General features: G+C 42.5%; 13 protein-coding genes and 1 pseudogene across 19 annotated transcripts; 9 read left to right on the top strand and 5 right to left on the bottom strand.

The window, feature by feature from the left end:
- The first annotated feature begins 6,217 nt into the window (after window positions 1–6,217).
- LOC115663867 (protein DETOXIFICATION 24-like) lies at window positions 6,218–10,199 on the top strand. Its single transcript, XM_030585846.2, has 9 exons — window positions 6,218–6,532; window positions 7,154–7,406; window positions 7,773–8,314; window positions 8,700–8,786; window positions 8,877–8,933; window positions 9,021–9,259; window positions 9,348–9,466; window positions 9,630–9,716; window positions 9,881–10,199. Exons 2-9 carry the CDS (start codon window positions 7,158–7,160, stop codon window positions 9,971–9,973), a joined length of 1,473 nt encoding a protein of 490 aa, XP_030441706.2. The 5' UTR covers window positions 6,218–6,532; window positions 7,154–7,157; the 3' UTR covers window positions 9,974–10,199.
- Window positions 10,200–13,898: 3,699 nt separating this feature from the next.
- Window positions 13,899–16,802, top strand: LOC115667784 (protein DETOXIFICATION 20-like; annotated as a pseudogene).
- Window positions 16,803–30,474: 13,672 nt separating this feature from the next.
- Window positions 30,475–33,994, top strand: LOC115674797 (protein DETOXIFICATION 20-like). The gene is made up of 9 exons (XM_056321444.1): window positions 30,475–30,859; window positions 30,962–31,215; window positions 31,579–32,120; window positions 32,509–32,595; window positions 32,688–32,744; window positions 32,829–33,067; window positions 33,158–33,276; window positions 33,454–33,540; window positions 33,710–33,994. The coding sequence occupies exons 2-9, from the start codon at window positions 30,967–30,969 to the stop codon at window positions 33,800–33,802; spliced, it is 1,473 nt and encodes a 490-aa protein (XP_056177419.1). The 5' UTR covers window positions 30,475–30,859; window positions 30,962–30,966; the 3' UTR covers window positions 33,803–33,994.
- A 20,375-nt stretch (window positions 33,995–54,369) lies between these two features.
- Window positions 54,370–57,493, top strand: LOC115674856 (protein DETOXIFICATION 20-like). Its single transcript, XM_030597373.2, has 8 exons — window positions 54,370–54,700; window positions 55,093–55,634; window positions 55,986–56,072; window positions 56,165–56,221; window positions 56,307–56,545; window positions 56,636–56,754; window positions 56,931–57,017; window positions 57,186–57,493. The coding sequence occupies exons 1-8, from the start codon at window positions 54,467–54,469 to the stop codon at window positions 57,276–57,278; spliced, it is 1,458 nt and encodes a 485-aa protein (XP_030453233.2). The 5' UTR covers window positions 54,370–54,466; the 3' UTR covers window positions 57,279–57,493.
- Window positions 57,494–57,856: 363 nt separating this feature from the next.
- Window positions 57,857–62,910, bottom strand: LOC115674857 (uncharacterized). 2 transcript variants are annotated; one of them, XM_030597374.2, is made up of 10 exons: window positions 62,679–62,910; window positions 62,092–62,254; window positions 61,878–61,980; window positions 60,865–60,974; window positions 60,308–60,376; window positions 59,261–59,376; window positions 59,103–59,157; window positions 58,444–58,564; window positions 58,133–58,275; window positions 57,857–58,002 (listed from the first exon to the last, which is right to left on the bottom strand). In XM_030597374.2, exons 2-10 carry the CDS (start codon window positions 62,227–62,229, stop codon window positions 57,901–57,903), a joined length of 957 nt encoding a protein of 318 aa, XP_030453234.1. In that variant the 5' UTR covers window positions 62,230–62,254; window positions 62,679–62,910; the 3' UTR covers window positions 57,857–57,900. The 2 variants fall into 2 exon arrangements, with proteins under 2 accessions (XP_030453234.1, XP_056177420.1); XM_056321445.1 differs by having other exon boundaries at window positions 62,560–62,692.
- Window positions 62,911–64,684: 1,774 nt separating this feature from the next.
- On the bottom strand, window positions 64,685–75,566 carry LOC115674855 (uncharacterized). 3 transcript variants are annotated; one of them, XM_056321548.1, is made up of 9 exons: window positions 75,300–75,566; window positions 74,815–74,921; window positions 72,616–72,863; window positions 69,538–69,693; window positions 69,293–69,449; window positions 67,702–67,841; window positions 67,591–67,626; window positions 66,167–66,283; window positions 64,685–66,005 (listed from the first exon to the last, which is right to left on the bottom strand). In XM_056321548.1, the coding sequence occupies exons 2-9, from the start codon at window positions 74,891–74,893 to the stop codon at window positions 65,121–65,123; spliced, it is 1,818 nt and encodes a 605-aa protein (XP_056177523.1). In that variant the 5' UTR covers window positions 74,894–74,921; window positions 75,300–75,566; the 3' UTR covers window positions 64,685–65,120. The 3 variants fall into 3 exon arrangements, with proteins under 3 accessions (XP_056177523.1, XP_056177522.1, XP_030453232.1); XM_056321547.1 differs by having other exon boundaries at window positions 75,324–75,566; XM_030597372.2 differs by lacking the exon at window positions 66,167–66,283 and having other exon boundaries at window positions 75,324–75,565.
- An 892-nt stretch (window positions 75,567–76,458) lies between these two features.
- Window positions 76,459–80,084, top strand: LOC115674780 (uncharacterized). Its single transcript, XM_030597288.2, has 6 exons — window positions 76,459–76,793; window positions 76,884–77,054; window positions 77,594–77,821; window positions 78,233–78,319; window positions 78,832–78,951; window positions 79,853–80,084. Exons 1-6 carry the CDS (start codon window positions 76,605–76,607, stop codon window positions 79,895–79,897), a joined length of 840 nt encoding a protein of 279 aa, XP_030453148.2. The 5' UTR covers window positions 76,459–76,604; the 3' UTR covers window positions 79,898–80,084.
- Window positions 80,085–80,648: 564 nt separating this feature from the next.
- Window positions 80,649–88,070, bottom strand: LOC115674778 (uncharacterized). 2 transcript variants are annotated; one of them, XM_030597283.2, is made up of 3 exons: window positions 87,709–88,070; window positions 84,176–87,433; window positions 80,649–82,781 (listed from the first exon to the last, which is right to left on the bottom strand). In XM_030597283.2, the coding sequence occupies exons 2-3, from the start codon at window positions 87,359–87,361 to the stop codon at window positions 81,030–81,032; spliced, it is 4,938 nt and encodes a 1,645-aa protein (XP_030453143.2). In that variant the 5' UTR covers window positions 87,362–87,433; window positions 87,709–88,070; the 3' UTR covers window positions 80,649–81,029. The 2 variants fall into 2 exon arrangements, with proteins under 2 accessions (XP_030453143.2, XP_030453145.2); XM_030597285.2 differs by lacking the exon at window positions 87,709–88,070 and adding an exon at window positions 87,562–87,702.
- Window positions 88,071–88,499: 429 nt separating this feature from the next.
- Window positions 88,500–94,238, bottom strand: LOC115674781 (chaperone protein dnaJ 72). The gene is made up of 3 exons (XM_030597291.2): window positions 93,710–94,238; window positions 93,355–93,424; window positions 88,500–92,091 (listed from the first exon to the last, which is right to left on the bottom strand). Exons 1-3 carry the CDS (start codon window positions 94,138–94,140, stop codon window positions 92,029–92,031), a joined length of 564 nt encoding a protein of 187 aa, XP_030453151.1. The 5' UTR covers window positions 94,141–94,238; the 3' UTR covers window positions 88,500–92,028.
- A 3,707-nt stretch (window positions 94,239–97,945) lies between these two features.
- LOC115674885 (probable vacuolar amino acid transporter YPQ1) lies at window positions 97,946–122,146 on the top strand. Of its 3 annotated transcripts, XM_030597406.2 has the most exons (15): window positions 97,946–98,085; window positions 98,570–98,835; window positions 99,524–99,566; window positions 99,827–99,853; window positions 99,967–100,059; window positions 100,722–100,918; window positions 101,687–101,858; window positions 101,939–102,058; window positions 102,493–102,600; window positions 102,928–102,948; window positions 103,281–103,339; window positions 103,438–103,528; window positions 103,644–103,751; window positions 103,986–104,008; window positions 121,843–122,146. In XM_030597406.2, exons 2-13 carry the CDS (start codon window positions 98,600–98,602, stop codon window positions 103,728–103,730), a joined length of 1,254 nt encoding a protein of 417 aa, XP_030453266.2. In that variant the 5' UTR covers window positions 97,946–98,085; window positions 98,570–98,599; the 3' UTR covers window positions 103,731–103,751; window positions 103,986–104,008; window positions 121,843–122,146. The 3 variants fall into 3 exon arrangements, 2 of the variants coding, with proteins under 2 accessions (XP_030453266.2, XP_030453265.2); XM_030597405.2 differs by lacking the exon at window positions 121,843–122,146 and having other exon boundaries at window positions 103,986–104,257; XR_008818917.1 differs by lacking the exons at window positions 103,438–103,528; window positions 103,644–103,751; window positions 103,986–104,008; window positions 121,843–122,146 and having other exon boundaries at window positions 102,885–102,948; window positions 103,281–103,317.
- Window positions 110,610–121,925, top strand: LOC115674798 (probable vacuolar amino acid transporter YPQ1). Its single transcript, XM_056321450.1, has 14 exons — window positions 110,610–110,746; window positions 116,412–116,677; window positions 117,357–117,399; window positions 117,659–117,685; window positions 117,801–117,893; window positions 118,569–118,765; window positions 119,528–119,699; window positions 119,785–119,904; window positions 120,339–120,458; window positions 120,753–120,773; window positions 121,118–121,176; window positions 121,275–121,365; window positions 121,481–121,588; window positions 121,819–121,925. Exons 2-13 carry the CDS (start codon window positions 116,442–116,444, stop codon window positions 121,565–121,567), a joined length of 1,266 nt encoding a protein of 421 aa, XP_056177425.1. The 5' UTR covers window positions 110,610–110,746; window positions 116,412–116,441; the 3' UTR covers window positions 121,568–121,588; window positions 121,819–121,925.
- Window positions 122,147–122,308: 162 nt separating the features above from the next.
- LOC115674887 (uncharacterized) lies at window positions 122,309–124,215 on the bottom strand. Its single transcript, XM_030597407.2, has 3 exons — window positions 123,716–124,215; window positions 123,475–123,622; window positions 122,309–122,844 (listed from the first exon to the last, which is right to left on the bottom strand). The coding sequence occupies exons 1-3, from the start codon at window positions 124,142–124,144 to the stop codon at window positions 122,621–122,623; spliced, it is 801 nt and encodes a 266-aa protein (XP_030453267.2). The 5' UTR covers window positions 124,145–124,215; the 3' UTR covers window positions 122,309–122,620.
- A 2,679-nt stretch (window positions 124,216–126,894) lies between these two features.
- Window positions 126,895–129,556, top strand: LOC115674782 (protein PHYTOCHROME KINASE SUBSTRATE 4). Its single transcript, XM_030597293.2, has one exon. It carries the CDS (start codon window positions 127,483–127,485, stop codon window positions 129,214–129,216), a length of 1,734 nt encoding a protein of 577 aa, XP_030453153.2. The 5' UTR covers window positions 126,895–127,482; the 3' UTR covers window positions 129,217–129,556.
- Window positions 129,557–132,884: 3,328 nt separating this feature from the next.
- LOC115666383 (ABSCISIC ACID-INSENSITIVE 5-like protein 2) lies at window positions 132,885–136,388 on the top strand. The gene is made up of 4 exons (XM_030588119.2): window positions 132,885–133,134; window positions 133,437–134,299; window positions 134,394–134,465; window positions 135,554–136,388. The coding sequence occupies exons 2-4, from the start codon at window positions 133,505–133,507 to the stop codon at window positions 135,650–135,652; spliced, it is 966 nt and encodes a 321-aa protein (XP_030443979.1). The 5' UTR covers window positions 132,885–133,134; window positions 133,437–133,504; the 3' UTR covers window positions 135,653–136,388.
- The last annotated feature ends 2,937 nt before the right edge of the window (window positions 136,389–139,325 follow it).

Genomic DNA, 139,325 nt, shown 5'->3' with positions numbered 1-139,325 from the left:
GTACATATTGACTAGCAAATTGAGTAGATAGCATTCATTGTTTGACTTGATTGAGTAGCCACAAGTACAAAATTAATTAAAAGATAGGTTTGTCAGGAGATAATCCTTTTAGTTTGGTTATTGGTTTTCCATTTTTTTTAATCTTTTTTGCCTTATTTTGGAAGATTGAACATAGAATTAATCATAACAAACCCCAGCTTACGATGGTCCTAAAATCTCACACCTTTACAAATATGAGAAATCGGAAATCATACAAGACACAAATCAATTCTAATTGCATTCCACGTACTTTTACATTTCATTTCATATATGGTTAGATGATTAATTATACTGATTTTTTTTATAAGTGCACTAAAAGTCTTAAAACTTGTCACGAAAGTGCAATTAAATCATAAAATTTCAAAAAGTACAATTAAGTCTTAAAACTGATCAAATCGGTACAATCAAGTTCTTCCGTTAACTCCATCCAACTTGGCTAACGGATACGCTAACGTGGCTTTTTTTTTTAATTATTTTATCTCCTCTATGTGGAGCTGACGTGGCAGAAACTTGAAGGATAAAGCCAAAGCGACGTTATTTTTGTCCAAATTTGATCTTTTAATCTAAATATTAAGAAATTAGATTAAAAAATAAACAAAATAAAAAAAGAGAGGAAGGAGCGCAAAGCCAAGGCCCTTGTCGCTGCCGCCCCACCAACGCCGAAAAGGACTAGTGATGGTGCAGCAAGGGTTGGCTAGGGTTGACCAAGGTCGCTGAGCCCCAGCCAGTGGCCAAAGACCTTGGTCGACCGCCGGCGAGGGTTTGCCGGCCCTATCCTAGATCTGGTTGAGAGTCATCGCTAGTGGGGTCGTCGCCCCACCTGCCGCCAATGGTCGTCCTCGATCAGATCTCTAGGGCCAAGGTCTACCCTTGCGGCACCATCACTGACCCTTTCTAGAGGGGGTGGCGGCAGTGAGGGCCTTGCCCTCGCCCTCTTTTGCCTTCCTTTTTCTTAATTTGTTTATTTTTAATCCAATTTAAATATTAATTAGACTAAAAAATCAGATTTTGACCAAAAGAACATTATTTTGGCATTATCCTTCATGTTTTAGCCACATCAGCACCACATAGGAAATACAATATAAAAAAAGCCACGTCAGCGTTTTCTATTAGCCAAGTTGGACGGAATCGACGGAATCAACGGAAATACTTTATTGCACCAATTTGACAAGTTTTATGACTTGATTGCACTTTTTAAAAGTTTTAAAACTCAATTATACTTTCTTTTTTTTTTTGTTAAGAGTAGTCAAGTGTGGCGCATGTTGTATAATCACCTAATTATAGGAGAATGGGAGGAGTGATCGTCAAGATAGAGGGCTCAAACAACAAGTTGAAACTTTTAAAGAGGCTTTTTGGATGACGAAGGGACGCATCTATGAATTGAATAACAAACTAAGAAGCGCCTTGTTGCGGTACAACAATTGTCCACGTCAGTGTCGATCATCCTATGTGGCGCAACAATCATCCACGTCAGTGACGACTGTCCTATGTGGTAGTGCCATGTAGGACAAACGACATCCACATCAGCAATTTCCTGTCAAATTGAATTAGAAAATTGTCAAAAGTTTAGAACTAAATTGGTAAAATTGAAAAGTTTACTACTAAATTTGTCGTCATACAATAGGTTTAAAACTTTTTGGACAATTTTCCTTTGCAGGTAACCTCGCCTCAAAGCCTTCGCATGTACTTTGTAAGATTTGAAAATGAGACCTTCAACTCTCTTGTTAAAAATCTCCTAATGTCCGATCAATTGTCCAAATCTCGAAGTTGATATTTTATATTTCGACGATCGTTACGTGGTTGAATCAGCCAAACTGGATTATTGTATTGGAAGAGATCGCATCAGAGGCCAATAAACAATACTTAGTTTTTTTTTATCGAAAGAAAATTGTATTCGTTACTCAAAAGGATACATGAGAAGTATATTAACTTTCATGGAAAAATAAATCGAAGCAGAGGAAAACCCAGAATACTACAAAACAATGCCAAATCCAGAAAATGAGGATCAACAGAGTACCGGCAAGGTTAAGCACACACTCATTCCATAAGAATAGATTTGTCAAGCAAAATAATCGGCGTCCGATCACTGAATCTCGTATTGTCACGCCCCGGTCCTATCCACCAAGGCTCAGGCACATGACTTCCCTTCTTAGGTCATTTAATTACGATGTTCTAGGAAGCGTCTCCGACCCATCATATTATCTAACAAATAAGCACATGCGGAAGCGAAATCCAAATCACCCAACCAACAACAACAACAACAACAACAATAATAGGGATAGCAAGGGAAACACATTTACAAAGGCATGCTTCATATATATGCATTAACGATCCATATCGGAAGTAAGGATAAATACATGGCCACTACACGGGCCCTTTTTCCGATTACATCACAAAAAGGAGAGGGGGTTGGGGTCTACTTAATTCCTCTATCTACGAGGGCTACCTAAAAAAAAAGAACATGGCTTCCTCCATATTCGAGCATGCTATGGCTCGGGTTCGGGATCGTAGTCCGGATCCGACTCCGGATCACTGACGACATCATCGGGGACGCTTGACACCACAGGGTTTCACAAGATTGTGCCCGACACACCCGGGGGTCCATCAAAGCCCTAGAGAGGTCTCCAACGCTCTCCCTCGAACCAAACATACCATGCTTTAAAACGATGAGGAACCAAGTTGATAAGCCCCTCGTTGACCCAAACGGTCATCGTATACTTCTCGTAGGTCGTATCCGTCCCTGGTGCTACATACTCGACCACCCTACGTCTTGGTTTACCGAGACACCAAAACGTACAATTCGAGTGTCCATACTTGGGGCCTGAAAATGGTTAAGCAACAACACATGAGTAAAACTTAATAAGTAGAACCTCTAAACCTCGAGTAGGATGATACCTCGGCTTGGAAACACAAACAACAACCTCAACCTCTTGGCATGCCAAAACGCAATCAAATAATTGCACGTGAATACTTACCTCCCTTCGGCACATACGATTCACACAAATAATCACTCGAAGTCTCACTTCCAATTGCAATGCGACAATTGCACATAGTAATCAAGAACACTTCATATCACATAACCATGCATAATGCATCCACACGTGTTCCGATTATTACGACTGCTCAGAGCCACGACCAACACTCGCGTCGGTGGTCATCCGGCGTAATCGGGCATTGTCCTGCCCCATCGGGCATGGCAACGTCTCGACCTCACTCGAAGACGGTATTCAATTTAGAGCATCATTCCGAACTTTATCGCGAACGGCAACCGAAATCCATCGGGCATCGTCCCCCGCAATCATACGGGTACGGAATCATTTATGTGATCATACAAGCACATCAAGCACTCAAGCCAATTATTGTCTTTCACTTCGGCCAATGCAAGAGTGTTTCATGCTCACACGGTTAGAACATTTAAAATCCCGCACACATAAGATGCACGAAAATCAGAAGCATTTCATGAGCAAACCATACAAAATTAATACATGGGCTTCCTTTTCCTGGAACAAGCAAAACGAAGCAAGACAAGCATAGCATCACCCAACGATGATTCCAACTGACCTCCCATAACCACATAATCCATTCATAACCATTCCTAGCCAAGGATAGCCACACACATGATAGAACAAACTCAAATAAGACTAAACCTAAGTCCGACATGCGTAGAATAACGTCATATCCACGAATTAGAACAACTACTTACGAAATCGGTTGGACTATGGACGAAGACGGACGAATGGCGACAGCGAACAAATGGCGGCACGGCGTGAATGGCTCAGCACGGTGTGGACGGTGGCGACGGTGGTACGGCTGTGGCAAATGGCTCGGTGATCGATGGCTGCACGGCGTGAATGGCGCGGCGACGATGGCGAGCAGTGCGGCGGCACGGCAGCAAGCGGTGGCGACGAGCGGACAATGACACGGTGTGGCGAACGGCGGCGACGCGGTGGCAAGGACGGTAAGGCGCGGTTGTGAGCGGCGTGACAGCAAGCAGTGGCAGTGCGGTGGTGGACAACGGTGAGAAGGGCGTGAGAGAGAGAGAGGTTCGGTAATGGGGGGGTGACCGAAGGTGAGAGGGAGAGAAATGAAAGTGAGAAATGAGAGTGAATGAGAGAGAAATGCAAGAGTCTTTCCCCTTAAGTGTTCTTGCAAGGGAGAGAAAGAAGCTAATAATTCACTTTGCACTCAATGGCTCTAAGTTTAGGCTAACCTAGCATTTCTTTAAAAACCTCCTAATCAAGTGAATGAAAGGCCAAGAAGCCTTCTTGAAATATCTCCATTAAGTCTCATTAATGTAAGACAAAGACCACATGCTTCAAATGGGAGACCAACTAGTTTCTTGTCTCCTCCCCCTTAAAGTGGCGCATAACCCCCATTAGCAAGACCAACAATCTTGTCTCTTCTTAATCAAGGCTTCTAGAAGGTGTAATTAAGAGCATTAAATACTAAAGCATGGGTTACTATTCATAAGAACACTATTTAGCACATGGCACCTTAATGCAATCATCCAAAAATCAATCAAGGTCAAATGTGGTAAGATGGACTTTACCCTCTTGATTGGCGCCTAATCAAGGCTGAATAAGTCCAAAGATATTCAATTAATCGTCGTCGGATTGAGGATGTCACACGTATCATCGTCAGTAATAAGCACACGCCGAAAATTCCTTCTCTCATCATTACGACATTGCTAGTTGGCGGTGCGTGCGTAGGTTCAGGTTCCTCTTGTACACTATCACCGTATGTAGATATAAACACAAATTTAACTTTTAGAAGAACAAATTTTCGTAATTCAGCGAAACGCTAGAGCTACTGCAATCCCCACTGAGTTGGAAATAGATGACTTATCCACGGACAGGGCACGGGATAATCATATCTCCCGAAAACATTATTAAACTCATAGTCGGCATCATCATCGGTTCAGATGTACGTGGACGTAGCTACTTACCAAAACATGATGGTGTCTCTGACCAAAAAAAAAAGCATGATGGTGTCCAAATTAGTGGTCGTTGTTATGACAGAAGATGATCAGTATGAAGAGTAAATTTATTGAAGCAGCAGACTTTTCCCAACTAGGCGGCCCGTCGTGTTTGTCCTGATCTGGGGACAGCATCGGAAGTTCGGTTGGACCCGGAAGTTTTCGCCCTCTTTCCAACGTCCAACGGCCGGTCAACCGTCACCTTTGGGCTGATCCAACTAAAAGTCAAAGCCCCAAAAGCTGAAACGACATCTGTATTTGTTAAATGGGAGTACGGCATTGATTGCGCCCAGATCTCTGAACCTGCGGACAATGCACAATAGCCGACACATGACATTCAAGCACCGATGTCCTAAGCTTTCATTTCTTTGTAATCGGTACGCTTTGCCTGAAAAATCCGGTCAATTTTTCGTCGAACCATCGGCATGTGGATGACGTGACGATCATGCAGCGTCCTGAAAACCGGTCACATACCGGCCATGCCAGCAGTTCGTGGGCCGGCTACAAACCAAAACAATCTATAGTTATAGGCTCCGACTTACGGCAGGCTTTGCACATTATGTAAACTAATTTTAGGATTATGAGTAAAGTCTTAGAACACCAAAAATAAGACTATATGAGGTTGTGCGAGGCTCTAGGTGGGCCAAAAATCAGCCCTAGATCTCCCGACTAACTCCATAGGGAAAAATCTTATGTTGTGTCAACTTCCACCAACAACTACATATTTTGACTCATGCCATATGTTCATATGTAGTTGTACTTAAAAAAAACATAAGTATATGTTGATGAGGCCCATCGTACATGTTCGATTCTTCGAGGCAATGAACGCAAATTATCTCGTGTTTGAGCAACCTATCCTGATTTTCGATTGGCAAAGTAATTAACTGGTACACGACTTACTAGTCCAAGGTGGAGTTCCCTAATGGCATTCAATGTTTGTTGTACCAAATTTATTTGGTCGACCCGTTTTTTTTTTTTTTGTGTGTATTGTCGATTTTAAATAAATATACCCCGTTTGACAAATATTATTTGCCTCTTTATTATTTACAACAGAAAGTCTTCCTTTTGATTTTCCTTGCTTGTGTTTTCTTATATATGATGAATATTTTGTTCCACTTATCAGTCATCCCCATTCAACACCTAAGAGTCTTCTGGTTTGTCATTATTATAATTTCCCTTTCCTTTTGGTTTTGGTTTTGGTTTTAATTTCCATTTTCTCAGTTCATCACGCGACACGACTCTTTGTGTCACATTCTGTGTCCCCACCTCTAGGGGGAACTTCTGCGAGCTATGAAAGTGATGCCCATCATCAGTGACGTGCTCATCAACGGAAGCAAGAACCCAGAAAGACTGAGACGCATCTTAATATGAATCCCACAACACAGTGTCTCTGAGTGCAAGTGCCCTTTGCTTTGCCTCCCTTGTTGTCTAAAGCTGAGCTTCTTCGGAAAGAATACCAGTAGCGTCACTAGCTTGTGTTCCTACTCTGGTACTCACTGTCTGATATACAAGGGTAAGGTAAGCTCTCTGTCTCTCTCTATCTCTCTCTTTCTCTCGGTTGGTTTCATGTGGGAGAGAACTTTTCTCGCATTCCGAAACGTGCGCTCATTGGGTCTCAGATAGCTTTACGGCTTGATGATATCTATGTTCTGTTTTGAGCAGTTTATACATGTAAGCTGGCTTCATATCAAGCCACTTCCCACTGAGATTATGATTGGCAGTGATTCGCACTGATCGAATTCGTGTAAAACTACTTCTTAACCTTCCTGTTTTCGTGGTCTTGAATTGTGTTGTGAGTGTCACAAGCTTTACATGCATTCTTGCCATACTGATACACTGACTAAATTACAAATGACAGACACATAGCACATACTTATAATGCCTGTTAAAGAGAGTGATTTTGCATGCATGGGACACCAAATATATATGTGCTATATGACTTCATAAAGATATAATGGTATATTTTTTATGATTCTGTGCGATTCCAGTTTCTCGGACAGTCTCCAACAGTTGCAGTATGTTCGGATCGAACATAGACTACTAGGAGACCTTCGTTTTTGTCATATTCAGAATTGTGTCTCCATAGATCCGCAAAATGAACATTCCCGCCGAATTTCACGCTTTGCGTTTTTCTGGCAGGATTATGAGTGACGATAGGATGGAGGAAAGGCTTCTTGGTACAGAAGCAAAAGACACAAGTAGTCTGACAGGGAAGGTCTGGGTGGAATCAAGGAAAATATGGAGAGTTACCTTCCCTGCTATGTTGGCCAGAGTGACCTCTTTTGGAATCTTTGTAGTGACGCAAGCATTCATCGGGCACATTGGTGAGACAGAGCTTGCCGCTTATGCGCTCATTCAAATCATTGGCATACGATTTGCCAATGGAATAATAGTAAGCATTCGTCTCCTCTTTCTTCCATTAAAGTCTAAAGACATTATTTTGGGATCTATTGTTAAAGGACTCTACAAAATATTATGTTGGTACTTCCACACTGATAAGTTTCAGATGTGCTCTGGCAGCTTTTGTTAGAAATCGCCTGATGAATATGGACCGGTGTCAATCGCGTTTCCAAGAAACTATGCAAAATTTACAACTTTTTTCTGAACATTCTGCAAAATATGGAAAATGGGCGATTGAGAGAGGAGCTTGACTTGAATGTTGAATATTAGGTTGTAGCCATGTGAATCCACCAAATTTGAGAAGGCATCATCGGGAAAATTTGACTGAACTTTGTAAATGAACTTTTTGATCCTGCAGTTGGGCATGTCAAGCGCAACTGAAACATTATGTGGACAAGCATTTGGTGCAAAGCAATACCACATGTTAGGTATTTACTTGCAAAGATCTTGGATCATCAATCTGGTCACCGCGACCATCTTGGTACCGGTCTTTGTCTATGCCTCGTCCATTTTCAAGCTTCTCGGTGAAGAAGATGAAATAGCTGAAGACGCTGGGTACATTGCCCTGTGGTTCATCCCGATCATCTACTCCTTTGTGTTCAGCATGACCATCCAAAAGTTCTTGCAGTGCCAGCTCAAGAACACCATTGTAGGATGGCTCTCCGCCATCACATTTGCGATTCATGTCTTGTTGTCTTGGCTCTTTGTTTACGTACTTGATTGGGGAGTCCCTGGAGCAATGGGTGCGATGATAATATCGAATTGGTTAGTGGTGATTGGTGAGTTTGTGTATATGTTTGGAGGCTGGTGCGAAAGTACTTGGAAGGGGTTCACGTGGGCTGCATTCGCCGATTTATGGCCTGTCATAAAGCTTTCGGTATCCTCTGGCATTATGTTATGGTAAGACTTTCTTTTCATGCTCCTGAGGAATTCTGGGTGAATGAACACACACACACACACACACACACAACATATCACCAGTGAGAAATTATACAATTTAAATCCATCTCTGGGGAGTTGAATGATCAGATTGAAAAATAAAATTCCTCGTGATTTGTTGTCGTTAATGATGTGGTAAGGTTAGAACTGCCTTAATCACAATCCTAAGGTTTGTGTTCTGGTGAAAGTTCACACCAACAGAAACGCCATGACATAACTCTATTGTCTTTGCTGAAGCACATGCCAACAAGATTAGATACATTCAATGTTTATTCATGTCTTTTACGCGCTCTCCATTGGATTGATCCTAACTCTGATACCATTTTCTCTGTCCTTGATCAAAAAGCTTGGAGTTGTGGTACAATGCTGTCCTAGTCCTCTTGGCAGGATACATGGCAAATGCCGCTGTTGCAATATCTGCCTTCTCGATTTGGTATGATGGCATCGAATCAGGCATCTTTATCTTCTACTTTGATGTCAGTAGCCACAAAAGTGATGAACAGAATTGATTTTTCTTTTTCAGCCTCAACATCTCGGCTTGGGAGTTCATGATATGCCTCGGTTTCCTAACTGGAGCTAGGTATGGCTTATGATGAGCCTGTGCAAATTTTTGAGTTGCTCCATGCTTGCTTGACCCTATGTGACTCGATCCTTTCAATTCCTACAGCGTGAGGGTTTCCAATGAATTGGGGCGAGGAAATGCAAAAGCGGCGCTCTTCGCCATTAAAGTCATCTTGGGCACCTCAATTAGCATTGGAGTTGTCTTTTGGATCTTGTGCCTTGTTTTCGGTCGACAGATCGCCTACATATTCACAAGTGAGGAAGAAGTTGCGGAAGCTGTTTCAAGCCTCTCAGTTCTCCTTGCCTTCTCTATTTTACTCAACAGTGTTCAGCCAGTGCTCTCAGGTACGCAGTGGCTGTTCCGCTATCGTGACACGATGGTAAACTTATTTACAGATTCTTTCTTACTAACCCATCTGTTCATGCCTTGCAGGAGTGGCGGTAGGTTCCGGGAGACAAAGTATGGTTGCCTATGTTAACATAGGTTCCTATTACGTGATCGGAGTGCCTCTAGGAGTTGTGCTGGCGTATGTTGCCAAGTTGGAAGTACAGGTAAGAAGGCTTTTTTTCTTTAGAAACTTGATATTTAACCATCACTTTATATTGCATTTTAGGTTTGATGAGGCGACACTCCACTATCCGGAGAATAGTTGGCCAAGATAAGCTATTGCTTGGTTTCGGACACAGCTGAAACTCCTTTGTTTGATGCCCACAGGGTATATGGATAGGGATGATAATCGGAGTCGCAATTCAGACAGCGGTGCTCGGTTTTATTACTTATAGAACGAACTGGAACGAGCAGGTAAATGCAAATTTTGGACCATATCACTTACATGCCTTCACATTACATATGCTGCAGGAGTTATATTAGCTGGAAATAACAGCAAGATCTCAAGATTCTTTTTTTTTCTCCCTTCCGTAAAGATAGATTTTTGAAAGCCCATTACAAGTTGCTTTCATTTATAGGTGAACAAAGCGTCTGAACGGCTGAATAGGTGGTTCTTGAAAAGACCGGATGACAATGGCGAGAGCTCTACTACTGAACAGCTGAACGGATGAGGGAATACTGAAGAGCAAACGGTTTCACCCCGGTTTGGTTCTCAGATGCGAACAAGTTGTCTTGGTCATTTTTTCCCATTTTACCTCCTCTAATGACAGCCACAGATGCGTTGATCAAACCCCGCCCCAATTGACAAATCTTTCAAACCCCATTTGTCAGTGACTAGACAAAACATATTTGTTGAAGATGGAAAAACGTTCACAATTCAGCGACCTTCATCTGGTAGTTCTTGCTGTAACCATCTTTGCGCCAACTCAAAAGAAAGCACATATCGCGGGTCATAGTAATGATGTAAGAATGCTACAACTCATCCAACTGGCAAATGAATGTTTGCCAAATCCTAAAACACGGTTAACAGATTATAACGACCAAAGTAAACATCTCTCCAGCTTTGACAGAGGAGGTCGTCTAGAGGAGGTAGCAGCGGTGGCAGTCCAATATAAAACAATACGCCGGATCAATTGATTTGTTAGACAAAGGGAAGTTTCACATTTTCTCAAAATCGTACGGCAAGCACGGAAATTGTTTTGTGCGGAAGGCATTCTGGTACAGAGTAGGCGAAGAAGATACCGAACATTGCATGGGACAATTCAAAACTTTATACGTGATAGGCCGAAACCTCCAAGAACGGGGATGACACAGCCATCCTTCCATCTGAAAGACGCAACCTCAAACCACAACCAAAGAACAAACTCTAAAAAATCCTTTTCAATATCGCTCTTGTTTTATTGGCTACTAAGCAAGGAACCCGAAAAGATTGTCGATATCGCTCTCGCTTTATTGGCTGCTAACCAAGGAGCCCGAAAAGATTTGGGAAAGAGAGAGGTGAAAAACCATAGCCCAGTGAGTAGTACATGTCTCTTCCAAGTAGATCGAGCACCCACTTCACAAAACAATAACAAAACTCACTTATCTCAATTTCAGTATATAATACATATACAAAATAAGAACGAGTTATATATGCTTCAACATAACCATAGAAATATCATAAAACATTCGTTAAATCAATAATATTATGACAAACATCAATGGTTCAGTCCATTGATCAATCTTTACGACTCATATATTAATTGTCTATTTTATTTATTGGTCTCATCAAATAACACGCCATGGTCCATTTTATTAGCCAATCTCAAATCATATGTCAATGGACCATTCATTGACCAAACTTGCGCACAAATATCTAACCATGGTCATGACACAACGCCTTGTGACAAGGCGACCAGGATTCCTCCTTAACAAGGTCTCCACTAATTATAAGCCGGTGGCTCGGCCCACAAATGATATCCTAACTGGCCCACAAGTCCCTCAATGCGCTCACAACGATACTGAGCATCAATACCAAACCAACATCTTCCATAATACACGAAGCCAAATCTGGAAACCATTTCATAAATCACAATATGTTTCCCAAGGCATTTTAGAATCCATTTCACAAATCATAATATAACCTTTTGCAACACATTTCTTAAAAGGATTCTCAAACCATTCACAAATACCAAAACGTAGTAAATACCGATCTAAAATTTTATACAACAAATATGCTCTTTCATGACTCATAATATATCAAATTTTTATTGCTTTCAAGACATGACAAATTCATAGAAGAGATAATATCACTCACATAGGAATACCCAAAACCAACAACACGTAGCTAAATGAGCCAACCATCTCGTAATCCTTACAATGAAACGAAAATCAACGTCAAAATCGAATAAAACGCTACTCAGATACGAACGCTAAAACCATAACGAAACAACTCCTACGCGCTAACAAATCATACACTCAAAGTGACTATTAAAACCTAAACGCAACGCGAAATTCGCACGTGAAACTCTAAAATTTCACTCTAACTAAATGAATTTCATAAAACTTTCGATACGAGACTAACTTTGAAAACTACTCCGATTAGATGCACGAAGGGTGCGAGCACTTACCGGACGTTGCAATACGTAATTGAATCGGCTTGGCAAATAATCCGTGACAAGAACTCTCTTCTTTCTTCCTCCTTTTTTATTCTTCTTTCTTTCTTTCCTTTCTTTTCCCCTTTCCTCCTCTGTTTTCAGCCGTGCCTGCTCTCGCGTCCACTTTTCTCTGATATGCTGACTTTTCAACGCTTTTTCTTTTTATTTTTTCCTTAAAAATTCAAATATTACAATATATATCTCAGCTACAGATTACGACTTTAGCAGATTGTACGCAGGTAAGTCCCTGATGCTAGAAACATCCTCAGGAGAGAGCTCACGCTCCAGCCGCGCTCTTGTTAATTTGAAGACATCCTGACGAAAAAATATAGATGAAACTGAAGTGTTTGAAGATGTTTGAATTATACATAGAGGAAAGCTTCAACAGTATCTCATTATAGTTTATCTTGGGTAACCTATCTCATTAAATTCCATGTCGACGGATGCTTTGCTAGCCATTGGGCATCCATCATTTGAGAGGCTACGCAATAAAGATTACCGAAAGCCATTTCATCTTCTTTAAGCAGTTCTAAGAACCTGATGGCCAGCCGAAGAGGATGGCTTTCCCGATGGCTTTCCTGCAGGTGCAATGAAACTGTCAATCCTCTCTTTACAATAGCAAGAAATCAACAATCGTAATATATTAATGACATGATTCATCATATGAGAAAGTTAAATGCAACAAAAGTTCATGTGGTTAAACAACTCAAATTAGAGTTGGTAGGAAGTTTTAACTGAAGTATTTGTTTGCCTTAACTTAACAAGTTTTAGGACTCGATTGTCCTTTTTGTAAGTTTTAAGACTTAACGGTACTTTCGGGATAAATTTTAGTACTTTGGGTGCACATATCCCAATAACCATCCTTGCTCTTACCTTAGTTTAGGGTTTGACTTAGCGATGACCAAAGTGAGGCGGAAGTCAAGTGGATGAGACGTCGACTTACAAGGTGAATCACCGGCGAGGTGGCACAGCCAACGCGATTGAGGAGCAACGAGTAGGGAAAACCAGCACTAGCAAGGGACTTTTGGGCTTGCATGGACGCTCACAAGGACACCGGGAGACTCTGGAGCTTGTCGTGATGGTTAGGGAAACCGCAAGGGCTGCAGGGACAGCAGTGAAGGCTAAGAGGCTCGGCGAGGGGGCTCCAGGGCAGCGAGATCCATTGGTAGCTGATGGTGCTCCAGGAAACCTGCAAGGAAAGTATCGGGAAGGTTGGAAACTTGATTGAGATTCACAGCTGAGCGAGGGCAGAGATGCGGTGTCGGAGCTGGTCTGAAGCTCGCTTGCCGGGCTGAGATGGTAGCTGGCAAGAACTGCAGGGATGCGGCTAGGAGTTGACGGTGTAGTGGCGGTGCAGTAGCTCGCTGGGGCTGCTGTGGGCTAGCCAGGCTTAACTGTTTGGGTGTTGCCATAACTTGTCTCACTTAGCATCCGGTAACTTATTTTTCGACCACAATATTATAACTTCTAAAAAAAAAAATTAAATGTCATAACTGATGACTTAATTGTCATAACTTTTTAAGTATATGGTGACTTGATGGTTTGGACTAAATTGACATAACTTATATCACTCGAGTGCCATGACTTAGTTTTCAACTATTTGAATATCATAACTTTAAAAAAAAAAGGTTTACTTAAATTATCATAACTTTCAACTGATCACTTAAGTGTCGTGATTTTTTAATAGCGTTCACTCAAGTATCAAAAATCCGACGTGATATAGCACCTACAACGAATGTTTGCAAAAATTGTCGTGTCCTTTCCCTTGAAAAGATAGCGAAAAAACTACTTTATGATTTTGTGTGGATCTAGTTTCTCGGCCACTCTCCCACGGCTGCAGTGCGTTCAGACTATACAATGATTACTGGGCTGAGTATTAAGATCTTTCTTTTGTGTCATTCTATGAACTGTGTCTCTGTGTATCCGCAATATAAACATTCCCAGAGAATTTCACGCTTCGCGTTCTTCTGGCAGGATGGACGAAAGGCTTCTTGGTACGGAAGCAAAAGATAAAAGTAGTCTGACAGGGAAGGTGTGGGCGGAGTCATAGAAAATATGGAGAGTTACCTTCCCTGCTATGTTGGCCAGAGTGACTACTTTTGGAATCTTTGTAGTGACGCAAGCGTTCATCGGACACATTAGTGATACTGAGCTAGCTGCTTATGCGCTCATACAAATCATTGGCATGAGATTTGCCAACGGAATAATTGTAAGGATTAGTCTTCCCCCTTTTCAAGTTAATGTCTTACCAACATAATTTTTAGGACTGTTTTAGTTAACTGGCTCCACAATATATTGAGTTGCTAATTCCACACTGACCATTTCAGATGTGATCCGGCAGCTTCTGGTGGGAAATTCTGATAATGAGTGAATAGTCTGATCAATATGGATCTGTATCGATCATGTTTCCAAGAAACTATCAAATTTGCGCGTTATTTTTGCTGAACTTTCTGCAAATTATGGAATATGGGCAATCGAGAGAGGGGCTTGAATTGAATATTGAATATTAGGGTGTATAGGTTGTGTGAATCCACCAAATTTGACTAGGCATTATCGGGAAAATTTGACTGAACTTTGCAAATGAACGTTTTGATCCTGCAGTTGGGCATGTCAAGTGCAACCGAAACATTATGTGGGCAAGCGTTTGGTGCAAAGCAATACCACATGTTAGGCATTTACTTACAAAGATCTTGGATCATCAATCTGGTCACTGCGACCATCTTGGTCCCGGTCTTTGTCTATACCTCGTCCATTTTCAAGCTTCTCGGTGTAGAAGATGAAATAGCCGAAGCTGCTGGGTACATTGCCCTGTGGTTCATCCCGATCCTCTACTACTTTGTTTTCAACTTTACCATCCAAATGTTCTTGCAGAGCCAGCTTAAGAACAGCGTCATAGGATGGCTCTCCACCATCTCATTTGCAATTCATGTCTTCTTGTCTTGGCTCTTCGTGTACATACTTGATTGGGGAATCCTTGGAGCAATGAGTGCGATGATAATATCGAATTGGTTAGGGGTGATTGGTGAGTTTGTGTATGTGTTTGGAGGCTGGTGCGAAAGTACTTGGAAGGGGTTCACCTGGGCTGCATTCGCCGATTTATGGCCCGTCATGAAGCTTTCGGTATCCTCTGGCATTATGTTGTGGTAAGACTTTCTTTTCATTGAATTTCATTTATGCCCCTGAGAATTTCCTGGTGAATGAACTCGCATACGCAAAATATCACCAGCGAAAAATTACATAGTTTAAATCCGTTTCTCAGAGTTGAATGAGTGGATTGGGAAAAAAAATTTCTTCATGTCATTAATAATGCAGCAAGGCTAGAATTGCCTTAATCACGATCCTAAGGTTTGTGTTCTGGCGTCAGTTCACAACAACTGAAATACCACGGCACAACTCTATTGTCTTTGGTGAAGCACGATCCTTACTCTGACCATTTTGTTCATCCTTGATCGAAATAGCTTGGAGTTATGGTACAATAGTGTCCTAGTCCTCTTGGCAGGATACATGACAAATGCTGCTGTTGCAATATCTGCCATCAATTTGGTAAGTGGCCAAAAATGTGATGAACGGAATTGGTTTTCCTTTTTCAGCCTCAACATCTCGGCTTGGGAGCTCATGATGTGCCTCAGTTTCCTAACGGGAGCTAGGTATGGCCTATGATGAACCTGAGCAACTTTGAGTTGTTCTGTGCTTGCTTGACACTATGTGATTCGATCCTTTCAATTACTACAGTGTGAGGGTTTCCAATGAATTGGGGCGAGGAAATGCGAAAGCAGCAGTGTTCGCCATTAAAGTCATCTTGGGCACCTCAATTAGCATTGGAGTTGTCTTTTGGATCTTGTGCCTTGTTTTCGGCCGACAGATCGCCTACATATTCACAAGTGAGGAAGACATTGCGGAAGCTGTTTCAAGCCTCTCAGTTCTCCTTGCCTTCTCTATTTTACTCAACAGTGTTCAGCCAGTGCTCTCAGGTAAAGTAGTGGCTGTTCCACTACTCATGACGTGAATGGTAGAATTATTTACAGATTCGTCCTTGTTGACCCGTCCGTTCATCCCTTGCAGGTGTGGCAATAGGTTCCGGGACACAAAGTATGGTTGCCTATGTTAACATAGGTTCCTATTACGTGATCGGAGTGCCTCTAGGAGTTGTGCTTGCGTATGTCGCCAAGTTGGAAATTCAGGTAAGGAGGCCTGAATCTGCTCGTCTTTCGCTGGGAACTTGAGACTGGACTGTCATTTTGTGTTACTTTTTTGGTTTGATGGGGCAACACTTCACTATTCAGAGAATACTCAGCCAAGATAAGCCATTACTCGATTTCAGACTCTGCTGAAATTCTTTTGTGTGATGCCCACAGGGTATATGGATGGGGATGATAATCGGAGTCGCAACTCAGACAGCGGTGCTCGGTTTTATTACTTACAGAACGAACTGGGACAAGCAGGTAAATGCAACTTTTGAACCATATCAGTTACATGCCTTCACATGACATATGCTGCAAGAGTTGTATTAGCTGAAAATATCAGCAAGATCTCAAGATTCTTCTGTTTTAGTCTCACTTTCGTGATGAAAGAGTTTTAAAAGCCAATTACAAGATTGCTTTCATTTTATAGGTGAACAAAGCGTCGGAGCAGCTCCATAGGTGGTTCTTGAAAACATCCGAAGACAATGGTGAGAGCTCTACTACTGAACATCTGAACGGATAAGTGAAAACTGAAGGGCATACGGTTTCATCTCAGTTTAGGTTTGTGGATGAGGACAAGTTGCTCCGTTTTTCTCTCTTTTTTGGCCCGTATTATGACAGCCACAGATACGTTGATCCAACCCCTATCCGATTGATAAATCTTTCATGCTTCAGCGACCTTCTTCTAGTAGTTCTTGCTGTAACCATTTTTGCACCTACTCGAAAGAAAGCACATATTGCAGGTCAAAATTATGGTGTAAGAAAGCTTAACTCATCCAACGGCAATTGAAATACTGCTAAATGATATAAAAGATTTAACAAGCTATAAGGACCCAAAGGCAACATCGCTCTAGCTTTGACAGAGGAGGTAGCGGCGGTGGCAGTCCAATATGAAACGATACGCTGGATAACTTGATCTGATAGCAGGTCATTGCAATACGGGAATGCAATGAGTGGAAATTGGTGGAACCCGTGTTTATAAATCAATGTGCAACCTACTCGATGGCCAAAACAATCCGTCCACTCACTCGTCTCAAAAGTCAGCATATTGTTGCCCTCGTTGCCATATATTAAGGGCGTGAATGACGACCATTCTGTTTCAGAAATCAATTTTTTTTTTCTATTTCTGTTCCATCGATGAGTTTCTGAACAAAAATACGCATTTGATAATGACACAAAATTTCTATTCCCGAAATTAAAATTTGTTTGATAACGGCACAAAATTTCTCCCTCCCAGACGACCGGTGAGTGGGCGGCGAATGGCGGGTGGCATGGCTAGTGCGGAGGACGGCAGTAGGAGGCGAGCGATGGCCGACGGCAGGAGATGGGCGACGGCTGGCGGCAGGAGGCAGGCGGCAGGGGTAGGCAGGTGGCGGCAGCCCATGGCGGCGGACGGTAGGTGGGCGGCAATGGGTGGTAGGCGGTCAACCGGCTAGTAGTAAGAGCGAGCGATAAAAAGAATTTTTATTTCTCATTTTTGTTCCGGAAATAAAAAAGTATAAAATTTTTACTTTTCATTTTTGTTCCAAGCCTATTTTTTAAATCAAAATTTGTTTCAGATATAGAAGAATGAAATTGCGTTACAAAACGGATGTCTGTTCAAAAACTGTTCCCCAAAATAGAAAAATGAAAAAATAAAGAAATAGAATGGTTATCATTCGCAGCCTAAACAACGTAAGAAAACAGGAGAATGGGACAATCATAAATGCAAATAATCTGCTCAGATTTACCCGGAGTTTTAGCTTAAAACCTGTCGCGACCGAACTCCCGAGCCCTTTTTTTATCGAACATGCAAAAAAGGGGGGCTCGCCTGGTACGTGCTAAGTCTAGGTTTGGGACTTAACTCGGGCTCTCCCAAGCTCATACCATATCGCGACTTAGGGTTTAAGTTTCTTAACATGCAGGTGATTTATATCGAGGAGTCGCCACTAATCGATTTGGGGTGGGCCGATTAGAAACCCAAATAGGGTGATGGGAGAATCACCCTATTCCTGCGAACCAGAGATTAACTGAATTCGGGGACTTGGTTACACTAGTTGGATAACTAATGCCCTTTCGGTACCTTTTTACCCTGCTCATTTTTTGAAAACATTTGTCAGGCAATTTGGATTGATTTTAGGACCTTTCTCCTAACATGTGAGGTGATCAAGCGAGTGCATAATCAGAAACGATCAGCAGTCAAGAACACAACAATTCATGCAGCCTAAGGTTCTAACCTTAACTAAGTCAGATGACATTCAAAACACAACTCATGCGATTGTATTAAAAACATGCATAATAATACGGCGATAATAAAAATAACATGCAAAATATTAACGCGCAATCTCAGGCTTGTCTAATTTAAATAAGACAATAATATGCATAATAATACAGCAATAAATTAAAAACTTAGATATAACATAATTTAAAAAAAAATTTAATTTTTTTTTTCGAAAAGAAAAAAAACATAATAATACAGAAAAAAAAAATTTAAATTTTTTTAAATAAAATAAAATAATAATATAATATTAACCGGGTCGGGTCGGATCCGACCCGGGCGTTGACCCGGGTCGGATCTGCTGATCCGGGTCGGTCGGAATCGACCCGGCGTTGACCGGGTCGGATCACGATCCGGGTCGAATCCGACCCGACTCACTGCACCGCGGGGAGAGGGCGCCGGCTGGCTGAACTACCGACCACCGGATCGACCCAGGCAGCCGCCCCCTCAAATCGCCCGACTAGGATCGCCTTCGAGCCGTGCCACTCACTCCGAACCGCCGGGACCACCGTTCACGGCCGGCGATGGAACAAAACCAACCCGGTTGAGGCATTTCGTCGAACGCCCGGCGGGCGCGTGGAAAACGGGGATTCCGACCTCCTCCGGCGATCCGTCGACTCAGCCGGCTTGGGTTCGCTTCGAGACGGTGAGTGTGGGGCGGGACCGACGTCGGTATGGGCCGGGATTCGCGCAAACGGCCGGGCGCGAGTCCCGCCCAACCACGCCGAAAACAGGGGAAAACAGAGAGGCGGTTCTCGGCCGGGGGCTCACCGATTGGCGACGCTTCTGAGGGGCTTACGGCTGGTCTGGGGACGTCGACGACCACTGCTGGTTCTCTTTTGGCTCCGGCGTGACCTCTGTTTGCGCTCTCTCTCTCTCTCTCTCTTTTCTCTCTGTGTCTCTCCCTGCTCTGTTTTCTCTCAAAATGGCCGACCGGGGCTGCTTCCGGGGGTTGCCGGTCGGCTTGCTGGTGACGACGAGGCCGGCTGGGACCTGCAAGACCCTCCGAGGCTCCTCTCTCTTCTCGGTTTCTCTCTGATTCTCTCCGGCCTCTCTCGGACTCTCTCTCCGTTTCTCTCCAAATTGGCCGACCGTCTCTCTCTCTCTCTTTCTGTCTTTCATAGCCGCCGACGACGAGTCTGGGCCCGGCCGCATCGGCGTGACGATGGCCTGCACCAGCCTACGCCACCCCACGACTTTCGTGGCCATGGCAGGCCGGTGCAGAGCAGAGTAGAGCAGGGGGGTCCGATTCAGCGGGGCAGCAGAGGCGAACAGGGGGGGAGAGAGAGACTGGGAAAACAGGGAGGACAGGACTGGCAATTAATGCCAGTCCCGTCGGCGTGTTCTCTCGGCCTTCCTCTGGCCAGATAGCGACGGTGAGGAGCGGCGCCGCCGTGCGTCACGCTGCCGTCGGTGAGCAGAGGCGAACAGGGCAGCGAGAGCGACGGGGGAGAAGGAAGGAGAAGGGCTGGGCCGGGCCAGGCCCAGCTGCGGGGGGGAAAGAAGAAAAGAAAAGGAAAACGGGCCGGGCCCGGGGGAAAAGGGAAAAGAAAAGGGCCGGGTCGGGCCGGCCCCGACCCGGCCAGACTCGAATTTTTTTTTTTTTAAAACATTCTAATAGACCTTATTAATATAAAATGTGCCTAATTTCTATATGCAATGCATTTAAATAGAAATAATTTTTTGCTTAGGAATTAAGGACATTAATTCCTAAATTTTTGTGTAATTAATTTTGGGCAAATTAAAAATAGGTGTCAACAGCTGCCCCTCTTTGAAGGTGAGCTTGCAGAGGTTGCGCTCGTAGAAGTTACATTCAAAGATAAAATGACACCTAAATTTGGCCCATGCATGCTCAATGAATGCTATTTTTGGCGAGACTGGAGTCCCATTTTTATGATGCGATATAAGATGATGCATGCTAGAGCAAATGAAAACATACCTGGGGCTACTTACCTTGCCGAAGGGTAGAGTAATTCCAGATAGTTGATATTGTGTGTCGAGGACCCGAACCTGTCTTCGGTCGCCTTGACGAAAAAAATGGGTTGTCTAGGACCCGAACCTATCTTCGGTCGCCTTGACGGGGATTGCTTTTGTCTAGGACCCGAACCTTTCTTCGGTCGCCTTGACTGGGGGAAATCGCTTGCCTAGGACCCGAACCTTTCTTCTGTCCGCCTTGACTGGATTTCATTTGGTCTGCCTAGGACCCGAACCTTTCTTCTGGTCGCCTTGATCGATCGGATTTTGTTTGTCTAGGACCCGAACCTTTCTTCTGGTCAGCCTTGACTGGACTGGATTTTGTTTGTCAAAGTACCTGGGGGTCGTCGCCCGAGGGTTTGACGGTTTGCCTGGTGGATCCTAGCCAGCATGTCTTGAAAAGGCTCAAACGATGAGCACCTGGGGGTCCTCGCCCGAGGATTTGTTGGTTTGCCTGGTGGGTCTTCGCCAGCAGGTCTTGAAAAGGCTCAAACGATGAGCACCTGGGGGTCCTCGCCCGAGGATTTGATGGGAACATGGGGGTCAGTCACATGCTCAGGAGGGTGAACAACGGGGTCAATCCGATGTTCAGAGGGTGAACAACGGGGTCAATCCGATGTTCAGAGGGTGAACAACGGGGTCAATCCGATGTTCAGAGGGTGAACAAAGGGGTCAATCCGATGTTCAGAGGGTGAACAACGGGGTCAATCCGATGTTCAGAGGGGGGTACCATAACAATCATAGGTACCTGGATTTTTGGAACCGGCATGGGTAAAATGTACTTACCTGGGCACGTTCCTGCCTCTTAAGGGCGTGTCTCCTGTCAGACAAGTTTTTTTTGTGCAAAGACATACGTATTCATCGGAAAAATAGACAATTGAGGCTATTCTTGAATATCGTATGAAATATCTTGACCAGCTAGTCAAGATGCTTTTCTTTTTCAAAGAAACACCCCGTTTACCTTCTGGGTAGTTTGAAAAGAAATCTGATGAAATACCTGGGATTTCTTACCCGGAGGTTTGATGTATCATCTGCTGAATACCCGACCTTTTTCAGGGCATCTTTTTTGTGATGATAATGAGGGCTTCTCCAGTGCCCGAATTTTCATGTTCTATCACTGGGGATTAGAACTCTAAGCTGCAAAAGCATGCTGTGTCAATTCCACTTGGGGAGCGGAAGAAAATTTTTTGTGACATCTTTGGAGACGCTCCAAAGGTCATATGTTCTTTGAGTCTTTGAGGATATTTTACCTGTCAAAGAGGGTTAGCACAAACATGCATGCATTCATCAAGGATAGACAAGCTAGGCTATCCCAGAATGTGTATTTGAAAGTTCATGCATGATGATTTTGCCATATTTGCATCACCAAACATCCAGCGAGGGTCAATTAAGACAATTTTCACTTGGGAGGTGGACTTCTCGAGATGCTGAACGAGGGATCCTCAGTCAGAAAGGACTTTCCACTCGCTCTCATTGAAAAGGGCTATTTGTCCCGTCCATTAATGCGGGAACATCGAAAATACTCAATCTGACCGTTATCACATCTATAAGGGTCTGAGTTTTCTCGCAAACAGTACGACGCTGGCAATCTGAAAGGTCTTCTTCAGGGTCGTAATGTAGGCTTGGTCAATGGCTTAACGAAGGAGACTGTCCGAGTCAAGGCCATGAAAGAAAATATTCTACAATCATCTCCGGGTTTACAAGTCAAGAACCCTGCAAAACGAGATAGAAATAGTCTTGCTCGCACTTCCTCGAGCGCTGTTTATAAACATTTGAAATTCCACGTTAAATCAAGTGCCCTAATCAGAAGAGACTTCATAAGGGACGTAACGCGGGCTCAGTTCACAGGTTGAGAAACGAAAGGATCGTTAGGCTCAAAAATGTGTGTAAGGGTAAAAGTTAGTGATCATCTTGGCGTTGTCACCCATCTTTTTCTTCACTGTCAGGATCCTCTTGGACAATTTCCTAGAGTAATTTGGCACCTTGGCTTCTTGGACTTTTGTCCAATAGTTGCAAATTTGCTTGGGCATACAAATTCCTTTACAGTCGGAATTTACTTTTTGATTGCTTTTTGTTTGTGGGCATTGGCCTTGCTTTTACTAGGTACACTGCTTTTTCATACCCCTAGTTTTTAGCATTTTTTTTGCTGTTCTTTTGGTGTTGTCAGGACTAGCCTGACAAGCCTAAACAAGTTTGAGCAGAACAATGTTATTAGGCTCTTGGAGTCTTCATCTTGATTCGGTATTTTGGACCCTGATGCTCAAGCTGTGGTGACTTTTGCCTTGCCCCGGTGTAGGGGATGATCACCAACTGGGTTGGTACGAAATGAAATCGCCGGCTCAATTGGGCTAGCAAGGGATATAAGTGTATGGGATAGAAGAAGAACCGCTCTTCGTCATCCTAAGGCACTTAAATTATTGTGAGAGTTCATCTGCAATAAAAACACTCAAAGATTAATGCAAATGAGAGCAAGAAAATTTCTATTCATCTTTTCACCTTGTGCGAGCTGTTGCAGCTGATGATCATAGAAAATTTTAGATATTACAAACTCCTCATCCTTCTTGTCTTGCTCATCACTGTTATCAATAAGATGTTGGCATTTTGGACAAGCTTTAGTTTGCTGCTCTCTCTTGACAAAGCCCTCTTAGCCTCGACTGTCCGGCCGTTGATGGTGTGCTTGTCTTGGAAGACTCTGTCGAGGACCACCGGATCCGTGAAAACGACGAAGCCGAAGTCACAGGGGCGGTGATCGAAAGGGAGGGACGCTCTTCTTGCTCCCTCTGAATTTGAATTCTCCCTGTGATGCTGATTTACCTCAAGCTGCCCCGATGTGGGGTGGTTCTTGATAGGGGTGATTTAAAAAGAACCTCCAAGTGTATGGGCTCAAATGGTCAAGCAAAGGATTAATGGTAGTGCATGAGGCAGAGAAATGAACTGCCTCTCGTCATTTTGGCTACCGTACCTTATGCGAGAAATCTCTTTACCTTGTATAAGTGAAACCTTTTCGCTCATCTTGCAAGGGTTTGGTACTTGAGAATGTGTTTAGGCTAAGGATTGCCTCTCATCATCCTGAGACATCTCGTTCAATACATCGGAGCAGTTCGACACCATTCGTCGAATTGTCAAGATTTTCACAGGGAATTTGTGAATTAAACAAGTAAAATTACCATGCAAAATTCCTTTCCAAAAGATATGCGATGCACTTTGGGGAAGGTTAAGCATTTATTTACTTTAACATGTTTCATCTTTCTTTTGATTCTTTCAACTCTTAAAGTTTTAAGGGAAAGAAATACTTACCTATGCTGCAACAGTAGGGCAAACCTGCAAGGTAATAAGAAAGACCGTGTTAATGAACGGCTCTTTGAGGGACAGGAATTGGGAATGATACAACATTACCCTTCGTGATTCCCTTTATTTGAAATTAAATTGACAACTCCTTGAGTTTCCTCGGATGTCGATAATTCCCTCCTAACAAAAACAGGAGCTTATGTTAGAAATGAGAGGATTGAGGGTAAATTGAGAACGATACAAATTACCCTTCTTCAATTTTGCCTTCAAAGCTAGCAGAGTCTTTTCTCCTCTTTACTTTGTTCAGCCTTCTTTGTCTCAGTCTGCTCCTCCATATTCTAGGTCTCGAAGCTCGAATGAAATCCTCTATAATTAGGGGTGCTCCCGAATAGAGGGTTCTATTGTCAGCGCATGCTGTATCAATGCAGTTTCAGCATGTTGAGGAGTTTCTCGTGGATGCTCCGATTCCTGATTACACAGGCATGTGCAGTTGCTTGCATGGGAAACTTCGCAGCAAAGCTAATTTCTGCTTTAAAGGTCTTTGACGGATATGGGCGTGACTGCCATCGAAACTTCCGTGGTTGCCAGGATCGACCTGGACGCAAGTTTGTCATGTGCGAAACCCTTTCCGGTTAGACTTGCTACCATGAGTGTTGTTTACTCAATTTTGTCCTATGTAAAAGGAAAAGACATGTCATTTCCAAGCTAAAGTGGATGAACTTTAGGAACGAAATACACCTTTTTTGATGGACTGGGAGATTGCATGCCCCATAGTCTGCTCTCCCAATTAAGCGCTCCTTCGTCATGCTTCATTCGATGGGTCCCGACATTGGTGCTCTATCCGGCTCGCTAGCACGTCAGGGTCTAACATGTTCCCCAGTTCATTATCTGCAAAAGAAAAGGGATAGAATGTCATTTCCAAAATTTGTTTAGGAATAAGACATACCTTTTTCTTTCAAAAGAGGTAATCTTTTCTTGATCTGCCCCCGACTTTTGTACGAAATGATGTTTCGCTCATCATGGGGTCAAGGAATGGTCAGCATTCTCTTTGACTTTCTGGGGTTGATATCACCCACTGGTAGTAGTGAGATTTGCCCCATGTTTCATTTGAAGGTTGGATGATCTTTGCTCAGACTGCCCCAATCAGATGAGTTGGTCCGCTAGCATCATCAGGGTCTGGTGTGCTCTTCAGCTTGTGTCATTTTCAAATGTCCCCTTTGTAATAACAAATCAAAAAGGAGTACGCTCTGAGACACGAAGTGAGTGAGTTAGAAAAACAAACAGGGCTAAGAGCATGCACGCTTGTCCACCACCGTTCTTTTTTTGGCCCTTTTGAAAAATGATAAAACGTTTGTTCTATTTTCAAAAGCTTAGAAACGAGGAAGCATGAGGAAGCCCGGGCCTCAGAACACTTTCCTTTACATGGCTGGATATCATCAACGGACCGGTTTGGGATACTTCCTCAGGCCCTCAAAACATTATTTATTTACAATACACGGATTTACAACCTCAAAAGAGGGTGAATTCAAAAAGACATTTCTTCCGGCAAATGACTACAAAAAACAAAATGCAAGGATAGCCCCTTTTCCAGGGATTCATGCAAAAGGATGAGAGGAGTTCTACTCAGCGGGCTTGCGCCCATTCCCTTCACTCGGTCTCGAATGAGAAAGTCTTGGTATCCAAAGAGGTTTTGAATTCGGTGCTTAAGAGTATAGCACCCATCGCTTGAATGTCCCACCTCGCCCATGTGATAATCACATTTTTAGACGGGTTGTAGTTTGAAAAGCTCTCGGGATTAGGTCGCTTTGGTTCGGTGGAGAGCAGCCCTTTCTTCCGAGTATTGCCGGCATCTAAGACGGAGGTCCTGGGAGGGGAGTGAACTGTCTCCGGTTGTTTCGCTTTTGTGATGAAGGGATACTGGGTTTGTATTGTTCATGTTGCATGAACTTTGGGCATAGAGTGCTCAATTCCTTAGGATCAGGGGACTCGTGGACATTGTCAGCTATGACGTCTTTACCCTTTTGGTTGAGACCGGAGGGCTCCATTTGAATCATCACCCCTGGTCTTGGATGGCGAAGTGGAGTCATGGTGAGTTGATCTAAGCGGACTGACAGATGTTCCACTTGTTTTGAGAGTTGCTGAAGAAAGGCGAAGACTTGCTTCATTTCGGTCTCCATGTCCGCCACACGAGTTGTCATATCTTTTTCAGCCATTTTTACTTGGCAGGTTGGTATAATTCGTAATTACCTGTTAGAAAAATGGCAACGAATGAATATAAAATCGCATAAATGATCAGTCCATGACTGAGTCTAGTATTGCATCTGTCTATCACGCATTTTTTATTTATAAAAAATATCAGAAGCAAAAAAGTTTTTATTTATATATTCATTACAAACGGCGTCCCCGGGGTTCGAACCCCGGTCGCCTCGGACCACTTTCACTACCGGGTACCACCAGGTCAAAGCACTGGTAGTGTTACCGGGGTGCGTTTTTTTATTTATACACAAATTTTTCCTTTTTTGAAAACGACAAGAAATCGTATGGGAAAACAATGATTTGTAATGTGTTTATAAAAATAAAGGTACAAATTGGAAGTAAGTACTCTGAAAAAATTTTAGTAACTATTTCTTCCAAAACGATTACGGTATTAAATCCACAACTAACCTCGACTAATCATGGACCGACCGGAATATACAAAAATAAATAAATTGCAAAGTGCATGAATAGAAAACTTACTTTACCAGGAACCATGGCAATCACAGAGACATGCGCATGAGGAGTGAGGTTCGATTTCTATTTAGACTGGTTCAGCAAAATGAAATTAAAAGGGTGCCTGACCGTCGCAGCCTCGCGTTGGTGTCAAGTCCTTTTAACCTCGGCCAAATCGAAAGGAATATCTTATAGTCACGCGAATAGCGGCTAAAGATATTTCTTTACGATTTTTTTAGAAATAAATTTCGGAGAAAAGAAAGGCAACCTCTACATCGCGGGCTCGCGTTCGAGGTCGTATCTTTCTTAACACCATCCTAAAATGCCCTATCGCGGCCCAGGTCCGGCAGCGTGGTAGTGTGTGTAACGGTGTAGTGCTAAATCATTAAAGCATGCACAACAAATTATAAACAATCAATTCGAACCTGCAAGCACAAAAAACACCTTAAAGTTAGTATCGTACCTAGAGTCCTTGCTGCCAAAAAAAAATTATTTTGAATAGGATAAAAATTTTTTGGCCTAAGTCCACTTTAAAAAATGCATTTCCCCAGCGGAGTCGCCAGTCTGTCGCGACCGAACTCCCGAGCCCTTTTTTTATCGAACATGCAAAAAAGGGGGGCTCGCCTGGTACGTGCTAAGTCTAGGTTTGGGACTTAACTCGGGCTCTCCCAAGCCCATACCATATCGCGACTTAGGGTTTAAGTTTCTTAACATGCAGGTGATTTATATCGAGGAGTCGCCACTAATCGATTTGGGGTGGGCCGATTAGAAACCCAAATAGGGTGATGGGAGAATCACCCTATTCCTGCGAACCAGAGATTAACTGAATTCGGGGACTTGGTTACACTAGTTGGATAACTAATGCCCTTTCGGTACCTTTTTACCCTGTTCATTTTTTGAAAATATTTGTCAGGCAATTTGGATTGATTTTAGGACCTTTCTCCTAACATGTGAGGTGATCAAGCGAGTGCATAATCAGAAACGATCAGCAGTCAAGAACACAACAATTCATGCAGCCTAAGGTTCTAACCTTAACTAAGTCAGATGACATTCAAAACACAACTCATGCGATTGTATTAAAAACATGCATAATAATACGGCGATAATAAAAATAACATGCAAAATATTAACGCGCAATCTCAGGCTTGTCTAATTTAAATAAGACAATAATATGCATAATAATACAGCAATAAATTAAAAACTTAGATATAACATAATTTAAAAAAAATTAATTTTTTTTTGAAAAGAAAAAAAGCATAATAATACAGAAAAAAAAAATTTAAAATTTTTTTAAATAAAATAAAATAATAATATAATATTAACCGGGTCGGGTCGGATCTGACCCGGGTCAACGGATCCGACCCGGGCGTTGACCCAGGTCGAATCTGCTGATTCGGGTCGGTCGGAACCGACCCAAGTCAATGGATCCGACCCAGGCGTTGACCCGGGTCGGATCTACCGATTCGGGTCGAATCCGACCCGACTCACGTGACCACGGGGGAGAGGGCGCGGCGAAGCTGGGAATTAGCCGACCGCCGGCCGACCCCAAGCGCCGCCCCCAAATCGCCCGACTAGGACTGCCTCTGGGCCGTGCCACTCACCTGAACCACCGTCGGACCACCGTTCGCCGGCCGGCGATGGAACAAAAACCAACCTGGTTGAGGCATTTCGTCGAACGCCTGGCGGGCGCGTGGAAAACGGGGATTTCGACCTCCTCCGGCGATCCGGCCGACTCCGGCCGGCTTGGGTTCGCCTGCGACGGTGAGTAGGGACCGGGACCGACGTCGGTATGGGCCGGGATTCGCACGAAACGGCTGGCGCGAGTCCCAGCCCAACCACGCCGGAAAACAGGGGAAAACAGAGGCGGTTCTCGGCCGGGGGCTCACCGGTTGGCGACGCTTCTGAGGGGCTTACGGCTGGTCTGGGGACGTCGACGACCACTGCTGGTTCTCTTTTGGCTCCGGCGTGATCTCTGTTTGCGCTCTCTCTCTCTCTCTTTTCTCTTTGTGTCTCTCCCTGCTCTGTTTTCTCTCAAAATGGCCGACCGGGGCTGCTTCCGGGGGTTGCCGGTCGGCTTGCTGGTGACAACGAGGCCGGTTAGGACCTGTAAGACCCTCCGAGGCTCCTCTCTCTTCTCGGTTTCTCTCTGATTCTCTCCGGCCTCTCTCGGACTCTCTCTCCGTTTCTCTCCAAATTGGCCGACCGTCTCTCTCTCTCTCTTTCTGTCTTTCATAGCCGCCGCCGACGAGTCTGGGCCCGGCCGCGTCGGCGTGACGATGGCCTGCACCGGTCTACGCCACCCCACGACTTTCGTGGCCATGGCAGTGCCATGGCAAGAGCGTAGTAGAAAGGGGGTCCGATTCACGGGCCAAAGCAGAGGCGAACAGGGGGGAGAGAGAGACTGGGAAACATAGGAGATGACAGGACCGGCAATTAATGCCATCCCGTCACAGCTAGTTTCTCTCGGCCTTCCTCTGGCCAGATAGCGACGGTGAGGAGCGGCGCCGCCGTGCGTCACGCTGCCGTCGGTGAGCAGAGGCGAACAGGGCAGCGAGAGCGACGGGGGAGAAGGAAGGAGAAGGGTTGGGCCGGGCCAGGCCCAGCTGCGGGGGGGAAAGAAGAAAAGAAAAGGAAAACGGGCCGGGCCCGCGCGAAGGGGAAGAAAAGAAAAGGAAAAGGGCCGGGCCCGGGGGAAAAGGGAAAAGAAAAGGGCCCGGCCCGACCCGACTCGATTTTTTTTTTTAAAAACATTCTAATAGACCTTATTAGTATAAAATATGCCTAATTTCTATATGCAATGCATTTAAATAGAAATAATTTTTTGCTTAGGAATTAAGGACATTAATTCCTAAATTTTTGTGTAATTAATTTTGGGCAAATTAAAAATAGGTGTCAACAAAACCCACACACAGTTATCATCAGTGAGATAATCTGGCAGATTTTCCAAGCGTCCTCTCCTTGAAGCTGCACAGCCTGTCTTGCAAGATAACGAATTTGATTCTATCCTCAACCTACTATGTAAGTATTATCCACGGGAGAACTTTCCTCAGCCAAATTAACTGTTTCTTGCTCTACTTTTACATTCACTTGCTCAATCTAAGATTTTAGGAATATATGCTTGTTTAGTACGAAGACCAACTTACTTGATGCTCCAGTCGAGAACCATCAAATGGGACTCTCAAACTCTGCTGGAGATTCCTAAGCCTTTCTTCCTACAAACAAACCAAGATGGTAGATCGACTTAGAAAAGCACTAAAAAACTTTTCTATTAAGAAGACAGACAAAAGAGCATATCTACCATAATAATATTTTAAAGTAATTGGTTCCTCCATAATATAAGCAAACGTCTAGGGAACCATGCATTTACTTTGCATACAACATCTAGTCTTCCATGAATTTCAATGCCGACTACAACAGCTTATCCATGATTTACTAATCCAAGAAGGAATATCCTATTATAATACATCTTTTCTGTTTATGTGTTGAGGGCATTCAGTGTTTATGGTACCAAATATATATTTAAGGACCCGTTTCTTACCCAGTGTAAGACCTTTCCACTACGAATATAGACGGTGGAAGTTTTTGATTTACACAAGTCTATCTTGAAATTAACCTATGTGCACTGTAAACCATGGAAGGTCACTCAGTCTAGAAATGAACATGTATTTTGATCCAAAGTAAGTTTGTGCAAGCAAAATTTCCCGTAAGGACTAAACTGGAACCATTTTGTTTTTCATATTCTCTATTATCAATAAATATACTCCGTTTGAAAAGCTATTATTTTCCTTTCTACAGCACGTGGGGCTGATACAATATTTATTATTTATAACAGCAAGTCTTCCTTTTTATTTTTCATACTTGTGTTTTCTTACATAATTAAAGTCAATGTTCCACTTATCAGTCATCGCCATTCACCACCTAACAATCTATCCCACTTCTTCTTGTTTTTTTTTTCCTTAACCTTCTGGTTTTGTTTTTTGTTTGACTTCCATTTTCTCAGCTAATCCTGAAAAACGACACTCCTTCTCATGCTCTGTTCACGAGCTAGTGTTCTTACTCTAGCAGTCACCGTCTCATAAAGGATCTCTGTATAAAGCTAAGGTAAGCTCTCTCTCTCTCTCTCAGCTGGTTTCATGTAGAAGAGAACTTTCTTTAGATTCTGAAACGTGCCCTCATTGGGTCCCACATACCTTTACGGCTTGATGACATTTGTATGTTCAGTTTTGAGGAGTTTATAAATGTAATTTGGCTATATATCAAGCCGCCTGCCACAGAGATCGCTGTTGGAAGTGATTCACACTGATCGAGTCCGTTTACAGCTACTTCTTACCCTTCATGAGCTCGTGGTCTTGAGATGTGATGTTGAGTGTCTCAAACTTTAAAAACATTCTTGCCATACTGAGGCACTAACTATATTAGGAGTGTCCCAAGCTTGTACGATTCTGTGTGGTACCAGTTTCTGGGCCAGTCTCCAACAGTTGCAGTATGTTTGGATTGAACATGGACTACTAGGTTGAGTTAGAAGACCTGCTTGTGTCATGTCTAAGTTGTGTATTTGTAGATCGGCAAAATAAACATTCCTGAGGAATTTCACACTTCGCATGTTTCTGGCAGGATTTATGAGTGACGATAGGATGGAGGAAAGGCTTCTTGGAACAGAAGCAAAAGACATAAGTAGTCTGACAGGGAAGGTCTGGGCGGAGTCGAAGGAAATATGGAGAGTTACCTTCCCTGCTATGCTGGCCAGAGGGACTTCTTTTGGAATCTTTGTAGTGACGCAAGCATTCATCGGGCATATTGGTGATACAGAGCTCGCCGCTTATGCGCTCATTCAAATCATTGGCATTCGATTTGCTTGCGGAATAATTGTAAGGATTAGTCTCCCCTTTTTTCTTCAATCTATAGTTGACGGACTCCACAATATATTACCTCCGTACTTTGACACAGACCATTTCAGATGTGCTCTGGCAGCTTTTGTTAGAAAATTTCTGATAATAACTAAATCATCTGAGGAATATGGACTAGGGTTAAATGCGTTTCCAAGAAACTATGCAAAATTTACACCTTTTTCCTAAACTTCCTGCAAATTTTTTATTAGGGCGATTGAGAGAGGTGCTTCACTTGAATGTTGAATATGAGGGTGAATAGGCTGTCTGAATCCACCAAATTCGAAAAAGGCCTTATCTGGAAAATTTGACTGGACTTTGCTAATGTACTTTTTGATCCTGCAGTTGGGCATGTCTAGCGCAACTCAAACATTATGTGGGCAAGCATTTGGTGCAAAGCAATACCACATGTTAGGCATTTACTTGCAAAGATCTTGGATCATCAATCTGGTCACTGCGACCATCTTGGTCCCAGTCTATATCTATGCCTCGTCCATTTTCAAGCTTCTCGGTGAAGAAGATGAACTAGCCGAAGCCGCTGGTTACATTGCCCTGTGGTTCATCCCAATCCTCTACTCCTTTGCTTTCAGCTTTACCATCCAAAGCTTCTTGCAGTGCCAGCTCAAGAACACCATCATAGGATGGCTCTCTGCCATCTCGTTTGCAATTCATGTCTTGTTGTCTTGGCTCTTTGTGTATGTACTTGATTGGGGAATCCGAGGAGCAATGGGAGCGTTAATAATATCGAATTGGTCAGTGGTGATTGGTGAGTTTGTGTATATGTTTGGAGGATGGTGCGAAAGTACTTTGAAGGGGTTCACCTGGGCTGCATTCGCCGATTTATGGCCCGTCATAAAGCTTTCGGTATCCTCTGGCATTATGTTGTGGTAAGACTTTCTTTTCTTCGGAATTGAGTTATGCTCCTGAGAAATTCCAGGGGAATGAACACACACACTCAAAGTATCACAAGCGAGAAATTACACAGTTTAAAACCATTTCTCTGGAGTTGGATGGGCGGATTGGAAAAAATTTCTTCATGATTTTTTGTCATTAACGGTGTGGTAAGGCTAGAATTGCCTTAATCACATTCCTAAGGTTTGTTGTTCTATTGTAAGTTGTTCGCCGACTGAAATACCATGACACAACTCTATTGTCTTTGGTGAAGCACTTGCAGACATGATTAGATGCATTCAATGATTATTCATGTCATTTACGCACTCTCCAGTATATCGATCCTCATTCTGATACCATTTTCTTTGTCCTCGATCAAAATAGCTTGGAGTTGTGGTACAATGCTGTTTTAGTCCTCTTGGCAGGATACATGACGAATGCTGCTGTTGCAATATCTGCCTTCTCGATTTGGTATGATGGCATCGAATTAGGCATCTTATGTCTACTACTTTTGATGTCAGTCGCCAGGAAAGTGATGAAACGAATTGATTTTTCTTTTTCAGCCTCAACATCTCGGCTTGGGAGTTAATGGTAGGCCTTGGTTTCCTAGCTGGAGCTAGGTATGGCTTATGAACATGTGCAAATCTTTGAGTTGCTCTGTGCTTGCTTGACGCTATGTGACTCGATCCTTTCAATTCCTACAGTGTGAGGGTTTCCAATGAATTGGGGCAAGGAAATGCGAAAGCGGCGCTGTTTGCCGTTAAAGTCATCCTGGGCACCTCAATTAGCATTGGAGTTGTCTTATGGATCTTGTGCCTAGTTTTCGGTCGACAGATCGCCTACATTTTCACCAGTGAGGAAGACGTTGTGGAAGCTGTTTCAAGACTCTCAGTTCTCCTTGCCTTCTCTATTTTATTTAACAGTGTTCAGCCAGTGCTCTCAGGTACACGGGGGTTGTTCCACTACTCGTCATGCGAATGGCAGACTTAGTTACAGACTCTTTCTTGCTGACCCATCCGTTCGTCCCTTGCAGGCGTGGCGGTAGGTTCCGGGAGACAAAGTACGGTTGCCTATGTTAACATAGTTTCCTATTACGTGATCGGAGTTCCCCTTGGAGTCGTGCTCGCGTATGTTGCCAAGTTAGAAGTTCAGGTGAGAAGGCCTGAACCCTGCTTTTGTTTTTTCGCTAGATACTTGATACTTAACCGTCATTTTGTGTTGCAATTTTGGTTTGATGAGGTGATACTTCACTAATTGGAGAATACCTGGCCAAGATAGCTATGACTCGGTTTCGGACTCTGCTAAAACTCCTTTGTTTGATGACCACAGGGTATGTGGATAGGGATGATAACAGGAGTCGCAACTCAGACAGCGGTGCTCGGTATTATTACTTACAGAACAAACTGGGACGAGCAGGTAAATGCAAATTTTGAACCTTATCAGATTCATGCCTTCACATTACATTTGCTGCAGCAGTTATTTTAGCTGGAAATATCGGCAACTACTCAAGATTCTTGTGTTTTTGTCTCCATTTCGTGATGAAAGATTTTTATAAGCCAATTACAAGATTGCTTTGATTTTATAGGTGAACAAAGCGTCGGAACGGCTCAATAAGTGGCTCTTGAAAAGATCAGAAGACAATGGTGAGAGCTCTGCTACTGAACAAGCGAACGGATGAGCGAAAACTCGAGAGTGTACGGTTTCATCCCAGTTTTGGTTTTCGGATGAGAAGAAGTTGTCTTTGTTCTTTTTTCTTTTTCTTATTTTGGATGATCCAACACCACTCGATTAATAGATCTTTCACACCAATTTATCAGTGACTAGACAAAATTTATAAGTTGAAGATGGAAAAACGTTCATACTTCAGCGACCTTCATCTAGTAGTTCTTGCTGTAACCATTTTTGCACCAACTCAAAAGAAAGCACGCATTGCGGATCATAATTATAATGTGAGAAAGATATAATTCATTCGGCAGCAAATGAATGTTTGCTGGATCCCATAAAAAGGTTTACAAATTAGCACGACCAGACGCAACATCTCTCTAGCATCAACAGAGCCAAGAGCGCGTAGCAGCTGCGGCAGTCCAATCTGAAAACAAAATGCCGAATAACTTTCTTCTGATAGACAACGGGAAGTTTCAGATTTTCTCAGTATTGTACGGAAAACACGCAATTTGGGTCGTGCACTCAACTTCTCTAATAGAAGAAATTGACAGTGTATCCAGGCACGGTACGTGACGTGTTGGAGAAATGATGAAGAAGAAATTATGTATTGGAGCAAGATACGTAACACTATTTGTTATAACCAGAATAAATTCGAAAAAATGATAACAAAAATAAAATAGGAGGTGACGTACAGCCATCCGAATTTCCTTAAAGCAATTAGTTCCTGCAACGGTGCTAAGCAGATTCACGAACTATGTCTCCCAAGACACAACACTTCTAATCCATTTGAATTAGTACTAAGACTCTGTTGAACATTTCTCGAAACCAACACACTTGGAGAACAGCTATTGAAAAAACTAGAGGAGTACTTTCAGGAGTTCTTTTTTTATCTCTTGTTTGAACTAAAAAGACACATATATTTATAAACGACGGCAGAAAACTAAAGGGAGATGAACTCAAGAGTCATGTCGGTTATGCTCACATTATTAGAGTCATTAACTCACAATTAACAGCTATATTAAATTTAGAAATCAAGAGTCACGTCGGTTGTCACGCCCCATACCCCACGAAGCGCGAGCATCCCATCTCCGGTCGTTTGTGATGCAACGCTCCCAGGATGCGTCGCCGACCCAACGCCCAATCAGAGATAAGTCACATGCGGAAACAACGTATATAATTATATATATATACACCCGTACAAAACAACACACGTGAGACCAAGGTAGAACAGCCATCAAACAAGAATATACACTTGTACTGTTATAGTAAAACCTTTTTACACTATCCATTTGTACAACTCCAAAAACCTCAACATCAGTATTTAACTGCCACTATATCAAAAAGGGTAAGTGGCACAGGTGGTTAGGCTAACTAGGATATGAATGCTATTCAAAAGAGACGGTCTTCGCTTCCCGGGTACCGGCCGCTCTAGGGCTCCCAATGGGGTCGAACGACTCGAGAGAATCATCCGGCAACTCCTCGGAGACATCTTTACGGCTGGGGGTCTGAAAAGTTTCGGTTTACACAACCGTGAGACGAATCTCAGTGAGTTCAACCCCTAAACCTAGGCTAGGCTAGCATGCAATCTCCTGACCGGAAACAAATATTTAAATCACAATACAACAATAATCAAACCATTCTCTGACCCTGCAGGTTAGACAGATCAACATATAATAGTCACGGCACGTACGTGGCACACATTATCACACGTACGCCAATCACATGCTCATGCACCGAGTCTCACACACTCGCATGCCAGTCCATGCATGTTCATGCCTGCAAATGTCATCGACATGTCACGCGCATTTCCCCGGCCCACTGGCCCACACTGGCAATCGCCCAATTTATTATTTATTACGACGACTCGAGTCAACAACATTCACGGCCCGGTGCGTCTAGCCTGCTTCAAAGTGCATGAGGCGCAGCAACCGATCTGGCCCAGTGTCTCTAGCCTGCTTCAAAGTGCATGAGGCGCAACACCGATCTCCTTACGAACCAGAGCCTGCTTCAAAGTGCATGAGGATGGTCGTCTTCCGGACGTACCGGGCATCGTCCTGCTTCAAAGTGCATGAGGACGGTATCGACCCGAAGGACATGACCCAAAGGTCCTTACGTGATCCCACAACTCATTATTATCTGAACCCAGCGTATGACGCTTCGGGGTATTTTAGGTGATCACACACTCATGGCAGGCACACATTCTCGCACAATTCCACCACATGCCTCACTCTAGGCATACATAATGCGTGTCCATGTTATGCGATGCAATGCACCATGAGCACCAATGAAATTCAATCACTCAATATCACAACACGTGCTCAATTGGCCCAATTAATACCGTGTGGCCCAACGTGCGATTCACAATTCAATAATTAATTTCAAACCAATCATTGGCTAATTGCACTCCACATAATTTAGCCACACGACATGCGACATGGTAGTACGAAATCAATCCCAATTAAGCACAAATCATGTACAACCAGTCAACCCGGACATACCCGGTAATTTTCCAATGGGCTCCTAAATTGGTCATTTAATCCAATTAATCTCCCCAAATAATTCTCATTAATCCACTAAATTTTTCCAATAATAATTTCTATCAATCAGTCCTCATCCCAGTCTGAAATATACACTGATACTACCTAAGCCAGTCCAAAATGCACCGATAATACCTAAACCAGTCCAGAAAAACGCACTATCAGTCCTAATCCGGGTTGAGGAAATTTACTCACTTAATTTCTGGACCACGGCGACGGGGAACGGCGGCCGATCACTGATGAACAGTGAAACCGGCGGCGGAATTCCCGGGGGGTGCGTACTGTTCACGCGGTACTGTTCATAGCGGTACGGACATGTACGGACGGCGGAAACAGGTGGCCGGCGAGACGGCGGTGACGGCCACGGCCGGCCGCACGGACGGCGGCGTACGGACTGCTACAGTGCCGACCGTACGGACACTGTACGGCCGCCGATGAACAGCGATGCACGTGCTGAGCGGGAGCTGACTACTGGGTGGCAACGGACAGCGATCGGAGCTTGGGCGAAGGCTCCGGCGGCCCTTTTTGCCGGACGGGAAAGAGAGAAAAAGAGGAAGAAAGAGAGAGAAATAGAGAGAGAAAGAGGCCGGACAAGGGTGAGGCTGAGGCTGGGGGCTGAGGTGGTCGGCGGCGAGGCACGGCGGCCGGCGGCGGTGCTCCGGTGACCGGCGGCGAGCTCCGGCAAGCCAAGCCGAGAGAGAAAAATGAGAGAAAAAGAGGGAGAAGCTGCTGGTGGGGGCTGATCTGTGGTGCTTCTGCCGAATGAGGGGGAGAGGAGAGAGAAAGAGTGGTCAGCTGGTCAAATAAGTCAGCCCACAAGTGCCACGTGTCGCCAATCCAACGGTTCGGACCAAAATGCCCCTAATCTAACGGTTCTAAACAAATCCTATCCAATAATTGAGGGGCAAAATGGTCTTTTGGTCCAATAATGCAGCTGATAAGCACTCTTAAATATCCCAAATAATTTCCCAAAAATTCGGACCCGAACATAGCTTAGGGGCAAAATGGTCATTTTTCCGGTCCCGGGGCGAAATTCCAATTTTCGCCCGTACCAACCCTCCACGTGCGTGGCCAATATAATATGGCGTCGGAATCGCGAAATTCACTTTCTAAGCCCTCGAAAATCGACTGCGAAGTTCCGGGAATAAAATAATATTATTTTTTTATTTTTTGTCGAAATTCCAATTTTTGGCCATAACGACTCCTGGTATGCGTGGCCACCCAAAAATGACGTCGGCCTCGAAAAATAACCTCATTTGGCCTCGAAAAGCAACGCTGGCGTCCCGAGGGGCAAAATCGTAATTTTTCACCCCCTGACCGAAATTCCAATTTTCAACTGTATTAACTCAAAATATGCGTGGCCAGCATAATATGACGTCAGATTTCCAAGAATAGTCTCTTAAGCCATCGAAATTCGACATCGAAATCCGGGCCCAATTTCGTGATCAAAACTCGCTCGATTTAGAATTTCAGGGTCTCTCACTAACGGGCGGCTGTCTAGAGGTTACGCGTATCGACCTAGGGTTATCCGAGTCATGACGGTCCTGATCATTGAGAGAATGAGAAATTATCACTAGTTCCAGAGGTCACGATCGTCCGATTTAAGTTCAGGACTGGTTGACCACGTGTACTCTCGGTCGTGCAGAATCACCTGCGATCCGATTGTACATCGTTGGCCTTGGCCAAACCAAGTCCGTTACCTTTCCTAAGATCGATCCACATTGGTTCATAATATTCTCTCATCATTTCTCGTGATCGGTGTCCGCTTCGCGATCGGGTCCTTGGTCCACGTACCGCTTCTAATTAGCCATACCCTATTGGTTAGTATCCCGAGAGTGATCAGCTCTGGGCGAGACTTACTAAAATGAAATGCGAAATATTGTCAATTTTATTGATCCCGGAATTACATCGAAATTCAGGCTGTTACAACTTTTCCCCCCTTACAAAAATTTCGCCCTCGAAATTTGTAGTCTACACTTACTCCTCAAACAAGTGGGGGTGTTGATGTCGCATGGCCTCTTCGCTTTCCCAGGTGGCACCTTCCGTTCCGTGGTGCTCCCATACAACTTTGACCATTGGGATCGTCTTATTCCTTAGCACACGGTCTTTCCGATCTTCGATCCTGACTGGTCTTTCCACGTACGACACCTTGTCGTCCACGTCTATCTCCTCATATCTTAGAACGTGAGTCGGATCTGGTTCATACTTTCTTAACATCGACACGTGGAAAACATTGTGTACTAAGGACAGGTTAGGTGGTAAGGCAAGTCGGTAAGCCATATCTCCAATCTTTTCCAAAATCTCAAATGGCCCGACATACCTAGGACTCAGTTTTCCCTTCTTGCCGAATCTAGATAACCCTTTCATTGGCGACACCTTGATAAATACATGTTCTCCCACCTGAAACTCTAAGGGTCGTCGTCTCCGATCGGCGTAACTCTTTCGGCGACTCTGCGCTGTTCTCAATCTATCTCGAATGATTTCCACAGCTTCAACTGACTGCTGTACTAACTCTGGGCCTGTGATACTTCGCTCACCAACTTCATCCCAGCACAGGGGCGTCCTACACGCCCTACCATATAAGGCTTCAAACGGTGCCATCTGAATGTTCTGCTGATAGCTGTTATTGTAGGCAAATTTCACTAAATGCAGCTGTTCCTCCCATTTGCCCTGAAAATCCACTACACAAGCTCTCAGCATATCCTCTAAGGTCTAAATCGTTCTTTCCGATTGGCCATCAGTCTGCGGATGATAAGCCGTACTGAACTGTAACTTGGTGCCCAAGGCCTTTTGCAGACTTTTCCAAAAATTCGCTGTAAACCTCGGATCTCGATCCGACGTGATCGTCACTGGTACCCCATGAAGACGTACTATTTGCCTCACATACAATTCGGCATATCTTTCCAGCTCAAAGTCCTTCCGCACTGCCAGGAAGTACGCTAACTTAGTTAAGCGATCCACTATTACCCATATTGAATCATGCCCTCTCTGACTTCGTGGCAAACTCGTCACGAAATCCATCGTGATGTGCTCCCATTTCCACTCGGGGATCTCTAACGGTCTTAATAAGCCACCTGGCTTGCAATGCTGAGCTTTTACTTGCTGGCACGTCAAACACTTGGCCACATGCTTGGCCACATCCGCTTTTATTCCGTTCCACCAATAATGTTGCCGCAGATTCTGATACATTTTCGTGCTGCCTGGATGGATACTATAATTGCTCCTATGAGCCTCTGACAAAATCTCTTCTTTGAGTTCTGTATCATCAGGCACGCACATCCTTTCTCGGAACTTTAAAATTCCATTCTCACTCACTTGAAAATCTGACCTCCTCTGAGCAGCATCCAATCCAACGATCTTTTGAATTTCCTGATCAGTAGACTGAAGTTCCTTGATTTTTGTTTGAATCTCCGGTTCGATCCTCAACGCAGCCAGCAGACTGGACATCTGACTCACTTCAAATTTGAACTCTGAATCCCTGAGTCTTTCCAATAGTGTCCACTCCTTGACCACTAGGTGCGCCATACTAGACTTGCGACTTAAGGCATCTGCAACTCGATTCGCCTTACCAGGGTGATACAAAATGTCGCAATCATAATCCTTTAAAAGTTCCATCCATCGGCGCTGCCTCATATTTAACTCTTTCTGCGAAAATAGGTACTTGAGGCTTTGATGGTCGGTATAAATTTGGAATTTCTCTCCGCACAAATAGTGTCTCCAAATTTTGAGGGCGAAAACGATTGCAGCTAATTCCAAATCGTGCATCGGGTAATTCATCTCATGAGGCCTTAACTGACGCGACGCATACGCTACCACTGTTCCATGCTGCATCAGGACACAACCGAGTCCTCTTAGTGACGCATCGCTATAAACCTCAAATCCTCCTGGTCCAGATGGAATGGTCAACACGGGAGTTGTTGTCAATCTATGCTTCAGCTCTTGAAAACTTCTCTCACATTTATCATCCCACACGAACTTAGATTCCTTCTTCAGCAATCGCGTCAACGGCATGGCTATCGACGAGAATCCTTCTACAAAACGTCGATAATAGCCAGCTAATCCTAAGAAACTCCGGATCTCGGTCACCGAGGTCGGTCTAGGCCACTTCATTACTGCCTCGATCTTAGCTGGGTCTACAGAAATTCCATCTCCAGAAACTATGTGTCCAAGAAACCCTACTCGGCTGAGCCAAAACTCACATTTACTGAACTTGGCATACAACGCGTGTTCCCTTAAGGTCCGTAGCACTACAGCCAAGTGTACTTCATGCTCCTCAGGGCTCTTAGAGTATACCAGAATATCATCGATAAAAACTATCACGAACTGATCTAGGAATTCTTTGAACACCCGGTTCATTAAATCCATGAAAGCAGCTAGGGCGTTCGTTAGTCCAAAGGGCATAACCAAAAACTCATAATGCCCGTACCTGGTCCTAAAAGCAGTCTTAGAGATATCCTCGTTTCTGATCTTCAGTTGATGGTACCCGGTCCTCAAATCTATCTTAGAAAATACTGAGGCTCCTTGTAACTGGTCAAACAAATCATCAATCCTCGGCAGTTGATACTTATTCTTTACTGTCACTTGGTTCAGCTGCCGGTAGTCTATACACAACCTCATTGTTCCATCTTTCTTTCTCACAAACAGGACTGGCGCTCCCCATGGAGACGCACTAGGGCAAATGAAACCTTTGTCCAGCAATTCCTGTATCTGTACCTTCAGTTCCTTCAATTCAGATAACGACATCCGATATGGTGCCTTAGAGATCGGTTCAGTTTCTGGTGCCAACTCTATCACAAATTCCACTTCTCGCTCGGGCGGTAAACCAGGTAATTCCTCAGGAAAGACTTCGAGGAAATCGCATACTACGGGTATATCCTCCAACTTAGGTTCCGCCACTGTCGGATCCACTACATTTACCAGATATCCTTCACACCCATCATCCAACAACTTGCTCACCTCAAGTGAGGAAATCCAAGGGATCGAGGTTCCTCCTCGGTTTCCCTGAAATACAAAACTAGGACATCCATCCGGATTAAATTGGATCGTCCTATCGCTGCAATCCAATACAGCTTTCTGTCGGACTAACCAGTCCATTCCAATGATCACATCGAAATCGAACATGGCTAATACTGCCAAGTCGATACGTTCTTCCTTACCCCTAATAATTATCTTACAGCTAGGGCATCCAAAAGAAACTAACACCCTATCATTCATAGGTGTCGACACGCAAAGCACATTCTCAAGCAATACCGGTTTCAGACCAACCAACTTAATAAACTGCTCTGAAATGAAAGAGTGGGTCGCCCCCGGATCAAACAATGCATAAGCGGCATGATCACATAAGGAAATCGTACCTGTGACCACGCCCGGTGCATTCTCAGCTTCTCTGCGCGCCATGGCATAAACCCTTCCTTGAGCTGGCGGTCGTCCTTGATTAGCCGGTGGGGGAAGTCTAGCCTAGTTTCCAATTCGTGGCGGTGGTAGTCTGGGCGGTCCTGAGGGTTGCATCTGTGGGCAATCGCGAATCTGATGCTCCATGCTCCCACATTTAAAACATGCCCCAAATCTACTTGGCTGGGGATTCGGCTTTCCTATTGTCCGTCTAGCGGGTGGAACAAACCGCCTGTTTCCTGTCATAGGTCTCTTCTCCATACGGCGGTTGTCTCTGATCTGAGCAAACCGCGATCCAGAAGCGGCTGCTCTTTCTTGCTGATCCCGCTCTATAATCTGTGCCCGCTCATACATTTCCCCGAAATCCTTGATATTGTGCGATACAATCTGGCTCCGGAGATCCGGCTTCAAACCATCCCGGAATCTCCGAGCTTTGTCCCTCGGGTTCTCAACCATAGTCGGTGCGAACTTGGCCAATCTTGCAAATTCTCTTTCATACTGATCAACGGTCATCTGACCTTGGCGCAGTCGCATGAACTCCATCAACTTCTTCTCTTGGGTGACTTCCGAAAAGTACTTTCCATAAAAACTTTCAACAAACACTGCCCAATTTAATTATGTACCTTTCGGGAATACGCTATCCCTGGTGGCTTTCCACCAATCATTCGCACTGCTCTGCAACTGATATGCCGCCAGCGTCACTTTCTCTGTGTCGGTGCACCCCAATACCTCAAATGTCTTTTCTAATTCCTCTACCCAATCTGGGGCAGCTTCGGGGTCACCTTTACCATTGAACTTTGGCGGCTTCATCTTCAGAAATTGCTCCACCAATTGAGGCATCTGTCGGGCTATCGTTGGCTGGGCCTGCCCTTGCTGGGCTTGATTTCCTTCATTGCCAGCAATCGGCGCAGCCTCAGCAGCCTGCGCGTAAGCTGCAGCCCTCTCATGCGCTTGCATACCCATAACACGTCCTATCTCTCGCAAAGTGTTCATCACATCATCAAACCTCGGATCTCTAACCTCACGGGCTCCCTCGCTAGCCTAGGCTTGGGGCTCCTTTCCCCTTCTCCTGCTTGGAGTTTGAATGATATCCTCTAGTCGGCGGTCTCGGCCCTCTTGGCCTTCTGAACTAGGCTGACCTTGGGGCTTCTTACCCTTTCTTCTACTCATCTTGCTACCCGGCTATACAACTACCTGCTATAATTCTATCAAGGAATTAAAGACTTAAACCAATCTATCCCAGTCTAAGTCCTAGGCAGGTATCAAACCACAATTAAGCAATCAGCATGCTGCTTAATAAAAACTAGCCAACTCATCACCCAAGGGATCGCATACTCACCTCAGGTCCTGCCGTACCTGCACTTTACGGGTTATACCAGTAAGCACTCAATCAAACACAACTGTCAGGAGATGCATGTAGCACACAAGTTCACCCTACTGGCTACCCATGGTCTCATCGCTCCTTATCACTCCAGGCTTCGACCAGATTGAACCGAGCTGACCTTGCTCTGATACCAATTCAAATGGGGATGTCACGACCCATACCCCACGAAGCGCGAGTATCTCATCTCCGGTCGTTTGTGATGCAACGCTCCCAGGATGCATCGCCGACCCAACGCCCAATCAGAGATAAGTCACATGCGGAAACAACGTATATAAATATATATATATATACACCCGTACAAAACAACACACGTGAGACCAAGGTAGAATAGCTATCAAACAAGAATATACACTTGTACTGTTATAGTAAAACCTTTTTACACTATCCATTTGTACAACTCCAAAAACCTCAATATCAGTATTTAACTGCCACTATATCAAAAAGGGTAAGTGGCACAGGTGGTTAGGCTAACTAGGATATGAATGCTATTCAAAAAGAGACGATCTTCGCTTCCCAGGGTACCGGCCTGCTCTAAGGCTCCCAGTCAGGGTCGAACGACTCGGTAGAATCATCTGGCAACTCCTCGGAGACATCTTTACGGCTGGGGGTCTGAAAAGTTTCGGTTTACACAACCGTGAGACGAATCTCAGTGAGTTCAACCCCTAAACCTAGGCTAGGCTAGCATGCAATCTCCTGACCGGAAACAAATATTTAAATCACAATACAACAATAATCAAACCATTCTCTGACCCTGCAGGTTAGACAGATCAACATATAATAGTCACGGCACGTACGTGGCACATATTATCACACGTACGCCAATCACATGCTCATGCACCGAGTCTCACACACTCGCATGCCAGTCCATGCATGTTCATGCCTGCAAATGTCATCGACATGTCACGCGCATTTCCCGGCCCACTGGCCCACACTGGCAATCGCCCAATTTATTATTTATTATTTATTACGACGACTCGAGTCAACAACATTCACGGCCCGGTGCGTCTAGCCTGCTTCAAAGTGCATGAGGCGCAGCAACCGATCTGGCCCAGTGTCTCTAGCCTGCTTCAAAGTGCATGAGGCGCAACACCGATCTCCTTACGAACCAGAGTCTGCTTCAAAGTGCATGAGGATGGTCGTCTTCCGGACGTACCGGGCATCGTCCTGCTTCAAAGTGCACGAGGACGGTATCGACCCGAAGGACATGACCCAAAAGTCCTTAGGTGATCCCACAACTCATTATTATCTGAACCCAGCATATGACGCTTCGGGGTATTTTAGGTGATCACACACTCATGGCAGGCACGCATTCTCGCATAATTCCACCACATGCCTCACTCTAGGCATACATAATGCGTGTCCATGTTATGCGATGCAATGCACCATGAGCACCAATGAAATTCAATCACTCAATATCACAACACGTGCTCAATTGGCCCAATTAATACCGTGTGGCCCAACGTGCGATTCACAATTCAATAATTAATTTCAAACCAATCATTGACTAATTGCACTCCGCATAATTTAGCCACACGACATGCGACATGGTAGTACGAAATCAATCCCAATTAAGCACAAATCATGTACAACCAGTCAACCGGGACATACCCGGTAATTTTTCAATGGGCTCCTAAATTGGTCATTTAATCCAATTAATCTCCCCAAATAATTCTCATTAATCCACTAAATTTTTCCGATAATAATTTCTATCAATCGGTCCTCATCCCAGTCTGAAATATACAATGATACTACCTAAGCCAGTCCAAAATGCACCGATAATACCTAAACCAGTCCAGAAAAACGCACTATCAGTCCTAATCCGGGTTTAGGAATTTTACTCACTTAATTTCTGGACCACGGCGACGGGGAACGGCGGCCGATCACTAATGAACAGTGAAACCGGCGGCGGAATCCCCGGCGCGACTATTCACGGCGGTACGGACGCACTGTTCACGGGACGGTACGGACCTGTACGGACGGCGAAAACAGGTGGCCGGCGAGACGGCGGTGACGGCCACGGCCGGATGTACGGACGGCGGCGTACGGATCACATACTGTGCCGACCGTACGGACACCGTACGGCGCCCGATGAACAATGACGCACTGGCCAGGCCGGGCGGGCCTGGGTGGCGACGGACGGCGATCGGAGCTTCGGCGAAGCTCCGGCGGCCCTTTTTGCCGGACGGGAAAGAGAGAAAAAGAGGAAGAAAGAGAGAGAAATTGAGAGAGAAAGGGGCCGGACAAGGGTGAGGCTGAGGCTGGGGGCTGAGGTGGTCGGCGGCAAGGCACGGCGGCCGGCGGCGGTGCTCCGGTGACCGGCGGCGAGCTCCGGCAAGCCAAGCCGAGAGAGAAAAATGAGAGAAAAAGAGGGAGAAGCTGTTGGTGGGGGCTGATCTGTGGTGCTTCTGCCGAATGAGGGGGAGAGGAGAGAGAAAGAGTGGTCAGCTGGTCAAATAAGTCAGCCCACAAGTGCCACGTGTCGCTAATCCAACGGTTCGGACCAAAATGCCCCTAATCTAACGGTTCTAAACAAATCCTATCCAATAATTGAGGGGAAAAATGGTCTTTTGGTCCAATAATGCAGCTGATAAGCACTCTTAAATATCCCAAATAATTTCCCAAAAATTCGGACCCGAACATAGCCCAGGGGCAAAATGGTCATTTTTCCGGTCCCGGGGCGAAATTCCAATTTTCACCCGTACCAACCCTCCACGTGCGTGGCCAACATAATATGGCGTCGGAATCGCGAAATTCACTTTCTAAGCCCTCGAAAATCGACTACGAAGTTCCAGGAATAAAATAATATTATTTTTCCAATTTTTGTCGAAATTCCAATTTTTGGCCATAACGACTCCTGGTATGCGTGGCCACCCAAAAATGGCGTCGGCCTCGAAAAATAACCTCATTTGGCCTCGAAAAGCAACGCTGGCGTCCCGAGGGGCAAAATCGTAAATTTTCACCTCCGGACCGAAATTCCAATTTTCAACTGTATTAACTCAAAATATGCGTGGCCAGCATAATATGACGTCAGATTTCCAAGAATAGTCTCTTAAGCCATCGAAATTCGACATCGAAATCCGGGCCCAATTTCGTGATCAAAACTCGCTCGATTTCCAATTTCAGGGTCTCTCACTAACGGGCGGCTGTTTAGAGGTTACGCGTATCGACCTAGGGTTATCCGAGTCATGACGGTCCTGATCATTGAGAGAATGAGAAATTATCACTAGTTCCAGATGTCACGATCGTCCGATTTAAGTTCAGGACTGGTTGACCACGTGTACTCTCGGTCGTGCAGAATCACCTGCGATCCGATTGTACATCGTTGGCCTTGGCCAAACAAAGTCCGTTACCTTTCCTAAGATCGATCCACATTGATTCATAATATTCTCTCATCATTTCTCGTGATCGGTGTCCGCTTCGCGATCGGGTCCTTGGTCCACGTACCGCTTTCTAATTAGCCATACCCTATTGGTTAGTATCCCGAGAGTGATCAGCTCTGGGCGAGACTTACTAAAATGAAATGCGAAATATTGTCAATTTTATTGATCCCGGAATTACATCGAAATTCAGGCTGTTACATCGGTTATGCTCACATTAGTAGAGCCATTAACCCACAATTAACAGTTATATTAAATTTAGAAACTGCAGCAAACAAAGAGTCACGTTAACTCAAGAGACGCACCCCTAATGCTATGCCATTAGAACCTATAATTACAACATGAAGAAGATACCGAACATGAGATGTGATAAGTTACAACTTTAGCAGATTGTATGCAGGTAAGTCCCTAATGCTAGAAACAACTTCAAGCGAGAGCTCACGCTCCAGCTGCGTTCTTGTTGATTTCAAGACATCCTGACAAGAAAATATAGATAAAAGAGAAGTGTTTGAAGATGTTTCGATAGTCGAAAGAGGAAAGCTTCAACAGTATCTCATAATAGTAACTAGGTAAATTAACATAAGGAACTTAATTATCTTTGGTAACTTACATTAAATTCCATATATGACGCACGCTTTGCTAGCGGTTGGGCATCCATCATTTTTATTTTTTTTGGCATAGGGCATCCATCATTTGAAAGGCTACGAAATAAAGATTGTCGAAAGCCATTTCATCTTCTTGAAGCAGTTCTAAGAACCTGATGGCCGGCCAAAAAGGATGGCTTTCCTGCCGGTGCATTGAAACTGTCGATCCTCTTTACAATAGCAAGAAATCAAACAATCCTAATATATTAATTACATGACTCATCATTTGAGAATTTTTTTTTTTTATCTGTCATATTTTAACTCTCAACTTACCATCAAACTTTTGCCCTGTTTCTTGCATTGCGTAGGAGTCAAAACTCACAGCTAAAAGTAAACGTTCCCACCCCCACCCCCGAAAAGGTGGGAAATTGAACTCTCTACCTCTTCCTTCCCAAGTAGAAAGAGTGACCACTGGGGCAAACCCAGTGGTTATCTAAGAAGATTAAATGCGACAAAAGTTCATGTGGCTAAACAACTCAAATTAGAATTGGTAGGAAGTTTTAACGGAAGTATTTGATTGCCCCAACTTGACAAATTTCATGACTCAATTGCACTTTTTATAAGTTTTAAGACTCAATTACACCTTCGCGACAAGTTTTAATACTTCTGGTGCACATATCCCAATTACCAACCTCGCTCCTACCTTAGTTTAGGATTTAACTTGGTGATGACCAACGCGAGGCGGAATCGTGGCCGTCAAGTAGATGAGACGTCGGCTTACAAGGTGAATCACCGTCGAGGTGGTGCGGCCAACGCAATTGAGGACCAACGAGTAGGGAAAACAAGCACTAGCAAGGGACATTTGGGCTTGCATGGACGCTCACAAGGACATCGCGAGACTGTGGAGCTCGTGGGGATGGTTAGGGACACCACAAGGGCTGCAGGGACAGCGGTGAAGGCTAATAGGCTCAGCGAGGGGGCTCTAGGGTGACGAGATTCGATGGTAGCTGATGGAGCGCTATGAAACCCGCAAGGAAAGCATCGGGAAGGCTGAAAAATCGAATGACATCCGCAGCTGAGCAAGGGCAAAGGTGCGGTGTCGGTGTGACATCCCTGGATTATTGAACCACACACCTACTAGAGGGAGTCCCACTCTAATACCATATTCTGACATCTCTCGATTAACTCACTCAAAGTATTATCCACTTTGACCCATCTCATATTGAGTCTCACGGCTTTGTCATTTGACAAGCATACACTTTCTCAAGAGGTTACCTATCCTGGTAATGCTTTAAGCTGGGTTCGCTTAACTTTGTAGTTCCAAAACAAAACTTGCCATTACATCAAAAGGCACCGCTGTGAATTATTTTTAGTTTTCACATATACATTACAGAATCGCTCTCCTCCTGTTCGATGCATAATTCGATTTATTCATGCCCCATTCGCCATTCTAGAAACCTGTCAAGAGCCGCTCTTTGTCTAGGCCCTCTGGCCCCGGCGACCACTCCCTGCCCTCGTCGGACTAGGTCGTTACAGTCGGAGCCAGTCTGAAGCTTGCCTGCCGAGCTAAGATGGTAGCTGACGAGGATTGCAGGGATGTAGCTAGGAGTCGACGGGTGGAGCGGCAATGCAGTAGCTCGTTGGGGCTGTTGTGGGCTAGCCATGCTTAACTGTCGGGGTGTTGCCATAACTTGTCTCACTTGGCATTCCGTAACTTATTTTTTGACCACAACATTATAACTTCTAAAAAAAAGTTTATAAGTGCCATAACCGATGACTTGATTGTAATAACTTTTGATGACTTGATGGTTAGGACTGAATTGGCATAACTTATCTCACTTGAGTGTCATAACTTATTTTTCGACTACTTATTGTAACTTTTTTTTTAAAAAAAAGTTCACTTAAAGTATCATAACTTTCAACTAATCATTTAAGTGCATGACTTTTTAAGAACGTTCATTCAAGTATAAAAAATTCAACGTGAAATAACACTTATAATTGTGATGTCCTTTCCCTTGAAAAGATTACTAAAAAAATGGCAAAAGGATACCAGAAGTATCATGAGTTGTGTATGGAGATCACTTTGGTGCCATAACTTTTTTTCGGATCATTTTGGTGTCAACTTTTTTGAAAAACGATCACTTTAGTGCCAATGCTGACACAGCTTGCCGGAAATCCTACGTGGCACTGACATGGCTCGCCGGAGAGGTCCATGGCTCGCCGGAGAGGTCCAGTCAGCATTAAAAACCAAAAACGACACCGTTTAGTTCTCTGACGTGTACTTTTTTAGAAAAATAAAATTTATATTGTATTTATTTATATTTAAAAAAAATGATCTGATTTGTACACATGGAAATTATGTGGCTTTTTTTTTCGAATTTTTTTAATCTTTTTAATCTTTTTTTTTCCTAACTTTTTCCCGATCGCCGGTCCGGCTACCGGCGACCGGCCAGAGGGGAGGGCCGGCGAGGACGACCTCGCCGGCCTCGGCAAAGCTCACCCTACCGGCCACGGCGAGGGCAAGCCTCGGCGGCCCCCGGCGGGCGAGGCCTTGCGCCAGGCCGACCTCGGCCGGGCGAGGTTGCCTCGCCCAGCAAAGGCGAGGCCGACCTAGCCGTCGCCTCGACCCAGGCGATGGTGAGGTCGGCCTCGCCTTTGCCGGGCGAGGCGAGACCTTGCCGTGAGTCTTTCAAGTTCACGTGGATCCTGCTCCACTCCTCCGAATTTTCCAGATGATTTTTTGGCTTTATCCCCGGAGGTGGGGGATCTTGTTCTTCGAAGTAACCCCCTCCAAAATGTGAAATTTCAAATTGCAAAATTAAATTAAATTCAGCAAAAATTGAAAAACGGGTAATAAAAATGAATATCGAAGTATTTTCACGTATTTTTCTTCTTCTCAATTTAAAATTTTTCGCATTATTTTCAAATGAATCGAAAGAGCATGAATCCATTCGTCGTTTGCACCATGTTAGTTTGACACGGATTGACATTCAACTTCTCCAAATAGATCATGGGAGAGGATCCAAGCAAGATATCTTCGGTATTCGATAAGATCACGTAAGTGCTATAAAGCGTGGGACCGATTGACCATATCTGTATTGTTTCGAGTAAAAGGATAGATTAATCAGTTGAATAAGAGATAAGGGGGAAGCAGATAGTCGCTCCAGCTTCGATTTGAGAATTTGAATTCTATTAATCCACGACTTAATCGATCAACCATGTCTCAAAATGGAAAATCAGCGCCGCATTTCGTTGTCTAATAAGCACTCCAGAAAATTCGCATCGTTTCTAGCAAAGTAAATCATTTATCCCTTCGAATTTAACGGGCGCGGCTAATTACACGAGAGAAATTTTAGGGGGAGCGATGATTCTTTCAGGTGATGTACGGAATTAGTAATTTTTTCAAGAAAGGAGTGTAAAAAAAAAAAAGAAGCAAGCGGAACACGAGCAAAAATAGCGACAATGGTAAAACTTAGGGTGGGGCCACGCGATCACACGCTGTTACTTTTCGCAACGTACAACGCCCCACCCCACCACCGCAGAAGCATGGGGCAAGCATGGGCGTGACCCCACCCGATCACTCCCCCCGCTCCTCGGCAAAACCCACGCGCCGCGATGCGATGGGGCGGCCCTCCCCCGCGGCAGCCGATTGGCCGTGGCGGCGGTGGCGGGATCCATCGCCAATCGGAGCAGTTTAAGATGGCATTGTTTTTTTCCGGTTAATACCGCAAAAAAAAAAAAACTCTAAACTAGTACGTCTGTAATAAATTTTACCCTCAAATTAATTTTTTTAATCACGAAAAATCCTTAACCGGTATACCTGTAATAAATTTATCAAAAACTAATTTTTTTACCACAAAAAATTTCAAAAAAATTTATCGTAATTTTGACCACAAAAAATTCAAACCGGTATACTTATGATAAATTTATCCTAAATTAATCCATCAAAAATCTCGAACTAGTACATTTATGATAAATTTTTTGATTAATACCACGGAAAAATCAAAACCAAGATATCCGACATGACAGACAAACGGAGGCGAGGCCAGACGAGGCGAACAACAAACCAATGTGCGGTACACAACACTATCAAAAGAGGACAAGACACGTGGACCACCGGCAAGTTCAGTAGTGGGTCATACACCTAAAGAAGGGTGGGAGACCAGCAAGGGAGGGGGGACGGAGGGGGGGAGGGGTGGGAGGAAAGGGAGGCGGGAGAAGACGTGGGAGTCTGGGAAAGGAATGGAGGGGTAAAATGGTATCATAATTTTTTTTGAACCGAACCGCTCATAGGCACGAGCCGTTTAGGATTTTTAGTAGTCAAAAAATTAAGCATCGAATGGGGATTAAATTTATGTAACGTTATACTAATCATTCCTTCGAAAAGCTCCACATTTCAAACACCCCCACCCCCCCCCCCCCAAAACCCCAAATGAATCGATAGGTTTGGAATGTTTCGACTTTTAAAGAGGTCAAAAAACAATTGTTTTACCCTCTTTCGAAAATTTAAAAGAGATAATATAAAACATTGTACGCGAATTTTACGTACAGCCGTTCGTATATTAAAGAAGTTTTGGTTGGTGGGGCCCCAACCGACGCTGACAAAGGTCGTGATAATGCACCACCCCAACCCACCCACAAGGGGCGGCCCCCATCGAGCCGGTGGGACCCGCCGTCGAGCTGTACGGAGGGGGAGAATTGCATACACTTGTCAATTCTTTTGACCTTTTCGTTTGTTAATAATACACGAGTCAGATTTTGGTCCGACTCAGATTGATGGTATAGTTTTAAGTGGGTGTGTTTTTGGGCTTCTCGAGCCAGGCTGAAAGATTTACCCCTTTTGAAAAAAATTTCGGCCAAAATCAAGAGATCGGTTTGTTCTGTTTTTTTTTGGGCAGAGTAAGTAATGCTGGGGCTACTAAAAGGAAAAAGGAAGGAGAAAAATCGCCGAGGAACGGATACGGTCCGTGGCGGTGCGACGGCTCGCTCCGCCGCAGAGGGCGAACCGCTCCTCGGTGACTTTGCTGCTTAGTTATAAAACACGGTTCGATGTAAAAATGCGAAACTGTCTGATTCGGCAAGCCAAACGAACCCTAAGAGTCGGTCTGTAACGGCGAATCTGCCTCCAAGTTTAATAAAAGATAAATGACGCGCCTCCATAAAATGGTTGGCGAGACTTCAACTTTCATATTGAATGCGATGCGAGGGGAAAAGCTGGCCATAATTGACGAGAACCGATCCACGCCTTGCGAGATATTGTCAGAGCATTAATCCACCGCCGGTGCTGTCTTTTTGTTCAGAGGGGTGAAAACGACACTGTGAGTCCGAGGCCCATCCAAATCACGAACTCCTAGTTCCGGTCTTGTCTTTGTCCTGAAAGAAATTTGGGGGGTTGGATTCAATAAATTCGCGACAGGCAAAATGACAAACGCTGCGCAATCTCATTCTCACCCCCCACCCCCTTCCCCCTAGTTTTATTATTCTGATTATGGCTATCTAAATTTGTGTATGGAATTTTTTCCTTTCTTTTTTTTTTGTTTTTGGTCGAAGTGTATCCAAGCGGTTTGCGTTAAGAATCGCGTGAACTAATTATATCTATTTAATCACACTGATTATTGAGTGTATCTGGTAACACAAGGGTGATTAAATGGTCAAATTTAATGGTCAAGGGACTCTCTGTTGGAGCTAAAAGTAAAAGTAAAAAAATATATATATTTTTTTCTGTGAAATTTTTTTTTTTGCTGGAATGAAAAATATTACGAAATATCAAAACGGTCGTGAAAAAATCTTATGGGAATGTACGTGTCAACAGTTGCGTTTCGTTAAACTTTCGGATGTTTCGGATTTTGAACAAATCAAGGTGTGTACGTGTAGAGCAAAATTTTGATTAGGCAAATAGTAAATGGTAAAAGTCAATCCAAGTAAGCTATTGATAAATTGGTGAAAGTTTTACTTTAGGAACAAATGATTCTCTAAACTTTTCGATTTGTTCAATCTGACCTCTGAGTATTGTTCGGCCGCTTGGATCCTGGAACTACACGAACATTTTCTTCTGTTCGAGTCGGTCCTTTTGTTAAATAGTGAACCCGAATGCTATGTAATCCTGAAACCGTTGTTAAGTGCTCTCGTCTCGCGTGCGCAATTGAAAACCCTTAACAAATGCAAAAATAAGACAAATATTTTTCAAAATTTCGAAACATGGAAATCCTAAAAGAAGAATATGGAATAAGGAGAATAGAGAGTAAAAGAGGGAAGGAAAGTTGTTGCAGCGGTGGCGGCGGTGCCTTGCTTGCCTTGCATTAACAAGGGCCTGGCGTCCTTCGCTGGCCCCAGGCAAATTTGGCACGGACATCATTGCCATGTCCACCGACAAACACTCCGGAGAGAGGCAGAGAGAGATCGAGATGGCTTGCCCACCCGCGAGCAAGCCAAGCGAGGCCATGGCCCTCATCGACCTCGCCACTTGCTGGTGAGCGCTGGCTGGGTCGGCGAGGGTTGCGGCCCTCAATTTGGAGGGTGAGGGCATTCGTCGCTTCGGTTTTGTGCTCCAGCTACAAATTTGACCTTACTAGATTTGTGGCAAGAGTCGCGATCCTCGGAGCCGGAGTAGCGAGGTCAATGGCCCCTCGCCAACGCATGTCCGGTCGGCCCAGCTAGTCGGTGGCATTTCTGCCGTTTAGCCACCGACTCTATCTCCATCCCTTTCGCTAGTTCTATCTTCCTCTTTTCTTCGATTTTTTTTTTTTATCTTTATTCCCCATGACAATGAGTTCGAAGAGCATGCTAACATTACGCCGACGCGGTCTACCAAATTCCCATCACTATACTTGACTGAAATATTAATATGAAAGTTAGGAAAAAAAAAGATTAAAAAATTCGAAAAAAAAAAAGCCACATAATTTTCACGTGTACAAATCAGACCATTTTTTTTTAAATATAAATAAATATAATATAAATTTTATTTTTCTAAAAAAGTACACGTCAGCGGACTAAACGGTGTCGTTTTTGGTTTTTAATGCTGACTGGACCTCTCCGGCTAGCCATGGACCTCTCCGGCGAGCCATGTCAGCGCCACGTAGGATTTCCGGCGAGCCATGTCAGCATTGACACTAAAGTGATCATTTTTCAAAAAAGTTGACACCAGAGTGATCCTTATGGCACCAAAGTGATATCCGTACACAACTTATGGCACTTCTGATGTCCTTTTGCCCTAAAAAAATATTTTTATGATTTTGTGTGGATCTACTTTCTCGGCCAGTCACCAATGGTTGCAGTACGTTCAGACCGTACAAAGATTACTACGATTAAAGAGATCTTTCTTTTGGGTCATTCTATGAACTGTGTCTCTCTGTTTATCCGCAAAACGTTCCCAGAGAATTTCACGCTTCGCGTTCTTCAGGCAGGATGGAGGAAAGGCTTCTTGGCACGGAAGCAAAATACAAAAGTAGCCTGACAGGGATGGTGTGGGTGGAGTCAAAGAAAATATGGAGAGTTACCTTCCCTGCAATGTTGGCCAGAGTGACTACCTTTGGAATCTTTGTAGTGACGCAAGCGTTCGTCGGACACATTAGTAATACAGAGCTAGCTGCTTATGCGCTCATACAAATCATGGGCATGAGATTTGCCAACGGAATAATTGTAAGGATTAGTCTCCCCCCTTTTCAAGCTAATGTCTCACCCATATAATTTTTAGGACTGTTTTAGTTAACTGGCTCCACAATATATTGTGTTGCTAATTCCACACTGACCATTTCACATGTGATCCGGCAGCACCTGTTGGGAAATTCTGATAATGAGTGAATAGTTTGATCAATATGGATCGGTATCGATCATGTTTCCAAGAAACTATCAAATTTGCGCGTTATTTTTGCTGGACTTCCTGCAAATTATGGAATATGGGCAATCGAGAGAGGGGCTTGAATTGAATATTGAATATTAGGGTGTATAGGTTGTGTGAATCCACCAAATTTGACTAGGCATTATCGGGAAAATTTGACTGAACTTTGCAAATGAACGTTTTGATCCTGCAGTTGGGCATGTCAAGTGCAACCGAAACATTATGTGGGCAAGCATTTGGTGCAAAGCAATACCACATGTTAGGCATTTACTTACAAAGATCTTGGATCATCAATCTGGTCACTGCGACCATCTTGGTCCCGGTCTTCGTCTATACCTCATCTATTTTCAAGCTTCTCGGTGTAGAAGATGAAATAGCCGAAGCTGCTGGGTACATTGCCCTGTGGTTCATCCCGATCCTCTACTACTTTGTTTTCAACTTTACCATCCAAATGTTCTTGCAGAGCCAGCTTAAGAACAGCGTCATAGGATGGCTCTCCGCCATCTCATTTGCAATTCATGTCTTGTTGTCTTGGCTCTTCGTGTACATACTTGATTGGGGAATCCTAGGAGCAATGAGTGCGATGATAATATCAAATTGGTTAGGGGTGATTGGTGAGTTTGTGTATGTGTTTGGAGGCTGGTGCGAAAGTACTTGGAAGGGGTTCACCTGGGCTGCATTCACCGATTTATGGCCTGTCGTGAAGCTTTCGGTATCCTCTGGCATTATGTTGTGGTAAGATTTTCTTTTCATCGAATTTCATTTATGCCCCTGAGAAATTCCGGGTGAGTAAACTCACATATGCAAAATATCACAAGCGAGATATTATATAGTTTAAATCCGTTTATCGGAGTTGGATGAGTGGATTGAGAAGAAAAATTTCTTCATGCCATTAACAATGCAGTAAGGCTAGAATTTCCTTAATCAGAATGCTAAGGATTGTGCTCTGGTGTCAGTTCATAACAACTGAAATACCACGGCACGACTCTATTTCTTTGATGAAGAACTGGCGGACATGATTGGATATATTCAATGGTTATTCATGTCATTTACTCTGACCATTTTCTTTGTCCTTGATCGAAATAGCTTGGAATTTTGGTACAATGCTGTCTTAGTCCTCTTGGCAGGATACATGACAAATGCCGCTGTTGCAATATCTGCCTTCTCGATTTGGTATGATGGCATCGAATAAGGCATCTTATGTCTTCTACTTTGAGGTAAGTGGCCATGAAAGTGATGAACCGAATTTAGTTTTCCTTTTTCAGCCTCAACATCTCGGCTTGGGAGCTCATGATGTGCCTCGGTTTCCTAACGGGAGCTAGGTATGGCTTATGATGAACCTCAGCAACTTTGAGTTGTTCCGTGCTTGCTTGACACTATGTGATTCGATCCTTTCAATTCCTACAGTGTGAGGGTTTCCAATGAATTGGGGAGAGGAAATGCGAAAGCAGCGGTGTTTGCCATTAAAGTCATCTTGGGCACCTCAATTAGCATTGGAGTTGTCTTTTGGATCTTGTGCCTAGTTTTCGGTCGACAGATCGCCTACATATTCACAAGTGAGGAAGACGTTGCGGAAGCTGTTTCAAGCCTCTCAGTTCTCCTTGCCTTCTCTATTTTATTTAACAGTGTTCAGCCAGTGCTCTCAGGTACACGGGGGTCGTTCCACTACTTGTCATGCGAATGGTAAACTTAGTTACAGACTCTTTCTTGCTGACCCATCCGTTCGTCCCTTGCAGGCGTGGCGGTAGGTTCCGGGAGACAAAGTACGGTTGCCTATGTTAACATAGTTTCCTATTACGTGATCGGAGTTCCCCTTGGAGTTGTGCTCGCGTATGTTGCCAAGTTAGAAGTTCAGGTAAGAAGGCCTGAACCCTGCTTTTGTTTTTGGCTAGATACTCGATAGGTAGCCGTCATTTCGTGTTGCAATTTTGGTTTGATGAGGCGACACTTCACTAATTGGAGAATACCTGGCCAAGATAGCTATGACTCGGTTTCAGACTCTGCTAAAACTCCTTTGTTTGATGACCACAGGGTATGTGGATAGGGATGATAACAGGAGTTGCGACTCAGACAGCGGTGCTCGGTATTATTACTTACAGAACAAACTGGGACGAGCAGGTAAATGCAAATTTTGGACCATATCAGATTCATGCCTTCACATTACATTTGCTGCAGCAGTTATTTTAGCAGGAAATATCGGCAAGGACTCGAGATTCTTGTGTTTTTGTCTCCATTTCGTGATGAAAGATTTTTATAGGCCAATTACATGATTGCTTTGATTTATAGGTGAACAAAGCGTCAGAACGGCTCAATAAGTGGCTCTTTAAAAGATCAGAAGACATTGGTGAGAGCTCTGCTACTGAACAGCTAAACGGATGAGCGAAATCAGCATACGGTTTCATCCCAGTTTTGGTTCTTGGATGAGAGCAAGTTGTCTCCGTTCTTTTTTCTTTTTCTTATTACGGACGATCCAACACCACTCGATTAATAGATCTTTCACACCCCATTTATCAGTGACTAGACAAAATATTTTAAGTTGAAGATGGAAAAACGTTCATACTTCAGCAACCTTCATCTAGTAGTTCTTGCTGTAACCATTTTTGCACCAACTCAAAAGACAGCAAGCGTTGCGGATCATAATAATAATGTGAGGAAGATATAATTAATTCAACAGCAAATGAATGTTTGCTGCGTCCTATAAAAAGGTTTACAAATTATCACCACTAGAGGCAACATCTCTCTAGCATCGACAGAGCGGGTCATCAAGAGCAGGTAGCAGCAGTGGCAGTCCAATGTGAGAACAAATTCCCGGATAACTTATTTTGACAGACAATGTTAAGTTTTGGATTTTCTCGGTATTGTACAGCAAACACGCAAATTGTGTCGTGCACTCAACTTCACTAATAGAAGAAATCGATAAGTTATCCAGGCACGGTACGTGAAGAAGACACCGAACATGAGATGGGATAATTCAATACTATATATATCTCAGAGTTACCAGTTACAACTTTAGCAGATTGTATGCAGGTAAGTCCCTAATGCTAGAAACATCTTCAAGAGAGAGCTCACGCTCCAGCTGCGTTCTTGTTGATTTCAAGACATCCTGACAAGAAAATATAGATAAAAGATAAGTGTTTGAAGATGTTTCGATAGTAGACAGTAGAAAGGTTCAACAGTATCTCATAATAGTAACTAGGTAAATAAACATAAGGAACTTATCTTTGGTAACTTACATTAAATTCCATGTATGACGCACGCTTTGCTAGCCATTGGGCATCCATCATTTGAAAGGCTATGCAATAAAGATTATCAAAAGCCATTTCATCTTCTTGAAGCAGTTCTAAGAACCTGATGCCAGCCAAAGAGGATGGCTTTCCTGCAGGTGCAATGAAACTGTCAATCCTCTTTACAATAGCAAAAAATCAGAGTTGTAAAATATAACATGACTCATCATCTAAGAAGGTCAGATGCAACAAAACAATCGTGCCACTTTACCCTATGAAAATCAAGGAGCCCCAAGCACCTCTTCAGTAATTATCATTACCTGACTGAAGATCCAACATCTGAGCCAACATAAAGGATAAGTTGATGCCAGCGACAGCAAATGGGTATTCCCACTCAGCCCTAGTACCGTCTTGTTTGTGCAACAATCTCTGAAATGATTCCTGCGGTAAGGATGATAAGGTTAGGGAAACTAATTCCTATTCCGTGTTTGAAGTTCACAACAAGATACAATCGAATTATGCATGGCAATCATCTTACGTATCAGATGCATAGTCATACACAACTACTTAAATATAAAAAATTATTGAAGCAAACTGCCAAGAGAATAAATTACAGCTGCAGAAAAGGTACACAAAGAAAAACGTCCTCCAAGTACAACAGCAGGAATGGAGGATATATGAAGTATAACAAAAAAGATTAGCAAGCAGAGGCGTCCCTCAACCAACTCTCTAAGTCTTCTCCCTTGTCTTAGAGGTGACAACATAATCACAGACCATCACATTTTACTCAAGATGCCAAGATACTGCTTTGATTCTTTTTTCACGAAACAGAAGAGATAATCACTACAGAAAATTATGTGTCTCAATTTTGCTTGCAAGAGAAAAGTAAAGTGTAATTGAGATTGGATACCAACAAAGATGCAAATATGAATATTGTTGTTGGGGGGAGAAATAAAGTGGAGGGGAATAAAAAACTAACCGGATACTTCTTCGCGAAAAAGATGAGATTCTCCAGTGATATATATCCTCCACCCCTAGAAGTATTAAAAGGTTTCCATGATGAAAAAGGAGGAATTCAGTCAAATAACGGAATAAATTTCAATCCCAGACCACTTTCGATGTAAAACTTATTCATACCTGAAATCCGTCGAAGGATCAGTACCTTGCCAACCCATATCCTTCCACAATTCTGATTTTAGCGAAGGGAGTTCTCTCTCAGGATAAGCCAACTTCCAGAGCTGCCTAAGAGCATCCTGCAAGATACAAGTACAGAAACATTAGGAATATCTGACACACAATCTCTGCATTCCAGAATTATTGGAGCTCTTCAATGTCCTTTCATGAGGATAAAATCTGCCTGATTATCTCACTTATGATAACTGTGTGCGGGTTTTAGGAGAGACCGCTTGCTTTAACCTGATGGATCAGTTTGTTTATGATTGTCCCGTTTTCCTCTTTTCTTGCATTATTCAATATGCTACTAACGGGGGGAGGACATGCTGATTTTTTAGAATGCGAATAGACATATGGTTTGGCCATTGAGTACGTTGCAGTATTTTTTATAAACACAGGTTCGATAATTGATTACAAATTTCCACTCATTGCATTCCTGTTTGCTTTTAGATATGCTTAACATGATTAAAAAAAAATATTTCTTAACATGATTAAAAAATTGTATGCCAGAAATTGCAGAAGTTAAGGTTCAGATCATACTTAAGCCAAATCTATCATCACCTCCAAAGGGGCCTATCTAGATGATGTTTTGAGAAGGAATACACAGTGAGAACATCTATTGCTGATGTGTTTGCTCTCAGGAAGATGTTTTCTGATGTTTGTGGCAAGACAGAGAGATATGCTTTGTGTGCTGATATGTTGGTCTATATTTCTTTAAAGGGAAGACGGTAGCGTGGGTCCTCCAGGATGACTTTTGGCAGATTTGCTTATATGATTTAGGGGGATGAGTAGAACAGCCATCACACGTTCTCTCCTTGAAGCTACACAACCCGATAACAAACTTGTTCCTATCCTCAACCTACTATATAACTATTATACACGGGAAAACCTTTCCTTACTGGATGACGAATAAACTTAACCAAAGTAACAGTTTCTAGCTCTATTTTCACATTCACTTGCTAATCTAAGATCTTAGAAGAATATGCTTAATTAGTACAAAGATGCACTTACTTGATGCTCCAGTCGAGAACCATCAAATGGGACTCCCAATCTCTGCTGGAGATTTCTAAGTCTTTCTTCCTACAAACAAATCCAAATGGTAGATCAATTTAGAAAAGAAATAACTTTTCTATCAAGTAGACAGGCAAAAGAGCATGATCTACCATAATAGCATTTTTTAAGAAACCAATTTAAGAGGCCAACAATTGGTTCCCCCATAGTATAAACAAAACTCGAAGAAACCATGCATTTAATTTCTATACAACATCTAATCTTCCGTGAATTTCAATGTCAATTAAGGTAACTATAGCATGATATTAACATGTTCTCTTCTTTTTCTCAAAAAATGACTCCTCACTAGTTTAATGAAGCGTCATATCAGTCAAACTTCAATGTATATATCCAATAAGAATGAAGTTGTCCAATCGTTTCCCTGCAAATTACAATACTGTGAAATGCACATATATGAAGTAATAATGCATTTGAATCACATTATTCTTCACTGAGCATTGTATCAAGAAACAATTCGATTACTATGTTCAGAAAGTCTCTGAATATTCTGTATATACCTGCAATGGACTAAGAGTTGGTTGCATGTTCTTGCTTTGTCCATTCTGAGTGATAGAAGAAAGAGGAAGAAATCGTCCAATCAGCGATCCAGATCCAAGGACTATGTTAGCTACAACAAGCAAAATGATGTTGGTCAAGAAGATAATAAGAGTACTTCGAGAAATGCTACATTATACATACTGTAGAAATATCACCCACTGAGCTTAAGAAGTGACTTCTCGCAACTTCACATCAAATATTCATCAAGTACCACAGCAAATGATTGTGCTCAAGTAGCACACGTAAATTGAGAAAACTCTAGAAGTCCAAGCCCTAGGCGCAACAAACCCAGACCATACAACAGAATGCTTACAATTGATCCCACTGATGGCTCACTTGCAATTTCAAGCTATGACTCGGTATCTTAAGGCTTTTCGAAGATCTTTACAGGGCGCTTAAGGGTCCAAATCTGCTTTCAGTACCAGCAGGTACCGCTAGCAAAAACTGGAGAACATGTTTGCACGCCAAATCCACGTAAGCAAGTATGCTATAACTCATCTGACCAAAAAAAAAGCATGCTATAAATCCAAGCAATTAGAAACTTCTAGCGGTGAAGAGGCAACTCATGAAAAAGTCTCTTTCCCTTCGCACCATAGCCGAACAGAACAACAAGCGCAATAAAGATTAGATATCTAGCAGTCCACAAATAACAAACATCAGATATAAGCATTATTTCACCTGCACATTTTCTACATCAAACGGTAGAGCTGGTGAAACTTTAGGATTTCTCCACAAGTAAGAGAGCCAAACTTACTTAAGTCATTAGAAGGAAAAAACATCTTTACAATGACAGTTGGAAGTACATGCGAAAACAAATTCCGTGGGAGAAAAGCAAACAAAAGGAATTGGTCCAAGTTCTTCCCGAAAAGACAACAATTAAGGATCCATCACACGTAATTATAAACAGAGCAAACAGAAAAGGCAGTATGTAAAGGATCTGTCTTGTTGGAACTGGAAGGAGAGTTCTGCATACCAAGCCATTGCATCCACTGTGCAATCAACTGGCTAAATAACGTCGTCCAATGGAGGCGCTCCTTTGTTCTCTCGTCATCCCAGAGATCTTCCAGTACTTGTCCCTGCATCATAAGATCAGCCACCAAAGGGATAACACTCGAATACAATGAGACACACATGCATGCACGTCGAAACGAGTCATCAGAACGCAGCACGAGAAAAGACAACCTCACCTCAGAACGCTTATCATCGTGTTCATAGTTCCCCAACAAAGGCTCGTCTAAGCCGTCCAACCCCGAACTCTCCAGATGCTCATCCCTTCTCCCACCTACATCTCCGTGATGGAGCCTTCTCCTCAAGGTTCTCGACATCAATCGAGCCAATTACCAATACAGCCTGCATTTCAATCAATCCTTACACCAAGCCGGACAGCAACGAGCATCGACACACAACTCCAATTCAGCAAAAAGATTTCTACAGCAATAGACGGTAGTTGCAAATCCTAAGAACCCCAAGCATTCGCCTCGACTACTAGACCGCCCCCACGGTCCATTCCTCGCAATCCAAACAGCAATAACAGTGCCGTCTCACCGTAAAAAGCTCTCGAAACGCGCCGTAACGCACGATCGGGCAGTCAAATCCGAATGCGCAAACAAAAAGGCAATCAGAAGAAAGTCCAGGCAAAGAAAAGGAACGAGAACCCGCAGATCGGACGGCGTCTCGGGAACACGGCTTTTCCAGCCATGATCAATCACGGCAATACAACAGCATGCGATCCATGGGACAACGAAGAGGAAGGAGAAGCCGAAGAAGAGGGGACCTGAAAGCTGAGATTGACGACGGACGCTGTTGCAGAGTCCACGGATCGCCGTCGCCGTCGCCGTCGCCGTCGCCGTCGTCTCGCTCTCTCGCGCTTCTGTTTCCCCCCTTCTTTCCTTCCTTGATGGCGAAGCAAGAGGAAGGGGAGGGGGAAACAGCTGAATTTCGATCCTCGTCCTCTTCGCGTCTTCTTCTTCTCTCCTTCTCTGAAAGTAAATCCGACCTGGCAAAGAAGCCCCCCAAAATTTGCCTCCTTTGGCTGACTCTCGATTGCTTGAGAACTCGTTGTCTTTTTGAGAAATACTCTTTTTTAACTTCCATCCTATATTTTTGCATGGATTCACAGCACGAAGAATTGTAAATTGATATATCTATAATAAATTTATTTCAAATTAATTTTTTATCATAAAAAATTTCAGGCTGATACACTTATGACAAATTTACCATCCGTTAGTTTTCGTCAAATTGCTTTGTTAAATGACACAAGTCAGTTGACATATGTACAATTTTTGGATTTTACCCTCCATTTGTCACAGGTATATCAATTTGTGATTTTTTGTGGTATTAATTAAATTTAGACTTAATACCGCAAAAAACCTTAAACCGGTACACATGTGACGAATTTACAATAAATTAATTTTATTACCATCAAAAAACTCAAATTGATACTCCTCTGACGAATTTACCCCAAACTAATTTTTTGACCGCCAAAAACCCTAAACCGGTATATTTGTGACAAATTTACCCTTCGTTAGTTTCTGTTAAATTGGATTAATACAAAAAAAAATCACAACCAATATATCTGCGATAAACGGAGGGTAAAACCCAAAAATGATACATGCATGTCATTTAACAAAACAATTTAACAATAAAATTGAACGGAAACTATACACAATTTGGGATTTTTTATGGTCAAAAAATTAATTTTGGATAAATTTGTCACATGTATACCAGTTTAAGGTTTTTCGTGGAATTAATCATTAAATTTAACCGGAACTAACGGATGGTAAATTTGTCACAAATGTATCAATTTGGGATTTTCCGTGGTATTAACCCTTTTTGCAATTTGCTTTTCTCATCCTACACCTCGCATATATATATTATGTTTGTAAGGCGTCCGAGAAAGCTTAACTAATCGTCGTGCATTGGCAAAATTACCAAATGAGTGCTTGGAAAATTATAATCAGAGAGTCAAATTTTAGTTAACCCGATGCTTTTGAATGAATCGAAGCACATTAGTCCCTGCAACCATCAATTGCGGTGATCTATCTCTCTTCCTTATCTCTCTTTCCCGGCTGATATTCACTTCTCTTGTCATCTCAACACAATTACCATCGCAAGATTTGCTCGCTCATCTTAACATGACATAGGGACCATGTTAAACCTTTGTTTGCTTTCACATTAACATATAAAGTACATTTAGAGATGCTACTAATCACGGATCTTACTAACCACAATATAGAATTGAAATTAACACTGATGCTCCGTTTGTTTCGCGAAAATAAAAATGATAACTTGTATCGCTTAAAATAATTAGTAAATGAAAATTACATTAATTATCTACAACAATTTACGTCTTGAAAGACAATTATTTTTCATTCATTCATTTTGATAATCGATTCATGCAATCATTTTTAGGAAGATATTCTCCAAATCATTCATTTTCCACAAAATAAAAACATTCTTGAGGTAAAAGCGAAACTCTTCATTTCATTGTACACCGCGTGAACATCCACTGTCGCTCGGATGCATTCGCACACTTGCAGTTTTCATAAGCTTATAATCAGGACTTTGAGAACATCCAACGACCACTTCACATGAAGTATTGAACCTTGAAAGGCACATCCCTTCAAGCCCCCCGAGATGATCCAACAACAGCTCTCGTTCTCTAACCAAAATGGTTAGACGACCCAAAGAAGATAACTTCATGCTCCACACGTGCAATTACCAATTCGAACCTGTCAAACAGCTAATCCGAGAATCGACCCATCTTCGCAGACGGTCCGGTGAGAGTATAACTTATTGGCATGATTCAGTGCTAATCGTTGAAGCAGCGAATAAAAGTACAGTCCAGCTACTTCATCATCTAAAACTAAAGTACAGATATCTGAACATTCCTTTGGCCAAGCGCCTCCCGGAAACCACCTGTCCTCCCCGAAACCCCCCGCCACCCCTCCCCCTCCTTTCCTCCTCTCACTGGAGCTGCGACTTCTTCCTGACTTTTGTTGTGACGTCCTGGAGAGGGAGGGAGGGAGGGTGTTGCGATTAATCCCATTACAACAGTTGCTAATCCTCTACTAATTTACAAGACGACACTGTAAACATCGCGACCTCAAGACATATAGAAAGTTTCAAGTACGCTCATCCAAAGAACGGCTTTGCCACTGAATTGCCGTGAATATTTGCTCTTAAAAGGAAGCCCCTGGTCTCAAATAAGTAGAATTCACTGCCTCGGTACTGGCGGTGTTGCTGGTTGATGGCTTTGTCCGAAGAAGCCAAGGCCTGGTGGCTGATAATATCCCCCAGAGGCAGGTTGCTGATGCTGCTGCGGTTGCTCCACGTGTGGCTGCTGAGGTGGCTGCAGGGCAGGCCTTGCCAAGGGCTGCAGACCGATATGTGGTGGTGGTAGGGGAGGCGGTGGTGGTAGACTCGCTCCATATCCATAAGGAATCAGGCCCGCCATCATATTCATCCCAGCAGATTGGACATATTGACTCCCAGATAGGTTTGCAGAAGATAGACTGGAAGGCAGTGGCGGCGGGGGAGGTGGTGAAGCAAATGGCGCTTGCATTTGATTGGATTGTGACGCAGGTTGCATGCCCACTGATGTTGCGAGTGGCATGTTGCTCCCCGATTGCTGCTGTAGAGGGCTAAAGTAGGACAAGTTTCCCAAATCGGAGTTGCCAGAATTGGAAACAGGCATTTTCTCAAGTTTGGGCCTTTTCTCATGCGAAAAGATGGGCAAAGCCGAGGAAAATGAGGTGGACTTCAAGCCACCATTCTTTGAGGCAGCCTCTTCTGCAACGAGGGATGAAAGTACCGAGGTAAGCATTTGGGCAGAAGATGTAGAGGAGGAAAGCTTAGCAGCAATTGCAGCGACTGCAGCTTTCTTGCTTTCTTCATCGGAAGTTTTGAGGGAGGTAAAAGGCATCGCAGGTTGGGAGTGAGGAGGCGGAGTCGCGTTGCTCGTCAGTTGAATTGAAGGCAGGCTTTGCTCCATCCTCGGCCTTTCTAAGAATGAGTTAACAGGGCCATGGGGTGAACGAACAGAGGGTGCTATCAGCCTTTTCCGCAAATTACTTGCATGTTCGACCCGAACTCGAGCATCCTGCATATGCATAGCCTTGTCAACTATCAATGTAAGATAACTACTGAAATAGTATGTGGTCAATGATCAATGAACAAAATAAAACACATGGAAAGAAAAATTAATAACATGACATGAGGTAATGTAAACTTATGGTGAATCTAAAATGAGAAACAGGCTACATGACAGAGAGCCGAAAGACCAAATGCAGAAAGCAAAACGCAGATGGCACTGTCTGGCTGCGCATGGCAGAGTGTAGTGGGGCATGACTGCCAACATTCGCAGCATCCAGATTCACCCCGCTCAAATGCACATACATCATAACCATGAATCAATTGCTAAAGTCGGTCCAAATTTATTTCTAGCCGAGAAATGATTGCTGCGACAAGATGCCCATTCCCCGTCATCGTACACAGAAAAGAATAAAACAATTCAATATAATTCTCAAAAAACTCAAAAATTGATAATGTGAACTTTCGAGAAGGGTGAGGTTTAGCTACAGCAGGGTACCAGCACTAACGGTATTGCCCGGCCAGCTATTGGGTTGTCATTTCTTATATTATCACAGTTACGTGATTGGAACCTGTTTGGGCCTTTTTTACCTTCATTCAGTTTTCTTTCTCTCACCTCTCTCACATCATGTTCTCTCTCTTCACCACCCCTCACAAGTCCACAAGACAGTAAGGGCCAACTCCTCTCTCTCTCTCTCTCTCTCTCTCTCTCTCTCTCTCTCTCTCTCTCTGATATAGCTCAACCCCACCACCAAACCCCAGCCGCCACCGCTCTGATATAGCCACCACCTCTCACTAGATCTGTCTCATTCTCTTGTTCAGCAGCCAAATGAGACATGAGAGAGAATAAGACGAAGAAAAGGAGAAGAAAGGGAGACCTGAAAGAAGAAAAAGATGGGAAAAGGGTGAGAGAGGGATCAGATCTGGACTGGGATTTATCATTTTAGAGGAGGGTGGGGCCTATTGTCAGATAGAGAATATAGAGAGAGAAGGTAGGAGGAAAAATTTCACAAAAGCCACCTAGGTCTCTAATCCATTCAATTTTTTGTTCTAAAAGTAAATCTTGGTGATTAAAGATTTCACAAATGCATGACATCTGGCCAGGCACCCTGCAGCTAAACCCCACCCTTTCAAGAAAGAGAAGACAATAAGTGTATAAGCCAAGAACACATCCAATAGTTTTACAAGATGAAGAGTCACTCGGAAAGACAGATAGGTTGATGTCCATAAGATCAACCCCATGCCACACAAAGCAATCATCAAGCCTTTACATATTTATGCAACAAAAAAGATTACTGAACTTAGTCCATCCATGTCAAGGCAACTGGAAAACAGAGAGAAACTACCCACGTGATCTTATCAACTAAGAGGGCAAAGATACAGCTGTTTTACTTGTCAAAGACAACAATACTACAACAAATCTATTGACCAAAACTTGAATATATCTATTAAAGTCATAAAGCCAAAAGCAACAAACTCTCCTTTTCTGACGGACTACAAGATGATGTATCAAAGAGTAAGGACACTATAACAACAAGATCATCAGCATTAGCTAGCACAGGCACACATAAGATGCAGAATGAGGCAATACTTACTTGCATTTGAGCACGCACATGTCCCAACTTTGACTCCTGGAAAGTGCAGATCAGCACACAGTCAAAAATGGCACATAGTTTCAACAATAGAAGTAGAGTAGTAAAATGTACTTGCTCATGAAGCGCCTCTCTAAGCTGGGAAATCAAGGTAGCTCTTGTTGCTTCAGAATTTTCAAGTTGACTTATGCACTGCTTAATAATATTTTCTTGATCTTGTAGATGTTCTACCAATGCAGAACCTTGCTGGCTTCCTGATCAACAAAAGATAGGATTACAGTTCTTTATTTTTCCATGAGGACAATGCACAGCAGAGTCTGATTCCTCCATTTAAGAAGCACATCTAGAAACACACTCCGGTAGACGACTTATCCTACCCCACCAAAAGCAGTTATCATTGCTCCTATCTTGGATTTTGGGGAAATGGGGCCAATTAAGCCAGATGACACCTGGCATTAGCCCAAAAAACAAAGCTATTATTACCCCTGACAATTTCACCATGTACTCCACAGATCCATTACCACCACAAGCCGCCTTACACTAAATTGTGCTAGCTATTGATGTCTACATTCCTTAAGAGAAACAATATCACTTCCACCTGAACCTTTGCATATTGGCGTTGCTAGGCAACCTGAGGCTATCAAACCCATCACTTAGCTTCAAAAGGACAAAACCCAATCTTCTAAATGCCAGTAAGCTGTCTGCCAACGCATATGTCAATTGGTCTCAAAATTCGTACCTATTCATTTAATATCCTGCCACAGGCCTAAGAATGAGGTATCCAGATTCTCCAATTTTTTATTCACACAAAAAGACTGTAAGTGTAAAAGCTGGTTTACACGATCAGATACCAGGATTTCCCACCATCTGATATAATCAAACATATGATACACTAAAACTATGTTTGGAGAACTAGAGAAAGGTATAGAAATGACAATTTAGAGACAAAATTTTAAATTTCCCTCTCTCTCCTCTCACAAAAATTTGAACATTTTTGTCATTGTCCAGTCCAATTTTCAATTCCCTTCACTCTCTCCTTTCCCAAACAGAGCATAAAGATGATTTATAAACCCAAAAAGAAAAAAATAAACCTAGATAGATAGTCAGACACATGGGACACACACAGAGCAGAGGGAGAGGGGTAGCGCTGCACTGGCCACTGCCCAGCCTCCAGCAAGGGTCCCAACGACCCTAGCATAAAGAGAGAACGATAGAGATATAGATTGAGAGATACACATACCCATAGAGAGAGAAAGAAACAGAGAGACAGAGAGACAGAGATACAGAGATACAGAGAGACAGACAGACGGACAGACAGACAGACAGACAGACAGACAGAAAGGATGCCCAAGTTCGATGCTCGGACTGGATTGCTCTACATATCCATCACCATTTCTAGTAACATGAATACTTCCTTCCCCATAATTGTTCAATCTAGAATGATATCCTCATAAGATGGGTCATGTCAAGATCACGTGTCACTTCTTTACTATGCTTTCTTAAGCCTCCCCTTCCCCATTTAATACAAGCAACTTTCACAAAATTGCATTTCCTAACCGAAAGGCTATAATACGAGAAAAACAATGCAGATGTCCCTTAGTCATGGTCAGATTAATCTGCTGTCAATCTAAAGATAGTCAACAAGACACAAAAAGATGATGCTGTTGCTATTAAAATACTAAAAGATAAATGGCAAGGATCTCACCTTGAGTCAAGTTACTTTCAGCATCTTCCTCAATTTTTTCCACCTGGGTTGCTGCAGCACTGTATTTGTCTAAAGCAGCCTCTTCAGTAGAATGTTCATCGAATACTGATTGATAGGCAGTTAGGATTTTTTCTGGCAGACCTCCAACAGCTAATTTCTGAAATTAAAAGCCCAAGAACATAGTCAAGAACAATGGGCCAAAAGTATGCTGCAAATGAATGCTAAAAGGATCACTCCATACTCACCACTCTTACTGAGCTAGCATCCCTCTTCACAATTTTAATGGGATTCGAACTCTTTCCATTGCTCACAGACACGGGAGGAGGATCTTTTCCTAGCATCTCATCTTTAAGGCCATGCCCACGCGAACCAAAAACTTTCCTTTCATCCCATATATCAACCTTACCACGTTCGAAACCAATTGAACCATCAATTTGGATTAAAAGTAAAAGTAAAGCCATAAAGGAAGAAAAGGCAAAGACATTCTTAAAAAGAATCAACAGCATTTTAAATAAGCAGTGCTCCAACAGGTAAAAAGGAAGCAAAAAAAGTGAAGTAAGCCAGATAAAATTGGTGATTAAAAGATATATATTTACGGAGCTTAGCACCTTCAGAACAAACCTAACAATGAAATTACAGAGAACCTGAGCATAAACATGTGAGAACTTGGGAATCCCATTAGAAACTTATACCTCTATCATAGATGTGGATATTCATTCGCAAAATAGTAGAAGTAAATAACCCCTCAGTTTGAAGATCAGTGTTTAAGCACCATAAAAATGCCCAATAAAAACCTTCATAGAGGTAAAAATGGGAATGTTTACCAAATTGCACCTTCTCAACATTTGTGTCTTTGAAAAAGAAAACATCTCAATTATCTCAAATTGCACTAAAAAATCTCTTTATTTGGATAAGTAAACAAGATTTATTGAAAAGCACCAAGGAGATGAAACTTGCAACCCCTGATGAAATCATTCACAAGAAAGCAAATCTACACATCACGTACTTACTACCTACCTATACACATCTGGACTAGCACATTATCTATATAAGTAGATGGAGCCTAAATACTTTATTTTATTGGTCTAACCAATCCAACAAAATTATTCTTAGACTATCATAATACAAGCCCCTCTCTAAGTAAAGGTAAAGTCTCTTGTTCAAGTAGAATAATTAGAAAATGAAAAAAGCGGAAAAGGGTCAAAGGCGATTGCTAGCATCAAAAAGAGCTGTCATACAAGAAGGTGGCAATTCGGACTTGGCAAACAAGCTTTTGTCTCAGGAGCCTTGACTACCTTCAAAGAAGAAAGGGGCATTTTGAAGAATGAAATTCAATTCAAGAGAGGTAGGCAAGGTTGGAAGGATAATGGCTGTTCAGCCTGAAGAAGAGAAGAGGGACACAAAGCCTAAGAAACCAGGAGGACTGGTTCACAACCTATCCTTTTTAACTAAGTAAATAACTCTTGATCTTCAGAAGTAGTGGGTTCAATCATCTACCCAAAGGGTTTTTTCAAGCAACCAAAAACCTATTCTCCCCAACCCAACCAAGGGGATAGACCACATCATGGCCGATGTGATTAGAATATAAAGGGCAAAACGGGCATGTTGACGATGTTTCAAACATTCGATTAGTGTCAGCATTTTACCAATTTCAGGCCCCAAATAACAAATAAAACTCCTCCATTGAGCAGTATCACTCTTACAATAGCTGTGTAGAGGACATTTTCACCAAAAGAGTTGAACAACAATTCCAAATTGTGGTTAATACAAGAAAAGAGCAAGAGCAAGTGGAGTCGCATAAGAAGTCAAGACAATCTTCTTGTAAATTTTTTCTCCAATTATTCCAGAAGCACATACAACATTCTCTAACCAAATCTTAGCATTTAATTCTGCATCAGTCTAACAGCCTCAGTAACAAGTGGTGTACAATTGACAAGAGAGACACCTTCTTCCAAGTAAAATAAAGGAAGTACAGTCATATATAATTGTATAATCTCCCAAAGTGTTTAGTTCTAACCCAAATTTATGGAATACCAAAAGGAGAAAACTCCTGAAATAGAAAAAAAAGTTCACTCAAGTCTCTTTGACATTAAGATGGAGAACATCGAAGTAATCTCCATATATCAGGTTTTAGCATCAGCTCATTCAAAACCTTGGCACAAAAGCCCTGTCATGATCAGAAGCTTCAGAATTGAGGTTCAATCAACTCATCCATGCAGACATTCTCCCACCAACACATCTACTAGAGTCAACATTCGCCAAGCAACAGCATCTGCCACAGCAATGTTCACCGGAGACAACCATGCCATTCCATATCGCCACCAGAATGGGCTTACAGACATAATGACTAGTAAATGTGCTCCAATTAATGCAAAAGCTTAGAGTTACAATAATCAAGATATTCAGAAAGTATGCCTGAGATAAATATCAACTCAACATGCATTCAAATGTTTCAACAGTCCAACTCCACCAGTATACACATATATATGGCGGATAAGAGACTATGAACCGATATGACTGAGCCCAACTGGCACTGAGCTTCATAAAATTATAAATAGCTTCATTTAATCTGTTGCATAATGCATGTTTCAGTGGAACCTGAAGAAAGAAATGAGATGCAGCAGATAAGAATGATCCCCGACAACATGGAATATAACAACCAGCACACTTTTTGCAATTGACTAAGAAATATGCGTCTACTGGCTTTGCAACTTAAAAACAGACAGGCTCCATGTTGGACTACATGGTTAATTCCAGTACATTCTATCCAAATTTGACAATTCACAATGTCAAAATTAACCTCATAAAAATAACCCAATGCTTGACCCTTTAAAATTCTTAACCTTAGATGTTGAATCCATCATTTGAGTTGTTACTGCCAGTTCTTCATGATATACATCAATGTTTGTCCTCGTACATGCAACTATCAAGAGTCTAGAAAACCCAAAAGGGTCATTCTTCCCTTATTCTGAGATGAATCTATGTCGTGTGTTGAAAAGTCCAACCTAGAAACTCTAATTAATAGGTGAAGGAAGACCACTTATATACAAAGCCTAGACAAAAGGAAAACTCTCACTCTCCGTATATTAGTTAGCTGAACAAATGTAGGATAAAATAGAAACTTATGAAACTAAAGCAAAATTGTTCAGACAGAATTAAAAATACTCCTGCTAAATAACATAATCAGAAAAGCTCTCAAACATTAGCCGACCAAGTGATCACCTACACTTATGCCTGCACATATGATATACCATCACTCAAATACTATCTGATGGAAAATAAGAAATGTGAGACACCAACATGTGTCTTTTAAAAAGGCTCACCAGTCTGGTCACCACTTTCTTTCCATGTTCATCTCCATTTCCATAGACATGCTTAAGCGCTGCAGGTAGAACTTTCCAAAACTCATTCACAAATTCACTACCCTTTCTCCTACTATTTTGCAGAATGTCATTGGCTAGATAAAGTAAAGAAACACACTTCTCCTTCTGAGAAGAATTAAATAATTTATCCCATGTTTCAACAATTTGTTTGGCCTTCTTCCTGTGAGAAACACACCACTGGGACAAGGCTGATACAATGAAAAAGGAATGCATAAGAAACAAGAAGCGAGATACCAGTAAATCAAAGAGTAAGACCTAAAAATAGTGAGAGCACATAAGTAAAAGAATGAAGGAACGGTCAGCACTTCGTAAAAACTGGGACCATAACGTAAACTCAATCAGAAGTAGCATCCATACACTGGGTGTGCAATAACGTCCCTAGTACCTACGCTGTCACTTCTGCTGCATTTGGTTGCTTGAGCTAAAAGAAGCCATGAGCCTAACTGTATAATAGGGGCCCTACCTGAATGGCTAGCTGACTTGCTATTAGTCGTGCACGTAAGTTAACTATCACAAATTACTTCTTTTCTGGCTGAAAAGATTGTGTTAAAGGCTCCAAGGGGAACTAAACATTCCTCATCTAATGAAGGGCAAAACCAGGACAGTGATCACCTACACAATAGAGTTTATGACACTTGCACCTGAAGTGTGTTCCACACATACAAACAACATACTTAATAAACAACCAACAAAGAGAATCAGTCTCCAGAGTAGCTTTCTTATTTACCATCAATCTGTTATATATCTTCTCATATCTTGATCCAAAACATAAAGGTGGATGCAGAAAGTAAGAAATGCTTTTCTAAATCTATAAGTAGCCCATTGCCAATGCCAAGCCATCACTAGTTCATTTGCCATAGCTAGGAGCGAATAATATGATGACGACTTTGAACAGTATTAGAGTGCTAGTAATATCATATTGATCAGAGGTTCCACAGGCCACTACACTTCCTCGGCCCCATTGAGATTAAAAAAAAAAAAAAAAAAGAACAGTCTAAGGAAAAGATTAGCTTGACCTCTGCAAAAGCTTCTATAAATTCTATCATCTTTTACACACTATAGACATCCACATCTCAAAGAGTGGAGACTCTTACATCTTCCATATAAATTACATTTTTTTCGATCATTTAGATGATGAATCCTTCACAGAGTCGGTTCTCTAAGCCATTCTCCTCCCTAGGACCATCTCCAAAGTAAATGCAGAAAAACTGACGATGACTTCACCGAGTTCCTTCTAAGTTAAATGGAATGGCAGCCAGTAAGAACCTATATAAAAATAAATATAAAAAAGCTCTTCTCCTTTAAAAAAAATGTTATTTCATCTGGTGTTGTATAAGAGATACTAATAATTATATCTCTAAAAATTCAGACTTCTTCTCCAATGATGATCCTAAACTAATATACAGAAGCCATAGAAAATTAGACTGCAAATGAAAGTCGCTGTCCAATGCCCCATCCTATTATATTGTGACTTCAAGGATGTCTAATGTTGATGATGCCCTTAAACTTATATTATAACAAACACGGCAAATATTTATTTCCTCTGGCCCCTTCAAAATTTTCTAACCAGCATACTGTAACTGTTTGCAAGAACTAAATACCAATACTCCCTCGGGAAACTTGCTTGTCCTGTATTCGCAATGAGTTAATTGTACTAATCAATGTTATGAGTGGTAAATCTAACCATGGCCAGATCATCCCATTTATCGAGACTTATTTCAAAAGTTAATCCATAACAATAAATTCTTCTCTAGCTTGACCAACGTACCATACAGGTACATGTGATGTGATAGTTGAAACCATGCTCATACCATACAGTATACCCTTCCAGATAAGTAGGATGTCCATAAGAAAACTGATACTGAATATCTCTGCCCCGTTTTACAACAAAAGGGAATGCAAGGATGATATAACATTATCTCCGCAACTACCCTGTACCATCACACCCACATCCTTCAACAGAAAGGGAGAATACCATAGCTCACACTCGGCTAAAACTACCAACAAGCAACATACACTGATAACAGCACATTGAGAATCAGGCGGCATTTTCATCACAGTGCTACTCTCCCATCGCGTCTACAGCTAACGAGGGACATAATCTGAAAGTGCATGGAGAACAGGAATTTTATTAGTTACATTCGATGCTCTGTTGCGAGTTGTTGAGCTTAGACAGCTTCTCGGCCAAGGCCTGCGCATCAAAATCGTCGCTGCTCATTCTGCTCTCTGATTATTCCGTCGATATCCTGCACGGCTACTCACGCTTAGGAAGACACGAAATTTCAAAAAAAAAACAAAAAAAAACAAAGGCGGGCCCGAATCAATTTCAAACCCCATGATAGCGGAGCTGACATGCAACGACAGAATCCCCAATCCAGGCGAAACAAAAGCAGGGCAAAAGCAAGCATCCGCGCGGAAGAAATCGAAAGATTTCCTAACACGATCCCACCCAGAGACAGCCATCCTCCGAATCAAAAAAAAACCCTAGGACAGAGCGACCCGCCTCGCAATTCGGGAAAAGGAAAAAATTTCGAGCTCTCCCGGACAAGCAATTCCGGTCCCCGCGAATCAATCCGCACGAAACACGACCGCGAAAAGAAAATTTTAGAAAGAAAAAAAAAAACCCGGCAGCGAATCGCCGAGCTCACCGATTGTCCGTCCGGCTGCTTCAAGCGATTCCGCCGTCGAGATCAGTCGCGTGCCTCCGGGCTCGCGTCATGGACTCCGCTCGCGAGGCGACGGAGCGCTTCCGCTCCCGCTCCGCTTCGACATGGCTTTTGTTTTGGCCCTTCTTCTCGTCGTCCCTGAATTTTCTTCTTCTTCTTCTTCTTGTTTTTTCACTGTTTTCTTTTTGAGAGCTCGCCCGACTGGCGCGGTGCTATTCTTCTGCTTCCGCGCGGGGGTCGCTGCTTGTGTGCGTGGGGGTGCGAAACGAGGACGACGAAACGGAGAGACGCGATGATCCTCCGCGAGGGGAGGAGGCAATTGGGGGCCTCGCTGTTGAGATAAATGGGCCTATGTTGGGCTTTAAGGCCATGAAGAATTTTTTTCCTTTGTTTGGTCTATCCTACCTTACCTCTCGACTTACTTTCAAACTTTTTATCGCGCCTCCTCGCACAGGACGTGAGAGTCGTGACCCATATTTAAAACCAAACGTCCCCCAATAATCGAACGCCCACCTCTCCCTTCTTACCTCCTCTTCCCAAGTAAGAAGGGCGGCCATTGAAAAATTGGCCTTACGACTTTTTTGGGAAAATTATCCAAAAAGTCATAAACTTATTATGCGACGGCCAATTCAATTATAAACCTCAACTTTATTAATTTAATCATAAACTTTTCAATTATGCCGAGTCTTGAGTGAGGACCTCCTAGCCCTTGCCGACCGCTGGTGAGGGTCGTCTCACCTAAGTCCTTGCTAGTTGTGGACAAGGTGACCCTCGCCCAAATCTAGGAGGGTCGACCTGGCTTGTGACCGACGAGAGTTGCCCAAGCGAGACCGCCCCTCCCTTGTGACTTTCAAGAGCGGACTTGCCCGGCCTTCTCTGAGTATTGCCGGTCATCGCCTGAGACCGTCCATTGACGAAAAGCAAAAAAGAAAACAGAAAAAGAAAAAAAAAAAAAAGGAAAATGTCGAAAACGTTCTTTATCAATCGGTGAGATTAACACTTCACCTCTCGCCCTTATTCAAAAAAATCGAGGACACTTTGGGAATTTTCCCTTCAAATCGGATGGAGATTTTGAAGCTGGAACAAGCAAAACTCAATCATTCATGGCGGTTTTCAATCCAATCGAAACGCAACAGGTGCAAACAGAGCGGCATCAATGGCTGACTGTTGAAGCTCAAACTTCAGGAACGCTTGACCAGTCTCATCCGCTATACTTCCAAAAACGAAAGGGAAAGCAAGAAGACGAGCTCGAAAACAGAGACCATGGAAGGGGGAGGCGACACAACCCTCTACCTGCAACTCCACAAGCTCTCCATCGCCGCGACCTCTGAAGAAGCAATCGACGCCATACTCGCCGCTCTCTGGCGGACCAGAAGGACCGGCCTCGGGCCTCCGGACAAATCCCACATCCAGTCTCTGCTCGGCCTCCCTTCCGCTTCCGAAGTCGACCCCGTGAGTAATGACCCTGGTTCGATGCGCGCTTCGGAAGCAAGAAATTCTGGAAAAGTCTCGAACTCAGTTTCAACGTGGGTTTTTCCGCAGGTTTCGGCGTGCCTGCGTTCTCTCATCAGGAAATGCGCGAACGACGACTTCGGCGAGAGCGATCTCTTGAAGCTGTTTCCGCCCGACTTACCGGCTAGTCTGCAGGGCCTTCTCGTGTCAGCGCTGCTGAAGCATAAGAATCAGTGGAGGGAGGAAAATTCTAGAGAGCAGGTGAAGGAAAAGAAGGATTTCACGCTGAGATTTAGTATTATGGTGACAGGTTTAGATTGTGCAGGTGTCCCAAGATGTTTGCTCCCTTGAGTTCTTGGAAAAATGGGGGGTTTTTTTTAGCTGCTATTCTTTTTGCAGCTTCTCAGATTGCTATGTTTGAGTGATGAGAACTTGAAGAAGTACTTTAAGCTTAGGCAAATGGTACTTATGTGATAGTTGGCTAATATCATCCTTGCTGCATTGAAACTTTAAATTTCGTCCCGCTAGGACTTCCGTGTGAAATTTGCAGAATAGAATTGAGAGCGTTTGTGCTGGTGTCTGCTTTGTGTGTTAGCGGTCCGCTGCCATTAATGATTTGAGATTCGAATAAAATCTCGGACGGTTTGTTTTTGCAGTGTGAGCATATTCTTGTCATGGATTATATTGTTCGCAAGAAACTGCACTTCCTGCAGTTTTTTGTCATGATTTTAGTTGCTTACATCGCGATTCTCCGGCTTATCAGCTCGCGATTCTAACTTGTATGTGTTTTTCTTGTCCAGCACTCAATACCGCATACCAGCATTTCCTATCAGGTCAAATCAAGCATGCCACCTACTTTCACAACTTTCCCATCTTCAGAAACTTCAGCATCTTCTCAGCCTCGCCAAGCGGATCCGTGTTTCGACTTCAACTGCAGAGGCGGTGGTGGCAATGCAACAATCACTGCTGACTCTAACGTGTCGGCACCCATCTCTCTCCAACGTGATGTTGGTGCTCCTGAAAATACGGTAAAAGGGACATATGCTTGTCGTCAGACAATCAAAACGTTATTTTAAATGCACGTCCAGTTAAATTCATAGTCAGCGCTGCAGCTGCAAAAGGATGGCGAAAGCTGCAGTGCAAACCAACACGAATTTTCCTTAGCCCTTTATAATTTCTTTCGATGAATGAAAGTGTTCTACGGATCAGATTTTGACCTAAACTACCAATTGGAAAATGAAAATGATGCAAGTTGCATGTTCCTCTGTTACTTCCATAAATCTCTACTAGCATAAGGTGCAGAATTGCTAATTCAGAATAATTAAAGAACCTCTCTCTCTCTCTCTCTCTCTCTCTCTCTCATATGAGGCATGACACTTCGAGCCTCGAATTGTTCTCTTCTAGATATAGGAATTGATACTGATTTCCCATTCATATAGGCTACTGTTCCTCGGTTTGGTGAAATGAATTGGAGGATCGAGAAGCAAAAAGCATCAGCCAATAAGGTGGCTGCAGTCACCCTGAAGGTATGATGATGAAATGAGTGATTCTATCTTGATTATATCAATGGTTCACTCAGCATGATGAGAGGCCAGCACGCTGCATGATCCTTCACAACTGAGCTTTTCCTGGGGAAAGACTGAAAAAGAACATGTCCCTTTTTACGTATAAGCATTTTCTCGTGGGTTATCTTGCCGCATTGTGGGACCTTTCTTTGAAAAGTTTTAGTAACATCAAAAGATCATGCAAGCGAATGTCCTGCACTTGGATGTGATGAAAGCAAGACTTCTTCTGTGGGAATCAGGTAGTGAGTGTTTAGAGAATGGTTGAATCACAAAATATCTGTTAGACACCAACTGCAAATTTGTTTCTCTCAAATATTTCTGGGAATTGGTAAAATGTAATGTTCCCCTATTTTTCTCCCCAGCGGCAAGCTCTACAAGGCCATATTTTGGTGCAGTCATTTGCTTCTCAACCTCAGTGACTTAGCCTTGTTATCATGCTGCATTTGACTTTGCTTTATTGCTCTTATTTGCAGTTGCAAGACCACTCCAAGTCTCCTTTAAGAGAAAAGGAAGTGAAGTTTCAGCTTACGAGAGAAACACTCGAAGCAATGTTGAGATCAATGGCTTACATCAAGGAACAACTTTCTAGCATGGTAGGCACATTAATCTTTTGTCTCCATGCCCATTTGACCATGTATGGGAGGATCCAATTTCCTCAAAAGAAAACAAATTGCCAATAAAACAAATATATATAAAAATAAAGTTGGAGCATTCAAATATGTAGTTTTGGCTCTCTCTTTGCAAAGTGGAGTGTTAGTAACAAAGATACACCTCTGATGAGCGTAGGAATGTGCCTCTCTACTCACTCCAAATGAAGAACTAGTCTTTTCCCCTTTGGGTAGGGTTCTGGGGGGTGTAGATCAAATATCCAATTTGACATGCTCGATAAAATACCTTTCAATATGTTGCAGCCCATGTTAAAATCAAGAGAGTTTGGGAACAGCTTTTTCTGTCTCTTGAAGTAATCTTGCATTCCTTTTAGATATAGTGAAAACTTTTGTTTTATTTTCTCAAGACTGATGGTTCCTGGGAGGATTATGTCTTCTCATGTCTGCATATGTCTGAACTACTGAGTCATTCTTAGCAAGGTTCATAAGGACACCTGATTTAAGTTTGAATTAGATTCTGGCACGGAAAAACATAGGTTTTCAATGCTAGAAGAAAAGTTCCACAAAGATATCATTTTTTCAACATCGGTTGGAAGCTTCGTTTGTGGTTAATACTATGTTCTGTGGACGATGTGCGCAATGAACCCTTCCTTCTTTACGGCAATACTCGAAATTCCTTTTACATTAATGAAGCAGGATGAACCCGATAAGCTCTAAACACACCGAAAGAGTAAGATTAATAATTGGTGTTATACAAACAAATCATCTTACTGTGAGCCTTAGTAGGATAGGTTAGAACAGATTCTAGTTTCATGCTTTTTGCATACGAAATGACAATACAAAGGTACGAAGTTTACTTTGCCAACATTTGACAATTCTTTGGCAGGCTGGGAGTTCAGTAGAGCCATTGCAGAAGAAGCAAAAGCAGTAAAAGCGTTATGCTTTTCTTCTTAGGGTTCTGTATACGAATTTTTACGGTAGTGTAGACTACTGCTTGGAAGGCAGTCTAATTTCAGAGTAGCTTCATCCGTACATGTAATTTTACTTTGTGTACATTAGTCTTGACATGTCATTGAATATTCTGTTGGATGCTATTTCAATGATATTCGATTCTTGCAGGAGGATTGGATTGTATGAAGAGGTATTTTGTGCTGTTTCATACGTGCATATCATCACTGCACTCTTGCTGTTTTACTTGAACAATTATATATCTTAGATTTTACTTTGAGAAGATATAGCAACAATTGCAAATTGGTATAAATGGACAAGCTAGGCAGTTTATGGTCATTATATTTATTTTTCGTTTTCCAACGCTCCTTTGTATGATGACGATAGACAAGTGACCGATAATGACAATCCTCAAATGCGTCTTTTCTTTCCATGCATGCTGGTAAACAATTCAGCAGTAGATTAACAAGAAAACTAGAAAGGCTGCTGGTAACATGTTATGTTTATGTTGGTGTCTGGTGAAAAGGTTAAATTTTACAAAGAGATCTGAAATAGCCTGTTAAATGCATTAAGAGCATCTAGATGAAACAGTGGTAGCAAGATGCATCTCAGGCTCGCTAAATTACAGTTTGCAGCCAGATAAATAACCAAATGTCAAATAGGAGCGGTCATAAACAGAGTCCAACTGCACAATGTTTTCGACTTATTTTGGCTCACAAGCCCGTTAGACGGTGTAAAAAAATCACAATCAATCAACTTCTTACTCAAGGAAATGTGGTAAGCAAGCAGTACATGTACAAGCAATCATTTGCAGATTCTACAAAGTACTAATTTACAAATGCATAACAAGAAGCTCTCAAGAAAAGCCTCAAATTACAGGCCAGAAAAGAAAACGCAGAAAAGCCTCAAACTGCTCACTCTCAACTTTCAAGAAATCAAACAAAAAAAAAATTTCTTGAGGTAAGCAACCAGTCAATACGGCAGCGACCTGAAATGCACCTACCACTAACAATTTCAGGAAGCAAGAATAATACTAGAGAAAAAAACGAGCATCTTAAAGACCACGAACAAAATCAAATGACCGCAAGACTTTTCGACTCTTTTTTGCTGAATCCTCAACTTTGGTCAGAATCACTTGAGCCAGAACTTGAGCTGGAGCTAGAGCTGGAGCTTGACTTGTGATGCTTTACCGCTTTACCTCTTGGACTGACTGAGGCCAAGTTAGAAGCATCTGATGGACCATCAAAACCATCTTTGGTTTTTTCAAGAGGAACAGCGGGAGTTTCTTGAACACCAGAGTGGGTCTTGCTGGACTCGATTGTATTTGTAGAAGAAACTTCAGTCACTGCTTCAGCAACTGTTGACTTTTCCTCAGAGTGGATGTCCTCAGGCAGCCCTCTCTGCACATCTCCTGGGTTTTGCTTCACAGTAATATGGTCAGCACCAGAATAACTCTTTTCAAATTCCAGGCCTGAACTTGATTTTATTTCGTCAATGCCTTGCTGATTGGCGGTGGAATGGAGATGGACGACTTCCTCAACATCCGTTCCTTCAGCTAATTGCTTAACTTGCATTGCGACATCAACAGATCTTTCATCATGAACTGGGGAGCTTAAGCTGCTCTCTATTTCATCCAATCCCACAGATTTATCAAGAGAGACCGTTCGACTTTCTCGAACACTGAATTCAACAGACTGGGACTCAGTTGTCTTCATAGAGCTCACTGCAGTATCTTCATAATGCATATCCTTGCCCATGACTTCTTGATTATCTTCTGAGTTTTGATTCATAATGACAAGGATATCATCTAGAGATCTTGCTTCAACAACGTGCAGGCCTGAATTCATTCCTCCTATATGCTCTGATCCATCCACATCTTCCAGGACTCCGATCGAACTGGGCACAATGACTTCCTCAACATTTGCTCCTTCATTTAATTGCCTAAAGGCCATTGTAATATCATCAAGGGTTCTTACTTCCAGAACAGGTAGGCTTGGGTCGCTCTCAATTTCCTTTGAGCCGGTTGGTTCATCAAAAGAAACACTTTTAGTCTCTGAAACACCAGATTCCACATTATCAGATTCAACAACCTTGGCGGGACTCCCCTCATCAGCTTCAGGTTCAGCTGGTTTACTCTTGTGGATGTTCAGCTGCTCTTCCTCACTTTCTTCCGAGATATGCTCTGTATTAATGTGGGTTTCCTGGAGAGATCTAGCTTCATCAATCGGTGAAGCTGAATTATTTTCATCTTCAATATTTGAGTCATTGAGACTTCGCTCATTAACAATAGGACAAGATAGGATTGCTTCAACAAGATCTCCTCCTTCATGCAATTTTCTGAAGGTCATTGTGACATCTTCAATAGATCTAGCTTCAACAACTGGCAACTTTAAGCTACTTTCGCCTGGTTCTTGGTCTTTGTACGTCAACTCACTCCCATCAGTTCCCACGCTGGCTTCCCCTGGCAAAAGCTTGGAACTAAGAGAATCATCATCAGCCTCTTTGACTCTGAAGTCCCCGACATTATCCAGCTCCCTCAAAAACTCTTCATCAATCTCCTTAATATCATCAACATCTTCATGCATGCTTTCACCAGAAACATGAGATTCAAACGATTCTGCTAATTGTTCAGAATATGTCACGACTTGACCATGGCTTCCAATTTCAGTATCATGAGCATTGACAGCTCTTGATTCGGCAGCTCGCGATACATGTTCAAGTGTCTCATCTGGATTTGAGGTAAAATCCCGAGTCAAGGTAGAGGCATCTGTTAAAGTCTTTTCTTCGACATCACACATTTCATCGGCATTTATGCCCTTAGGGCTGATTATTTCTACAACAGGCTCTGCCACTGTCGCAGATAGTACCTACAAAAGGACATGACATGTAATTAGTTTCGTTGACTGACACCTCAACATGGATTCTTCAGATTACGATGATTGTAAAGTTGACCTTAGACATCCACAATAATCGACAAACATCAAACACCATGTGCAGGGAACCAAAAGAGTTGATGCATTGCATGAACCATCAGAAAAGATTAACAGAAAAATGGAATCAAGTCAGAAGAAAAACCATCTACACTTGAGAACTGAATAGAACTTTTATCACAACTAGCCAAATTCAAAATAACAAAAAATTAAGCGGCAAAAAGTGATGTAGCGTGTACAATGGAGAACAGTTAAATTTTATTGTGACCATGATAATAAGGGAAAAAGAAGCCTTAAATGGATTTGTGGTCAAATGGATCAGAGCCAGTGGAATCATTTAAGGGACAAGAAGGGCTATGTAATCAAACCTTTCAAGGGTGAGCTTGGTACAACATTGGTCAACCTTTGCAGATAAGATTTGCAGCTATTCACAATGTTGATCCAAACCATAGAATTAATGCTGAAGAAGATGCATTTGGTTTTATATGTAAAATTAACGGAATGAGCTAGATGACTGCCTAAATCATACGAAATATGTTTTGAATGTGACAAAAGAAATAAGGACTCCGAGAATGATGGTGTTCCTTACTGGAGTTGGAGAAAATGATAATTGTAATCATAACATTCCTACTCATTGAAGGTCCTATCCACACCCAGACCTAGGTGTTGCTTTGCATACTTGTTAAATCGAGAGGTGGGAAGTCCTACCTTAATTCAATTTTTATTAACATTTCAACTTCAAACATTCATCTTCCAAGTGAGTGTTGACTAGATTTTAGCAATTTAGGAGATTCGCTACAGATACTTCTACTCAGCAGATAAATAACAGTTGAAAACAATTCATAGGATGCTGAGGCAGAATTGGGCAGAGCCTCTCGAGGTCCTAATTCTTTATGGTTGGGATGGTGCGGCAATCAAAAAGAACTTTGCCTATATAATGGCAGAGACGGAAGTAATCTGGAAATAATAGCTTTCAAGTCTTTTAGATTTACAATTTGACAGCAATTTGTACTTCATATGGTTATAACGATTTGCCCAGATCTTAGTACTTTCAGATTTTCATGTACAGCTTTAGTACAAAGCAGTTATAGCATGTGTTGGGGCCTAACCGTTTCAAAGTTGGATGAGCAACTGAATGATATTCGTGAGTTCAAACTTCCTCTGATCGAGGCTTCTTTCGATAGACATCTTGAGGCAGGAATAACTTACTTTTACATCTTGCGACATACTTAATTGGCTATCTTAATCATCTTCCCAAGAAATACAATTGAAACCCACTAAACAGCATTTAACAATATTTGGACAAACTTTAAATGCGTCAGACAGCTTACCTCTTCCCCCTTAGGGTCATCAATAGATGGTTGACTTGTTTTATCCGAGCAGGATTGTTGCCTTTCCAATTCCGACAGCTTGTTTTCACTGGGCATCAGATCATATGTAGAACCGTGAGAAAATGCCTTTGTCTCCAAATCCTGGGAGACACCAGCATCTTTCACTGCATTGGATGTTGATGACTGAACTTGATTTTCTACATTCTGGGTAATATCCTCCTTGTCAAATGAATGCTCCTTCGTGCTTTCAGGTTCTACGGAAGAAAAATATTCATGGATAACAGAAACAGTCTCATATGCCAGAGAAGTTGGTTGCTTATCCGGTGTGGAAGAACCTAAGTCATCAAAAGTTACTTGCTGGTTAAGAGAAATTTCCATATCCACGTGCTCAGACGGATGTTGGGCACATGTATTACTGGTCTCCGAACCAGCACTTGAGTTGACTTGAAGCTGTTCATGATGCACGAAGTCATCCTTCGATGGCGAAACAGCTTCGGATGGTCCATCCCCGAATGATAAGTGGATTTCTTCCTGTTCAGAGTCTTGCCTCTCACCCTCACTTTGTTGGATCCAGCTGGGGCTCTCAGCATCAGAGCTCGAGGACACAAGGTGACTGTGTTCATTATGAGAATCATGCTCACGTATCCTGTCCTCCCCCATTGATTCACTCCATGAAGGCAAACTTGGACCAGTTAGGACATGCTCAGACACAGTACTAAGGACCAGAGATTCACTCTTGCTACCCAATTCATCATTTATGGACTGTTCACCTTCGCAGGCGTTTTCTTCAGCATTCTCTGCAACTTCCCTGTAGCTCAATTCATCTTCATTTTCAGCATATACCGGTGAAGCAGCGGCAAACATCTCTTCATAGTTGGGTTCCTCTTTCGGCATCTCACCAGGCCCTTCAGACTCTTTGTCAACACAGGCTGACCTTGTCGATTCTGGAGTCGAACTCATTTCAGACACATCACCTAGCACGTCAGACGAAATAGACTTGAAAGACAGGTATTTTTCAACTGCTGGCGGGCTAGAATCATAAACAGGCTCCTTATGCGGATTACAATCCTCTGCCTTGGCTGTGAGAGTAATATCCAAGTCTTCGACTGGATGCCCCCGAGCAAGGCGAGGTTCCTCACCGAGATCATCTATTGAAGTCACTAGTTCTTGTTTCACATCAGCAACCGTTTCATTCACTTCTGAGAAGAACGACGAGCTTGATCCACTGCTGTACTCCTCTTCAGCTGCTTCTACTTTCTGTTGCGTTTTGTTCACATTTGTATGCAAAGAATCAGTTGGTTCTCCATTTTCAGGCAAACTTGGTTCCAGTTCGTGCTGACCATCTACATTACCTAAAATTATCTCAATCTCCTCACGGGGAGTGACATTCTCCTCAACATCTTCGATATCGTGAGAATCTACATCTTCAGAAGATTGGCTTCCGTGTTCCACAAGCAGGGAAGCTTGGTCTACGTTGGAAATGCCTTCTGTTTCTTGAGAAGAACCATGTTCACTCACCCTCTTGTCATCTTGATCAGCATTTGAAGACAACGATTCTGTATCAGGAACAGAACTCACCTTCGAGTCACTTACACTTACTTCACTTGACTGTCTTTGCATAGGGTGGAAACTTGTTCCCTCTGAAGCAAACTGTTCAGGCACAAAAAAGGGCCTCCACTTGGAGTCTTGCTTCTCTTGCTTCGGAACCCCTAAATTCGAGGGTCCCAAACTGAAACTCTCATGCCTGCGGAAGAAAGTATCCCTCTGATGAAATGTCTCAAACTCTTGCTGGAAGGTATCTCCCTTAAGATCAGGTTTTTCTTCATTGGGGTCGTAGGGAATATCGAAGGGATTTCTTCTTGCCAACATAATTGAAGGCGCAGACCCGGGGATCGGTGGCAAACCCACATTATAAGATGAATCATCAGGACCATCAAAAGGGTTTCTTCTCATAGTTGCAATAAGAGGCACATTAAAGGGAAGATCATCACTATCAAAGTCTATCAGATTTTTCTCTGTCATTGTTCTTAGGTTTTTCCTTGCTCTCCTCCTGGCAATGAGATTCTCCAACCGTTGGTTCCTTTCCAGCTCTGAAGTACCCAGATCTATGAGGTTCTTCTGGTCATCCTCTGTCCAAGTAATCACAGACTTACTTTCATCCTCTTTGCCTCTCTGAGATTCTTCTTCCTCTTCCTCCTCCTCCTCTCCTACATCATTTTCATCATCTCCCTCCTCATTCTTGTTATCCTCATCAGACTCCAAAATCCCATTTTCACTCTTGCTGGAATGCTGCGAGGCAACGTCAGAGTCATCAAGCGGCAGGTGAGCTGGTTGTGGAGCATCAACATCTAAAAGCGGGTGTAGTTCATCAAGCATTGGCATGATGTCGGCCATTGAAGCATCAGGTGATGAGCTCTCTGAATGATCAGAACCAGAACCCACAGACATGTCGTCGTCGTCGTCCTCCTCATCAATTTCTTTCCATTTGGACCCCAGTGGACTTTCCAAATGAGCATCAGTTAAATCTCTCGCCATTCCACCATTTTCCCTTTCAAGATTGTGATACTCTTCCTCCTGAATTAACGTATACTGATGTCCTCCATCTTCATGACCATCAACATCCGACTTCTCGTCATGAACACTAGCATCATTCTCCTGCTCCAGATCACGAAACCCCTCGGCCGCTTCCTCATACACCTGCTTTTCGCCTTGGTTTTCCTGGGGACTATCATTGATCAACCGAGTCGATTCAAGCAAGCCATCATCTTCCTCAACCATACTGGTTTTACCATCTGGACTACCCACTTCTTGGACAGCTCTATCAACAACTTCTCTCTCCCTTCCCACAAATCTCTCCACAACACAGTCCTCATTGCGGTTGACAATAGTGGCGTTTTGCACGACACCAGCTTTAAGAGAAGCAACATCGTGCGTAATTCTCTCTTCCTTTTCGATCTCGGGTATATTTGGCTGCCCGAAGCTCAAAAGTGTGCCGAGCAGAACAGCGGTGCAGACCAAAACAGGGGATGCAGACACCAAAAGCGAAAACAGAAATGGAAATGATCTGTACATGAAAAACAAGAAGCACAACATACCCACAAGGAACGGATGATTGCAAACTGATCTGTAACATGTCCTCGCCGACATGATCACAAATCTCCTGATTTTAACTCTTGTTCCCATCATATCAGAGATCAAATTCTCTCTCCACCTCAGTGTCCTTTTCTTTCTATGGGGTCTTTATCTGCTGATGGCAATCTGTATTGAGGAAATGAAACAAACCATGAACAACCAAATTCGCATTAGATCTATTTAAAGTCTTGATCAGAAGAACAGGAGAAGGAAAAAGAGAAAATAGAGGCGAACAAATCAGAGCGTGAACTCACCACCCACTATCAAAAGATAAGTTGATCAACACCCAATTCAGAACTATGAATGCCGAGTGGTTACAAGGCTAAAAGTTCGAATTTTTCCAGGGGAGAACAGACGGGGGAAGCGAATGAAGAACAACATCAAAGAGAGGAGCAACTCACCCAGTGAAGAGATCAGACCCCGTAAAGCCTGAGCTAAAAACCCAAGATTGCCAGAATCAAAAAGGCAATGCGATCCTGTTGTTCACTTCTCTTTTTTTCCCTTTTCCTTTTTTTCTTGCCTAGGCAACAGCTATGAAGAGCTGTTTCGTTAGCTTTGGTATGTCTAAAAGGAAATGGGGCGGCACAAAAAGAAGAGAAAGAGAGAGAGAGATTGGAATGAGAAAGGGAGAAAAAAAGTTGCAGTCTTTTTCCCGAATCCTCTGTTCATTTTTCTAATCCCCTCTCTCGAGTCTTGACCGTTTCTTGTATTTCCCTCGGAGGATATATAACATACATTGCGTCATTACAGAACACAATCAAACGCCCACTGTCGGATCCTGCACTAAAGTTAGTGATTCTATATATAACTCAAGTCATTGATTAAAGTTGGACCCTCGGATTTGTTAGTTGGAATGGCACCAACGCCCAGTCTTGACAGGGAAAGCCGAGGGGATTAGAAATTGGAGGGGTTTAAAAAAAACAAGTACTTGAAAAATCAAGGAGAAAGAGAGAGGCAGCAACGTTGGTGGGGAGGGAGGCTTTTTGCTTTCACGATCAAAGCGAAGCCCCATCAATATTAAAATCCATCTTGCGGGGGTTTAAGTATTGATTCCACTGACTTAAGGGCGTGGAAGAATCATTGCTGCCTCGGGGCAAAGGACATTCATTCCCGCGACTTTGCTTTGTTCTGAAGTTTGGGCAGCCCAGACATTCGACCTGTGTTTGCGAGGCTGTATCCCACATGTTACATATTATAAAATAGAAAGATGGGACTCGAATATATTAAATCTTCATTGACGCAGTCGCATTTGAAAAGTAATTTTCACACAACGATATCTGATGTGGTTGACGCTGAAGATTGTTGCTTTTATTTGGCCCCATAAAAAATCCGCCGTGCAAAGTCCTCCGTGGCCGGTTCGCCGTGGTCGTCCGAGTTACGTCAAAGCCGGTCGATTAATATATGGTATTTGCTTTACCGCCCATCTCGTTCCCCGGTTCAGAATTCCACCAGTGTTTTCAACGGCATTGAAAAACAAGAATTCAAGGTGGGTGCTTTGACATTTCTGCACGAAGTCTTGGGAGAAGAAACATGGGAGTAGATGTAGATTCCCAAGAGAAAAAGAAGAGGTACGTGCAGTCCACATTCGTCTCCACTTGACACATGCAGAGTGAGTGGTGTTGTATTGCTCTTCCACTAAACCTTGTGCCCACGTTAACTGAGAAATCAGAAGGAACGTGAACCTCTCTGCTTTGGGTTTGAGGATTGAAAGGTTCTTAGTAGCAGAAGAAGAAACTCACAGATACCTTTTCAAAGAGAAAAAAACTCGGAGCAGATGCATAAGATGGCCAACAGCCTCACCTCCACCCTCATCAGATAAAAGTAGATGTAAAAACTCAGAAAAGAAAAAAAAAACACCGATCAGGGACAGGGACTTTATTCGGCATTATGCAGAATATGTATTCACTGCAATCATCTTCATACTGGAACTCTTGTCAAATGGATGTTTGTACCTCGATTCAAAAACTGCTTCTTCTCCTCTCTGCTTTCTCAGGCACATGTATTCGTCAATGCATTTTCTGGTAGAGGCAAAAAACGGACATGATTCGTCTCTAAAACCAAACGGCTTCTGTCAGAATAATCTCTATTAAACGATGAGCTTTGACATGTACATACCCCCTGTGGAATCACAATTGGCTGATTAAAACATTTAGTTACTATCTTTTTGGGAGTTCTGCAGTTTAAATCTTCTCATAATTCGATGTCATGAGTTCAAAATCTGAGCAAACGAATACGTAGAACGAAGCATCATCTTCATGCTGCCTCACTGACTTTTACCTCTCTCAACTGTTCTGCTTCACCAAGTGCCATAGGCTCCTAGCTATACCAGCAAGCTGCTGACCTTGATGGCTATATAAACATCAACCTCTATATCTGAGGCATATTTGCAGATGGAAGCCAGAGAGCCGCAATATGAAACCATCATTGCAATTTAGAGTTAACAGATGGTTGATAACTTATCAAGAGCAGATGACAATAGATATTTCATCGCCTTCCTTCATCATTCGACATTATTCATCATAGTTGGAGCCTTCTTGGTTCTCTTATCGTTCCAAATATTTCAAGATTCTCTCCATATCAAGGAGCTTATCTTCTATTTTCTGGCTCTGAGGGACATCAAATCAGCAACAGAGAAATATCAATTTCTTGCAAGTTTGGGCTCAAAAAGTGGCTTTACCATCTGATACCCACAATAAAAAGAATTCGGTAAAGTTTGACACAATAAAATGAATTTATCTCAAAGCACAGTTTCACCCAGTGCTCCTCTTTTCTTTTTATTCAGGTTCTCCCTTCCCCACCAACCACCACTCCCACCCCAACCCAACCACAAAATTCTTCTTTTCTCTATGAGCCAAAAAAACTAACATTCCAGATGATTTAGGTGCGCTATCACAAAATAGCATTTCCTCTTTCTTCTACCTAACGAGGCCGGAAGCGAAAAAGAAAACATTGTAGATTATTTAGGTGGAATTTTCCCAAGTAGCATTCCCTCATTTTTTTTCTTTGAAAGAATCTAATGTTTCTCTCCCTTAAAACATTTCATATTACAGATAACCAACAGATAATTGACTTTCTGTGCACCTATGAAGTGGTTTTTCTGCATCAAGAACTGTTCTTCCATTCGCTATACCGACGGAGAATTGTTTATGCCATTGCAGAGGCAAATCTCAGACAGTTCCACCACCAGGGTCCGGTGCATGGACCCGTGCATAGATAGAAAATACTTCCATTCTTCAGCATTTGCTGTGTTGTATCATTGGAGGGTATAAATGATAGCCAATAAAGAACAGCGAACCATGTAAAAAGTGTGGGTATATGTACACACTCAGGGACTGGAAATACTTGGATAGGTTGCAGTGTCTAGCAAGGCATAGTCTCTCCAAGCAATAATATTGCAATATAAATTCTGCTTCCTCAGATTAACTAAACAGTCTCCTGGCTCATGCCATGCTTCTGGAAACAGGAACTAAGCATTATTAAACCGATCCAGAATTGCACGCTACTATCATCCAGCACAAATGCACTTCGAGAACAGCAGACCTAAGAAAAACCAAGAAACCATGCAAAAGCAAACTAGTATTTCCTTGTTATATCTAATGTTTCCTTTTTCTTTTTTCCCTTCTTCTCTTGTTATAGTAAAGGAAGCAACTGGCACATACCTTAGCTTGCCGCCTATCTGCTGACAAGATTTCTTGTCTGCACCCGCTCAAGACTCTCTGAAAGGCATATTTCTATCTTCAACAGAAACTAGAGTAATCTAACTTTATTAGAAGGGAAAGAGAACAGGATCAATTAGGACCAAAGAATGGAGTCAATTAAGAGACAAGATGGAAAACAGCCAAATCCATAAGTTAATAGACATGACAAACTTTGCTGCTTTCTCATTTTTAGGAGTGCGCCACAAGTTCACATCCACTGGCCCGGCAATAATTGTAGGGTAATGAATTTGACCTTATGTAAAGACTCAAGTCCATACATTAAGAGAATATGCTAAAGTTCTTCCCTTTTCCTCACTAACTTCAACTAAACCATGTCCGTTGGTAATTCCTCTAATTTGTTAAAGTAAAACGCCTAAATTGAGAAAATGATATTTGTGTGCTCTAACTCGTTTTCAATCTTGAGAGAGAGAGAGAGAGAGAGAGATGGGAAGGGGGTGTTGTAGATTTTAAAATCGCAAAGCATTCTATGCGAGAAAAGAGAGAAGCAGGAAAGGGGGCTTACTTGCATGGCAATTGGCACCCACAAAAGGCAATGGTATAAATCTATTTCTTCTGAAATTTACATATTTGGGGAAATTATCACATAAACTTGGTCCAGCAGACTCGACCAATTTACATACAACAGATAACGGGACTAGTGATGGAGATCACAAAAAAGACCTCACGTCGAAAAACTCCCTGATCGGTAAGATCTTCCACCTAATAGTAGAAGAAAGTTCCATATCCTCCAATTTCTGAGATGTCGTTTAGGCTCGATTCTTTTTTTTTTTTTTTTTGTTTTTTGGTCAGAGTTTAGGCTCAATTTAACACATGCTATAAACAGACATTGTGATCTCTCCCACAACATGGAAACATTGAGTGGAAAGAACGATGCACTAAGAAAATTATCAGAAGAATGGTGTAAAGAGCTGTCATTAGTCTGGTCCAAGAGCATGTGTAGCAGTCTGAACTGCAGCTGCCAAGTGAGATTGGTTGTCACTGCAGGTACCATTGAAATCCCTCTCACATCTTATCTCTTTGAGCTTTCGCCTTCTCAATGGATTCCATTGCTTCTTCAAATGATTTCTGCGCCCAGGAATGAAGAAGAAACAAAAATTGACATAAAATGACCAATGAGTTCCTACAAAAAAAGACTTGAATGGAGTGCAATCTGTCAAAGTCTTTCACCAAACCAAATACAGCACGGTCGTACTTTTACATCCATTTGGTGTACATTATCATAACTCTGTAAATTGTAGTGCAAAGTTTAGTAGACAGATATACTTTCAGCATTCATCATCCAGCAAATTTCGGTGAAATACTTGAATGTACTTTTAAAACTTATGCAATGGTTTTCCTTCCTTCTGAGGAAGCACGCATGTAATTTAGTGGCAGAATCCAGAGAAAATTTTCCCTCCTAGGTAGACTCATTTGCTAGGTAAGAGAAGGGAAACTAGAACCAGAAAACCAAAGTAACTCTAAACATGGAAAAGCTAGGGAATTGTATTTCAGGAAACCTAAATATTCAAAGGCTTCACATATTTGTCTATAATTCATAGAAGTGAAGCACATCAAAAACCACACAAGAGCTTACATGATAAGGTTAACCAAGAACGGTAACCCATAAAACACAATGCCGTTTTTGTCTCTCCTCCTTATCCATAAGTACAATATTAAGCATATGGGATGGAAATAAAACCCGATAAACTCTTTGACTACAAAGTTCTCCAATGAATATGATAAATAGCATAATAATGGCTCTTACTCTCCAAATGACAATACCTAGAACGCTTGTTTAGGAGGCGATTACGTGGAAAAAAGAAAAAAAGCATTAGCACTCAATGTAGCTCAGTCCCCTGGGTTCACCACCTGGCCAATAAAACTAACGATCTACTGAGGGAGATATATTAGATGGGTTCACGTCCACCGAATTCTTTGACCAAAGAAAGACATATGCATCTCAAAATCATAACTTTAGCAGGATTCATATTTTTTAATTTCAAAACCTAAGAATCCCATCTTCTTCCTCAACATCAACATTAAACAAAGGGCACATGATCTGCATCTATTCTACATGTTTTCCTTCCATGTCTACAATTGCTGTCGTCTGGCTAGCATAGGCACTGGCGCCATGGCACGTCAGTATAGACTTGACAACAAAGGCCAAATGTGTCAAATCAGTCAGTGATATCTAAAGGAGACCGCACAAGAGACGATATCAGCCAGTCTAACAGCAGAAGAAGCAGAGATATTGGTCACTTTCGCACACACAAAAACCAAAGACCAGAAATGGTGCATTGACAAGGAACAACATGTGCATCTTGCCGAAGAAAAACAACTTCAACATACCCCGGGATTTTGCATCTTCCACAGGGCCTCCCTTCCCCTATCAATGACAACCGCGGCACCTAATAGAGTACTGCAACGAATACACACATCAAGCAAAACTGCACATTTATGCAAGACTGCGAGAACGAACAACGACACCAGGCAACCAATGGGGTGATTGGTCGAGTGGTTGAGAGTTTCTGGCTCAGACAGTAAAACTGATGAGGTCCCAGGTTTAACTCCCGCCGATCATATCTTGGGGCTTACCGGTGGCATTGGTCTTGTACCCCCATCACCCCGAGGAATAGTCCATTGCACGTGGGATACCTCGGTTATCAAAAAAAAAAAAAACGACACCAGGCAAACATCAACGTACCCAGCGAAGGCCACATTAAGAAGAAACGCCCGAGTGGTCATGAACCGCAATGCCGCTTCAAACTTAGCACCCAATCCACCAACGCCCTCACCGCTCGCGCGAGCGCGCGAATAATCATTGCCCCTACCATAACCACCTCGACCATAGCCATATCCGCGTCCGTGCCCACCGCTCGCGCCGGCACCACCAGCGCCGCCGTAGTAACTCCCACCGCGCGAGCGCGAGTTGTAGTCGGCGCGCTTGCGATCGTCGGCCAAGACCTCGTAGGCCTCGGAGAGCTGCTTGAACCGGCGGACGGCGTCGTCCCGTACGGCCTCCGAGGACCGCGAGTGCTTGTCCGGGTGGTACCTCATCGCCAGCTTGCGGAACGCTTCCTTGATCTCCTCCTTGGTCGCGCTTCGCTGCAACCCTAGCACCTTGTAGTGATCCATCGAGCTGGGGAACGCGGAATCAGGCCTTGGAGCTGGAATTGACCGAGGCGAGCGATCTTCTTCTTCTTCTTCTTCTTCTTCTTCTTCTTCTTTTTCTTCTTCTTCTCGGCGATGAAGAGTGAACGTTCGCGAGGGAAGGAGAAGTAGGAGACCTTCGTGGCGCATCCATGGCCGCTTCAACTGCAACGACAACGAGACGGAGATCTTGCGTGCCAAAGAGAGAGAGAGAGAAAATCGTAGAGAGTGCTGTTCACGCGCTGCGTGCAATTTGGGCCCAAATGAGGCCCGAAACCCACGGTGGAAATTAGGCCCAGAAATTTGGACCGGGAGAGATTTTTCGGGTCCGCTGTGGTTTTACATAATGTGAATCTCATGTGAGCGCCACCAAATAGGCCCGATGCCCTTCTCGGTACCTCGATAAATCTCGACCATGAATATATGAAGATGAAGTGTGTTACAACCGTTGAGATTTGTCGGGACACCTGAAGGAGTATCGTGCGGGAAGAGTATTTGCACCTGAAAATCTCTCTTGAACTAGTAGAAAAACATGCGATATTGTACCAAACATGTATACTATTCGAGCATAACCGTTGATGTCAATTTGATGTCAATCTCGAGTCCATTTTATGAAATTGAGCGTTGTCTTCGAGAGGGCTCTCGTGAATCTCGACGGTGCAATAGATTTTTCTAGCACTTGCATTATGCAAGGCCAAATCAAACAAGGGCATTAGTGAAAACTGAATATCGATCCAGAACACATTGATCCAATGCATGTTATACATAACATCACATGAATTTCACTTGAAACCCACGTGATTTATATTTAAGGCATGCAAGTTCTGGAGGGACAACTCCAGTCCAGATCTAAACGAGCAAGGATTGAGCCACCATGACAAGGGAGGGGTGGCTTGGCCTTGGATGGGGCCGACCACGAGCCGACCGCATGGTACGACAAAAGGCGAGCAGTGACGAAGGAAATTGGAGCCGACCATGAGCACGACGGTGGGGAAGCTTCCATGGCTGAGTAGATCTCTCCGGCCAATATTTTTTTTTCACTTTTGTTCCACGTCAGCAGACACATGTCAATTTGCAATTGAACCATTTTTTATTCCATAAAAAAATTATCAATTTTCAATGAGTTCCCAATCTGCCCACAGTCGAATTTTCATCCAATCTACACCATTAAAGTCCATGTGTCAAAAAAAGTTTGGAGCAGATTTAGGTCTAGACCTGATTTTGTTTTTAAGAGTTGGGCCACTTTAGTTGTTAGCGCATTCATAATAATGCATATCAATGTTGAGGCACGTGCTACGCCCGTACATGATAATCGATGGATACGTATAAGAAGGAAACCATTTTTGTTTAACTTTTATTTTGTGATTATTTAATTGAGTGTTCGTGTAGGGTGGGTGGTTATTTAACACGAATGAATCGGGCGGTTATTGGACGAAGAGAGTGACGAAACAATTTTGTCTTTTTTATGTAAAAGGTACTTTTAAATAATCAAAAAGGCCAGACAAATTTGGGTTTTGGCTTAAATATTTAGAGATAACAAATATGTATAGATGTATTAAAACATATTAACCCTGAAAGTACACCAGCAAGGTGGGGATCATTTTTTTTTTCCATAAAATCAGGAGTTTGATTCACATTTTATTGATTGCTAGGATGGTTTGGAGCAATTATAGCGCAAATAAATCATCGGGTAATCGAAGGTAGTTCGTTTTGCGGAAAAGAACGATTAGGAAAAAAAAATAAAAAATGATCGCCCCGTAATAATTAGTAAAAAAAGTATTTTTCGTTATCAATAATAATTTATATTTAAATAATTTTGAGGATGATGAAACTTTTTTTTGTCATTCATTTTTATAAATAGTCATTTTTAAGAAAATATTTTTCAAACCATTAATAAAAATCTAAACAATACAAGCCTTTGTGCATGTGTCACAGGCTGATGGATTCCAAGCCGCAGAATAGCCCATGCGACGCCTGGTGAGCTAACAACACCAGGCCAACCTGCCAACAACACCAAACTAACCTTCCTTCTAAAGTTGTTCCTAAGAATAGCACGGCAAATCGCATTCTCGTATCGGATTGTACCACCCCAGTTTAGCTTGGGTATCCAATCCATCAAGTGAAATACACAAAACATTTCGGCACAATTGGTTTTAGCTTACCATGGCCTCATAAAGAGAGCGGCATCAGCTTTCGATCAGTTTGTGCACAGGAGACCAACTCCGCCTTCAGAGTTCTTAAAACTATAATCGTTCTATCTTAGAACTCCTGACACAAACGCCCTGATGTAACTCCTACAAAATAACCAGTTGCATCATTCCTTCTATATCACTCACTCTTTACCTCGACTCTACTAAGTTCCACTTATAATGGTACGAGAGTATGGAAGAATCCCAGCGTCACTCCGATCCAAGACATTCTCCCCCACTCAAATCCGCAAAATTCTTGTTGTGGGCTGTTCTATCGCTTCCTTGCGTCGCTTTGGTACCATCAACTCCGCTCGGTCGGGTCTTACATAAGCGCTGGACGCTCACCCAACAAAGCATACCAGTGCACTCCATTGGTGGCTTCTCACAATCAAAGTTGTTCGGGCATCTTCGATCACTTATGCTTTCCCTTACAATTGTGGCATTTGAAGCCAACTGTCCTTTCAGCATAACCCACTTTTGCATACTAAGCTTCTCTTGGTCTCAGCTAACCAATTGAGGTCTCTTTCCTTGTTGAAAATGTAATAGTAGACCCATCTTGAGATTTACCAATTGATTCGAGAACGTTATCCCTATTCATTGAGCAATTCAGTTCCTTCATGTGTTAAGCCACACTTTGTCTGATCCCCTTTTGCTCCGGTGATTCACTCTCCACCCTCATAAGACCGGGTAGACCACACAGGTTTTTCTCGAATTAACCCACATACTGAAGGGATCCTGCTCTAATACCATATGTCATTACTCTAATACCATCTGTCATGGCCCAACATATTCCAAGCCGCTAAGTAGCCGGTACAGAACCTAGCGAGTTGAGAACAGCCTTCATTTTATAGTTGTTTCTAAGAGCGGTACGACGAATAACGTTCTCGTATCGGATTGTACCACAACCAATTTTATTCGGGCATCCAATCCATCGAGCGAGACACACGGAATACTTCGGCACAACAATTAGTTTCAGCTTGCCATGACCTCATCAAGAAAGTAGCATCAGCTCCCGACCAGTTTGTGCGCGGAAGGTTAATCCCGTCTTCAGAATTCCTAGAGTTATAACCGTTTTATAATAAAATTCCTAAAACAAACACTTTGATGCCACTCCTACAAACCAGTTATATCGTTCATTCTGCATGACTCATTCTTCACCCCGACACACTAAGCTTCACTCATAAAGCTACGTGAGTACGGGAGAATCCCTGCATCACTCCAGTCCGTGACTTGTGCAGTGTTTCGACCTACCATAACCTCATCACAAAAGCGATATTAACTCTCACCTAGTTTATGAACAAAAAACCATTCCCGTCTTCCAAAACTAGTTATAATCTTTTACTAGAATTCTTAGAATAAACACCCCATGCCCTGCGTACGAATTTTGTATTATCCATTCTGCGTTAACACTACCAAGCTCCATCCATAAGGGTAAGTTAGTATGGGGGACTGCATCACTCCGGTCCGTGACGCATGCATGTGTGCAGTGCAGGTGCACGTGACTATTTTTTTTAAGCGAAGACGAAGCGGCCACATGTAACGACCTGACATGACGCTGTTCCCGTGAGGAAGAGGAAGAGACTACCTCGCTCACTCAGCCAGCTCTCTCTCTCTCTCTCTCTCTCTCTCTCTCTCTCTCTCTCGGCTCGCCACGAACGCACTTCGCTCCTTGTATCTACGTGCTCCGCCGCTACCTCGAGTTCCTGCAATGGCCGCCGTCATTCGCCGTAGTTGAGTGAAGGTAGATGCTGCCTCTCTACGTTTAGCTTCTCTCCGCCCTTTTTCTCTTTCGATCAGCTCACAGGTTCGCGTTCTCAGCGGCGTTCCGTAGAGTATCACCCGCCACCGATTGTGGAGAAACAGCCTAGTCAGGAAAGCCAGAGAGAGAGAGAGAGAGAGAGAGAGAGAGAGAGAGAGAGAGAGAGAAGGAGGGAGGGAGGGCGATGGTGTTTCTATTGCAGTAATAGTTATGGGGACAGACAGACTGGGTTGCGATACGATTTCCATTTTCGGTTGTAGGGGTAAATGGTTTCCTTCTTTCTCGTAATTCTACAGCTGCAGGAGCATGTCCATCGACCAAGAATCACGGTTGGCGTTACATTCGAAGATGTCTTTTTATAGAAAATCTCATGCATTCTTATAAAGTAATACTTAGCACATTAATGTGGATCCGTGTCCTTTACTCTTGATTTTTCCTTGATTATGATGTCTTGTCGTTGTTCCAGATTCATTAAATCACATGTTATTTGGATGCAATGGGACCATTCAGAAACGACATGCCTCTGTGCCCTGCAAGTCGGCATTGCGCGCAATGGGCTAGGAAGCACATGCAGTATTGCCTCTGCAGCGCGAAGGATGGAATATCTCTGTCCTTGGGTGTGGTTAGTGTGATCAGCTGGAGTGTCGCTGAGATACCTCAAATCGTCACCAATTACAAGCAGAAATCCGCAGAGGGTCTTTCCATTGCTTTCCTGATAACATGGGTACTCGGGTAATCTAATGCCTCTTTGCGGCTTCATAATTCTAATTTCTGTGCTTTATGTTTGCTCGTATTGTGTACGTGTCTGCTTTGGCTGGGGGAGTATAGTTTCTTGGTGGTAACAGCCCTGCTTTCTCATTGCTTTAAGTTCGACAATTATGTGCACAAACGTTGCTGCATGCTTCAAATGTTTTTGGCTCTTATCTTTCTACTCTTGCCTGAAAAAGGACTGGTGTAGCAAATGTCAAAAATCCCTACGGTCTAACAGCAGCTTCCAACTGGGGCTGTTCCACTTTGTTTTAATGAATTTGGGAGAAAAATATTTTGACCTGTTATTAAATAGGCCATGAGATTGTAAAATATCCTTTAAGATTGTTGCGATAGTAGATGTCTCAATCCATCTAATCAACTCTCAGCGTAAGTATTAACATCGAGTTGATAAGCTGACTGCCTTCATTCTTAACAAATCACGTTTTAATCTACGCAAGTTTTCAACAAAGGATGTGCCAATTCGGTATTCTCTGTTTTTTTGGCTTAAAAATTCTTCATTGATGGATTATAACCCTTGTTAAAGAAACTTCATTGCAGTGCTTGCTTTTTGGTGCATAGTGGCATGAAAATTCTATTTTGATTTATTCTATATCCAAATTTTTGGTGCATTGAGGCATGAATATACTGTGTTGACCATCTTATTATACAGGGATTTTTTCAACCTTTTTGGCTGCATGCTAGAACCTGCCACGGTGAGTTTTTATTTTCATATGTTTTATATGTTCCTCTCAAAAATGCTTTTAACCAAAGTCATCAAGGATGTAATGTACGTAGAATATGTGGTTTGTGTGATAACGTCTAGCAAAGTGATATGTAAGGATTTTTTTTTGGTAGATATGTGGTAGTGTACACTATTGAACCCCTAAATATCACTATTCTTGTCCAAAGGCATAAATAACAAAATGACATCTTTGCTTGCTTACCAACATGACATTTTTGCTTGCTTTTGCAGCTTCCTACACAATACTACATGGCAGTGGTATGAGATTCAAGCCTATTCTGTTGTTCACGATCAGTTCTTTTCTGTCAATTTTTCGATTCCCATATTGCTGAAGATGTGTGAGATAATTTTATTCATATTGCGCAATGCAGTTGTATACTGTGACTACAGTGGTACTCACTGGACAGACGGTATACTATGGTCACATCTACCCTTGGTTGAAGTACAGGCGGTCATTCTGCAAGGTGACAACACAAAAATGCTTTTCTTGCTAACTCTTTGCAAAAATCTCAGAATGCTACTCATCTTTCGAAGATAATATTAGAACTACATATGCTGCTGGAATTACAGAACGAAGTCTTCCAGCCTGGAAATTAGTTAATTTCATCCACAGAACAATCTTTGAGATGGAGATTAGGGAATCAAATTTACTCTCCCATGGTCTGTATTTTTATCATAACCTAAATTTTGTTCGCATATCATTATCTTTCTTTATCCATTTCTAATTTATTAACCTCCTTTCTAAAACTAACATTTAGACTTCAAGCATGATCTGCCGTTCCAAGTTTTTCTAGGTCCATCTATTTAAATTACTTTGTTTTCTCAGAACTGGATGATGCATGCGGATTTTAAAGAGAATCAATGGCCATTATATTTTTTTTTTACCTACAATCGTTCTGCTCATCTTAATTTCATAGCAGGTACTAGGGAAAGAAGATTATCAATTTATCACAGCTCTTTTCTTGCCCAAATGTTCTAGTATATTAAAGGTTCCCATTTGACAATGCGTTATTTTTCTAGTGACAGTCACAGATAGGTTGCCGTGGAATTACTGCCAGATGTTTTCATTTTTTTTCTTCTTTTTTGCACACACTCAATCTTCTATTGCCTCTGGTGTACACTTTAGGGTCCCAAGCCTAATCAGATTGAGTCCACGGGGGATGATAGACAAAGCATTCGCAAAGTCGGTGTGAAAGAAGCCAACAGCTCTGAGAGATCGCAAAATGGGTCTGACACCATTGATAGACAAAGTGTTTTGAGCTCACCAATTCCTCTTCCAGCACTTCCAACAAATGCTTCCCCTGGGAAAGGATTATATTACGTGTAATTAAATTTCTCTCTCCAAATTTCTCTGTCATCTGAATTTCTGCCTGACTTTTTATCTAGTATCCAGTATTTGTTCGATTTGAAGATTTATAGAAGTTTATTGGTTCATTCACATGGAGAGCACATGAGGATAAAATGAAAAGAATGATGAAAATCACCTATCCAGACAGTTGGCTGCAAGAATTAGGGATATTGGTGGCTTAGCTAAGCTCAGAAAATGTTTTCTTCAAGAGCTATGGCTGGCACAATCATTCGACTTTCATTTTGGCTGCCACTAATACTCTCATGGTTTATGATAGAGTATCATGCACTTTTCTAAAAGGTCAAAGATAAACCAATGTGCTGTTGTGGAGTGGTTCTGGGAATCATAATCTATCTTGGCTTTGATCATTAGACATTCTCACTTTTATCCTGTAGAAAAGGGACGTATGCTAAAAGATTAGACCTCATGCTCTGTCCTTGTTTTGGGATTATGTCTTCCATCATTAAAGAACAGTGCTCTTCTGTATTTCAATTCTTTTAAACCTGATTATAATAATTTTGCTACTCTAGATTGCCGCTCTGGCTGAAGATTCTTCATCTATTCCGCTTGAAAGTTGCTAGTCTTTTTGTAATATTAGACTAAATAACGATGATTTATGCTATAGAGGCTATTAATGTTCTCTAGTGCAAGAGAAAGCACAATTTTTAATAGTGAATGAAATAGCCTCAAGGCAATGAGGGTTGTCTTATGCAACTACGACAGATAATAATCGTTTATTTCAGATCAGCAAGATCTTTGTCAAGTAGCCATACTCCAATAGCAGGATCTTATTTTCCGCTAAGGATGAGTCCCAACAATGCTGACAATCGAGGTACAATTGAAGAGCCATTGCTTGCTGGAGATTTGTCAGAACAATCTGCACCATCACCAAAGACCAAAAACATGCTCTGCCTGGTATACTTTTCCTACAGCTTTGGTATTATGATGATGTTCACCATCTGTTGAAAGCCATTTATTGACTTATTTAACTTCAGGTCTCTGCAGTTACATTTTTTGGCACTTTCAATCTCCCCAAGCCAGTAAAAGACAGAGTAAGTTCTGTCTCCAAGAAACACAGTGGACGTGTCATGCAAGTTGGAAGAAAGCTTTTGCAGGTGATTTAAAATTTCAGATGATTTATCCAATAGACCTGTAGGGCACTCTAAGATCTAAGGTCCACTGCTGCATCCACATTTGATGAGTGGAAAGCCTAATCCATGATTTGCTATCAAGAGCCTATTTATAGTGACAGTTTGTTCCATTGACAATGTCAGATCTCCATTCACACGGCTTGACGTAGTTCCTCGCCGTGTTGCTTTACTTATTCTTGGGTCATTTGATGGATTCTTTTTTTGCTATACCAGTCAAAATAGTTCAGCTCTCATGATGATGAAAAAGGAAGCACTTAGATCAATTGAGAATGTCCATGTAAAAGGAAGGCAAAATAAACCTTGCACAAGGAGCGCTTATAGTAGAATGATTTGTCTCTGACTATTTCTTCTTGCATAGGGATTTTTATATTTGCATGTATGATTGGTAAATGAATCAGGTTAATGATGGAAATGGTTTTGCTGGCAATAGTGGAGTTGGAAGTTTCCTTGGTTGGGCAATGGCAGCTATTTACATGGGTGGAAGGCTTCCTCAGATTTGCTTAAATGTGAGGTTTACTTATCTGTTTTTAAATGTATGAAATTCTATACTTTCGTAAGCCTGGGAAAGAGCATTTGTACTCTTTTAATCCTTTGGTCTAAAATGGTTGGATTTGCTTGCGAAGCCCACATTATGCACAAGCCCACATGATTGCATAATTCTTCTCTATCCTTCCACATTCAACAGCAGACAAATGGCAGAAAGTTTTCTGTCTTGCACTTGATTTATTGAAATCTATTATGATTTCATCAGCATTAGCTTGTCATCACAATTGTTCTACTTGTATGCTAGGTTGAAAAGTAAGTCTAATCGGTGGTTTGTGCACTTTTTGCAGATCAGGAGGGGAAATGTTGAGGTGAGATCTTTGATTCATCTGGTAGTTTGTCAAACTTTTTGCGACATTTAATGCAAGAACGCATGTTATTCATCTGATAGGGTCCCAAATCATTTGAGATTAACTGAGGTTGAGGACTGACCATTTACGTTTTCCTGTTTCTTGCCTCCGTCTCTTGCCCATAAATATTTGTGGATTCAAGATCCTAACCCCCAAACCGGGAGATTCATAGATGCTCATTTGGGGAGGAATGTGCTTTCAGTCAATCCATTGTCTAATGATAGCTGCATCTCAAGGAACACTGAATATGTGTTAATTTAACTAATACTTCTGAAAGTTTTTTCTGATTGTAGGGACTTAATCCATTGATGTTCCTTTTTGCTTTGATTGGAAATATTACCTATGTAGCGAGGTAAATAAAACCTGTCTTATTAAACATGTTATGCATCTCTATTCCTTCTCTTATAATTGCTCTCTCATTTGCTGATATGGGATTTGTCTGTGTTTTAGTATACTAGTCAGCAGCTTAGACTGGTCTAAAATCAGGCCAAATTTACCATGGCTGGTGGATGCAACCGGTTGTGTCCTTCTGGACATTCTCGTATCCTTGTGGATCCAGTTACAAATGAATCAAAATTGAACTTACAGACCTGTTGAGTAACAGATGTTGCTCAAGATGATCTTTGCCCAACAAGGATCCTTAACATCTTGTCCAGATACTTATTCAGTTCTTCTACTTCACCTACTGGAGGAAACAAGATGGCAAAATTACCCGTGGAGACAGTGGTGCAGTGTTGAGATAGATGATGACAGTGCTTTACATGGTCTCTTTCTCTCTCTCTCTTTACACACACTCCACATGCATATATTTTGGGCATTAGTGTTTTGATTATATGTTCAGTTTATATCTTAACCAAACGACATCATAAGAACTTTGAGGTGCAGAAATTTCAAGCATATTATGGCTGCAATAATATGGTTCCACAGGAACTAATATCATCTGCTTCGATGTAATCTGCTAGAATGCCAATGTTTTTTCTCTGATCATGCTGTTGCAGGAATTTATGAGATCCATAAGCCGGTTTCAAGTGCTTTACCGGAGCTGACCCGGAGCTGACGGTGAATAAAATTCAGATCCTCCTCTTTGATCTTGGGAAAGGGAAACGAACTCTGTAGGCATGCAACATAAAGTTTCAAGGCGTGTGGATATTCATTTCTTTTTGGAACAGAAATGCTTTTCTTCATTCCCTCAAGCATTTGTCCTCTCAATCTGCGAATTTGCTTTCCTAATATAACTAAATCATGGTTCTGTCCCAGTGCTTCACAGACCCATAGGCCTTATGGAGCCCTTATTCCCTTTCCCATTTCAATGACAGGATTGAAGGACCCAGAAGAAATGCCTTTTCACGTGTAATAAGTTGTAATGACCTCAGTGATATAGATCAGACCAACCTAATTGGCGTGCATTTATCAGTACCTAATGATGTACACAAAAGGTTAGAGTTGTGCCCAACTCTTTTTGCCGGTTCGGAGCCCTCTTCAACTGTCAACTCTTTGTTTTGTCTCCTTATCCTCCCTCAATGTCATGAGAACTCGCCTGAAATTGAGAAGATGTTCCTCCGGTCCCATTTAGCGTCGGAAGCTGAACCCTAGGTGGCGACACATCCTTCATGTAGTCTCTCTCCAGACAGAACAAAATATGTGTCTTCGCGTCATGGTTGAGTTCTAAACGATACAGATTCTGCCCGGCACCATAGCCCGCTAGAAGCTGGTAGGATCTCTCTGATCTATCCATTGCAATGCACAGTTCCTCGGTACCCGCAGAAAGTTCAAATGAATATTTGTTCATTTGGTCCATTCTATTTACATCCTTAAGGAAATCTTCCACGGGAAACACGAGAGATACAAAGTTAAAAGTTTAACAATCCTGTCTAAGGGACTGGGGTTCATTAAGCACCCGACTCAAACGCATGGGTTGAGATTAACAGTCCTTTCGTCCTACACGTACCGAATAACTACTACAACACACAAGTCCGTGCTCTTAGCAATAGTAGCCGCAAGTCGTGAAGGTGTGGTGGTTCGAACTCAGATTTTGAGCGTGGAAGACGAATGCTGCAATTTGAATGATCCCCTTAGGAACATAAGTGGATTGTTGTACGTAGGATTCTCTCGTGGTATATACACTGGAAGGATCTCTCAATATGGACTAAAGGCTTAAAGCAGTCTTCAAACTTATGTTGTTTGTGCAATTTGACCCGCCATAATTTTTCCTTTAAATCTGGTCCTTTCACATGCTTGCGCTATTTAATATAACTCTGTTCATTCGCCGTAATGGCTCCAATCAAGTCACCACCGGCAAGGGTCGGTCTCCCGGAACCCTAGGCCCTTAAGTTGAATGTTGGAGGTGAATTCATGCGAGCAAGTTAAGAAACGGACCATCTATAAAGTCCATCTTCCTCAGCTTGCAAAGCCCCCATCCCGACTTCATCACGACTCCATCACGTAGAAGAAAGATGCACTATTTTTGGGGATAGGAACAGCCGTAGTGCCCTAACTCTTGTGCAGAGCTCACTTGAGTGCCATAACTTTTATACGGTGCTTACTTAATTGTTGCATCGAAGTAAAATCGATCTGTCACTTTCGGCAAATCATCCGACGTGAATTTTTTGTATTTTTTTAAATTGATTTTTGGTTGTTGATTTGTTTTTTTTTTTTTGGGTTTTTTATGTTTGTGCGCTAGCCGCAAAGGCGTTGTCCTCTTGGGCAAGGACCTTCGCAGCAAAGCCGCCGCACCCGCGGCCGGCGAGGGCCCAGATATGGCGAGAGTTGGCGGCGGATTTTTCGGTAAGGCAAATTGTCGATGACACTTAAGTGATTGATTTTTTAAATTTGTGGCACTTAAGCGATTGACTTTTCAAATTTGTGACACATAAGTAAGCGAAAAAAATTACAAAAATTGTCTACGTCGAAGCTAGCAGTGCCACATAGAATGCCTAGCGTCCACGTTGGATTTTCCGGCAAAGCAAATTAAAAATGGCACTTAAATGATCGATTTTTCATAGTGGTGACAGAGCGAAAAAAAAGTTATAGTACTCAAGTGAGCGCCTTACGAAAGTTAAGAAACTCATGCTAATTTATGTTCACCATGGATTGCACTGACGGGAACTACTATTAGAATATTACATAAAACTAATAATGCCAAATGCAACCGAGGAAAGATATACTTCAATAACTAACAGAAGAAACTTACAAGATTAATAAAAATAAAAAATAATGAGGAAAAAAGGCAGCCATCTTGATATTTTTTATATGCATGGAGTCGAGCCCATCTTGCAGGCACACCAAGACTTCTCTGAATTTTGAACAATTCAAGGAATCCATTATTTGCTCAAAGAAGATGAAGAGAGAGTCACAAAGGTGAGTTGAGTTTGGTAAACTATGAACCCGTTTAATACCATTTTTTTGGCATTTACCTGTAACAGCCCGAATTTCGATGTAATTCCGGGATTAATAAAACTGATATTAATTCGCATTTCATTTTAGTAAGTCTCGCCCGGAGCTGATCACTCTCGGGATACTAACCAATAGGGTATGGCTAACTAGAAAATGGTACGTGGACCGGAAACCCTATCGTGAAACGGACACCGATCACGAGAGACGCTGAGGGAATATTTTGGGCCAACGTGAGCCGATCGTAGGAAAGGGTGATGGATTTGGTTTGGCCAAGGCCAACGATGTACAATCGGATCGCAGGTGATTCTGCACGACCGAGAGTGCACGTGGCCAACCAGTCCTGAACTTAATTCGAACGATCGTGACCTCTGGGACTAGTGATAATTTCTCATTCTCTCAATGATCGGACCGTTATGACTCGGATAACCCTAGGTCGATACGCGTGACCTCTAAACAGCCGCCCGTTAGTGAGAGACCCTGAAATTGAAAGTTTAGCGAGTTTTGTTCACGGAATTTGGCCCGGATTTCGATGCCGATTTTCAAAGGCTTAAGAGACTATTTTTGGGAATCTGACGTCATATCACGCTGGCTATACACGTTTGGAGTTAGTACGAGTAAAAATTGAAATTTCGGTCCGGGGGTGAAAAATTACGATTTTGCCCCTCGGGACGCCAGCGTTGCTTTTCGAGGCCAAATGAGGTTATTTTTCGAGGCCGAAACCATTTTTGGGTGGCCACGCATACCTGGAGTCGTTATGGCCAAAAATTGGAATTTCGACAGAAATTGGAAAAAAAATATTATTTTATTCCCGAAACTTTGCGGCCGATTTTCGAGGGCTTGCGCGATGAATTTCGCGATTCCGACGCCATATTATGTTGGCCACGCACATAGAGGGTTGATACGGGCGAAAAATGGAACTTCGCCCCGGGACCGGAAAAATGACGGTTTTGCCCTTGGGCCGTTTTTAGTTCCGAATTTTGGGAAAATTTTTGGGGTAATTAAATATGGATTATCAGCTGTATTATTGGACCTAATGACCATTTTGCCCATCAATTATTGGGCTAGAACGAACGTCGGCCGTCGGATTAGGGGTATTTTGGTCAAACGGCCCGGATCGGCGACACGTGGCGCTTTGGACTGATATTTTTGACCAAGATCAGATCAGTTTCTCTCTCCTCTCCCTCTCATTCGGCTGAACCACCCCAGAACAGCCCCTCCTTCCCTTTTTCTCTCTCATTTTCTCTCTTGTTTGGCCTTGCCGGAGCAAGCCGCCGGTCACCGGAGCGCCGCCGCCGGCCGCCGTGCTCCGCCGTCGACCACCACAGCCCCCAGCCTGAGCCTCGCCTCCGTCCGACCCCTTTTTTCTCTCTCTCTTCCCTCTCTTTTTCTCTCCCGGGTTAGCACCGCCGCCGCCGCGCCGGAGCTCGGATCGCCGTTCTGTCACCACCCAGCCGTCCAGCCACGCCATACGACGCCGACTGTACCTGTCCCCCCCGTACAGTGTCCGTACGGTCGGTACTGTTCATCGCGTCCGTACGGTCATTGTTCACGCCGTACGTACACCGTCGCCGGGAATTCCGCCGCCGGTTTCACTGTTCACCAGTGATCGGCTGCCGTTCCCCATCGTCGTGACCTTGGCTTAAGTGAGTAAAATTCCTAAACCCGGATTAGGACTAATAGTGCGTTTTTCTGGACTGGTTTAGGTATTATCGATGTATAATTCGGACTGGATTGAGGACTGATTGGTGGAAATAAAATCCGAGGAATTTAGTGGGATTATTATAGATAATTATTGGGCTCGGATTGAGGAAATAGCGGCTGTCCATATTTTCGAGGAATGTACCGGATTATATTGGACAGCAAGAGTTATTAGCTGAATGGCCGGGATTAGCCAGAATGATTGGCTGTTGATTGATGGTGATCAATTGTGTTTAATTGTAAAATGCCATGTTGCGTGCTTGTGTGGCTGAATCGTGCGGAGTGTGATTGGCCAATTGATGGCTTGAATTGTGTATTTGGAATTGGGCCGCATAGTATTAATAGGCCAAGTAAGCACGTGGATTGTGAATTAGACACTGTGGAATGACTCTGATTGAACCGTGTGCCTGTGCCTATGTTATGTGGATGCTCATGTTGTATTTCATGGCACGCATTATGAATGCCGAGAATGAGGCTTGTGATGAAATTGTGTGAGACTGCATGCCTGTCATGAGCATGTGATCACCTAAAATACCCTGATGCGTGTTACGCGGGGTTCAGATAATAATGGGTTGTGTGATCACCTAAGGGCCTTCGGGTCGTGACCTTCAAGTCGATACCGTCCTCATGCACTTTGAAGCAGGACGATGCCCGGTACGTCCGGAAGACGACCATCCTCATGCACTTTGAAGCAGACTCTGGTTCATAAGGAGATCAGTGTTGCGCCTCATGCACTTTGAGAGAGGCTAGAGACACTGGGGCCGGATCGGTTCTTTGCGCCTCATGCACTTTGAAGCGAGGCTAGACGCACCGGGCCGTGAATGTTGTTGACTCGAGTCGTAATAAATAATAAATTGGGCGATTGCCGGTGTGGGCCAGTGGGCCGGGAAATGCACGTGACATGTCGACGACATTTGCATGCATGAACATGCATGGACTGGCATGCGAGTGTGTGAGACTCGGTGCATGAGCATGTGATTGGCGTACGTGTGATAATGTGTGCCACGTACATGCCGTGATTATTATATATTGAACTGCCTAACCTGCAGGGTCAGAATTATTTGATTGTTGTTGCATTATGATTTCAAATATTTGTTTCCGGTCAGGAGATTGCATGCTAGCCTAGCCTAGGTTTAGGGGTTGAACTCATTGAGATTCGTCTCACGGTTGTGTAAACCGAAACTTTTCAGACCCCCAGCCGTAAAGATGCCGAAACCGCCGCTTTTTGGAATACCTGTACAAATACGCCACACCAGTATACTAGTACCTACCCCGCAGCAAATGGGGAATCATATATAAGATACCGATCCATGGTGTTTGTAAACGTGGGAAAGTATTTTCATCAGACTCAGGAGTATGTGGCTTGGTGCCTAAGAGATGCTGACGGAAACCTAGGGCAACCCCTTAGGACCTTTGATGCGCTAATTGGTCAAAATGGATTGATGGAACCCATATATGCGGATGGCGAGGTGATCAATCCTCAGGATGTTTACGATGTAGATGGCGTTGATGAGCTTATGGATGGGGAGCCACAAAAACCACAGGTGATAGCTGAAGATCAAGACCAAGTTGCCGAGGAAGAAGACGAGCTGGAGGACATGGATCTGGATTCTGATGAAGACCACGGAGAGGTAGCTGAGGTAGGGTCAGATGTGGAGATAGGAGCTGATGAAGATGACGAGTTAGGTCTTTACCTAGATCCGGAGTTAGAGCTCGATTCAGAGGATGAGAGGATCGCGGCATAGGCTATGGACTGGGAGGAGTCAGAGTCTAGTGAGGAGGCCTCTGAGGAGTCGTCAGATGATCACACCGAATCCTCAGACCTGGATTGGGAGCCGTAGAGAGAAGCCAGAGCTTGATAGGGAGGATCGTTTCTTTTTGTCTGCAATCCCCCTGATAGGATTAGACGACTCACCCTAGCCACCGATCATTTTTGCTTGTGTGGCTGTTTGCAGGTTTTTGAGCCAGGTATAAACAAATATTGTAACAAGGTTTTCTATAGTAATGTAAGGATGTACATATTTTCTGCTGTGATCGTATTTATTGCTTGGCTATCTTTGGCTCATATTTTATAATTGTCAGGGTTTGTTTATTTCTTCCGCTTGTGCTTGATCTCTGTTGGGCGTTGGGTCGGCGACGCTTCCTGGGAGCGTTGCACCATAATCGACCAAGGTAGGGATGTTAGCGCTTCGTGGGGTACGGGGCGTGACATTACCGGTCCAAACCTATTTATAACATTTATTGAATATAATAAACACATATAATGACTCAGCCCATCGAATATGGATTAAGAGTCGTTCGTTTCGCTAAAAGTGAATGATTTGGATAATATTTTTCCCAAAAACAGTCGCTTGTATTAAAGAAAATTGTAATCATTATAGATAACAATTTATATCTAAAATATTTTCGTAAATCACGAATTTTTTTTTCGTTTATTTACTTTTACATTTTTGGGAAATCATTAGTTACAAACAGGGTTTGCGGGTCTACGGCACATTTTGACATCAGTAAAAGCCGACAGCAGTCGCACGCAACGACCACGCATGGCGCTGTTCACGTAAGGAAGCAGACGACCTCGCTCGCTCAGCTCTCTCTGTTATCTCTCTGGCTCTCCGCCCCTCCACGAGTTCCTGCCATGGACGCCGTCGTCCGCCATGGCTGAGTTAAGGTAGATCGTTCCTTTCTATATGTTTAACCTCCTCTCCTTCCTTCTCTCTCTTTCGATTAGCTTCCGAGTTCGCGCTCTCCGGGCAGTCCGTTGCGTGTCATTCATCGCCGATCACGCACTGTTTCGGCGGAAACACGTCGATGATATCGCCTCTCGCTGATGTTCAGCTTTGTCACGGCGACCGAGCTTGTGTTGAGAAAAAGATACAGCGCCGTTGGCTCTGTGTGCGCCTTTTTCTTTTAAGTTTACCTTCTCTATTGCAACACCCATGCCGGAGCATGTCCATCAACCAAGAAGAAGCACAACATACCCGCAAGGAACAGATGGTTGCAAACTGATCTGTGACATGTCTTCGCCGACATGATCGCAAGTCTCCTGATCTATGTAAAGTCTTGATCAGAAGAGCAGGAGAAGGAAAAGAAAGAAAACGGAGGTGAACAAATTAGAGCATAAACTCACCAACCACCATCAAAAGATAAGTTGGCCTTCGTCTTGCGACTTCGCAGTGTGACCTTAGGACGAGAATTTGGAAGTGGAGAAACAGCCCAGTTAGGAAAGTCAGAGAAAGAGAGAGAGAGAGAGGGCCTATAATTATGGGGACAGACTGGGTTGCGATTGGATTTCCATTTTGGGTTGGATGGGTACATGTGGTTTCCTTCTTTTTTTCTTTTTTCTTGATTTTACAGCTGCAGGAGCTTGTGTATCGACCAAGAATCATGCTTGGCGTCTGTTCTATAAAAGTGTTGAAATAGTGAAAATTCTAGAAAAATATCTATGTAACATGCTATAGATTTTTCCTTAGTGGCGGTGGAAGAGGGCTATAAATAGCCAACCCCTCTCCACTTGAAGAATACACACCTATCAGAAGAAAAAACTAAGTCCCTTGTACAAAGCCTTCATAATACAATACTTTTTGTCTTCTTTGTTTCCTACTTGTCTTCCACTATCAAAAGTTTTGTTCTACTATTGCTTCAAGTCCAAGTACCAACACTTGTACTCACTAAATCACTCACTCACTTACAAAACAAATCACGCTTCCGCAAATTCTAACGAGTGGTATCGAGCCACGTTTTTGGTTGGTATTGGGCGTTTGTCCGAACCACCCGTTCCTAAAACTACCCATTCAACTATCCAACAACTAAACTATGGCCAACTCTACATCATCCTCATTTCCCATTCCTATTTTCGATGGGAATAATTACGACTATTGGAGCATTAAAATGACTACTTTCTTGATGGCCCAAGATTTATGGGACATCGTAGAAAAGGGTTATGAGGCTCCACAAGAAGGTGCAAGTGTTCCAAAAGATCAACTACAAAAGGATGCAAGAGCACTATGTGTTATTCAGCAAGCACTCTCGGAAACAGATTTCCGAGGATAATTGGAGCGAAGACAAAAAGAAGGCATGGGAAACACTACGAGATGAATTCCAAGGATCGAAAAGGTACGCACTATTCGGCTTCAAACTCTAAGAAGAGAATTTGAGAATTCTAAAATGAAAGTAAATGAGACCGTTCAAGAATACGTGGGAAATTAAAAGAACTAGTTAATCAAATGAGAGCCTATGGAGATGAAATCGCGATCAAAGGGTCGTAGAAAAATACTAGTGTCACTTACTAGAAAGTATAATCCTATTGTGACAACTATAGAAGCAACTAAAGATTTAACGACCCTGTCACAAGTGAATTAATTGGCTCTCTAGAAGCACATGAGAAAAGATTGATGGCACAAGATGAAGATTCGGTTGAAAGTGCCTTTCATCCAAAATAAACATACGGTCTCATCAATCTAAAAATGGTGGAAGGAGCTTATGGAAAAGTAAAAAAGGAGGAGAAACTATCCAAAGGAAAAATACCCACATTGTGGAATTTGCAAGAACACTAATCATCTAGAGAAAGATTGCTGGTTTAAAAATAAACCACAATGCCGCTTTATAAAAGATATGGCCATGTAGAAAAGAATTGTCGCTCAAAACAAATAATCGAGCCAACTATGTTGAAGAAAAAGAAACTGAAGACAACACATTCTACGCAGGCCAAGCGGCAAATGATAAGAAAAATGATACGTGGTACATTGATAGTGGGTGTAGCAATCATATGACGGGGATGAATCTATATTTACCGATATTGATACGTCGGTGAAATCCCAAGTGAAATTGGGCAATGGCACATTGGTCGAAGTAAAAGGAAAAGGCACTATAGCCATTGAATCAAATAAAGGCCCAAAATATATTCAATGTATATCTTGTCCCCAGTCTTGCTCAAAATTTATTGAGCGTGGGCCAAATGATTCAAAGTGGGTATTCTCTATACTTTAGAGAAGATGCCTGCATTATCTATGATAAATATAAAAATATCATTGCCTCTGTTAAGATGGAGAATAGGAATTTTCCTATTCAATGGAAATATATCGTGAGATGTAGCCATGAAAGCTCAACTTGATGATTCATGGCTTTGGCATCGAAGATTTGGCCACTTCAACTTTGCTGGGCTAAAAGTTCTCCATAAAAAAAAATGATGAGAGATTTTCCAGCTATTTCGAAATTTCAGATGTTTGTGAAGGCTGTCTACATTCGCTTGGAAAACAACAAAGACAATCCTTCCCATCCGGAGGTGCGTGGAGAGCTCGAAGCCATTGGAGCTAGTGCATACGGATGTGTGTGTCCAATGAGGACCCTCACACCCAGTCAAAATAAATATTTCATCCTATTCATCGTTGACTACACAAGAATGACGTGGGTCTACTTTCTTCGAGAAAGATCGGAGGTCTTCTCTATTTTCAGAAAATTCAAGAACCACGTCGAAAATCAAAGTGGCCGCAGAATCAAAGTTCTAAGGAGCGACGGAGGCACGGAATACAACTCAAGGGAGTTCAATAAATTCTGTGAAGATGAAGGAGTTCATCATCAACTAACCGTGCTACGCCCGGAGCAAAATGGAGTAGCGAAAGGAAGAATAGAACCGTCATGGAGATGGCAAGGTCTATGCTAAAGGAGAAAGGCCTTCCCAACACGTTTTGGGCGAACGTCTATACGGCGGTATACATCTTAAACGATGTCCAACTAAAGCAGTCCAAAATAAAACTCCGGTTGAAGCATGGAGTGGACAGAAGCCTTCAGCGAAGCATCTCAAGGTGTTTGGCTGCATATGTTACGTCCACATTCCTGCTCAAAAGAGGAGCAAGCTAGATGAGAAGACAGAAAAAAGGAATCTTCCTCGGCTACACGACCAATCAAAAGGCTATCGGGTCTACAACCTAAGAACTAAGAAGCTCATGATCAGTCGAGACATCGAATTTGACGAGAATGGCGCCCGGAATTGGGAGGACGAAAAGATTGAGAAGAAGTATGTCAACTTGCCGGACAAACAACCTGCTCGAGAGGATTCAACATCACAAGATGAAGGTGAAGTGCCGATTCAACCACTCAAGACGTAACACCACCATCCTCTCCCGGCGCAACACAAGAAGAATCTACTTGAGAATCTCCTATTTTAAGGGTAAAATCTCTTAGAAAAGTTTATGAAACATGCAACTTTGCGCTTTTAGAACCAGAGAACTATGAAGAGGCTACCAAAGAAGAAGTTTGGATTAAGGCCATGGAGGAAGAAATCAAGATGATAGAGAAGAATGAAACGTGGGGCTCGTCGATCGCCCCGACGACAAAGAAATCATTGGTGTCAAGTGGGTTTACAAGACAAAGCTCAATGTAGATGGATCAATTCAAAAGCATAAGGCAAGGCTCGTGGCGAAAGGATACTTGCAACAACCAGGTATTGACTATACTAAACTTTCGCTCCTGTTGCACGCTTTGATACTATTCGGGCACTCATAGCCTTAGCAGCACAAAAGGAATGGAAGATCTATCAACTAGATGTAAAGTCTGCATTCCTTAATGGATATCTTCAAGAAGAAATATATGTGGAACAATCACAAGGCTTTACCATCAAAGGCCAAGAAGAAAAAGTCCTCAAGCTCAAGAAGGCCCTCTATGGGTTAAAACAAGCACCACGAGCATGGTATAGCGAATAGACGAATACTTTACCAAGCAAGGATTCGGAGGAGCATGAGTGAGCCAACGCTCTACATCAAGACCCAAGGTAAGTCCGACACTCTCATTGTCTCTTTGTATGTGGATGATCTAATATATACGAGGGAACAATGAAAAGATGATTCAAGAATTCAAAGAAGAAATGATGAAGACATTCGAGATGACGGACTTGGGCTTGATGCGCTACTTCCTCGGTATCGAGATCAACCAAAATGAAGGAGTTTTTATCTCACACGGAAAAAATATGCCGAGAACCTCCTTAAGAAATTCAAGATGAATAATTGCAAAACAGTTGCAACACCGCTCGTGACAAACGAGAAACTATTAAAGGAAAATGGAGCGAGAAAAAGTCGACGCCACCCTCTGAAGTCGATTGGTAGTCTATTATATCTCACTGCTACACGACCGGACATCATATACGCAACAAGTCTACTATCACGATTCATGCAAGTCCAAGTCAAATTCACTTTGGAGCTGCCAAGAGAATTTTAAGATACATACGAGGAACGAGCAGATTATGGCATTTGGTATCGGCCAAGTTCAACTGCTAAGCTCGTTGGCTACACAGGACAGTGGATCGGCGGGATCAGCTGACGATAGGAGGAGCACCACTGGCTATGCATTCACACCTGGGCTCCGGAATATTCTCTTGGGCATCTAAAAAACAAGACTCGTGGCACAATCTCTGCGAAGCTGAATATATCGCGGCTGCTACGACTACTAGTCAAGCAATATGGCTTCGAAGAATTCTAGAAGACATTGGAGAAGCACAAACGGAATCAACTCCAATATTTTGCGACAACAAGTTTGCGATCGCCATATCAAAAATCCTGTCTTCCATGGAAGAACCAAACACATAGACATCAAATATCACTTCATCCGTGAAGTGCAATATAATGGAGAGATCGAGCTCAAATATTGCAAGACCGAAGATCAAGTCGCGGACATATTCACTAAAGCACTACCGCTGGTCAAGTTCGAGATGTTAAGAAGCATGCTTGGAGTTTCTCGAAATTGGATCAAGGAGGAGTGTTGAAATAGTGATCCAATTTCTAGAATTTTCTAGTATGCTCAAGATTTTGGAGAATAGATATTTAAATGAATAATCTAGAAAGTTGTGAGAAATATCTAAGATATTTCTAGAAAAGTTTCTAGAAAAATCTTTGATATTTCTAGAAGGTTAATGAGACATGTGTAGAAAATTCTAGAAAAATATCTATGTAACATGCTATAGATTTTTCCTTAGTGGCGGTGGAAGAGGGCTATAAATAGCCAACCCCTCTCCACTTGAAGAATACACACCTATCAGAAGAAAAAAACTAAGTCCCTTGTACAAAGCCTTCATAATACAATACTTTTTGTCTTCTTTATTTCCTACTTGTCTTCCACTATCAAAAGTTTTGTTCTACTGTTGCTTCAAGTCCAAGTACCAACACTTGTACTCACTAAATCACTCACTCACTTACAAAACAAATCACGCTTCCGCAAATACTAACAAAAAGATGAACTTTTATTCAGTAAATCTTATGCACCCTTAATACTCGGCACGTGAAAATGGTTCCGTATCTTTCACTCTTTATATTCCCTTGATTATGTAATCTTCTCATTGTGCCCAGATTGGTTAAATCACATCTTATTTGGATGCAATGGGACCATCCAGAAGCGACATGCCTCTGTGCCCTGCAGGTCGGCACTGCGCGCAGTGGGCTAGGAAGCACATGCAGTATTGCCTCTGCAGTGCGAGGGATGGAATATCTCTGTCCTTGGGTGTGGTTAGTGTGATCAGTTGGGGTGTCGCTGAGATACCTCAAATCGTCACTAATTACAAGCAGAAATCCGCAGAGGGTGTTTCCATTGCTTTCCTGATGACATGGGTACTCGGGTAATCTAATGCCTCTTTGCAGCTTCGTAATTCTTCTTTCTGAGCTTTACCTTTGCTCTTATTGTGTACGTGTCTGCTTTGGCTGGGGGAGTATAGTTTCTTGGTGGTAACAGCCCTGCTTTCTCATTGCCGTAAGTTCGACAATTACCTGCCCAAATGTTGCTGCTACTTCCAATGTTTTTGGTTCTTATCTTTCTACTCTTGCCTGAAAAAGGACTGGTGTAGCGAATGTAGAAAACCCTACGGTCTAACAACAGCTTGCAACTCGGGCTTTTCTACTTTGTTTCAATGAATTTGGGAGAAAATTATTTTGCAATGATAGATGTCCCGATCCATCTATTCACTTCGCAGCGTAACATCGAGTTGATAAGCTGACTGCATTCATTCTTAACAAATCATGTTTTAATTTACGCAAGTTTCAACAAAGGATGTGCCGATTCGGTGTTCTCTGTTTTTTCGGCTTAAAATCCTTCAACAAAGGATGTGCCGATTCAGCGTTCTCTGTTTTTTCGGCTTAAAATCCTTCATCGACCGGTTATAACACTTGCTAAAGAAACTTCATTCCAGTACTTGCTTTTTGGTGCATAGTGGCATGAAAATTCTATCTTGATTTATTCTATATCCACATTCTTGGTGCATTGAGGCATGAATATACTGTGTTGACCATCTTATTTTACAGGGATTTTTTCAACCTTTTTGGCTGCATGCTGGAACCTGCCACAGTGAGTTTTTATTTTCTTATGTTTTATCTGTTCTTCTCAACAATGCTTTTAAACAAAGTCATCGAGGATATACTGTACATAGAATCTGTGGTTTGTGTGATAACTTCTAGCAAAGTGATGTAAGGATTTATTTTTTGGTAGAAATGTGGTAGTGTACACTATTGAACCCCTAAATATCACTATTCTTGTCCAAAGTCATAAATAACAAGACGACATCTTTGCTTGCTTACCAACATGACATTTTTGCTTGCTTTTGCAGCTTCCTACACAATACTACACGGCAATGGTATGAGATTCAAGCCTATTCTGTTGTTCATGATCAGTTCTTTTCTGTCAATTTTTCAATTCCCATATCGCTGAAGATGTGTGAGATAATTTTATTCATGTTGTGCAATGTGCAGCTGTATACTATCACTACAATTGTATTCACTGGACAAACGGTATACTATGGTCACATCTACCCTCGGTTGAAGTACAGGCGGCCATTCTGCAAGGTAATAACATGAAGATGCTTTTTACTTGCTAACTCTTTGCAAAAATTTCAGAATACTACATATCTTTCGAAGATCATATTGGAACTATATTCTGCTGGAATCACAGAACCAACTCTTCCTGCCTGGAAATTAGTTAATTTTTCCACTGAACAATAATCTATTGAATGATATCTTTGAGATGGATTTCAGGGAGGCAGATTTGCTCTTTGATGATCTGTATTTTTATAATTATTTAAATTTTGTTCGCATATTATTATCTTTCTCTATCCATTTCTAATGTATTTACCTCCTTTCTAAAACCAAATTCAGACCTTTAAGCATTATCTGCTGTCCTAAGTTTTCTAGGTCCATCCATTTTTATTTACTTTGTTTTCTCAGAACTGGATGATGCATGCGGATTTGAATGAGAATCAATGGCCAATATATTTTTCTTGATCTACAATTGTTCTGCTCATCTTAATATCATAGCAGGTACTAGGGTAAGAAGATTATCAATTTATCACAGCTCATTCCTTGCCCTAAATGTTCTAGTATATTGAAGGTTCCCATTTGGCAATCCTTATATTTCTAGTGACACTCACAGATGGTTTGCCGTGGAATTACTGCCAGAAGTTATGATTTTTCTCTTCTTTTTGCACGCGCTCAGTCTTCTATTGCCTTTGGTGTACAATTTAGGGTCCCAAGCCTAATCAGATTGAGTCGGCGGGAAATGATAGACAAAGCATTCACAAAGTCAGTGTGAAACAAGACAACAGCTCTGAGAGATCACAAAATGGGTCTGATGCCATTGATATACAAAGTGTTTTGAGCTCACCAATTCCTCTTCCACCACTTCCAACAAATGCTTCCCCTGGGAAAGGATTATATTATGTGTAATTAAATTTCTCTATCATCTGAATTTCTGCCTGGCTTGTTTATCGAGCATCCACTATTTGTTTGATTTGGAGTTTATTGGATTAGCTGCATATAATGTAAGACTCGTTCACATTGAGAGCACATGAGGATAAAATGAAAAGAATGATGGAAATGAGCTGATCAGACAGTTGGCTGCAAGAAATAGGGATATCGGTGACTTAACTAAGCTCAGAAAATGTTTACTTCAAGAGCTATGGCTGGCACAATCATTCAACTTTCATTTTGGCTATCACTAATACTCTTGGTGTATGATAGGGTATAGTGCATTTTTCTAAAATCAAAAGATATACTAATGTGCTGTTGTGGAGTAGTTCTGTAATTAATAATTAATCTCTGGCTTTGATCATTAGACATTCTCACACTTTTATCCTATAGAAAAAGGACGTATGCTAGAAGATTAGAGATCATTCTCTGTTATTGTTGTGGCATTATGTCTTCCATCATTGGAGAATAGTGCTCTTCTGCATTAAGATTCTTTAAAAGTTGATGATAATAATTTTGCAACTCTAGATTGCCGCTCTGGCTGAAGATTTTTCATCTATTCCGCTTGAAAGTTGCTAGTCTTTTTGTAATATGAGAATAAATAATGATGGTTTATGCTATAGCGGCAATGTTCTCTGGTGCAAGAGAAAGCACAATTTCCAACAGCGAATGAAATTGCCTCAAGGCAATAAGGGTTGTCTTATGCAACTATGACAGATAATAGTCGTATGTTTCAGATCAGTGAGATCTTTGTCAAGTAGCCATACTTCAACAGCAGGATCTTATTTTCCACAAAGGATGAGTCCCAACAATGCTGACAATCGAGGTACGTTTGAAGAGCCATTGCTTGCTGGAGATTCGTCAGAAAAATCTGCACCATCACCGAAGACCAAAAACATGCTATGCCTGGTATACTCTTCCTAGAGCTATGGTATTATACTGATGTGATGTACATCAGCAGTTAAAAGCCATTTATTGACTTATTTTCTTCCAGGTCTCTGCAGTTACATTTTTTGGCACTTTCAATCTCCCCAAGCCAGTAAAAGACACAGCCAGTTCTGTTTCCAAGAAACACAGTGGACTTGTCATGCAATTTGGAAGAAAGCTTTTGCAGGTGATTTTAACTTTCAGATGATTTATCCAATAGACCTGTAGGGCACCACAAAATCTAAGGTCCACTGCTGTATCCACAATTGATGGGTGGAAAGCCTAATCCATGATTAGCTGTCGAGAGCCTATTCATAGTGACAGTTTGTTCCATTGACAATGTCAGATCTCCATTCACATGGCTTGACGTGGTTCCTCTCTGTGTTGCTTCACTTATTGCTGGGTCATTTGGTGGATTTTGTTTTTGCTTTACCAGTCAAGATAGTTTAGCTCTCATTCGGATGAAAAAGGAAGCACTTAGATCAATCGAGAATGTCCATGTAAAAGGAAAGCAAAATAAACCTTGCACAAGGAGTGCCCAAAGAATAATGATTTCTCTGACTATTTCTTCTTGCATAGGTATTTTTCAAATTCACATTTATGATTGGTAAATGATATCAGGTTAATGATGGGTTGTTTCAAGAAAATGGTTTTGCTGGATATAGTGGAGTTGGTACTTTCCTCGGTTGGGCAATGGCAGCGATCTACGTGGGTGGAAGGATTCCTCAGATTTGCTTAAACGTGAGATATAACTATCTGTTATTAAATCTATGAAATTCTATACTCTTGTAACCGTGGCCATTTGTCTATAATGGTTGGATTCACTCGCCAAGCCCGCGTGAGGCATACTTCTTCTCTATCATACTGCATTCTGTCTTTACACAGCAGACAAATGGCAGAAAGTTTTATGTCTTGCACTTGGTTTATTATGATGAAAATGAAGAAGCCACGTTTGCTGATCATCAGAATTGTTCTAATTGATATGCTAGGTTGAGATGTAAGTCTAATGTTCAGTGGTTTGTGCACTTTTTGCAGATCAGGAGGGGAAATGTTGAGGTGAGATCTTTGATTCATATGGTAGTTTCTCAAACATTTTGTGACATTGAACACAAGAACTCATTAAATTCGTCTGATAGGGTCCCGAGTCATTTGTGATTGACTGCGGTTGAGGACTGACCATTTGCATTTACCTTTTTCTTGCCCATCTCTTGCACGTACATATTTGTGGATTCAAGATCCTAAAACCCCCAAAAGCCAAGAGATTCCCAGATGCTCATTAGGGGAGGAAAACAATGTGCTTCCAGTCAAAATTCCATTGTCTTATGATAGCTGCATCTCAAAGGAATACTAATTATGTGTTGATTTAAACAATGCTTGCTGAAAGTTCTTTCTGATTGTAGGGACTCAATCCACTGATGTTTCTTTTTGCTTTGATTGGAAATATTACCTATGTAGCAAGGTAATAAAGACCATCTTCTCAGCATGTTATGTATCTCTATTCCTCTTCTCATCATTTCGCTCTCATTTGCTGATGTGGGATTCGTCTGTGTGTTTCAGTATACTAGTCAGCAGCTTAGATTGGTCAAAAATCAGGCCAAATTTACCTTGGCTGGTGGAATCAAGTGGTTGTACCCTTCTGGACATTTTTGTATCCTTGTCAATCCAGTTACAAATGTATCAACATCGAACTTACAGACCTGTTCAGTAAATGATGTTGCTCAAGATGATCTTTGTCCAACAAGGATCCTTAACATCTTGTCCAGATACTTATTCAGTTCATCTACTTCAACTACTGGAGGAAACAAGATGTCAAAATTACCCCTGGAGATAGTAGTGCAGTGTTGAGATAGATGAGAACAATACTTTACAAGGTCTCTCTCTCTCTCTCTCTCTCTGTACACACTCCACATACATATATTTTGGGCATGCGTGTTTCAGTTATAGGTTCAATAAATTTCTTAATTAAGCAACATCCTGTAAGGATCGTGAGGTGCAGAAAAGCATGTTATGGCAATAAAATCGTTCCATAAGAACTACTATCATCTTCTTTTATGTAATCTGCTAAACTGTCAATGTTATTTTTCTGATCATGTTGTTACAGGAATCTTTTTAGCTCCATAAGCAGGTTTCATGTGCTCTACTGGAGCTGATGGTGAATAAAATTCAGATTTTGATCATGGGAAAGTAGAACTGACTCTGTTGGCATGGAACATAAAGTTTCAAGGTGTGGATATTTGTTTCTTTTTGGAAAAGAATTGCTTTTCTTCGGTCCCTCAAGCATTTGTCCTCTCAATCTGGGACTTTGGTTTTCTTATATAACTAAATCACGGTTCTGTCCCAGTGCTTCACTCTGCTTATTCTTTAGCCCTCTGATGGTATATGCTGGTGAAACGTAAAAATCATAAACATGATCCTGCGTTGTCAAGGGGAAATTCAAGCTACTAATTGATTGTTTTGACAAATCCTATTTGCGACATTGTTTGGTTAGTGCTGATCATATACCGAAATTCTCAATGGTCCATCCATTTAGAGTAAATCCAATTGGCATGGAGCTGGACTTGTGTCCCAACACATAAAAGTACCAGTCAATATCTAAAAGCAACATTCCCATTCGATAGATTTCATCAAAGAAATGTCGACAAAGTAGCCTTATGGAGCCCTTATACCCTTCCCGTTCAAATGAGAGGATTGATGGACCCAGAAGAGACGCATTTTGATGTGTAATGAGTTGTAAAGACCTCAATGATGTACTTCAGACCAACCTAAATGGCATGCATCTATCAGTAGCCAATGATGTATGGAAAAAGTTAGAACATGGCCAACTCTTTTTGCCGGTTCCAAGCCCACTCTTAATTGTCATCTCTTTGTTTTGTCTCCTTATCCTCCCACAATGTCACGAGCACTCACCTGAAATTGAGAAAATGTTCCTCGGACGCATTTAGTGTTGGAAGCTTAATCCTAGGTGGTGACACATCCTTTGTGTAGTCTCTCTCCGGACAGAATACAATGTATATCTTTGCGTCACGGTCAAGTTCTAAACGATACAGGTTCTGCCCAGCACCATAGCCCCCTAGAAGCTGGTAGGATCTCTCTGATCTATCCATTGCAATACACAGTTCCTCAGTACCTGCAGAAAGTTCGAAAGAATATTTGTTCATTTGGTCAATTATTTTCGCATCTTTAAGGAAATCTTCCCCCGGAAACATGTATACAGTAAAAGACATTAGAAGTCTAGAAAAGAAAGATACGCATTAAAAGTTTAACGATACAGTCTAAGGTCTCTGGGTTTATTAAGCACCGAACTAAATCGCATCGAGATGAGACTGGCAATCCTTTCATCCTACATGTAAAAAATAACTATTGGACCACACAAGTCCATGCTCTTAGAGATAGTAGCTGCAAGTTGTGGAAGTGTGGTGGATTGAACTCAGATTTTGAGCATGGAAGGCCAATACAACAATTTGTATGAACCCCTCGGGATATAAGTGGATTGTTGTCCGTAGGATGGTCTGGTGGCTCTCGTGATATATACTAAAAGAATCTCTCATTATGGGCTAAACTTGTCTTCTAGCTTATGTTGTATGTGCGATTTTTTCCTTTTTATATCTAGTCCTTTCACTCGCTCGCTCTACTTAATCTAAGTCTGTTCATTCGCTCTAATGGCCCAATCAAACTACCACGGGCAAGCGTTGGTCAATCCCACCGTGCTCCCAGAACCCTTATGCTTAAGTTGAATGGTGGAGGTGAATTCACTCACATGCTGCAAGTTCAATCTGAGTTTGGTAAACGAAGTCCAGAGCCGCAGAAATCTCTCTCTCGAACTGATGAAACGGACCATCTTCGAAGTCCATCTTCCTCAGCTTGCAAAGCCCCTCTCCCAACTCCATCATGGCCCCTTTATGGTTCTGTCCATCACATCATCTCACTGGCGTCAATATGAACACACGCACACGGAGAAGAAACATAAGAACGAAAAGGTCTTAACACCCAAAAGGGACCTGGCTGAAGAGGTGATGAAACCCGACAGCGCATTGCAGAATCCCGTGGATGAGAGTCCTCCTCGGCTCTTCGGCTCTGTTCCATAGCGCCTCGAGGAAGTCGTGGCACTTGAAGTACTCTCTTCTGTTGAACAGTGCCACGGCTTCGCCGAAGCTGCAATCATCTAATTCATCTTCTTCGTCGTCGTCGTAGTCGTCTAAGAAACGGTAGGATTTGCAGGAGAAAGTGGGCCTTGTAGGGTTAGAAGGAGTCTTGGAGAAGCGAGAGAGAGGAGAAGAAAACGAGTGGCTGTGCAGTTGGGTGGTGGTGAGGAGTGAATGAAGAGCATGTGGCGTTGAGTTGGAGGACGACCCTGCACCTGCATGGTGATGAGGGAATGGTGAGGAGAGAGAGTTTGGGAGATTGAGAGACAGTGGCAGGGATGCCATGGCCGTTTGTGCTTGATTGGTGAGAGAGAGAATTAAAGCTAAAAATTATATTCACATTCATCTCTAGAATCGATCTCTTCATTCGTGGCTCCCCTTTTGGATCTCTGTCGTGAGATTCTTTTGTGGTGGAGGATGAAGGAGGAGATGTGAAGACGGATCTTCTTGTCAGAAGAGAGCCATATAAGGAAAGTCATATCAAACAACCATGTCCTACATCAAAATATGTTAAAGATTGTATAGAACTCATTATTTTGGCAAGTTGCATGTATTGTCGTGGTGTAAGTTCGTCTCTCCTTGGCCGAAGAGGAGGAATTTGTCCAATGTTCATCTCATCTTGGGCCTCTCTATTCATGAGAAATCATCAGTGAGCAAGTGCACACTATCTTGCAAGGCTACAAATTTCCGAAAGCATGTATCATTAAATGGTAGAAGAGTTTTCTCTATCCTATATAGAGAATTCATTGTGTAAAGAACCCGAGATCGCAGTATCTTATTTAATATTATGTTCGACCAGCGACGCGTAGTGGGGTTGAATAGAGAGAATCCGCGAATAATGAACAAACCGAAGATATTACGCATTTACCTCTAATGATTCCGAGTGTAATCGAAATGAAGAGACCTAGTTGGACGTGGGACACTACTTTAATACACAGTGCGTTCTTTAGGTTACATTACATACATGGAACTATGGACGATTCTCATATTCTTTTCAAGTTTCATTTTTTATCCCTCTTTTCCCAATATTTTTCTCATTCCACTTTCATTTTATTTTCCCCATATAAGCCACATCCTATTTGTGGGGAAAATTATAAAAGAAGTCTTAAACCAATTGCCATTATGCCAATTTAGTTCTAAATCTTTCAATTTGACCAATTTAGTCATAAACATTTTAACAATTTGCCAATATAGTCCATCTGGCTAATTTAAGCCAGAAATCACTAACGTGGATGCCGGTTGTCTTACGTGGTACGCCAGCGCTAACGTGAATAATTTTTACAATTTTTATTATTTTATTCTGAATTTTTTTATACTTTTATTTTCTTTCTTTTTTTCATTCTTTTTCCGCCAATCACCGACAACCGACCAAAGGCAACGACTAGCGATGGTCACCCTTGTTGGCCTCAAGCGAGGGTCGCCCTCACTAGAGGCCAATGAGGACCAGCCTTGCCAGCTTCGAGTGAGGGTCGACCTCGTCGCGATTTGGCAAAGGGTCAACCTCGCTAGGCTCTGGTGAGGGCAAGCCTCGCTCGAAGTCGGTGAGTTTGTCCCTCACCAGATCCTGGTTAGGGCGACCCTTGATAGTCGTCACCAGTCGTGTAATGTAGGACGAACGGCATCCACACTAGCGATATCCTAGCAAAATTGGCCGGATCGACTATATTGGCAAATTTTCAAAAGATTATGAAATCAGTTGGCCAAATCAAAAGGCTTATGGCTCAATTGACACAAGTGCAATAGGTTTAAAACTTTATTGATAATTTCCCCCCCTATTTATGTCTTGACGCCAAAGTGTACCCAAAGGACCTCATCATAATCTACCCAATTCCATTCGATCATAAGTGTACTCGAAATGCCGAATATGATCTTATCCAAATCCACACATATAGGCCATCTAATTCAATTGACTATTCGACAGTTTAGGGTAAACAGTAAAATTAAAGTTTTCCTATCGTAATTCATGAACTTTTTTTTGTTTATAGTGATATGAATGTTCGGCCACGGAACATGTAGTTCATTCATATCGTAAATGTGGAGTGCATATAATTTCTCACATGGCACTTGATCTGGACCTAAGTCCATCAGATATGAGGCATCTTTATGGTCTACATCATCTCAAACTGTGTCAGCCACACCTTTGTGTCGCAAATTTTTTTTCTTTCTCACTTGTCTTTTTGGGTAGGTTCGGCTTGACCCTTGCGGGTCCACTTGGCCCGACTCCTTTTCATGGGTCATTAATTTCTGCGCTCAAACCGCGTCTAATTAACCCAGGAGTGCTAGGTCAGCAAATCGGTTAATTAGACACTTTGCATAGCAATGACCGATCTAGCAGGAACCCTAAAGCTCCATAGGCACGGGAGGTTATTATATTTGTCTATGCAGCGATATCGACATGAAGTCTACTTTCTCTACCCAAGATCTCCTAATTTTCCTCCTGTTGTTTTTCTTTCCGGGAGAGAGAAAATACGGAGATAACTTATGGGGAAAACCTCCACCATACCGGAGAGTTTCTTCCCATATCTTCCCTAAAGCCTTTTAAGGTCGTGCTCAAGACCAATCAGCCACACCTTTGTATCACAAACTTTTAATTTCTCATGTGCCTTTTTGGGTAGGTTTGGCTCAACCCTTGCGGGTCCACTTGGCCCGACTCCTTTTCGTGGGTCATCAATTTCAGCGTTCAAACAGTTGAATTATTATGCATACACAAAATTAAAATAAAGGCAAGTTAAAAAAAAAAAAAAATACAAGTCTGGTCTATAGAGACGCAAAGAAAGCAAATTTTACAGCGAATTTTGATAAATTGCATGACTTTTACTGACATCCAACATAACCCCCTCAATTTGTCCTAGAAAAGAAAGAAATTAAAAAGGGAAGGTATCATCTTATCTTCAGGGGAAAATGAGAAAAGTCCCTTATCTTCAAACCCATAATTAGGTCAAATTTGCACCTTGGCAATGGGACAGACAGCCCCAGCACCTCGCGGAAAATCTAAAGAAAGAGTCAATGTCCTTGGACTAATAATTTTGCTGTAGATCACATGCTTTGGATGTGATAAGATATGGCAATCATACAACTTAGAAAAATCTCCTTCTACACAATCGAGTAACCTCGTGAACCATGCATGCGCTGAGCTCGTCGCGCTCTTTCATGTCGCAAATTTGCTATCGACCATAAGCGAGGATTGATGGGTATCGAAGTTTGACTGAGGAAAATCCCATTGTTCGTGAACTTTAAACCGTTAGGAAACGGGATATTGGATAAATTTGTATCTTTGTAGATGTGACAACTCAACTGGAGCAAATCACTGAGATTGGGCTTCACGAGATCTTGCCATAGTCATGAGATTTGCTCTATGAGTCGGTCAGTCAGTCAAATCTCTTCCTTTGGGAATGCTGAACAAAAAGAATCAATTCTGCTCTGTGTAATTACTGACACTCAGTATGTTTCAGTTAATTTGGTTCATCAAGTGTACTTATTGGAGAAAATGTAAGACAGTTCAACACTCCATGATTGATACAAGCCTTGGACAATTCTGCACCCAAACTCTACTTATTACCAGCACACCATGAGGGTCTGCAGAACCAGAACTTCTCTACATCCGACCCATTAATTTCTCAATCATGGAAGCCCCCAAGAACAACTTCACCAAACCACCCATCTGTGGCCTCATGGAACCCTCTTTGGTCCACTCTTCTTCTTCCTTCACACACAAGCTGAACCTCTCGGTCTCCGACTTCTCCTTCTCATCCTATCTCAGGCCACCATCAGATGACGAGGAGCCCAAGAGACCATCCCGAGAACACAACCAGTGTGCAGCCGATGATTCCGAGCTCAGCATCTTCGATGCCCGGAAGTACTTCAATGAAAACAATGACCAAGAATTCACCAATAGTCCTAGAGTCATCTCTCCCCTGAAGGAAAACTTGCCTGACCCGTCTCCGCTTCTCCCGAGATTGTCTTCGGCTTCTTCATCCATCGTGGATGGTTACGGGAGGAATTACAGGGCTCGATCGTTCCGTTCGTACGCGACCCCAACGGCCTCGTCGGAGGCGAGTTGGAACAGCCACACCGGGCTTCTGTCGAATCCTCCTGGAGCGATATTGGTGTCTCTCAGGGACCCTGTAGCCGATAGGAAAAGAGGGACTAGTAACTCTCCAAGGTGGCTACTTTTCCAGCAAAAGTGCCCTTGCCTGGGCAAGAAGTCTGTTCGGGTTAAGGAGAGATCTTCGGAACCAAGATCTCCAGCTCGCCTAAGTAACTACAGATCGAAAGAACTTGCGGGTTACAAAGTTCAGCCAAATATAGCTCAAACCAAAGCCTTCTCTATTGCTTCTGTTTCAGAGACTAGTAAGAAGAGTTTAGAGGCAACTACGACACCCCGATACTACACAAGCAAAACCGGCGAGAAGATCGCAGATACCGTTCGTAGAATCTCTTCAGAAGTCGAGAATCACTTCCCTCCCGAAGTTCGTGCATCGGTCGTAGCCCCAGGAAGGCCATTCGTTGATGGTACTACTAATGCGGGATTCACCTTTCCTGTGTTGAAACCATCAATGTCTTCGTCCTCATCATCTACTCCTTTGAAGCCGGTACTAAATGGCCAATCATCTATTAAAAAGTCTGTTAGTCCCTTGCTTCCTCTCGCTTTAGATCCGCCGCGGGATTCGTTGGAAGTGTTCCAACCATCTCGCGCGTCCAATACTCATCCCTGCCAACTGCTTGTCGCACCGGCTAGCCTCGGCCCGAGAGAAAACCAGGTTGCGGACGATGAGGCGGCCAGCGATGCAAGCTCGGATTTGTTCGAGATCGAGAGCTTTTCCACTCAATCCACTTCGTATCCAATCCCGTACCATCGCCAGAGGGACTCCCTCGATGAGGCAAGGCCATGGTTCTCGACAAACACCAGTACCGGGCCTGGCCTATACAACGGCCTAGACGACCAACCAATGACGCCATCCTCTGCCGGGTATGCGTTAACCGAGTGCGGCTATGAGCCAAGCGAGGCCAGCATTGCATGGAGCGTCACCACGGCGGAAGGGACGCCATGGGACCGGGGGAGCGTGACTAATTACTCTGTCAGCGCGTCCGATGTGGAAGAGTTCACCAGGATCCAGCTGCGGCTGCACCGGGAGCTGGAGAGGGGAGGCGGCGGAGAGGGCGGCGGAGGCAGGCGAAGAGGGAACGGGCTGCTGATGAGCTGTCGATGCGAGAAGGCGGTGAGTGTGGGGCCAAGCCCGGTAAAACAGCCTGAGCAGGGACATGTGCATGGACATGGGCAGGGACCTCATAAGAGCAGGCCTTCCTCATCTTTTGCCAGCACCAGCAAATGCCTTGGCCAGGCATGTGAGCAGTAGGCCACCACCAGTCGCCAATAAGCCACCCATATCGGGCTCTCACTCAGCTCGCCTGTCCCTAACTTTCGCGACATAGCCAGTGAGGTCGGCGCCGATACCGACTCGCACCTTGCGATTCTCACTCAACGCGACAACTCGGTGTTTTATCCTTTTGTGTCACAAGCTCTTTTCAGTGGCTTTCAATTTGTGTGATCTGTTCTCAAACTTTTCTTTCCTTTGCTTCAGTTATTTCTTCTAGTATCAGCCTTGTGGGTCTCTATGCTTTTTGCATGATGTGGACCAAGACAAAATGAACGATTAAGTTGAAATGGTGATGTTTGAATGATTGCCTTTGACATTACATACCGTTACTGGACACAGGAATGATGCAAATCTGTACCTAGAGATGTTCTTAGCCTCTTTTTTAATAGAAGAAATCACGACCGTGACACCCTGGATTAACTCACTTAAGGTATTGTCCACTTTGGCCGTCCCATATCGAGCCTCACGGTTTTTGTCCTTCAGGCATACAAGCATACATTTTTTCAAGTAGTCACCCATCTTGGTAGTACACTCTCACCCGAGCATATTTACCTTTGAAGTTCCAAATCTAAGTATTGCTGTTATGTCAAAAGGTTTCTCCGTGAGTTAATTCCAATTTTCGTACATATATCTCAAAATTTCTCTCCCCTATTTGGTACACAGTTCAGTTCATTATTACCCCATTTGCCGTCTTAAAAAGCCTGTCAGGAGCCACTCCTTGTCTAGACCCTCTAACCCTGACGATCACTTCCCGTTTTCGTCGGACAAGATCGTTACCATTCAAAGAACATCGAAATGAACGAGATGTGATGGAGCCCTTGACAATCAAACTCTTCTTGCAACTTGCCAGAAGATCATCTCTAAGGCTCCGTTCGTTTGGCGGAAAATATTCTCCTTTTGGAAAATATTTTTCCGGAAGTCATTTTCCTGGAAAATGTTTTCCCGGAACATAATTTTCCGGTGTTCGGCGACCAATATGAAAAAGTTTCGGAAAATATTTTTCGCCGGCGCCAGCGGCCGGCGGCGGCGACCGGCGATCGGCGACAGGCGGTGGCGGCGGCGGCCAGCGACCGGCGGCGGGCGACCGGCGACCTTAGTGAAGAAGAAGAAGAAGAAGCTCCGGAAAATGATTTCCGCTTTTGAAGAAGCGGAAGTCATTTTCCATAAACTTAAGCTATTTTGTGAGGGGGGAAGGAAAATATTTTCCCACGGAAAATGTTTTCCGCCCCCTGAACACCGGAAACCTGGAAAATATTTTCCGGGAGAATATTTTTCGCCAAACGAACGGAGCCTAAACCATGTCATGTTCTACGGGTAATCCTACCAGGCCATGGGCTAAAACAACCGATGAAATGGGTGGTCCAAGTTAGCAGATTCCTAGAATGCTTCTGTTCTCTATATATCTCTAGACTGGGCTCATTGGTGCCAAAGCCTTTTTCAAAGAATGGGCCTGAGACCAGAACCGGCATTGCTTTTTGGGATGCCCGTTGAACCGGATGAAGCTCCATGTTAACCGGTTCGATTGGCTCGGCTCTCTTTGATCCGAATCGAACCAGCGAAAACCCGACGAGCTTGACCCGTCTGATTGGGTTCGGCTCTCCCTTTCATCCGAGTCTCGAAATTGCCAATGTGCTGCCAATGTCGAAATATCCCTAGTGTAAGCTTTTGAGTTGAACTTCCTCACAGTCAAGGTGGCTCGGTATCTGTTGCATCGACATGCTTTAACGTGTAAAGGAATATATTCGCTGGCTATTTAGCTTTTCTTCATAAAAGAAAATGAGCCTTTATCCCTTGAAAAGCCTAAACGCCGCCTTTTCCCAAATCCCCGATTCCCCATTCCACTTTACCCTTCGTCAGGTTTAACGCATCAATCTTTAAAAAGCGAAAGTCGCAATCTGCCAAGATACATCGGTGGAGTTAAAACAATCACTACATCTTTTACATTTCACCATAGTTAGCGCTCGTTACTTAATTTTTAACGTAAATGAACTAGAAGTTCTTCAGAGCGTGTTGGGAAAGTTTCAAGGTACACCGTCATGTCCTCCAATTTGTTTTTTCGACCGTATTTTTTTACACTTCATCCCGACGATGCACCATAACATCGCGAGACCACTTTGCCGAAGGTTACGATACTTTCGTAATTAACCAAAAACGAGGTATCGTGAGGTTGTACGGTACGCCAGGCCGAAGTATAGAAGCGGTGTCGAGCGTTGCTTGCTTATGTGGGTGGGTGGGTGTGTGTGTGTATTAAGGAAAAGGGGTGAATTGGGGGCATAGAAACACCTGCACGTGCAAGTGCTCACCTCGGTGGAACCGCGCGTGCGGATTCTCGTGGGCATGCACATGTGCTCTCTCATCACTCTGTCCTTCACTTGCTTCCCCTTCCCAACATTCTCACCCCTAGATTCTTGCCTGCCTATCTTTTCAGTACCATTTTAGACCTCCAAAAAGAACATATATATACACACGCCTTTTTTTTTAATAAAGGATTCTCAATTTGGCATGTAGAAATCAATTACATTGTTGGATTTAGGGTTTTACTTAAAATTCATTGTTCCCTTCACTCTACATGAAATTCTAAGTGTTTTTTTAGATTGATTCTCACAATCAAGTCATCAATTTGATGGTATTATGTTCCCTTTCGTAGTTATGGTCGAAATCGTGCTTAATTTGAGGAAGGTTTAGTTACGCCGGGACTTGGTTGCGTGGATATTCGGATATAGAAAACTTAATTACACTTCATACAATCTGCTAAAAGCTCTCGATGTGATTCGCCGAGAAAAAAAATGAACCGGAAGATATTTCTTTCTGATAAAAATTGTTTCGATGTGCGACCGTGAATCAATGCTCGAACACTTTCCCTTCATTTTCCTTCGAACGAAACTCGAGAGCACTTAACCCCAGAACCACTTGTATGAAGGACGGCTCGATAACAGTTGGTGCGCGTGAGAAATACAACTGTCGATGTCGGTCTAATCATTGATGGTGGTGGTGATGGAGGCGGATCATTTGACGTCGGTAACACGAATTTAGTTTGGTACGGTAACACAACTGATGCGCGAATGTGCATCAATTTATGAAGGTCGTTCGATTGTCGTGATCAAATAGCAGTATAATAATCATTCGAAGTGTACAAAAAAAGTTATTGCGTATCAGCAAAGCTTAATATGAAATAAGTGATTCCGTAAAGAAAAATACAAAAAAAAAAAAAACCATATATCTTTCTATCTGTACTAACATTTTAGTATGTTCCTAAACAGGGAAGAGACATTGGAGACAGTACTTGGAACCAATGGCAGTTCCTTAAACAATGCCTCTACAAGGAACTGCTCATTAAACTATCATGCTTGGGACAGAATTGCTCGCCAACCTATGTCGTGGGAAAAACCTTTGAATAAAGTAATGAAGGAAGGCACCCACAATCAGAGTCAGTTAAAAAGAAGAAGGAATGGTGGGATGAGAATGTATGCGGATCTTTAAGCATTCTTTATCCTCCATTTGTTCTTTAATACCTCCTGAAAAACCACACACAAACACAGTGTATCCCTGTATTTCTTCAGTAAATGCCACCTTTTAGATTCAGATCGGATCCTGTGGCAAGCAAGTAAATAGCCAAGAAAGCTCCGCCCTTTGCAGGTGATTTTTTTTTTGTTCTCCCTTCTTTTGTTTGTGTGTTTCCAAAATTCCAAAGTTTCAATTTTTTTTGGGTGGTGGTGATTCGAGACTCGCTCTTCTCTCGGAGAATGTGGGTTCGTTTCCTTTCTTTTCTTCTTTTCGTTCTTTCCAATCTATTTTGCTCCAGTTCCTGCATGATGATCGTTTGTCCAGGTTCTTGTTTCTTACCGAAGTGAAGTACATGAGTACTTCATGCATGATTAGCAGGTGTTGACATTCTGGGTAAGTTTCCTTTTCTGGGACATTCTTCTGCATGTACTTTGTTCTTGCTTCTCGACGACAAGATCTTTGCTGTGGATGGATTTTATATATGTACTGAGGATGTGTCATTGATTAGAGTAGACTGAAGGATGTGTTTCTGTCACTTGCATCATAGGATTTTGATTTCTGCAGATAACAGTTTCTGACCTTTATCAAGAACTAAAAAATCGAAACTTTACCTTACAAAAAAAAAAAAATCGAAACTTTAAGTTCAGTACTTTGGTAATGTGTGATTTTGAGCTGGACATACGTTAATCTTTCAGTGGGGGTGTTCAGAGATTGACGATTTAGTAGGCACCTAGAATGAAGCAATAGGCTACTAGTGAAGAGAATGGGGTCTCAAGGTGGTGGCGGCAGTGGTGCGGTACAAGTAGCCGAATCGCGGATACTGGCCCGCCAAGGGTCTCTGTATGGACTCACTCTAGATGAGGTCCAAAACCATCTCGGCCACTTGGGGAAACCACTTGGCAGCATGAACCTCGATGAGCTTCTCGAGAGTGTGCGGAGCGCTGAAGCCAATCTGGGCCCAACACCCGGTGCAGCCGGCGTTCAGCCGCTTTCTAAGGATCTCTGCAAGAAAACAGTCAAGGAGGTGTGGAAAGACATTCACAAGAAGAAGAAAAACGGCGTTGAGAATCATCTTCGCAATGAGAGCATGGGCGAAGAAGAGAGAGCGCCCACATTTGGGGAAATCACATTAGAAGACTTTTTGTTGAAGGCAGGGGTTATGGCGGAACTTCCTCTGGTCGGCCAAAATGGTAGTCTGATTTCAGGGCTCGATTCGGCTCCGGCCCCAAAGAGCAATATCCCTCAATGTATCCAGTGGATGCAGTACCATCTCCCCTCCATCCCCCAGCCGCAGAATGTCATGACTGGCCTAGCAGCAGGTGACCACATGGTTCAGCCACGGATTCCCATCGGCACTCATCCTGCCATGGATGCAGTCTACCCGGATACCCAAATTTCTATGTCCCCCTCCACGTTGATTGGTGCACTTTCGGATGTTCAGTCACCAGGGCGGAATACAGTCACGCCCAGAGATGTTGTGGAGAAGACTGTAGAAAGGAGAAGGAAAAGGATGATTAAGAACAGAGAATCGGCTGCTCGATCACGAGCTAGGAGACAGGTCATTGTCTGATAGATTTCCATATCCCAATGGGGAATTTTTTGTATCTTTCGTTGTCTAAGTCATGATGCTAAGTGGAACATTGGTTGGGCAGGCATATACCCATGAGCTGGAGCACAAGGTCATGCGATTGGAGGAGGAGAATGCGAGGCTTGGTCGGCAGAGGGTAAGTTGCATTATGTTTTGCCCGTGAATATGACATCTTCATGGCTATCCTGCCGCATGCTATAATTGAGTTGCATACGATAAAGTAAATGTAAGTTAGAGGTCATCAGTGAATCTTGACGTCTTGAATGTTATTCCAATTCGGTGAAACAAGGAATATTTTACCTGCAAGACTTTCTGCTATTATTGTTCATTCAAGATACCGTTCGAGTCAGTTGTACAATTGTATCTTAAACTCTTACCTGAGTTGTTGCCCAATGCATTTTAGGAAATTTAAGCATCTCGTTTGGCCTCTTAATGTTATAAGAAGATAGCATGGGACATCATGGTAGACCCTGAATATGTAGGTGGTTCTGATTAGCAAGAACCCTTTTTACTTCTACTTTCCAAGGATCATTTCTGATGTGATATGAATGAGGTGAGTCATTACGCAATACTAAATTCCAGATTTCATTGAGGATGGGATTCTATTATACAATTCCCTTGCAAAGCGACAACCTCCCATATAGGAATTTAATGTTGACTCTACTTACTCGGTAAGGTTCCAAAGATAAGTCGAAGGCATCGACTTCTTCGAGCACAATTTTACATTTGTGCAAGCGAACATTCCGCGATATCACATACTACGGCAATGTTTTGCCCATTTTACTACTTGTACTTCGGTAATTGGTAGTACACTGTCTAATTATGTGCTGGTTTAGAGGTTGGCTTAGATAGATGTCCTTGTCCATGCATAATGATAGAATGTAGTATAAAATATCATCATATATCATGCAACGAAAGATTTGCGAGTCCAAAATACAGTAATAAAACGACATGTTCAAATGCCTATATGGCAAAGATTTAGAAAGTCAATGTCTTTATGACCGTATTTTAGAGGTTTGAATAGATTCTGCTTGTAGTAAGAGTAAGTTTGGCATGCTGAACGTGATTTCCGTTAAGTTTTTATGCTTCTCTAGCAGTAAGAGAATGAAGCACTATTCTCTTATTCATGCAATGCTGCACTTAATATTTGCTATTTCGATCTTTTTGCTTCTTCGACTGCCTTTTTCTGCATAACTAGCAGTTGAATCGAATTACCCATGACAGGATGTTGAGAAAATGTTTCCATGCGAGCCGCCTGCTGAGCCCAAGGGTAAGCTTCGCCGAACAAGTTCTGCGCCCATTTTGACAACTCACCACATTTGAGTGTTGTGTGGAGCGCAGTTTTGTTGTTGCAGTTCACATCTACTGATTGCACGCCCACAACTTCCTTGTTTCCGAAGGCTACACAACCCCATTTTCCCAACTCTCGGAGGAATCTTGTCTGTGTCACTTCTTCAATTTCTTTTTTTTTTCCCAATACTAATGCATTGAATGGTTTCCACTTGAAACGATTTGGTGCTACTGGTCTTTACCAATTTGTGAGGTCAACTGTTCTTCTTCCCCAACTCCCAAACCATCTTTTCAAGTCCTCTTTTCTGTCCCTTTTTTTTCTGTTTCATTGCCTCTTTTACACCAAAGAACTTCCTGTAAGGTTCTCTTTGTGCAAATCGGGACTATAAACATCATGTTTCTCTAGAATTTATGCCAGACTAGCTTGCATGCGAGGCATCTAATTCCATCATATCATTTGATGGTCCATGGAGCAAGATTCATTAGTCTTTACGACGCACATTTGTTAGTTTAATAGATACAGTGATGCCACAAGAAAAGAAAACCTATAATGTGTTAGTGCTTCATGAGGTGAGCAGATAAAGATCACCATCTTTTTAGACCAGGCAACTTGTTTTGGCCAGGCTTTTATATCAGCCAACTTGCTCTCCATTCCTCATGTATTATGCACTAAGGTACCCGCACGTTTAACAATAGAATGTGATGGAATGTTTAACTACTTTAAGTTGAAAGGGAAAAAGTGGCCCCAAACTTCACTTTTTGTCTGCTTTTTTGGTTGGGTACGTCTCCTCTCCGCATGCTTTATACTTTCGCTAATGTTAAATGCAGTGGTGCTCTGCTTGCGTTGCTAAGTGCACTTTAAGAACAGAAGGAACACTTGTTAAAGAACTCAAAGGAGAGAATATATCAGGGTTATGTTCAACAGTCTGTCTTTCAGATGCTTGTTAGGTATCTTTAATCAATGACACAAGAAGATTTATGCATCATGAACCACAAAGGTTGCTTAAAGTCTCCAATAATTGGTTGTTCGTCAAGAAATTCTGATCACCCCTATATTCAAGGGCAAGCCTTTCCAAAGTTCCAGGAGGGCATTGTGTTTGAGCACTGCGAAATTGAAGTAAAGCATGAGTTTGACCAAATATATAACGTGGTTTCTGAACTTTAATTCGTTCAATGTAGTCCATGAGCTTTAACCCAATGTGCAATGCCGTCCCTTAGCTTTTAATTTGTTCGATGCGATTTATAGACTTTTGGTGCGTGTTTAATTTAGTCTCCGGATTATATGAAAATGTTTGTCTTTCCCATAAATTCAAGTTTAGCGAGAAGGGCACAAGCATCTTTGTTCCTGATCACAATTCGTAGTTGAAGAAAGAGTCGATCAGCGCGGCATTGCACAGATCATCTCGTCGTGAATCCCACTTGATGTAACGGATCGAGTGCGTCGTGTGCTCGCGCACTCGATGTTTCTAGATGACAGCTCATGTCTAGTGGGCTAACGAGGAAATACGAGACATATCAATCTTAGCCCATGTAGGAATATACATATATACACACGCACGCGTGTCATCTCATCGTGAATCTCACTTGATGTAACAGATCGATCTCGTCATGTGCTCATGTGATTGACGTTTCGAGATGACGGCTTGTGTCTAGCGGGCTAACGAGGAGATACGAGACAGATCGATCTTAGCCCAAGTAGAGATAGATAGATAGATAGATAGATATACGTGGGCCAGAGAAATTTTGGGCCTGAAGGCTTGGGCTTGGCCTTCGAGGACGCTAAGGGTGCGCATGACAATCATTCTGTGCCCGGGAACTATTTCTACTCAGAAATGATTATTTTTGATTCTGTACCCGGAAACAATTTCTAAGCATTTGAAGGCATTTGGTAACTATCCAAAATTTCTATTCCTGGGATAGAAAAGAACAGAAATACGTTTGGTAACTACACAAAATTTCTTTTTATTAATAATATTTTAAATTGTTTAATTTTTTTTTTTTCTTTCTACCCTTCGACCGGCCACAGGCCAGGGCGTCGCGGCCCTCGCTGCCGCCTGCCTCACCGCCGGCCTCGCCCAGATCAGGCGAGGCCGAGCCTCGCCGTCGGTCGCGACGACGAGGTTGGCTTCGCCGTGGGTCGCGACGGCGAGCCGCCTCGCCCAGGCGGCGAGGGTCCAGCCCTCACCCTCGCCTTCACGCGGCGAGGGCCGTGACGCCCTCGTCGCCACAGGCTACGGCCGGTCGCGCCAGGCCACCACCAGGAAGAACAACACAAAGAAGAAAAGAAAAAAGAAAAAAAAAAAAAGAAAAAAACTCATTCTCAAAATTGTGCGCAAAAGCAACTTTTTTTACTTCTTGTTTCTCTTCCAAAATCGTTTCGGGCACAAATTTTTGCAAAAATGTACCCGGGAACAAAAAGTTTACCAAACGCATTTCTGTTCCTAAACTATTTTCGGGAACAAAAAAACAGAAATTTTCACTGTTTAGCACGTTACCAAACGGCACTAAGGGTGCGTATGGTAACGTTTATTTCTGGGAACAATTTCTTTTCGAAATAGTTTTTTCTATTTCTATTTCCGGAAGAGTTTCGAGCAAAATAATGCGTTTGGTAAGTGCACAAAATTTCTATTTCTAGAACGAAAATGTGTTTGTAATCGCACAAAATTTCTATTCCGAATAGAAAAAGAACAAATGCGTTTGTAAGCGTACAAAATTTCTATTCCCAATTTTTTGCATTCAAATCTATATCTTTTATTTAATTATAAGTACAAGTTATAAGTGAAAAAAATCAATAAGCATGGTTTATTGGTTTGTCTAATCCTTTTTAGGGGTTTAAAATCCCTTTTAATCCCTAAACTAACGAATCTTCAAAAATACCACTTGGGCACCTCAAAATTTAAATTTCACTCAAAGTGGGTGCCACGGTATTTTAAGCCATTTTGTGAATTTTTTTATATTTTTTTGGGGTAAAATTTATTAAAAATTTTTACTTTCCCTAAATCTGTTTCTTTTTATTTTTCCGAAATTTTTTTATGAATTTTTTTTAATTTTTTCAATTTCGGAATTTTGCAAATATTTAAGGGTTTTCTGAGTTTTTCTGATTTTTATGGATTTTCTGAGAATTTTCTGATTTATATGAATTTTGGGATAATTTTCTAATTTTTTATGGATTTTTCTGAAATTTTTCTAATTTTTATGAATTTTCGGAATTTTTTAATTTATTCTAAGCCATTATGTGAATTTTTTATTTTTGATTTTTTTTGGGGAAAAGTTTATTAAAACTTTTTACTTTCCTGAAATTTGTCTCTTTTTATTTTCCAGAAAGCTTTTTATGAATTTTTTTTAATTTTTTCAATTTCGGAATTTTGCAAATTTTTATTCATTTTCTGAGTTTTTCTGATTTTTATGGATTTTCTGAGAATTTTTCTGATTTATATGAATTTTGGGATAATTTTCTAATTTTTTATGGGATTTTTCAGAAATTTTTCTAATTTTTATGAATTTTCGGAATTTTTTTAATTTATTCTAAGCCATTATGTGAATTTTTTATTTTTGATTTTTTTTGGGGAAAAGTTTATTAAAACTTTTTACTTTCCCGAAATTTGTCTCTTTTTATTTTCCAGAAAGCTTTTTATGAATTTTTTTAAAATTTTTTCAATTTCGGAAATTTGCAAATTTTTATGGGTTTTTGGAATTTTTAAATTTT

The sequence above is a fragment of the Syzygium oleosum genome, unplaced genomic scaffold, assembly GCF_021117445.2.
Source record: "Syzygium oleosum isolate NSW1041296 unplaced genomic scaffold, Sole_v2.1 Sole_v2.23, whole genome shotgun sequence".
Lineage (NCBI taxonomy): Eukaryota > Viridiplantae > Streptophyta > Magnoliopsida > Myrtales > Myrtaceae > Syzygium > Syzygium oleosum.
Note: the sequence above shows the minus strand (reverse complement) of the source record. Positions and strands in the feature narration are given on the sequence as shown.

Bases quoted from the DNA above. Each gene is read 5' to 3' on its own strand.
- LOC115666383 (XM_030588119.2), top strand. From the start codon at position 133,505: ATGGGGTCTCAAGGTGGTGGCGGCAGTGGTGCGGTACAAGTAGCCGAA. The intron at 134,300-134,393 runs GTCATTGTCTGA...TTGGTTGGGCAG, and splicing joins GATCACGAGCTAGGAGACAG to GCATATACCCATGAGCTGGA. The intron at 134,466-135,553 runs GTAAGTTGCATT...TACCCATGACAG, and splicing joins CGAGGCTTGGTCGGCAGAGG to GATGTTGAGAAAATGTTTCC.
- LOC115674782 (XM_030597293.2), top strand. From the start codon at position 127,483: ATGGAAGCCCCCAAGAACAACTTCACCAAACCACCCATCTGTGGCCTC.
- LOC115674855 (XM_056321548.1), bottom strand. From the start codon at position 74,893: ATGAGCAGCGACGATTTTGATGCGCAGGCCTTGGCCGAGAAGCTGTCT. The intron at 66,284-67,590 runs GTAAGTATTGCC...GCATTTGAGCGG, and splicing joins ATGTGCGTGCTCAAATGCAA to GGTGAATCTGGATGCTGCGA. The intron at 66,006-66,166 runs GTAGCCTGTTTC...ATGCATATGCAG, and splicing joins GTCTTTCGGCTCTCTGTCAT to GATGCTCGAGTTCGGGTCGA.
- LOC115674857 (XM_030597374.2), bottom strand. From the start codon at position 62,229: ATGTCGAGAACCTTGAGGAGAAGGCTCCATCACGGAGATGTAGGTGGG. The intron at 61,981-62,091 runs GTGAGGTTGTCT...CTTATGATGCAG, and splicing joins ACGATGATAAGCGTTCTGAG to GGACAAGTACTGGAAGATCT. The intron at 58,003-58,132 runs GTAAGTTACCAA...TTTTCTTGTCAG, and splicing joins CGTCATACATGGAATTTAAT to GATGTCTTGAAATCAACAAG.
- LOC115674856 (XM_030597373.2), top strand. From the start codon at position 54,467: ATGGAGGAAAGGCTTCTTGGCACGGAAGCAAAATACAAAAGTAGCCTG. The intron at 56,755-56,930 runs GTAAGAAGGCCT...TGATGACCACAG, and splicing joins TTGCCAAGTTAGAAGTTCAG to GGTATGTGGATAGGGATGAT. The intron at 57,018-57,185 runs GTAAATGCAAAT...TTTGATTTATAG, and splicing joins GAACAAACTGGGACGAGCAG to GTGAACAAAGCGTCAGAACG.
- LOC115663867 (XM_030585846.2), top strand. From the start codon at position 7,158: ATGAGTGACGATAGGATGGAGGAAAGGCTTCTTGGTACAGAAGCAAAA. The intron at 7,407-7,772 runs GTAAGCATTCGT...TTGATCCTGCAG, and splicing joins GATTTGCCAATGGAATAATA to TTGGGCATGTCAAGCGCAAC. The intron at 9,467-9,629 runs GTAAGAAGGCTT...TGATGCCCACAG, and splicing joins TTGCCAAGTTGGAAGTACAG to GGTATATGGATAGGGATGAT.
- LOC115674797 (XM_056321444.1), top strand. From the start codon at position 30,967: ATGAGTGACGATAGGATGGAGGAAAGGCTTCTTGGAACAGAAGCAAAA. The intron at 33,068-33,157 runs GTACACGGGGGT...CGTCCCTTGCAG, and splicing joins TGTTCAGCCAGTGCTCTCAG to GCGTGGCGGTAGGTTCCGGG. The intron at 33,277-33,453 runs GTGAGAAGGCCT...TGATGACCACAG, and splicing joins TTGCCAAGTTAGAAGTTCAG to GGTATGTGGATAGGGATGAT.
- LOC115674885 (XM_030597406.2), top strand. From the start codon at position 98,600: ATGGGACCATTCAGAAACGACATGCCTCTGTGCCCTGCAAGTCGGCAT. The intron at 99,567-99,826 runs GTGAGTTTTTAT...TTGCTTTTGCAG, and splicing joins GCATGCTAGAACCTGCCACG to CTTCCTACACAATACTACAT. The intron at 101,859-101,938 runs GTATACTTTTCC...ATTTAACTTCAG, and splicing joins CCAAAAACATGCTCTGCCTG to GTCTCTGCAGTTACATTTTT.
- LOC115674778 (XM_030597283.2), bottom strand. From the start codon at position 87,361: ATGATGGGAACAAGAGTTAAAATCAGGAGATTTGTGATCATGTCGGCG. The intron at 82,782-84,175 runs GTAAGCTGTCTG...GTCCTTTTGTAG, and splicing joins ATGACCCTAAGGGGGAAGAG to GTACTATCTGCGACAGTGGC.
- LOC115674887 (XM_030597407.2), bottom strand. From the start codon at position 124,144: ATGGCATCCCTGCCACTGTCTCTCAATCTCCCAAACTCTCTCTCCTCA. The intron at 123,623-123,715 runs GTCCCTTTTGGG...TGTGATGGACAG, and splicing joins TTCATCACCTCTTCAGCCAG to AACCATAAAGGGGCCATGAT. The intron at 122,845-123,474 runs GTGAGTGAATTC...AACTTTCTGCAG, and splicing joins TCAGATTGAACTTGCAGCAT to GTACTGAGGAACTGTGTATT.
- LOC115674781 (XM_030597291.2), bottom strand. From the start codon at position 94,140: ATGGATCACTACAAGGTGCTAGGGTTGCAGCGAAGCGCGACCAAGGAG. The intron at 93,425-93,709 runs GTACGTTGATGT...TATTCGTTGCAG, and splicing joins CTTAATGTGGCCTTCGCTGG to TACTCTATTAGGTGCCGCGG. The intron at 92,092-93,354 runs GTATGTTGAAGT...TCCTGGGCGCAG, and splicing joins GGAAGATGCAAAATCCCGGG to AAATCATTTGAAGAAGCAAT.
- LOC115674798 (XM_056321450.1), top strand. From the start codon at position 116,442: ATGGGACCATCCAGAAGCGACATGCCTCTGTGCCCTGCAGGTCGGCAC. The intron at 116,678-117,356 runs GTAATCTAATGC...CTTATTTTACAG, and splicing joins CTGATGACATGGGTACTCGG to GGATTTTTTCAACCTTTTTG. The intron at 121,177-121,274 runs GTAATAAAGACC...TGTGTGTTTCAG, and splicing joins AATATTACCTATGTAGCAAG to TATACTAGTCAGCAGCTTAG.
- LOC115674780 (XM_030597288.2), top strand. From the start codon at position 76,605: ATGGAAGGGGGAGGCGACACAACCCTCTACCTGCAACTCCACAAGCTC. The intron at 77,822-78,232 runs GTAAAAGGGACA...CCATTCATATAG, and splicing joins TTGGTGCTCCTGAAAATACG to GCTACTGTTCCTCGGTTTGG. The intron at 78,952-79,852 runs GTAGGCACATTA...ATTCTTTGGCAG, and splicing joins AGGAACAACTTTCTAGCATG to GCTGGGAGTTCAGTAGAGCC.